General features: G+C 43.2%; 1 protein-coding gene and 1 long non-coding RNA gene across 4 annotated transcripts; both read right to left on the bottom strand.

Annotated features, from left to right (window-relative positions):
* Positions 1-47,039: 47,039 nt before the first annotated feature.
* On the bottom strand, positions 47,040-128,613 carry slc37a1 (solute carrier family 37 member 1). 3 transcript variants are annotated; one of them, XM_084022252.1, is made up of 22 exons: positions 128,462-128,613; positions 111,950-112,183; positions 96,211-96,292; positions 82,443-82,563; positions 80,089-80,167; positions 78,824-78,959; positions 72,090-72,166; positions 70,101-70,267; positions 67,654-67,706; positions 66,900-66,974; positions 65,173-65,211; positions 63,772-63,894; positions 61,475-61,565; positions 60,931-60,993; positions 60,617-60,702; positions 54,703-54,751; positions 51,870-51,943; positions 51,674-51,752; positions 50,568-50,665; positions 49,899-49,963; positions 49,336-49,375; positions 47,040-49,169 (listed from the first exon to the last, which is right to left on the bottom strand). In XM_084022252.1, exons 2-21 carry the CDS (start codon positions 112,003-112,005, stop codon positions 49,360-49,362), a joined length of 1,629 nt encoding a protein of 542 aa, XP_083878378.1. In that variant the 5' UTR covers positions 112,006-112,183; positions 128,462-128,613; the 3' UTR covers positions 47,040-49,169; positions 49,336-49,359. The 3 variants fall into 3 exon arrangements, with proteins under 3 accessions (XP_083878378.1, XP_083878377.1, XP_083878379.1); XM_084022251.1 differs by having other exon boundaries at positions 47,040-49,375; XM_084022253.1 differs by lacking the exon at positions 65,173-65,211 and having other exon boundaries at positions 47,040-49,375.
* Positions 76,073-77,920, bottom strand: LOC311021628. Its single transcript, XR_014598030.1, has 2 exons — positions 77,649-77,920; positions 76,073-77,594 (listed from the first exon to the last, which is right to left on the bottom strand). It is a non-coding gene; the product is annotated as an uncharacterized lncRNA (long non-coding RNA).
* Positions 128,614-144,179: the final 15,566 nt, after the last annotated feature.

The raw sequence follows: 144,179 nt of genomic DNA, 5'->3' as shown, positions 1-144,179 counted from the left end.
AGAGCAGCATTCCTGCTGCCGGTGAACGTGAACGTCTCCGCCTCGTTCCCCCCACTGAATGAGGCGCCCGGTGTCTGCCGTCCCTTTAGCGGACAACGGTGCACGGCGTTATTAATCACCGTTAGTAAATATATAACCACGGTTTAACGTAAGCACTATATTATTAGTTAACGTCGGTAAAAACGGCACATTTTCTGCTTCGCTTGCGCTCGCTAACCCCTAAATGGTAAATTACCGTCAGTAGGCTAGCCGGCTGGAAGGACCTTCGATTCGTAACGTTAACGTACAATGCCAACAACAATAAAGTAACGTTCATTATCAATACGATTTAAAAGTCAGCTGGAAACGTAAAAGTCATGTTACAGTATACTTACATGTGTACGCGGTTTGTGTCGGGCTGTCGCCAGAATCACCGCAGTCGTCCGCCATTATCCAAAACTTGTGAAGTCAGACGAGCCGCAATGCATTTTGGGAAGTTGAGTAGATTTAGCAAGGTCCGCTGTACTCAGAAATTCTTGCCAATGCAGTATACATCCGGGCATTTCTCGCGTGCACAAATTCACATACTATTGTATGTGAACGCACTACGTACTCAAATTTACGTCACAATTAAGTACGAGTAGGACGTTAGTATGGCATTTCGAACACAGCCGAGATCTATGATCTATGAACCCATCCTTGACCCTCTAGCAGAACTACGACCAGCCATTATAAAGCAGTTTATAGTTGTTAATGTTGTGTCAAAAGGTACTGCATTTAAACATGTTACTGCGCCAGTTTCCTGGCTTCATCCCCATCCGGACAGACATTTTTATGGAAAGCCAATAGAAGTTTGGAGCTTGCAGGGAACAGACACGTCATACCCAGCATCATTTCTGCCTGTTGAGCGCATTGCTGGGAGATGTGTGGTTAACACATCCACTGTGCATTTAAGCACAGAAAGGGTCACTGTAGTCATGCCACTATGCACAGTGGTTGAGCTCTAGGAGACTGTGATGTTGTTTGCATGAATGTACATTTTACCTTTGTGGCAAAGCCTGATTAAAAGTAATTGTTGAAGCAAATTGTTTTGTGTATCTTTGAATGAAGATGAAATTAAGTTATATCTTTGAATGAAGATGAACTGAAGTTAACACCTTTCAGAAAAATGTCACCTGGGGGAAAACTCCCCCTGCTACCCTGATTTGCATTTGTATAGCTCACAGCATTTTCATTTACATGTTAAAGCCTCCCCTAGGATTACGGGGAGGGGGGTCATGGGGGGACAACTGCCAAGCAAGGCCCACGTCAATTCCCGGCAATTTACGTCAGTTTTCGGTGTTTCCTGCAAATTGCCGTTTGCAGTCGTAAACCTGAACTTCCACGTCAATTTACAGGGCCGCTAACTGACGAAAATCCCACTTTTCATGCAGTGTAAGTCATTCCTTCCGATGAGTATATGTATCTCTCATATGCAACATTGTCAAGGAAAGAAAAAGGGTTTTGCCGGTCTCTGAACACTCTAGTTCTCCTAACAGACCCGATCCACAATCCACCAAGCTTTGACCCGATCGTTGATGGCAACTGCAAATTTGCTGCTATTTCTGATCAGTTGCCCACAATACGAATTTTCCGTTCTGCAGAAACGTTCCATGAAGAAATAGTGGCCAACCTAACATTTAATCCATATGGAGTCGATGGGGCAGCCCTTTCGGAGTATGTTGAGGAGACATGGGGGGAATATTTCATACCTGCAAACTCATGAGGGTTAAAAAAGGTGACAAACTAAGCCGTTGTAGCGGGGTCTGGGGACATCCCCCCCAGCCAAATTTTGTGATGTTAAAGTCCCATTCGGCAAGTCCGGTGGATCGAGGGCACTATGTCAGATTTTGAATGTTTACAACTCTCACGCTCCTCCCCCACGACCACCGAGCTCCTTCCCCTCGACTTTGTGCCCTTTGAAATCCCTTAGATCATGCCACCTTTGAAATGGTTGCAATCTTTCTTTTATTCCTTCTTTTCCACCGGTGTTTTCTTTTCCTTGGTTGTTTTGGACCTCCTTGTTTCGGTTTTTAACTGAGGAATTGGAAGCTTGTTGCTACTTCCCTCCGCCATCACGCTATATTGATTGATTGATTGGTTTATTTAAGTGTCAAACACCATGGTTGGTGCCCAGCCCTCATGGGCTTATTAGACACTAATCATATTCATCGAATAATAATTTCACAGTTACATCCACGATAGCCACGTGAGACAATATAGAATATAGAGTTGAGCCGGATACTCGGCTGAAACGAGTATCCGGTACGGATAAAGCACTTTTGCCGAGTACGAGTATTATACGAGTAATACGAGTCAATATCTGTGCTCGGATTAAATAAAAATCCTCATTGGATAGCTGACTGTGTCTGCGTCCTGTGATATGCTACAGCCCCTCCCCTACACACTCGCAGATGTGTTGTTGTGTCCGCTCTGATCACTCACACACAGAACAGCTCTCTGTCTCTCCCTCAGTCACTCAGGTTCGCGGGTCGTTTTCCGTTAATGTTTAGGGTTTCTTTCTTCAGCTTCAGGTTTGTTATTACTTAGGTTGGTACTTACTTATGAACTAGTAGAGTTCTGGTACTTCGTTCAGACGTGGTGCCGACTCGCGTTGCGTCTCTGCCTGTCGGAGATTTTTCTTTTTCTTTTTTTAACCGTCATCTGGCTGCCTGGCTCTAACACTTTCTTGCTGTATTTCGTGAAAAAATAAAGCTGGTAGTGGTATAAATATTGGAAATCAAGCTACACACACACACACACACACACACACACACACACACACTCTCTCTCTCTCTCTCCCTCCACCTCTCTCTCTCTGCCGTCGGGAGTTTTTTTTTTTTTTTAACCGTCAACTGGCTCACAGCGTGCAAACTTAGACCCTAGCCATGTGGAACAACTGGTCTTCATCAAAGTCAATGCAGATCTGAAAAACAGCGTCGGACTATTTGAGCCGTAGAACACAGTCCCCCCCCCCCCCTCTCTCTCTCTCTCTCTCTCTCTGTCTCTCTCCCTCTATGTCTCTGTCACTCTCTTATTCACTCACACACACACACCTGGTGTGGGGAAAAAAAAATGTATATATAAAAAAAAAAAGATCACACTGATCATAAAAAAAATTAAAGTTAAAAGAAAAAAGTTATTGTTGAGAATGAAAACTCTTGTTCATTACATTTTACTTGATAATTGCAACCGCATGTGTTGTATTCATTGTTGCAAAACTTGTTCTGTAAATAGTTCGTTTGCTATCGTGATCAAAACCATTGATCTGAAGCTCAATGCTGATGCTGTCCTGTAAATAGTTTTCTAATCAGCAATAAATAACAATTTCTGATCAGCCCATATCAATTGCATGCTTAAAATAACATACCAGTTAAAACCTTGCTCATTTCAAGACAACCAGACCCACTTCCGGGTTAAACCCCGCCCACTTCCGGGTTAGGCCCCGCCCACTCCGAGTACAGATACAGATACAGATAATTCATATGGTTAACAGATACAGATACAGATACAGATAATGCTGTACTCGCTCATCCCTAATAGAATACATCATAACATAACTAAACCATTAAAAATATGGATACAAATACAAATGGATTGTCATATAGGATACAGAATACTTTTCCGCAGATACCAGGCCTTTTCTATAAATTTTGCCCGAGCAAAAACATAAATTTCAAACAATCAGCCCAGAATCTCCCCTTCATACTTCCAAAATATATCAGATTGATTCCTTAAATCACAATATAAAGGACAATAAAAAACAAAATGAAATTCATCTTCCACCTGGAGATCACAAAATTCACACAAACGTAAATGTTCAGGTATACCTTTAAATCGACCCACTTCCACTGCCAGAGGTAAGGTACTAGTTCTTAATTGAGCACAGAGGGACCTCTGCCTTCTCTTTAAGTTCAGGAAAATATAAGGTTCTGTAACATACCGGTAGTCATTCTTAAACTGAACATAATTTCTTAGCTTTGGCTTCTTCCATATATCCTGTTTCCATTTATCTTTCCTAAATATTCTTTGTCTGATGATGTTTATATTACATTGCAAATTATTTTGGGATGATGCTTTGCTCTGTCCCAATTAAAAATGTTCCTAGTTAGCCTTTCCTCTGGCAGACTGACAAGACGGTTCCACAATCACACCATTTCACATCTTTGTTTTACAATACATGATCCCATCCTGCATCCCCTTCAACAGCTACTTTTGCTGCATATTTATGCACACCAAGAAAATACCTCAAAGCATGATTCTGAACAGAGTTGCAATCAAAATCCTCTTCAAAGCCCCAAACCCCTGCAGCATAAAACAAAACTGAGTCAACCAAAGATTTATAAAGTTGTGTAAATGTAGAAAAACCAAGATCCGTACATAATTTCATTTTACTCAACACAGAACCTAATGCTCTTCAAGCAGAATCTGCTAATATTTTCCTTCCCTCTGAAAACTTCATATTTTCATCAAAAACAAAACCAAGATATTTATGAAAGGTATATTTTTAAGGGCACATGGCTAAACTGAAATATATGATTACTCTGTAATTCGCTTTTTTCCTAAAATGAACAACTTGTGTTTTTTCGCCATTAATGGTTACTACACCAGGAACTCATAATATTCAGCATTTTTTGTAAATGAACTTCATTTTCTGCCATCAGAACAATGTCATCTGCATAAAGCAAAATTCTTAGATTCATATCCTCTATTGGAACACCCAGATTAACCTGCTTGATATCCTGAGCTAGATCATTTATATAAAAAGCGAATAAAGAAGGGGAGAGTCTCCCTGCTTCACCCCAAAAGGCGTTGGGAACCAGTCCTTTCTTAAATTATTTATTTGTACACAAGCAATAGGGTCTCTGTAAAGGGCTTTTATAGCATTATACAATTTCCCATTGATACCAGATGAAAGTAATTTAAACAACAGAAGATCTCGGTTAACACAATCAAATACCTTTTTTAAGTCAACAAAGCAAGAAAAAGTACTTTTATCTTTGTCCAAACAAGCTCTCACCACAGAGGAAAACGCATAAATATGGTCAATACAGGCCCTGATTTTTCCTAAAACCATTCTGTTCATCTACCAACCCTCCATAGGATTCTAAGAAAGTATTAAGTCTGTTGTTAAGGACTCCTGAGTAAATTTTGTAGACTGTACAGATCAAACTAATCCCTCGATAATTTAATAGGACTGGGTTTGATAATTGATCTATTCCACTCAGATGGGATAATACCATTTTGAAAACATATGTGACACAAACACTGTATGAGCCATATTAAATGTGCTTTATTTTGGTGTAATTTTACCCCGTGCCACTAGGGGGCGGTGTGGTTCAGTTGACCTCGGGTCAGCAGAGGGAGGCCATTTTAACCTGTTTGAACCTGATCACAGGTGTTGTTGATTTGGGGAGCAAACAGTTTTTCGACTGTGCCCGTGTGCCCGTGTCCCCGTGTATTAATGTATCTTACTTTAGTGAGGAATTCGGTTTATTGTTTTGTTACATGTATTTTGAGTTAGAATTATTGCGGCTGTGTGTTATTGGAAGGAAAATAAACCAGCAAAATAAACTGAACTCTCTTCGTTTTTGCGGTAATTGGAGCGCGCTGGGCGCACGTCGGAAACTATAAAGCAATCAACAACCAGTACTACTAAGTTTAGGGCTTAGTCAGTACACTTAGGTCGAAAAACTGCTTCGATTTGGAGAACGTTCACCAAGAGGACGCCGACTTCATTGACTTCATCAACGATTCACGTCTTCTTTGGAAACCACGGATGTGAGGTGGGCAAATGTTTGGAGTTGCCGATCGCTAAAGGAGCTGGAGCCTACCGGAGTGAGCTACGGGCCAGCGACAGCATCATCTCACCGGGACATCATTCATCAAAGCCGGCCAACGCACGATTGGGGTATGTGTGGATCAGCGCTGATGTTATGAATGGCCATGGAACTTTGTGTGCACACATTCGCGTAAACCCAATGCATTGGTAGCAGACTCGCAACCGACTAAAAATAACTTTCTCGTCGAGACGAGTTGTTTGCGCAACACAAACTATCTTGCGGACTAATAAAGCCAACTGACTTTGTCGTCATTATGGCTGAAGAGGGAACAGGCCAACTGGGCCTTGAGACTGAACTTGCGGGTGCAGAGGTAAAATCTGTAACTGAAAAACGTGTGGATAAATTAACACTTAAAGCTTTGTTGGAAAAAATAAGCATTTTAGAAAAGGAAAGAAAGTCTAACTTTGGTAAACTGTCTAAAGTAAAACAATCTATTCTTAAATTCATGGGTGATAAAGAACATGTGAATAAGGTTGAAAATGAGTTAACCGTTTTTAATGAGTTGTGTAACACAGTACAGCAGGTGCATGAATCTTTATTGGGTTTATTGCCTGCTGAGGAAGCAAGCAAACATGAAACATGGTACCAAGCTAAAATGTTGAATGTAAAGGAGTTTCTTGTGGGTACAAATCAATGGTTGTCTGACACTGCCGCTTGTCCAGCTACTAAAGTGGGTGATGACCATGATGAGGAGGTTAATGACAACAATGGAGCTGCTGTTGGAAAGGATGAGGAAGAGGAAGAGGAGGAGGAGGAGGATCAGATTGGACCTCAAGACAGCATTTCAAATGTGCAGTCAAGGCACCATGGCTCAAACAGATCGTCAAGTAGCAGATCCTCCACTTCATCAGCCAGACGCAGGGCAGAGGCGGAACAGGCCGCACTCTTGGCCCGAGCTGCTGCTTTAAAGGCTAAACATGCTTTGGAGGAGCAGGAACTTCTCTTGAGGAGAAAAAGGGAGAAGCTTGAGCTGGACACTGAGATAGCTGCCACTTCTGCTAAGCTAGCAGTGCTACAGATGGGGAGCAGCATCCATTCAAGGCAATCTGATGGAATGGCTTCCTTCTTCAGAAAAGGGGCTAGATCTAAGCTCACCTCTCTCAATCCACAGGCCTCAATATATGTGGCTCCACCCGCACAGCAGCATGAATCTTTACCACAACAATGCAATGCTTCACCATCGGTAATGCCAACTAGCATGCCAAATTTGGGGAAAAAACAAGTTGCCGTTTCAGCATCTTTGTCCACGCATTTTTCATTACAACCACAGCCAACTGTCAGTCATGGCTCTCAACTGCCTCACTTGCAATCAATGCCAACATTCAGTCAAAGCTTTCAACCCACTCTAGGCCAACAAGTGCAGCAACCCCTGCAAGACCAAGATCAGACAGCAGGTCTTTACAATCTGCTGCAACAACAGAATGACATAACGGCTCTCCTTGTTCAAATGCAAACATCACATCTGCTGCCGCGCAGAGAAATTCCAACTTATGATGGAGAGCCTTTGCAGTTCAACACATTTATGAGGGCATTTGAGCACTGCGTGGAAGCAAAGACTGGCTGTAAAGGAGACTGTTTGTACTATCTCGAACAATTCACTAGGGGGCAGCCTAGAGATATTGTACGCAGCTGCCTTCACATGACTGCAGACAAAGGATTTGCTGTTGCTAAAAGGTTACTAAAGGAGCACTTTGGAAATGAGTTCAAAATAACAGCGGCCTACATGGAAAAGGTCACAGGATGGCCAAGCATCAAAGCTGAAGACACCAAAGCGCTCAAAGCTTATGGGCTTTTCCTCCGTGAGTGTTCCAACGCTATGGAAGATCTTCAATACTTGGAGGAACTTAACATGCCAGCGAACATGAAGATTCTTAGTCAGAAGCTTCCATATAAACTAAGAGACAAGTGGAGAGCAAAGGCATGTGACATACTGGAGAAAACTTGTCAAAGGGCACGATTCTCAGACCTTGTCAAGTTCATTGAGCGCCAGGTCAGAATCATTTCAGATCCAGTCTTTGGTGACATACAGGACACTTCACCTGTTCTCAAAGGAGCTACAAAAGTGAGCAAGTTACAGGTGAAGCCACAGCTGAGAAGACACAGCTTTGCAACACAGGTGGTCATTGAGGATGGATGTAAAGCAGACACTCACAAGAATGAGGATGGATGCAGCAGACAAGATGGTGACCAGAAGGAAAAGGCCCTCAGCAAAGTGACCGCCTTCACTAAAACTACTTCTGTCTTCTGCCAGTATTGTGCTGCTGGTGGTCATGTTTTAGATCAATGTTTTAAACTGGGAAGAAAACCACATAGGGAGAAACTCGACTATCTAAAGGAGAAAGGTCTGTGTTTCAGTTGTTTGTGCACAGGACACTTGAGCAGGAATTGCGACAGGCGCATCACTTGCAAAAAGTGCAACCGAACGCACCCCAGTGTTTTGCACATTGAAGAGAAAGAAAGGGTTTCTTCGAAGGATGAGAAGAATAGTGAGCGGTCAAAAACATCTGAGAGCTGCACAACATCCTCCGCTTGTGGTCTTACAGGGGCTGGCCACTGCAATGGAATTCTTCCCATTTTGCCTGTTAAGGTGAAGTGCGCAAAGGGAAACAGGGTTATTGAAACCTACGCTTTTCTGGACCCAGGGAGTACAGGAACTTTCTGCACCAGGAAGCTTGTTGACAGGTTGAACATTGAAGGACGCAAATCCAAAATTCATATCCGCACCTTGGGCCATAACAACTCAATAGAAAGTTCTATCGTTGACAGTCTGGAGATTTCCGGATTGTCTGGTGAGAGCTTCTATCCACTTCCCAAAGTGTTTACCCAGAAAGAAATGCCCGTCTCTACAGCCAACATAATCAGTGAAAGGGAGCTGAGAAAATGGCATTATTTAGACAACGTAAACATTCAACACATAAACGCTGACGTGGATCTGTTAATTGGCACAAACGCCTCCAACTTGATGGAGCCTTGGGAGGTCATTAACAGTCGTGAAGGTGAAGATGGACTCTACGCGATCAGAACCCTACTGGGGTGGGTAATAAATGGCCCGTTACGGGGAAGTGACGACTGTGGAAGTGACCACCCTTCATTTTATGCAAATAGAATTGCCATTGACCATATTGAAGAACTGTTAATTAGCCAATATAACTATGACTTCAATGACCGAGCTTCTGCAGAACAGGAAGAAATGTCAAGAGAAGAAAAGAAGTTTATGGAGATAATGGAAAGCTCTGCTCAGCTCCAGAACGGACACTACACATTTCAATTGCCTTTCAAAGGGAAAGATGTTTTGATGCCGAACAACCTCAGGGTTGCCGTGCAACGTGCCAGTGGTCTGAGAAGAAGACTTCAGAAAGACGTAAGCTTTCATGAGGAGTACAAAAACTTTCTTGCTGATGTCATTAGCAATGGCTACGCCGAAGAAGTGCCGCAGCATCAGTTAGAAGCACCAACAGGGAAGGTGTGGTATATCCCGCACCATGGTGTGTACCATCCACGGAAGGGAAAGTTACGAATGGTGTTTGACTGTGGAGCAGAGTACAAAGGGATCTCTCTCAACAGTCAGCTCTTGCAAGGACCGAACCTCACCAGCTCGTTAGTTGGAGTTCTTATGAGATTCAGACAGGAACAAGTGGCGATAATGGCAGACATAAAGGCTATGTTCCACCAAGTTAAGGTGGCAGAGGAACACCGAGACTTCTTAAGATTCTTATGGTGGCCTCAAGGTAACCTGGAACAAGATCTTGTAGAGCATCGAATGACTGTCCATTTATTTGGAGCAGTTTCATCACCCAGTGTTGCCTGCCTTGCTCTTAGAAAGACTGCTGAAGACAACCAGGCCCACTTTCCTTTAGAAGTGATCGAAACGGTCAACCGAAACTACTACATGGATGATTTGCTGAAGAGTCTGCCCTCTGAGGAAAACGCAGTCACCATGGTTAAGAACCTTACAACCGTTTGCAGAAAAGGAGGTTTTACCCTCACTCAGTGGATTAGTAATAGTCGAGAAGTGCTTCAAAGCCTCCCAGAGGATCTCAAGTCCAAGAACCTGCATGAGCTTGATCTGGACAGGGATAAGCTGCCGTTGGACAGAGCTTTGGGTTTGCAGTGGTGTATCGAGACGGACACTTTCAAATTCAAGCTGAAAGTCAAGGAGAAGCCGCCAACCAAGCGAGGCATGCTATCCATCATCAGTTCCGTCTACGATCCATTGGGATTCCTAGCACCTTTTGTACTCCCCGCCAAGCTGCTGTTGCAGGAGTTATGCAGGATGAAGTGTGATTGGGACGATCCAATACCTCCAGCTTTCCAGCAGAAGTGGAAAAAATGGCTGATGGATCTTGAGAAGGTGGCATATTTCAAGATCCACAGATGTGTTAAGCCTGAAGGATTTGGGAGGACTGTCAGCGCACAACTACATCACTTCGCCGACGCAAGCGAGAACGGATATGGGACGGCTACTTACCTGAGGATGCAGAACATGGATGAACGGGTTCATGTTGCTTTCCTATTTGGCAAAGCCAGAGTAGCTCCCCTGAAGCCGGTCACAATTCCCCGTTTAGAACTCACCGCTGCCGTTGTTGCAGTAAGAGTGGACAAGATGCTTCAAGCAGAGCTCCAGCTTCCACTGAAGAGGGCCTGCTTTTGGACTGACAGCACATCAGTTCTTAAGTATATAAGAAACGAGGACCGACGATTTCAAACTTTCGTCGCAAACAGGGTAACCACCATCAGGGACAACTCTGAAGTTGAACAGTGGAGATACATTCCCACATCCCTGAACCCTGCTGATGATGCTTCACGTGGATTGAAAGCAGAAGATCTTGTGAAGCAAAGATGGATGGAAGGCCCAGAATTCCTACGGGAACCTGAAGAAATGTGGCCAACATTTCCTGTGGATACAAGTGTCGCTGTCGATGACCCAGAAGTAAAGAGAAATCTGACGGTCAATGCAGTACTTGTTGACACCAATGCCACATCAGAACTGATGACCCATTTCTCTGATTGGCAAAGATTAAAGGTTGCAGTTGTATGGCTTATAAAGCTGAAAGGAACTTTGCTCAAACTGAGTAAGAAGAAAAAGGAGTTGGAGCTTGCAAGCACCAGTGCTACTAGAGCAGCAAGGTTGGATGTGCAAAAGGAGATGCAAGCTTTCTCAACATCACTCGGGAATCAGAAAGTGACGCTGGAAGATCTCTTGGAGGCTGAGGCCTCCATAATCGCTTTTTGCCAGCAAGAGAGATTCCCAACCGAATTTGCTGCACTAACCTCTGGCAAGCCACAAGTGCCAAGAAGTAGCAGCATCTTCAGATTGGATCCAGTTTTAGATGGAGGACTTCTACGAGTTGGGGGACGGCTGAATAAGGCAGCAATCCCTGAGGACATTAAACATCCCCTCATCTTGTCAAAAGACCAACACATCTCCGACCTTATCCTCCGTCATATCCATTTACAGCTCGGACATGGAGGCAGAAATCATGTTCTTTCTGCTACAAGGAGAAAATACTGGATAACGAGCGGACCTACTGCAGTGAGGAGGATCATATCCAGATGCCTCATCTGTAAGCTCCATGGTGGAAAGACCGGTGAGCAAAAAATGGCAGACCTGCCAGAAGAGAGAGTGGTTCCTGATCTACCACCATTTACTAACGTTGGCGTGGATTACTTTGGGCCAGTTGACGTGAGAAGAGGCCGTAGCATCGTGAAAAGATATGGAGTGGTTTTCACTTGTATGACGAGCAGGGCTGTGCACCTGGAAGTGGCATATTCTCTCGACACAGACTCGTGCATCAACGCATTGCGTAGATTCATCTGTCGAAGAGGACAAGTCTCGCACTTAAGATCCGACAATGGCACAAACTTTGTCAGTGCAGAAAGAGAGCTGCGAGAAGCCTTAGCCTCTTTGAATCATGACCGCATTTAAAGAGCCTTGTCCAAGAGAGTAATCAAGTGGAGCTTTAACCCTCCAGCTGGGTCGCATCACGGTGGCGCTTGGGAGCGCATGATCCGGATGATCAGGAAGATTTTGTGCTCGGTGCTCCGTCAGCAAACCCTGGATGACGAAGGGTTCCATACTGTGCTCTGTGAGGCTGAAGCTATGCTCAACGATCGCCCCATCACAAGGCTATCTGAGGACCCTAACGACCTTGAGGCATTGACGCCAAACCATCTGCTGCTACTCAAAGGAAAACCAGTTCTCCCACCGGGACTGTTCGACAAAAGGGATGTTTATGCAAGGAGAAGGTGGAAACAAACCCAGTACATCTCGGATCTCCTTTGGAAGAGGTGGATCCGTGAGTACCTCCCGCTTTTACAGGAGCGTCAAAAATGGAACCAGGAGAAGAGGAGTTTTGTTCCTGGAGACCTAGTCATGGTTGCAGACTCCACAGCACCATGTGGGTCATGGATGCTAGGAAGAGTTCTGGAAACCTTCCCTGATAAAAGAGGTCTAGTACGTGTGGTTCGTTTAAAAACCAAAACAAATATCATTGAACGACCCATAACCAAAATATGCTTGCTTAATGAAGCTAAGGAATAATTGGTTCCCATTTAAAAATGAGCTTTATATACACATATATTTTTTTTTGGTATTCATGGCTCATTTAAAATTGTTGGTGTAATTGCTCTGGCAGACGCAATTAGGGGCTGGTGTGTATGAGCCATATTAAATGTGCTTTATTTTGGTGTAATTTTACCCCGTGCCACTAGGGGGCGGTGTGGTTCAGTTGACCTCGGGTCAGCAGAGGGAGGCCATTTTAACCTGTTTGAACCTGATCACAGGTGTTGTTGATTTGGGGAGCAAACAGTTTTTCGACTGTGCCCGTGTGCCCGTGTCCCCGTGTATTAATGTATCTTACTTTAGTGAGGAATTCGGTTTATTGTTTTGTTACATGTATTTTGAGTTAGAATTATTGCGGCTGTGTGTTATTGGAAGGAAAATAAACCAGCAAAATAAACTGAACTCTCTTCGTTTTTGCGGTAATTGGAGCGCGCTGGGCGCACGTCGGAAACTATAAAGCAATCAACAACCAGTACTACTAAGTTTAGGGCTTAGTCAGTACAAACACTGTAGGACATTACACAAGTTAGGGCTTTTAAGTACCTCATTAGGGAGGTCTTCAATGCCCACAGCTTTATTTTCTTTGGCTTTGTCTAGCACTTTACCTTTACTGTAGCTCATCCAATGTAATCTCACTGTTTAGTATATCATTTGGATAGTATATAGTATTTATCCCAGTTCCCATCTCCAGTTTTACTTTACAAGTTTCTTCTAAGAAATTACCATCAAATAAAGTGGAACTACTATAAACATATAAATCACTGTAATCTTTTTCCCCACTTTTTTAAATATTTGACCTGGACTCAAAAGAAGATCCACCGCTTTCCATTAAAACCTCTGTTGGAGCCACTCTTATTTTGTTTCTAGTTACCTATTTAAAGACATTAGAAATGGCACTACCTGGTGTTGACCAGTGGTAGTGACAGGAGGCCTTTATGATTAGGTCTCTGATGACACGCAGGTGTGCAAACCAACAGGTGAATGCTGAGAGAGCACACAGTTTTTACTGCTCCGTTTTGTTCTCCGTTTATGTCGATACCAACACTAAGTGACACTTAGAACGCTACATTTTAGATATCACAACAGATTGTGATAATAGCGTATGTTTTGTTTATTTGTACTTTTTAGTTTAATTCAATTGGTGCATGTTAGAGCTGCGAGCCAACACATGCACACACTCGCACACAATCCCCCCATAACCAACCGGACAGATGACAAGCAAATCAACAACCAAGTAAGGCAAACTCGAAGCACTTAAGAATCTCTCGACAGCATAAAGGCTTTAGCTAAGCACCACTCATAGAAGCTATTGACCTAACAAAGTAAAAACTTCTCTCATCTGGATTGGATTCAAGTTGAATATTGGATATTTGGAAATGAATTGACATTAATTGATGAAGGATTGATGCTCTGCTGCAAAGTAATAAAACATGGTTTGAATGCACCTCTGTTGCTGTGTGTGCTGCGCTGCTTATTAATGGAAGCCGCCCTGCAGATTAAAGTTGTGTATGTGAAAATTAAGAAACTGCAAAATGTCGGATCATGGAATTGAAAAGGTAATGGATGTTGAAAAAACTGCAAATGGGAAACTCACAGAGAAGGCCCATGAAGCTAAACTTGATAATAGGGTCATTCCGTGCCAACTCAGCCACCAATGTACATGACACCTCTCAGATTTTGCTGAAAAGCGGTGAAAATATGCCTTATGTTACCAAACAAAGGAATCTGAAGTTTCAGGTCAATATCTCAAACGGTTTGCCCGTGGCGACCATTTGAATTTCAAGTGCCACACCCCTTTTTGACACATTGGAATTTCGCATTTCATTTGTTGGCATTTTTGGAGGCCCATAACTTCTGTTCTAGTAGTGATAGAAGGCTGAATTGCTCTGTTAGTTCATTGTAATGTGTACTTCACAATTCTACAGGCAGAATCAACATTCCTTACTGTTTGGGTGAGAGGTGGGTCACCAAAGTCCAATTTTTTTTTGACGGCCAAAATTATTTTTCACTTTTTGGGTACTCCTAGCACCACGATGAATGATCACATTTATTCCAAACAGGATTATTTGTTGTATGTGGGACCTTTGCTCTTGCCAAAATGAATTTGAAGGGTATGGTACCACTGGTGGGGGTTTTATGGGGGTCTAAAAACCCTCCCGGGCAGAGGTGACTCTTTTGGAACCCCATATTTGGACCCCCAAATGACCACGTGGGCACTTGATGATCCTAATGGGATTTATACCAGATAAAGATACATATTTGTTCTTTCTTTTAATGAAATAAAACCTTTGACTATGAAGCTCCTTAATGTGAATTTTATTCATCAAAATGCACCATTTTGGACTTTTTTTCCACAAGTCTGGAATGTAGATCAGGGAGAATTTAGTGATGATAAAGCATGAAAATAGTGGAAATAACTTAGTATTATGCTCAGTGATGGCAAACAATTAAATATTTAGACTGCTGGCCATTAATTTCATGAAAATCACAAATTAACCCCTTATCCCAGATGAAAGAGACCCGCCTGTGACAAGCGACTTGCAGCACGAGCAAGTCTGCAGGCCACTGATGCAAACCACATTCTTAAACCAATGGAGATGTTTCAGTGGGCAAAAGAAAACATTAAGAACATTACATTCTTCTTTGTTAGTGCAGAAAATATTAAAACATATTAAAACATACAAATTAGAGCAGTTACGCCTCAGCCAAAACGATCAGTGGAACCCGATTGCTTCATTGCTTTATACCAATTTCCAAAGATAAGATACGGATGAAAAGAATATCACAGGATACAATATTCACAGATGTCGGTGCAGGACAACAATCGGATTCAGAACACTTGGATACAGAACCCGGAGGGAGAACACTCGCAGTCAGATCAGCCACAAAACTACATTTTCCAGCCAGGAAAACACATTGCCTGTATCTATGATGATGACTGTTCATTGGAAACATTGTTGAACGTTCAGATGAACATGGTGACGTTTTTGTGAAATTCATCTATGGATAACTATTATCCAAGAACTTGTGGAAGCAGTAACATAATTTTGTCATGGTCCTTTTGGTCACGTTTGAATTGGCGAGCACTGCGTCCATAGATGAATTTTACAAAAACATCACCATGTTTATCTGAACCTTCAACAATGTTTCCAATGAACCAGTCATCATCATAGATACAGGCAATGTATTTTCCTGGCTGGAAAATGTAGTTTTGTGGCTGATCTGACTGCGAGTGTTCTCCCTCCGGGTGTTCTGTATCCAAGTGTTCTGAATCTGATTGTTGTCCTGCATCGACATCTGTGAATATTGTATCCTGTGATATTCTTTTCATCCGTATCTTATCTTTGGAAATTGGTATAAAGCAATGAAGCGATCGGGTTCCACTGATCGTTTTGGCTGAGGCGTAACTTCTCTAATTTGTATGTTTCCTCGTGTTTTTTAATATTTTCTGCACTAACAAAGAAGAATGTAATGTTCTTAATGTTTTCTTTTGCCCATTGAAACATCTCCATTGGTGTCAGAATGTGGTTTGCATCAGTGGCCTGCAGACTTGCTCGTGCTGCAAGTCGCTTGTCACAGGCGGGTCTCTTTCATCGGGGATAAGGGGTTAATTTGTGATTTTCAGGAAATGAATGGCCAGCAGTCTAAATATTTAATTGTTTGCAATCACTGAGCATAATACTAAGTTACTTCCACTATTTTCATGCTTTATCATCACTAAATTCTCCCTGATCTACATTCCAGACTTCTGGGGAAAAAAAGTCCAAAATGGTGCATTTTGACGAATAAAATTCATATCAAGGGGCTTCATAGTCAAAGATTTTAATTCATTAAAAGAAAGAACAAATATGTATCTTTATCTGGTATAAATCCCATTAGGATCATCAAGTGCTCACGTGGTCATTTGGGGGTCCAAATATGGGGTTCAAAAAGAGTCACCTCTGCCCGGGGGGGTTTTTGGACCCCCATAAAACCCCCACCAGGTGTACCATACCCTTCAAATTCATTTTAGCAAGAGCAAAGGTCCCACATATAACAAATAATCCTGTTTGGAATAAATGTGATCATTCATCGTGGTGCTAGGAGTACCCAAAAAGTGAAAAATAATTTTGGCCGTCAAAAAAAAATTGGACTTTGGTGACCCACCTCTCACCCAAACAGTAAGGAATGTTGATTCTGCCTGTAGAATTGTGAAGTACACATTACAATGAACTAACAGAGCAATTCTATCCCTATTCCCAGCCTTCTATCACTATTAGAACAGAAGTTATGGGCCTCCAAAAATGCCAACAAATGAAATGCGAAATTCCAATGTGTCAAAAAGGGGTGTGGCACTTGAAATTCAAATGGACGCCACAGGCAAACCGTTTGAGATATTGACCTGAAACTTCAGACTCCCTCGTTTGGTAACATAAGGCATATTTTCACCGTAATCTGAGAGGTGTCATGTACATGATACCCCGATTTTGGCTGTTTTCACATGGAATGACCCAATAAACAAAAGACAAGGAAAGCTAAACTTGGACAGCTCACAAGCAAAATTAACGTTATTGAACCAATGTTACAAGACTTCAGCAATGCAGAACATGTGACCCAATAATTTCATGCCTTTAATAGAACTGCATCAGACTTCAAGGCTCTTCACCACAGTGTACAAACATTACTCTCACAAGAAGAAAAGGTAAAGGATCATGAGCAGTGGTATATTCCAAAGGCACAAAAACTGGAAGACTTTTACATCAAAGTGACATCATGGTTAAAGGAGGTTCCACCTGTTATTGCCACACCCACACAAGAAGCTCCGAATTCACAGAGCTTGAGAAAACAAGAGCTTGATAAAGCAGAAGCAGAAATTAAAGCATGAAAGGAGTCACTGGAAATGGAGGTGGAAATTGCTGCTACAAATGCAGAGCTTAATGTATTGTCATCTCAGGACACTGAATTTAAACTTGCATCAACATCCAGAGTCCCAGAGTGTTTAAAATCAATGTCAGATGTTCCTCCAAATAAGATTGAGTTTGTTAGTGATGACAATGATGAAGAGGAATATGATGATGATGATGAAGAGGAATATGATGATGACGATGAAGAGGAATATGATGACGATGAAGAGGAATATGATGATGATGACGAAGAGGAAGAGAATGCAGCCTCCCTGATACACCGTCCCTTGCAGTCCATTGGCACCGCTGCCCCTAGTGGCCACTCACGTACAGTGCAGAACGGGAACGAGAGGCAGGTTAACCAGCAGGTATCAAAGAGAAGAATGTCTTCAGGACTGCAGCAGAGTGAAGGCATATTGGACATTTTGAGGAAACAAAATGAAATCACAGAAACGCTAATAAAGGAACAAAGACGGGCTCTCTTACCATCCAGAGAAAGGTATTTAAAGGTGACCCTTTACAGTACATCACGTTCATTATCGCTTTCGAACAGTGCATCGAAGAAAAAATATACAATGACCGTGACCGATTATTCTTCCTAGAACAATTTACAGATTATAAACCAAAGGCTATAGTACGAAGCTGCCTGCACATGAGCCCACAAAGAGGCTACAAAGAAGCACGAAGATTGCTAAAGAAACACTTTGGAAATGACATTGTGATAGCTTCTGCATATCAGCAAAGGGCTCTACACTGGGCTCCAATCAGATCAGAAGATGGCAAAGCCCTACACGATTATGCTCTGTTCTTGAGAGAATGCTGCAACACTATGGAGGACATTGAGATCTTGGAGGACATGAACAACCCTTCCCACCTGAGAGCTGTTGTTTCCAAATTACCATTCAAGCTTAAAGAGAAATGGAGGTCTGTAGCATATGACTATCATGAACATAACAACAAAAGAGTCAAGTTCAAACAACTTGTTGATTTTATCGAAAAACAAGCCAACATCGCTGTTGATCCACTCTTTGGAGATATCCAGGACCAAAGGCTAACTAAAGATAAGCAGTTGCCATTCAAGGATAAGCAGTTTCCAGCTAGAAGCCCACATTACAAGTCCTTTTTTGGCCCCCCTCACAAGAGTAGTTTTGTCACTGTAGCAGAAACACCAAAAGGACTTGAATGTCCAGACTACAGTACGTACCCATCCCCTTCAGCCAAGATGTGTCTCTTCTGTAAGGAAGAGCACAACACAGAAACATGCAAAGATCTCAATATGAAGAAGTACACTGAAAAGGTAGACTTTTTCAAGAAAAATGGAGTATGTTTTGGTTGTGTAACTAAAGGACATATGAGTAAAAATTGCAAAAGGAGAATGACATGCAAAACATGCCAAAGGAAGCATCCAACCATCCTTACATATCGAAAGAACTGAGGGAAAGGAGAATGAAACCACACAGCAAGAGAAAACGTCAATTAGCAGTGCCCTTGTGTCTATGGAAAGATCTGTCCATACCGGGGCCGGAGACCGACAGAAGCTGGCGAGCGTTCCTGTGCAGGTCAAGTTAGAAAATTCAAATTACAGAATAAAAACAAAAGCCTTTCTCAACCCAGGTAGTACTGGAAGTTTCTGCACGGAAAGCTTGAGAAGAATGCTGCAAGTTAAAGCTACACCCAGTAGAATCCTGCTGCGGGACAGGAAAAGGTGATTGACATCAATATGGTTAGTGGACTTGAAGTGTCAAGAATCGATGGAGATGATTTCATTAAATTACCACATGTGTACACCCAAGAAAAGATCCCGGTAACGAGGGAACGGATTCCGAATCAGGATGATATAAAAGAATGGAGCTACCTAAAAGAGGTTAAGTTGCCATATATCAATGCAGATATCGGACTCCTGATTGTAAATGATATACCCCAGCTAATGGAACCGTGGAATGTCATCAACAGCCAAGGTACAGGGCCCTATGCTGTCGACACAAGAATTGGATGGGTGGTTAACGGTCTCCTACATGAGAACGCTGTGGACATAAAAGGTCCCAATCATGTTTTCAGTAATCGAATATCAATTGTCAACCTCAATGATCTCCTTGTGCAGCAGTATAATCATGACTTCCCAGAAACAAAGTACGAAGAGAAGACGGAAGACTGCTACACACTCGATGTGGAGATCAAACTAGACCTAGTCCTATAGAGGACAAGATTTTCCTGGAAATTATGTCCAACTCTGCAAAACTAAAAAAGGGACCTTACCAGCTAAAACTTCCATTCAAAGGAAATGATATAACAATGCCAAACAACCGTCAGCTAGCAGAGCATCGTGCACTATCATTAAAACGGAAGTTCCAAAAAGATCCTGAATTTCACCAAGAATACAGTAACTTCATCAAGAACGTAATCGTACAAGGTCACGCAGAAATAGTACCACATGACTAGCTACAGCAACAGGAGGGCAAAGTGTGGTATTTACCACACCATGGCGTGAGACATCCAAAGAAACTCAAGCTTCGCACTGTCTTCGACTGTTCAGCCAGTTTTCGAGGAACGTCACTAAATGACAAGCTCCTGCAAGGCCCAAACCTGACTAACACTCTCCTGGGAGTATTGCTTCGCTTTCGACAGGAGCCGATAGCATTTATGGCAGACATCGAGGGGATGTTTCATCAGGTGAAGGTCACACCACAGGACAGCAACTTCCTTCGGTTTCTGTGGTGGCCGAATGGTGACTGTAGTAAGAACCTTGTGGAACAAAACGAAACCAAAAGATTCAAGACGTTTGTAGCTAACAGAGTAAGCACAATCCGAGAAATGTCTGATGTTGGACAGTGGCTGTACGTCAATACAAAGACAAACCCTGCAGACCATGTATCCCGAGGTCTCACTGCGGCAGAATTTCTCAGCTGTCAATCTTGGAAAAATGGTCCAGAGTTCTTACAAAAAGAAGAAGGCTCATGGCCCAAACCCGGTGTAGACCTTGGTCTGATAGCAACAGATGATCCTGAAATCAAAATAGAAGTCACAGCCAATTTCATTCAAACAGAAGACGAAAATCCCATCAGCCGTTTGATAAACCACTACTCAACCCTAGACAAGCTAAAGAGAGCTGTGGCATGGTATTTAACGCCAAACCATCTGCTGCTACTCAAAGGAAAACCAGTTCTCCCACCGGGACTGTTCGACAAAAGGGATGTTTATGCAAGGAGAAGGTGGAAACAAACCCAGTACATCTCGGATCTCCTTTGGAAGAGGTGGATCCGTGAGTACCTCCCGCTTTTACAGGAGCGTCAAAAATGGAACCAGGAGAAGAGGAGTTTTGTTCCTGGAGACCTAGTCATGGTTGCAGACTCCACAGCACCATGTGGGTCATGGATGCTAGGAAGAGTTCTGGAAACCTTCCCTGATAAAAGAGGTCTAGTACGTGTGGTTCGTTTAAAAACCAAAACAAATATCATTGAACGACCCATAACCAAAATATGCTTGCTTAATGAAGCTAAGGAATAATTGGTTCCCATTTAAAAATGAGCTTTATATACACATATATTTTTTTTTGGTATTCATGGCTCATTTAAAATTGTTGGTGTAATTGCTCTGGCAGACGCAATTAGGGGCTGGTGTGTATGAGCCATATTAAATGTGCTTTATTTTGGTGTAATTTTACCCCGTGCCACTAGGGGGCGGTGTGGTTCAGTTGACCTCGGGTCAGCAGAGGGAGGCCATTTTAACCTGTTTGAACCTGATCACAGGTGTTGTTGATTTGGGGAGCAAACAGTTTTTCGACTGTGCCCGTGTGCCCGTGTCCCCGTGTATTAATGTATCTTACTTTAGTGAGGAATTCGGTTTATTGTTTTGTTACATGTATTTTGAGTTAGAATTATTGCGGCTGTGTGTTATTGGAAGGAAAATAAACCAGCAAAATAAACTGAACTCTCTTCGTTTTTGCGGTAATTGGAGCGCGCTGGGCGCACGTCGGAAACTATAAAGCAATCAACAACCAGTACTACTAAGTTTAGGGCTTAGTCAGTACAAACACTGTAGGACATTACACAAGTTAGGGCTTTTAAGTACCTCATTAGGGAGGTCTTCAATGCCCACAGCTTTATTTTCTTTGGCTTTGTCTAGCACTTTACCTTTACTGTAGCTCATCCAATGTAATCTCACTGTTTAGTATATCATTTGGATAGTATATAGTATTTATCCCAGTTCCCATCTCCAGTTTTACTTTACAAGTTTCTTCTAAGAAATTACCATCAAATAAAGTGGAACTACTATAAACATATAAATCACTGTAATCTTTTTCCCCACTTTTTTAAATATTTGACCTGGACTCAAAAGAAGATCCACCGCTTTCCATTAAAACCTCTGTTGGAGCCACTCTTATTTTGTTTCTAGTTACCTATTTAAAGACATTAGAAATGGCACTACCTGGTGTTGACCAGTGGTAGTGACAGGAGGCCTTTATGATTAGGTCTCTGATGACACGCAGGTGTGCAAACCAACAGGTGAATGCTGAGAGAGCACACAGTTTTTACTGCTCCGTTTTGTTCTCCGTTTATGTCGATACCAACACTAAGTGACACTTAGAACGCTACATTTTAGATATCACAACAGATTGTGATAATAGCGTATGTTTTGTTTATTTGTACTTTTTAGTTTAATTCAATTGGTGCATGTTAGAGCTGCGAGCCAACACATGCACACACTCGCACACAATCCCCCCATAACCAACCGGACAGATGACAAGCAAATCAACAACCAAGTAAGGCAAACTCGAAGCACTTAAGAATCTCTCGACAGCATAAAGGCTTTAGCTAAGCACCACTCATAGAAGCTATTGACCTAACAAAGTAAAAACTTCTCTCATCTGGATTGGATTCAAGTTGAATATTGGATATTTGGAAATGAATTGACATTAATTGATGAAGGATTGATGCTCTGCTGCAAAGTAATAAAACATGGTTTGAATGCACCTCTGTTGCTGTGTGTGCTGCGCTGCTTATTAATGGAAGCCGCCCTGCAGATTAAAGTTGTGTATGTGAAAATTAAGAAACTGCAAAATGTCGGATCATGGAATTGAAAAGGTAATGGATGTTGAAAAAACTGCAAATGGGAAACTCACAGAGAAGGCCCATGAAGCTAAACTTGATAATAGGGTCATTCCGTGCCAACTCAGCCACCAATGTACATGACACCTCTCAGATTTTGCTGAAAAGCGGTGAAAATATGCCTTATGTTACCAAACAAAGGAATCTGAAGTTTCAGGTCAATATCTCAAACGGTTTGCCCGTGGCGACCATTTGAATTTCAAGTGCCACACCCCTTTTTGACACATTGGAATTTCGCATTTCATTTGTTGGCATTTTTGGAGGCCCATAACTTCTGTTCTAGTAGTGATAGAAGGCTGAATTGCTCTGTTAGTTCATTGTAATGTGTACTTCACAATTCTACAGGCAGAATCAACATTCCTTACTGTTTGGGTGAGAGGTGGGTCACCAAAGTCCAATTTTTTTTTGACGGCCAAAATTATTTTTCACTTTTTGGGTACTCCTAGCACCACGATGAATGATCACATTTATTCCAAACAGGATTATTTGTTGTATGTGGGACCTTTGCTCTTGCCAAAATGAATTTGAAGGGTATGGTACCACTGGTGGGGGTTTTATGGGGGTCTAAAAACCCTCCCGGGCAGAGGTGACTCTTTTGGAACCCCATATTTGGACCCCCAAATGACCACGTGGGCACTTGATGATCCTAATGGGATTTATACCAGATAAAGATACATATTTGTTCTTTCTTTTAATGAAATAAAACCTTTGACTATGAAGCTCCTTAATGTGAATTTTATTCATCAAAATGCACCATTTTGGACTTTTTTTCCACAAGTCTGGAATGTAGATCAGGGAGAATTTAGTGATGATAAAGCATGAAAATAGTGGAAATAACTTAGTATTATGCTCAGTGATGGCAAACAATTAAATATTTAGACTGCTGGCCATTAATTTCATGAAAATCACAAATTAACCCCTTATCCCAGATGAAAGAGACCCGCCTGTGACAAGCGACTTGCAGCACGAGCAAGTCTGCAGGCCACTGATGCAAACCACATTCTTAAACCAATGGAGATGTTTCAGTGGGCAAAAGAAAACATTAAGAACATTACATTCTTCTTTGTTAGTGCAGAAAATATTAAAACATATTAAAACATACAAATTAGAGCAGTTACGCCTCAGCCAAAACGATCAGTGGAACCCGATTGCTTCATTGCTTTATACCAATTTCCAAAGATAAGATACGGATGAAAAGAATATCACAGGATACAATATTCACAGATGTCGGTGCAGGACAACAATCGGATTCAGAACACTTGGATACAGAACCCGGAGGGAGAACACTCGCAGTCAGATCAGCCACAAAACTACATTTTCCAGCCAGGAAAACACATTGCCTGTATCTATGATGATGACTGTTCATTGGAAACATTGTTGAACGTTCAGATGAACATGGTGACGTTTTTGTGAAATTCATCTATGGATAACTATTATCCAAGAACTTGTGGAAGCAGTAACATAATTTTGTCATGGTCCTTTTGGTCACGTTTGAATTGGCGAGCACTGCGTCCATAGATGAATTTTACAAAAACATCACCATGTTTATCTGAACCTTCAACAATGTTTCCAATGAACCAGTCATCATCATAGATACAGGCAATGTATTTTCCTGGCTGGAAAATGTAGTTTTGTGGCTGATCTGACTGCGAGTGTTCTCCCTCCGGGTGTTCTGTATCCAAGTGTTCTGAATCTGATTGTTGTCCTGCATCGACATCTGTGAATATTGTATCCTGTGATATTCTTTTCATCCGTATCTTATCTTTGGAAATTGGTATAAAGCAATGAAGCGATCGGGTTCCACTGATCGTTTTGGCTGAGGCGTAACTTCTCTAATTTGTATGTTTCCTCGTGTTTTTTAATATTTTCTGCACTAACAAAGAAGAATGTAATGTTCTTAATGTTTTCTTTTGCCCATTGAAACATCTCCATTGGTGTCAGAATGTGGTTTGCATCAGTGGCCTGCAGACTTGCTCGTGCTGCAAGTCGCTTGTCACAGGCGGGTCTCTTTCATCGGGGATAAGGGGTTAATTTGTGATTTTCAGGAAATGAATGGCCAGCAGTCTAAATATTTAATTGTTTGCAATCACTGAGCATAATACTAAGTTACTTCCACTATTTTCATGCTTTATCATCACTAAATTCTCCCTGATCTACATTCCAGACTTCTGGGGAAAAAAAGTCCAAAATGGTGCATTTTGACGAATAAAATTCATATCAAGGGGCTTCATAGTCAAAGATTTTAATTCATTAAAAGAAAGAACAAATATGTATCTTTATCTGGTATAAATCCCATTAGGATCATCAAGTGCTCACGTGGTCATTTGGGGGTCCAAATATGGGGTTCAAAAAGAGTCACCTCTGCCCGGGGGGGTTTTTGGACCCCCATAAAACCCCCACCAGGTGTACCATACCCTTCAAATTCATTTTAGCAAGAGCAAAGGTCCCACATATAACAAATAATCCTGTTTGGAATAAATGTGATCATTCATCGTGGTGCTAGGAGTACCCAAAAAGTGAAAAATAATTTTGGCCGTCAAAAAAAAATTGGACTTTGGTGACCCACCTCTCACCCAAACAGTAAGGAATGTTGATTCTGCCTGTAGAATTGTGAAGTACACATTACAATGAACTAACAGAGCAATTCTATCCCTATTCCCAGCCTTCTATCACTATTAGAACAGAAGTTATGGGCCTCCAAAAATGCCAACAAATGAAATGCGAAATTCCAATGTGTCAAAAAGGGGTGTGGCACTTGAAATTCAAATGGACGCCACAGGCAAACCGTTTGAGATATTGACCTGAAACTTCAGACTCCCTCGTTTGGTAACATAAGGCATATTTTCACCGTAATCTGAGAGGTGTCATGTACATGATACCCCGATTTTGGCTGTTTTCACATGGAATGACCCAATAAACAAAAGACAAGGAAAGCTAAACTTGGACAGCTCACAAGCAAAATTAACGTTATTGAACCAATGTTACAAGACTTCAGCAATGCAGAACATGTGACCCAATAATTTCATGCCTTTAATAGAACTGCATCAGACTTCAAGGCTCTTCACCACAGTGTACAAACATTACTCTCACAAGAAGAAAAGGTAAAGGATCATGAGCAGTGGTATATTCCAAAGGCACAAAAACTGGAAGACTTTTACATCAAAGTGACATCATGGTTAAAGGAGGTTCCACCTGTTATTGCCACACCCACACAAGAAGCTCCGAATTCACAGAGCTTGAGAAAACAAGAGCTTGATAAAGCAGAAGCAGAAATTAAAGCATGAAAGGAGTCACTGGAAATGGAGGTGGAAATTGCTGCTACAAATGCAGAGCTTAATGTATTGTCATCTCAGGACACTGAATTTAAACTTGCATCAACATCCAGAGTCCCAGAGTGTTTAAAATCAATGTCAGATGTTCCTCCAAATAAGATTGAGTTTGTTAGTGATGACAATGATGAAGAGGAATATGATGATGATGATGAAGAGGAATATGATGATGACGATGAAGAGGAATATGATGACGATGAAGAGGAATATGATGATGATGACGAAGAGGAAGAGAATGCAGCCTCCCTGATACACCGTCCCTTGCAGTCCATTGGCACCGCTGCCCCTAGTGGCCACTCACGTACAGTGCAGAACGGGAACGAGAGGCAGGTTAACCAGCAGGTATCAAAGAGAAGAATGTCTTCAGGACTGCAGCAGAGTGAAGGCATATTGGACATTTTGAGGAAACAAAATGAAATCACAGAAACGCTAATAAAGGAACAAAGACGGGCTCTCTTACCATCCAGAGAAAGGTATTTAAAGGTGACCCTTTACAGTACATCACGTTCATTATCGCTTTCGAACAGTGCATCGAAGAAAAAATATACAATGACCGTGACCGATTATTCTTCCTAGAACAATTTACAGATTATAAACCAAAGGCTATAGTACGAAGCTGCCTGCACATGAGCCCACAAAGAGGCTACAAAGAAGCACGAAGATTGCTAAAGAAACACTTTGGAAATGACATTGTGATAGCTTCTGCATATCAGCAAAGGGCTCTACACTGGGCTCCAATCAGATCAGAAGATGGCAAAGCCCTACACGATTATGCTCTGTTCTTGAGAGAATGCTGCAACACTATGGAGGACATTGAGATCTTGGAGGACATGAACAACCCTTCCCACCTGAGAGCTGTTGTTTCCAAATTACCATTCAAGCTTAAAGAGAAATGGAGGTCTGTAGCATATGACTATCATGAACATAACAACAAAAGAGTCAAGTTCAAACAACTTGTTGATTTTATCGAAAAACAAGCCAACATCGCTGTTGATCCACTCTTTGGAGATATCCAGGACCAAAGGCTAACTAAAGATAAGCAGTTGCCATTCAAGGATAAGCAGTTTCCAGCTAGAAGCCCACATTACAAGTCCTTTTTTGGCCCCCCTCACAAGAGTAGTTTTGTCACTGTAGCAGAAACACCAAAAGGACTTGAATGTCCAGACTACAGTACGTACCCATCCCCTTCAGCCAAGATGTGTCTCTTCTGTAAGGAAGAGCACAACACAGAAACATGCAAAGATCTCAATATGAAGAAGTACACTGAAAAGGTAGACTTTTTCAAGAAAAATGGAGTATGTTTTGGTTGTGTAACTAAAGGACATATGAGTAAAAATTGCAAAAGGAGAATGACATGCAAAACATGCCAAAGGAAGCATCCAACCATCCTTACATATCGAAAGAACTGAGGGAAAGGAGAATGAAACCACACAGCAAGAGAAAACGTCAATTAGCAGTGCCCTTGTGTCTATGGAAAGATCTGTCCATACCGGGGCCGGAGACCGACAGAAGCTGGCGAGCGTTCCTGTGCAGGTCAAGTTAGAAAATTCAAATTACAGAATAAAAACAAAAGCCTTTCTCAACCCAGGTAGTACTGGAAGTTTCTGCACGGAAAGCTTGAGAAGAATGCTGCAAGTTAAAGCTACACCCAGTAGAATCCTGCTGCGGGACAGGAAAAGGTGATTGACATCAATATGGTTAGTGGACTTGAAGTGTCAAGAATCGATGGAGATGATTTCATTAAATTACCACATGTGTACACCCAAGAAAAGATCCCGGTAACGAGGGAACGGATTCCGAATCAGGATGATATAAAAGAATGGAGCTACCTAAAAGAGGTTAAGTTGCCATATATCAATGCAGATATCGGACTCCTGATTGTAAATGATATACCCCAGCTAATGGAACCGTGGAATGTCATCAACAGCCAAGGTACAGGGCCCTATGCTGTCGACACAAGAATTGGATGGGTGGTTAACGGTCTCCTACATGAGAACGCTGTGGACATAAAAGGTCCCAATCATGTTTTCAGTAATCGAATATCAATTGTCAACCTCAATGATCTCCTTGTGCAGCAGTATAATCATGACTTCCCAGAAACAAAGTACGAAGAGAAGACGGAAGACTGCTACACACTCGATGTGGAGATCAAACTAGACCTAGTCCTATAGAGGACAAGATTTTCCTGGAAATTATGTCCAACTCTGCAAAACTAAAAAAGGGACCTTACCAGCTAAAACTTCCATTCAAAGGAAATGATATAACAATGCCAAACAACCGTCAGCTAGCAGAGCATCGTGCACTATCATTAAAACGGAAGTTCCAAAAAGATCCTGAATTTCACCAAGAATACAGTAACTTCATCAAGAACGTAATCGTACAAGGTCACGCAGAAATAGTACCACATGACTAGCTACAGCAACAGGAGGGCAAAGTGTGGTATTTACCACACCATGGCGTGAGACATCCAAAGAAACTCAAGCTTCGCACTGTCTTCGACTGTTCAGCCAGTTTTCGAGGAACGTCACTAAATGACAAGCTCCTGCAAGGCCCAAACCTGACTAACACTCTCCTGGGAGTATTGCTTCGCTTTCGACAGGAGCCGATAGCATTTATGGCAGACATCGAGGGGATGTTTCATCAGGTGAAGGTCACACCACAGGACAGCAACTTCCTTCGGTTTCTGTGGTGGCCGAATGGTGACTGTAGTAAGAACCTTGTGGAACAAAACGAAACCAAAAGATTCAAGACGTTTGTAGCTAACAGAGTAAGCACAATCCGAGAAATGTCTGATGTTGGACAGTGGCTGTACGTCAATACAAAGACAAACCCTGCAGACCATGTATCCCGAGGTCTCACTGCGGCAGAATTTCTCAGCTGTCAATCTTGGAAAAATGGTCCAGAGTTCTTACAAAAAGAAGAAGGCTCATGGCCCAAACCCGGTGTAGACCTTGGTCTGATAGCAACAGATGATCCTGAAATCAAAATAGAAGTCACAGCCAATTTCATTCAAACAGAAGACGAAAATCCCATCAGCCGTTTGATAAACCACTACTCAACCCTAGACAAGCTAAAGAGAGCTGTGGCATGGTATTTAAAAATCAAAATTATTCTGTTACAACTAAACAAGCAAAGAAAGGATCTGTACCGTGAGATAGAGATCCAAGAGACAGACCCACAGAGACAAAGAATTCTAGTCGAGGCTAAAATGACTGTACTTAAGAAAAGGCCAGGAGCACAACGGCTCACTCTGGAAGATTTGACCGAAGCTGAAACAGCAATCATACATTTCTGCCAGAGAGAAAGCTTCAGAAAGGAGATTGATTGTCTACAAGGAGGAAGCTCTCATGTACAAAGGGACAGCTCAATCTACAAATTGGACCCCAAACTTGATCAGAACGTGCTGAGAGTGGGCGGAAGAATTGCCAGAAGAGGCAAAACACCCAACTATACTCCCAAAAAACCATCACGTGTCCAAACATCTTCTTCATAGTATACACCAACAAGTGGGACACGGTGGAAGAGCTCATATGCTTTCAAGATTGAGAGAGAAATACTGGATTCCATGCGCCAACGCAATGGCAAGAAAAATAATCTCTGAGTGCGTAATATGTAGACGCCTCAACGCATCAGTTGCTGAACAAAAAATGGCAGACCTGCCAAAGGACAGGCTAACACCTGATCAGCCACCCTTTACTCAAACTGGTGTAGATTATTTTGGGCCTATGGAGATCAAAAGAGGACGTAACACCGTCAAGAGATATGGGGTCATTTTTACCTGTCTCAGTTGCAGAGCAGTCCATCTCGAAGTGGCCCACTCTCTTGATACTGACTCTTGTGTCAATGCTTTCAGACGTTTCATCGCAAGAAGAGGCCAAGTAAAGGAAATTCGCTCTGACAAACTTCATTTCAACCGAAAGAGAACTCAGAGAATCTCTAAGAACATGGAATCTTGAGAAAATCGACAAAGCCCTTCAACAGAAAGAAATCAAATGGACCTTTAACCCCCCAGCTGCTGCACACCAAGGAGGAGTATGGGAAAGACTGGTCCGCCTGACTAAAAGAACATTTCTATCAATAGTTAAACAACAGACATTAGATGACGAAAGTTTGCAGACAATAATGTGTGAAGTGGAGGCCATACTGAATAGTCATCCAATCACAATGGTCTCAGAAGATCCCAATGATTTAGAAGCACTCACACCAAACCACTTGCTACTACTCCAAAAAAGGCCAGCCCTCCCTCCAGGACTTTTTGAGGAAAGGGACTCTTATGCAAAGCACATAAACAGGTTGGAAACAGGTACAATACCTGTCTGATTTGTTTTGGACTAGATGGACAAAGGAGTACTTACCTCTCATGCACCAACGTCAAAAATGGAATCGTATCTGTAAAAACCTGGAAAAGGGAGACATTGTATTGATGGCAGACAGCAACGCACCAAGAGGATCCTGGATGTTAGCTCGAGTTATTGAAGCAAAACCAGATTCAAGAGGACTTGTGAGAAGTGTGAAGCTGAAGACAAAAACTAGCATCCTGGAGAGGCCCATCAACAAACTCTGTTTGTTGGTGCCGCATTCAGAATGATCAATATGGAACAGGCTTGAACATCCTGCCTGCAACAAGTACATCTCATATTTAGATTGCACTACACAAGAATGTTTGGCTCCATATATTTGAGTTATTGTTCTTACCGTAAGTCCATAACAATAGGGGCCGGTATGTTGGAGCCACTCTTATTTTGTTTCTAGTTACCTATTTAAAGACATTAGAAATGGCACCACCTGGTGTTGACCAGTGGTAGTGACAGGAGGCCTTTATGATTAGGTCTCTGATGACACGCAGGTGTGCAAACCAACAGGTGAATGCTGAGAGAGCACACAGTTTTTACTGCTCCGTTTTGTTCTCCGTTTATGTCGATACCAACACTAAGCCACACTTAGAACGCTACATTTTAGATATCACAACAGATTGTGATAATAGCGTATGTTTTGTTTATTTGTACTTTTTAGTTTAATTCAATTGGTGCATGTTAGAGCTGCGAGCCAACACATGCACACACTCGCACACAATCCACCCATAACCAACCGGACAGATGACAAGCAAATCAACAACCAAGTAAGGCAAACTCGAAGCACTTAAGAATCTCTCGACAGCATAAAGGCTTTAGCTACTTTACTACCACTCGTAGAAGCTATTGACCTAACAACCTCCATGGGTATTAACGTTTTCTTTTTTGGTTCTAACTTATGTATTTCCCTCCAAAATTGCTGAGGGTTACCAGTTTGTAATTTTTCTTACTTAAGAGCTTGGCCTCTAGTAAACCTCCTTTTAAAGAACCTGAGCTTTCTGTCAAAGTTAACCTGGCATTGCTTAAATTCACTATGCAAGGCCCTCCTCTTCCAGGGTTCCACGAGGCCCACAACTTCAACACACAACTTCAACCATAACTCATTTAAATCATTATTCCAATATGGTTGTTTAGTTCTGTAATATTTCTTTGTAGAACCCTTTTTTTTTTTGCAGGACAATATTACTCCATCTCATCATGCAAAAGATTACAGAGATTGGTGTAACACTGGTCCATCTGATTTTCCTGTACAATCTGTAATTGACCTATTACCTCCAGTAGGGCCCCGCGACACCTCTCAGAAGAGAGAAAATCCCCAGGATAATTCCTGTCTCATCTTTTTGCATGCTGTGGACAGTCAGCATTATTCTGTTTATTCAATACCTCTCCCACTTGAAAACGTAAACAAAGAACTGAATGGTCAGGGAGTCTACTATGATCACAAATTAAAATTAAAACTTTCTGGACCAACTCTGTCAATAAGCTCAGAAGGGGTGTAAACATTAAATCCAAGACATGTTTTCATATCAGCATGAGATGTCACTATATAATCAACAGCTTTACCCCTTACAGAAATGGAAGTAAAGTTATCATTTTCAGGATTTAACCTCCCATTTAGTATGCAACATTTAGAGTTCTTCAAAAATTCCATAAAGGTATGACACGGTATAACACTATTCGGGGAGAAATATCATCTCCTTCCACATAGTCCTTTAGAACCCCAATTCAGCTGTTAACATCACCACAGATATAAATTGAATCCACCTTGTCGGTAACAGTATATCAATGCCAATAAATGGCCAAAATAGAGATCTGCGTTCCTGCCCCAGGTAGATGATTCTGGGGACAGGTAAAATGAAATTAAAATGAAAGAATATTGCGACTCTTTATGCACAAAGCGTAAACAAAAAATTCCATCAAATGTTTTATCAACAATACCAACTGAATACCATTCCAACACAGCATTTTTAACCAAGAATCCAACTCCACCAGAGGCTTAAACAGCTCTCTTGTGGGCAATACAATTATGTCCAAACCAGGTGAATCCATCTAACTCCAGTGTATCACTGCACAAGTGAGTTTCATTCAGAGAAATAAAATCAGGGTCTAAGGATTTAAGTAACAATGTCCTGAGTTCACAGTTTGACAGTGTCCACCCATTAACATTCCAATGGGCTAACAAAAACTGTTCATAAACAAACCTGGCGGGCTGGGCAAGCCCCTCTCCATAAGCACCATCCGCTGACAATCCCTCTCTCGCTGCACGCCGAGGTCCTTCCCAACTGCATTTTCACGGATCAAAGTTCTAAAATTAAGTTCCATCAGTCGTTCAGCATGTGATTTCAACGCAATGCGTGTGCCTGTGATATTGGAATGAGCCTGAGGGGGGAGGGGTTCTGTGGCACCATAGGACAGGATGATCCGGGCGCTGTCAATCTTTGCAAAAAAACAACAGGCTCTATGTGCACGTAGAGGCGTCTTTTTTTTCTTCTAAAACCGGATGATTTATTTTGTTCTATCAAACAAACCAAAAAAAGTTGACGACTGGGGCTTTAACATGTAAATTATGCATTCTGGTGAACTTCAAGAAGAAAATAAAGGCAAAAAGACAACATTATCTCCAGGTAAAACACCAGTTTTCAAATGGTTTTAGTGTGCCTGGAGTGTATGAAACTTGAAATTAACTGTGGCTGGTGAGCAAAAACAAATATGTTGTATGTATTACCTTTTTGCCTGGACAAGCCAAACGGTTGAAAGTTACCTCCGTTGCCAGAGGTCGTCACAGAGCCGCATTAATGGCGAGACTTGTCGATACAGCGTTCTTTATCAACCGAGCTAACAGCCTAGGAGGAAAAGATGTGACGTATTGAAGATGTGTTACCAGGGTGACACACCGCCGGTGGATTTAAGGAGCTCAAAGTGTAGATCCGAAGAAGATAAAACACCGGTAGTTGCTCGTACGAGGCCGCCGTTTTACGCATCGACATGTTTTTGATGCAACAACTTAGTTTGTTGAAGAGTTGAGTTGAGTAAATATATGCATATTGAGTAAATATGCAAGATGAGCAAAAGTTCACCTCTCGTAGTAGTTTTGATGCATCGAGCTAATCAGATTTCCGACACTCATTGAATACGTCACACGACCGACGAGTCCACAGACGAGATGGCAGCCGCCAGTGGGACGTCTCACTCGTTTTGCAGAGCCAGGGTTCTATCTAAACGCAGACACCGTTGCGCTACAAACAAAGTTTTATGTAAACATTCCAGTTTGCGGCATATTTTGACTTGTGGACGTGGTCAATGTCAACTTTACAGCTAAGTCATCTTAGTTGCTGATTCTTTGGTAGTGGTAGGACCAGTCAATCGTCCCCCCCCCCTCAAAAATACCTTAACACGATTCACATAGATTACCTTTTTTTGGTTCAAAATGGCAAATTTCGCCAAAAGGTGAAGAGTTTTCAGGTATATTTACAGAGGATGCACAACAGGGCACATATGGTGACCATCTAACTCTTCAGAGAGCATCCCAGATCTTTAATATTCAGTTCCTGATTGTGTCGACTCTTGGTTTGGATGCCACCTCTGTAATATCACCATCTGGTGATTACAGATTTCTTTTGTTTCTTGGACATTTCGCTGAGGGACAGGGGGAACATTATGTAAGTTTAAGTCTAAGTTTAACTTTAGATGGACATATTCCCGCTTACCTTCAGGCCATTCAGGAGGCAGAGATGCATAGTGTCTCAACCTGAACCTTGGTTTCTACCTAATGCTGATGTTCAGTCTATAGCTAACCCTTTGCCTGACAAGGTTGAGGATGCTGGCAATGAGCCTAGAGTTCAATACATACCTTCAGAGATCCTATCAAGAATTATGGAATTTTCTCTCAAGGAAGATTTATCAATGCTTGGGACATTCAATCAAGTCTCACTCTTATTCCGTGAACTGTCTGCACCATACCATCCCAACCTATATGTAAGAGAAGCACTTGAAGAGAGCCTAGAACTGAGGACGATGACTGTTCCATTAGTATTATGAAGCTCTACAAGGCTGCTGGACACAACAGTTGTAACAATAGGATTGTTTATTTAAGTACTGTTGTATGGGGAACTGATTTAGAGGTTACACCGCGCTCGCGGACCAGTTCAGATAGCGTTACCTCGTCAGAGAGTTGTGAGATGATGACTGCACTCATGCAATAAAGTTCAAGTAAGCAAGACTGCTTTAATCGTCCATTGTGTATAGTCCTGATTAGGGATGGGCATTTGAAGAAATTTCCTTGATCGAGCATCGCTAGAGTTATTGATCAATTATCGATTAATCATTAACTTTTTTCTATAGGCTATATTGAAATTCCCGTTGGTAAAAATACAAAATGCAGCATGTTTTTATCAATGAAATCTTTATTCCAACAATAATGTATGGGCCAACATTAATACAATACAGTTAACTTGAAGACCTACAACTGTTTTAAAATAATAAATAGACATAGATTTTCCATAGATAATACAGGCATTATAGGTTATAGGCCTATGCGGCGCTTGTAAAGTCCGAACAATGCGCCTACAGGCGCTCTTAAAGGTTTGGAAACGATTCAACAAGACTAAATCTGTAGCCTATTCCAATTACAATAAGTAGCCAACTTATCGGACAACAATAATCAAACAAAGGCAGTAGGCTAAAAGTGGGCATTAAACTGTATAACTGTTTTGGAAAAAAAGGGGGAAAAAAGGCCGACATATAATGCCTATAGGCTGCCGCCGGCGCGCGGAAAAGGCTCGCAACAAAAAGATGAGCCACCCATTTACAAACAATTGCATGAACTAGTCTATCTAAAAGCAATACCTTATTGCACATATATAAGGCTGAACTTGTTGCTAAAATATCACAGTTTTGGCAAAATGTAACGACTCCAAGAGGCACCAAGCCGAAAGAAAAGCGGAGCGAGAGACAACACATTAACAAAAAAAAGAGCGACTCACATACGGTGGTGACTGTCCCTACTGTCCATAGCATACAGTTACTCCAGCCTACATATTTTTGTTTAGGAATATAAGCATGTTAACATGCTCGGGGGTCAGACGCGAACGCAGCCTTGTAACTGTCAGTCCAGCAGCAGAAAACACCCGCTCTGACGGGACCGAAGTTGCGGGGATGCAGAGGTATTGTCGTGCTAACTTTGACAGCCTGGGGAACCTTCTTCCATTCACTTCCCACCAGTCGGCAGGGTTGCAATCCAGGGGTGGGGGGGGTATCCTTCAGAAAGTTATTAACCTCTGTGTCAATGCCAGTGTCCAGTATAATGGAGTACTGCTCCCCGAGGAGAAGTGCCATAGCGGATGCCTGTGTGGCGGCTGCGGCCGCTCCAGTGTTTGCGCTCCCTTCGTCCGCGTGCCCCCCAGCCTGCTCGATAGCCTCCTGGCCTGTCTCCACTGCCTCTCCCAGTTCAACTAATTTCGCATTAGCAACTACTGTCTGTGCAGGTGTCAGAAAGCTCAGGTGCTTGTGACGAGGGTCCAGCATTGCTGAAAGCATGGGGGCCGATGATACAAATTCAGCAGACTGAACCTGAAAATAAATGATGCGGGGAAATCAATAATCAGAAATAATTGTGCATCTATAATGCTAAATGGAAAACGTATCTAGGCTATCCAATAAGAGGCATGTAAGTATAGGCTATGTTGTAATTCTTATTACTCGTAACATTTTTGCTATTGGGCATATTGAAACTTAACTAAATGTAGCTTACATTCATTCGGGTGCTGAGGGAGGACCGCACTTTAGTTTTGAACTCGATAACCTTGGGCCCGTCTCCTTCTTTGCGCATCAGATGGGCATTGATGAGGCCGAAGGTGATGGGATAAGTGTTGGAGATGGAGACGTCCTTCTCCGCAGACATGACGGTGGTGGCACACTTTAGTGCTCTCAGCACAGGCTGCATTTCCTCCATCAGCTGCCAATGCTCATCTTTCAGCTCCAGGATTCTGGCGTCCTGGAGCTTGGTCACGGTGCGGTCCGACAGGACAGCAGCAACAGCCCACCGTTGCTCCACCAGCCGATCGAACATTTCACAGACCGAGTTCCAATGTGTTTTACATGATTGAATAAGCCGGTGGCTTGGGAGGCCCATTTGTTCTTGTTTTTTTTGCAGCGCTTTGCTGGCAACTGTGCTGTGGTTAAAGTGACCAACCAGTTTGCCAGCCGCGGAGATTACCCGATTCAGGTAAAGTGCAAAGCCGTCATTTATGGCCAGCTGGAGGGTGTGGGCAAAGCAGGCAACGGAAACCCAGCTGACTCTGGTTGGACGGTTAGCAGCGACTATATTGGCCGCATTATCATGTACGCAGGCAATTACTCGGCCTTCAATTCCCCACTGCTCCACAGCCCCATTCAATTTCTCCGCGAGACAGTCGGCTGTGTGACGGCCTGGCAGGCTTTCTGTTAACAGGACAGCCGAGTTCATTTCCCAGTCATCGCCGATGTAGTGGCAAGTGATGGTAATATAGCTCTCAGCTGTTAAAGCTGTCCAGCAGTCTGTCGTGAGAGCAACACTCTCAGCTGTGGCCAACTTTTTAAACAACTCCTCTTTTCTTTCTTCATACTGCGTTTCAATGAGTCTGGTGACTGTGCGCCATGATGGAATGTGATAGGCTGGTTCCATTATATCCATCAGATTCCCAAAACCTTTGCCTTCAACTACACTTATAGGCAGCATGTCTGTCTGAATGAACTTGCAGATTCCTTTAGTAATTTTATCTGCCCGCTGTGACTCGCAGCTCCTCCTAGCTAGGACCGAGGTGATGGTAGGTTGAGAGGAGGATGAACTGCCGGCCAACAAGGTCGGATGTGCGTTGTTCAAGTGATACATCATAGTAGTCGTCGCGGAATTATACTTGTACACGGCATCACAGTGTGTACAGTGAACGTCTCCGTTTTTTAAATCGAAGTGGTCCCACGCAACACTTCGCTTGGACCGCTTCATGTTTAGGCTAATCTTGCTTTGCTGGCAAGTTTCCAAATGAGCTGCGTCACAAGTCAACTGCCGCTCATTTGGCTGTTCCGTTTTTGTCCTTAGAAATAATAAAACATCGCGCCCTGGTGGTTAGATTTGTTATTTCTCCCACATAGTGATATTCAATGAAATGCTTCAAGACTCACAGTATGCAACACAACGTCCTTTTGATCGATAACAATATAAATTGATCGACGCATTTCTTAACGATCAATTATCGAGCATCGATTAATTATGCCCATCCCTAGTCCTGATAGAGACAGAACATTATGAAACATGGTGGCAGCGGAATGCACGTCAAGAATTGTCAGAATTAACTAGGAAAAGTGAAAGTTTTAGCTAGCTAGTAACAGGCTAACAATAGCCTTACAGAAGCCGGCAAGACAAATACCTGCGATCGCGCAAAAAACACAGCTAGTTGACAGCGATGGAAGGGCTAAAACCCCCTGGAACTTTGGTTTTGGACTCCAACAACTTGTCGAAGTCATGGAAAAGTTGGAAGGAGGAGTTTGCACTGTAAACACTTCAACCTATTCCACTATCTCATCGGAGAAAAAGGCAGAGAACTTTGGGCAACTTTGTCGAGTGCTAGCGCTAGCCCTTCAGCGAGGACCACAGTGAGTTCAATGATTAAGCAGTTTGACGAGTACTGCAACCCAAAGGTAAACGAGACTGTGGAAAGGTACAGATTCTTCATGAGCAACCAAGGATTGGATGAAAACGTGGACAGCTATGTAATAGACTTGAAAATGCTTGCTAGTAGTTGTAATTTTGGGGACATTAGAGATTCATTGATTAGAGATCGACATGTGTGTGGCACAAATAGCTCTGCACTGAGGGAGAGATCACTAAGGGAAGAGAAGCTGACTCTTGATACATGCCTGCACATTAGTAGAGCTACAGAGCTGTCAAGGGAGAATAGCAGAACACTACAGGACAGACAGTGGAGGAGGTACATGCACTGAAACAGGCAGAAGAGAGACAAAAAGACAATGAGATACTGTGCAAGTTTTGTGGTAGAACACTCGAGAGGAATAAGAAAAAATGCCCAGCTTTTGGAAAAAAGTGTAAGAAGTTTGGAAAGGAAAATAATTGTGTAGCTCAGTGCAGATCGAGACAAGAGAGCAGTATGAAAACTAAGAATGTGCATGCAGTTACAGAGCAGACTAGTGACAGTGACTTGTATGAGGATGTCAACTGTATAACTGAAGTAAATAGAGAGGATGAAACTGTAAACCAGGTTAAAGACAACACAAGGGCTGGAGACCAGCGAAAGTGCGCCAACAGGTGAGCCATAGATCATATGAGGTGGAGTTAGAGTCAGGAGGTGGTCTGAGACAAAATCGTCGCCACCTCAGACACAATATCACCACGCCCACACCAATACAAAACACACCCACACCAACAGTGACTGAGGCAGCCGTACCACCAGATGGCCCAGCAGAGAACCAAGACTCGGTCACCAGGTCAGGTCGACAAGTTGTCAGACCCCACTACCTGACAGACTATACTCAGTGATTAGAGTATGGACTGTGAAAAAAAAATGAAAAAAGAGAAATGGAATGTGTTGTTTATGCACAATTGTTGGAAAACTGATGTTGTAACTGTTGATTTATTATTGCTTATGTGTTAGATCTGTTGTAAAATGAGCAGGGCATATGGTACAAGTTTGTTGCACTAGAATACTAGAATACCTAAGTTCAGGGAAAGAGACTAACAAGAACAATAGGATTGTTTATTTAAGTACTGTTGTATGGGGGACTGATTTAGAGGTTACACCACGCTCGCGGACCAGTTCAAATAACGTTACCTAGTCAGAGAGTTGTGAAATGATGACTGCACTCATCAATAAAGTTCAAGTAAGCAAGACTGCTTTAATCGTCCATTGGATATAGTCCAGACAGAGACAGAACATAATGAAACAACAGTGGTCCAAGCTAACACACAAAACAGTTATTTGGCAAGGACAGCTGATGGATGAAAGCCTGAATTCTTCTCAGTAATGTAGATTTTGGGCAGTACAAAGTTAAGGACATTTACTGGACGAAGTAATGTCATATTTATGTTGATGTTTTCCCCATAGTTCAACTGTTTTTTTACATTTGTGACCAGCGACAGCAAAACCAGGAACAAGTCAACCTCTGGGCATTTTGAGTTATTCACATATTCTGAAAGTGTAGTTTCTAAGCTTTCCAATGATGTCTAACACATGGAATCCGATAATATTTGAAGAAGTTATGGGCATTTGAATGTGGGCATTTGTTCTCTGAAAACGGTTCACTGAGAAAACTGGCCTAAAAGATTTGCAAATCTCGCCTCACCTCGCCTCACCAGCTAAAGAATCCATCCGTATGCTGTACGTAAGCTCTTGAGAAAGCTTGTCGCTACATGAATGTCTTCCAAGGAGAGAGTTCTCCTTTCTTCTTCCTTAGCATTTGCAGTCAAAGTTACGGATTTCCTCCATTTTGCTGTCTTTATCCCGTTGAAATGTAACCGTAGATATAGCGTCTGATATCTTCCGCTCCAGCTCCTCCACTGCGCTGAATAAGTAGCCATGTGTTTCGCTTTTAACGTGCAGTTGATTGGCCGAAAGAATAACAACAGCCCGTGAATGGCCAGCGGTAATCAGTATGGAAATTAACTGCATCGCCGTACCCACCCCAGCAAAGACACAGACAACGGAGATTTTTTCCGAAACTACAAATACAAAATGTATACTTTAAAGGCAACCAATACTGTTATCTAAAACATGGAGTGGCTTCTTCATGATCTCAACTTGCATATTCTGCAAAAAAAAATGAAAATCTTTTACGCGAATTCGTCCCACCCGACTTGTTGCTGGTTTTGCCGTGGTGGGTCACATTTGTAAATGAGTGTTCATGTTTTATTTAGGACTGAATCATTTTAACCATTCCCTTGAGAAATGTTTGAAAAAAGTTATAATTAAATGTTTTCCAAGAAAGAAATATGGTAAATTAAATTGACATCCAACAGAGGCACTGACATGAAATTATGAATTTACACTCAACAAAAATATAAACGCAACACTTTTGTTTTTGCTCCCATTTTTCATGAGATGGACTTAAAGATCTAAAATTCATTCCAGATACACAATATTACCATTTCTCTCAAACATTGTTCACAAATCAGTCTAAATGTGTGATAGTGAGATAATCCATCCCACCTCACAGGTGTGCCACATCAAGATGCTGATCTGACATCATGATTAGTGCACAGGTGTACCTTATACTGCCCACAATAAAAGGCCACCCTGAAATGTGCATTGTTTTGCTTTATTGGGGGTCTGGGGACTCAGAACCAGTCAGTATCTGGTGTGACCACCATTTCCCTTATGCAGTGCAACACATCTTCTTCGCATAGAGTTTATCAGATTGTCAATTGTGGCCTGTGGAATGTTGGTCCACTCCTCTTCAATGGCTGTGCGAAGTTGCTGGATATTAGTGGGAACTGGTACACGCTGTCGTATACGCCGGTCAAGCACATCCCAAACATGCTCAATGGGTGACATGTCCGGTGAGTATGCTGGCCATGCAAGAACTGGGACATTTTCAGCTTCCAAGAATTGTGTACAGATCCTTGCAACATGGGGCCGTGCATTATCTTGCTGAAACATGAGGTGATGTTCATGGATGTATGGCACAACAATGGGCCTCAGGATCTCATCACGGTATCTCTGTGCATTCAAAATGCCATCAATAAAATGCACCTGTGTTCTTCGTCCATAACAGATGCCTGCCCATACCATAACCCCACCACCACCATGGGCCACTCGATCCACAACATTGACATCAGCAAAGCGCTCACCCACACGACGCCACACACGCTGTCTTCCATCTGCCCTGAACAATGTAAACCGAGATTCATCCGTGAAGAGAACACCTCTCCAACGTGCCAGACGCCATCGAATGTGAGCATTTTCCCACTCAAGTCTGTTACGGCGACGAGCTGGAGTCAGGTCAAGACCCCGATGAGGACGACGAGCATGCAGTTGAGCTTCCCTGAGACGGTTTCTGACAGTTTGTGCAGAAATTGTTTGGTTATGCAAACCAATTGTTTCAGCAGCTGTCTGAGTGGCTGGTCTCAGACGATCTTGGAGGTGAACCTGCTGGATGTGGAGGTCCTGGGCTGGTGTGGTTACACGTGGTCTGCGGTTGTGAGGCCGGTTGGATGTACTGCCATATTCTCTGAAACGCCTTTGGAGACGGCTTATGGTGGAGAAATGAACATTCAATGCACGAGCAACAGATCTGGTTGACATTCCTGCTGTCAGCATGCCAATTGCACGCTCCCTCAATGCTTGTGGCATCTGTGGCATTTTGCTGTGAGACAAAACTGCACATTTCAGAGTGGCCTTTTATTGTGGGCAGTATAAGGTACACCTGTGCACTAATCATGATGTCAGATCAGCATCTTGATGTGGCACACCTGTGAGGAGGGATGGATTATCTCAGCAAAGCAGAAGTGCTCACTATCACACATTTAGACAGATTTGTGAACAATGTTTGAGAGAAATGGTAATATTTTGTATCTGGAATGAATTTTAGATCTTTAAGTCCATCTCATGAAAAATGGGAGCAAAAACAAAAGTGTTGCATTTATATTTTTGTTGAGTGTACATATCTAAGCAAATAAACAATATTCTAAATTAAGATTTTGTACAGACCTATCCAGGGTGTACCCTGCCTTCGCCCAATGACAGCTGGGATGGGGCTCCAGCCCCCTCGCGACCCTGAATACAGGATAAGCTGTAGAAAATGGATGGATGGATGGAAGATTTTGTACAACCATAATTAAGGAGTGAGAGTGCTGCATAGTATGTATCCTTGATGAATGAATATGATAACAATGCCTATTTTTGATTAGCAAACTGCACAAAAACTGCAACAAAATAAAAATGTATTTCCAAGAAATGCAGTCCTATTTATGTATTATTACATTATCAGCTGCAGTTATTACATTTTCAAAGGATTTTTTTAATGCTAGGCCAATAACATAATACCCAGCCAATAAGGGACTGTACGATATTTATTTTAAGACCCACCGGAGGGATTTCCGGACCTCCCTCTGATCACTTTATGCATAACCCCCCCAGCGATATAATTTACTGGGACAATTGCTGAACTTAATATGGCACAGATTCCAATCCGCCCTGCGACCTGCTTTTAAAGCATGCCGTCGCTCTCTCTCACCCCTTTAACTCTTGTGCTATCCTCCCGCAATAAAAGGCAGAAACAATTAATGTGTTGCTTAGTTGTATCCTTATGACGTGGTGTTTGACAATATCAGCCTCATTCTTTCAGCTGCAATCCCGGCGGTGTAAAACGGACTTGGGAGCAAATGAAATAAATATAAAAACATAATTCAAAGTGGTAAGCACCGACTTTGTTTTGTTTTTTTATCCGTGCACAGAGCACCACGGGATCTTTTACAAATGCTGATGCCATTTTCCACGAGAGCTGATTGGTCAGGAGGTGATGCTTTTGATCTCTTATCAGGAACATAACCTGCTCCGGAGCAGGTTGAAGCACTTTGAAACAAAGAATATTAAGACATAACCCCCCCTATTTTCCTCTGGTGGTCCATTCCATAAATACCAGTCCCTTTATCAACAAAAAAATGTGAACAGTGAATGACATAAATATAATAAAATTGAAAAAGGCTAATTCAGAAGCATATTAGTGGTGTTGATATTGGTAATGATAATAATACATTGTCCATTATTAAACTGTTATTTAAAAATCCCCATATTTGTAAACGTTTTTTTTTATGGGTTAGGGTTATTTATTTAGAGCGTCACTTTTGTGTTGTTGATAGAAATCCCTTTCAACCAACCACATTCCCCCAACATTGATTTAATACTGGCCATTTTGGAGTTTCAGAGTTTCACTTAATGAATTAATAATGATGATTCTTGCTTTCAGCGCTGTTAATGTGAACTTGTTTTATTTCCAGTGTTGAAGGCGAGCCTCGAGACAGCAGCATACCTTCTGAATCCTGCCATCCACGTCCAGGTAAATGACCCGGTAGGAAGACGAAGCGGAGCCCATTGTCCCCACTCCTCTCCCGGCGTCGGTGTGTCGTTTCGTTGTGCGGTTCCTGCTCCGCCGCTCCGGTTCTCCTGCCGCCGCCGTTTAAACAAACAGGCTAGTGAAAGTGGAATCAGCAGTGCGACGACATCGCTCTTGTCCGTCTGTCCGTCAAACACACCGACACAAACTCTCCTTCCTCTCTCACCTCGCGTTATCTCAGATAGGTGGTCCACGCGCGTCCCCGCTTCACACCTCCTGGTTCTGCGCGGGCGCACATCGACAGGCACGCAGTCTCCCATAAACATGCATACAAACACACGCACGCGTACAGGTAATTGTACAAGTCGACTACACGACCACTTTGTGTTTGTTTGGTGTGTGTGATGCCCGTGGGAGAACAGTTGTACTCTAACGTCTCCTCTCCACCAACAGGGACACGTTTAAGTGAGTCCCAGCCGGTTACTCAGATTTACGTTCATTTTTTTGTTCATTTTTTTAAGAGTTTATGGATGGATGTCAAATAAATGGAACCATGTAAGACTGCGTTGGTATGACAAGTCCTCCTGTCCGAGTCCTAAGAGACAAATCACTGTAAGCTAGCTTCCCTAATATTTTTTTAATATTGGCTAAACTCATAACCATCAATGCATGCATAATTACTAAAAATGTAGTAACCTTTATTAAAGGTTTCTATGGAAACACACTATAAACTGTATTATATGAAATGGACGTGGTCAAGGTCAACTTTACAGCTAAATCATCTTCGTAGCTGATTGCTTTGGTAGTAGGACCTGTCAATCAGCAGGTAGCCCTGCCTTAAAGCATCCCCTGCTTTCTGATCTGTTGGACTATAAATTGATGATAATGTACTTAATGAATAGACTTGAAACTAGAGATTGAGACCATAAACTCATGTTAACAATGTTTAATGAGAAAAAACATCAAGAGAGAAGTAGGGTCTCACAATGACAACAGGTCTCTCTGTGTGTTGGGTACCAGGATGCCATGTTACTATAACAACAGGTCTCTCTGTGTGTTGGGTACCAGGATGTAACGTTACTATAACAACAGGTCTCTCTGTGTGTTGGGTACCAGGATGTAACGTTACTATAACAACAGGTCTCTCTGTGTGTTGGGTACCAGGATGCAACGTTACTATAACAACAGGTCTCTCTGTGTGTTGGGTACCAGGATGTTACGTTCCTCACACTAACAACAGGTCTCTCTGTGTGTTGGGTACGAGGATGTAACGTTACTATAACAACAGGTCTCTCTGTGTGTTGGGTACGAGGATGTAACGTTACTATAACAACAGGTCTCTCTGTGTGTTGGGTACCAGGATGTAACGTTACTCACACTAACAACAGGTCTCTCTGTGTGTTGGGTACCAGGATGTAACGTTACTCACACTAACAACAGGTCTCTCTGTGTGTTGGGTACCAGGATGTAACGTTACTCACACTAACAACAGGTCTCTGTGTGTTGGGTACCAGGATGTAACGTTACTATAACAACAGGTCTCTCTGTGTGTTGGGTACGAGGATGCAAGGTTACTATAACAACAGGTCTCTCTGTGTGTTGGGTACGAGGATGCAACGTTACTATAACAACAGGTCTCTCTGTGTGTTGGGTACCAGGATGTAACGTTACTATAACAACAGGTCTCTCTGTGTGTTGGGTACCAGGATGTAACGTTACTCACACTAACAACAGGTCTCTCTGTGTGTTGGGTACGAGGATGCAACGTTACTATAACAGGTCTCTCTGTGTGTTCGGTACCAGGATGTTACGTTACTCACACTAACAACAGGTCTCTCTGTGTGTTGGATACCAGGATGTAACGTTACTATAACAACAGGTCTCTGTGTGTGTTGGGTACCAGGATGTAACGTTACTCACACTAACAACAGGTCTCTCTGTGTGTTGGGTACCAGGATGTAACGTTACTCACACTAACAACAGGTCTCTCTGTGTGTTGGGTACCAGGATGTAACGTTACTCACACTAACAACAGGTCTCTCTGTGTGTTGGGTACGAGGATGCAACGTTACTATAACAACAGGTCTCTCTGTGTGTTGGGTACGAGGATGCAACGTTACTATAACAGGTCTCTCTGTGTGTTCGGTACCAGGATGTTACGTTACTCACACTAACAACAGGTCTCTCTGTGTGTTGGATACCAGGATGTAACGTTACTATAACAACAGGTCTCTCTGTGTGTTGGATACCAGGATGTAACGTTACTCACACTAACAACAGGTCTCTCTGTGTGTTGGGTACGAGGATGTAACGTTACTCACACTAACAACAGGTCTCTGTGTGTTGGGTACCAGGATGTAACGTTACTCACACTAACAACAGGTCTCTCTGTGTGTTGGGTACGAGGATGCAACGTTACTATAACAACAGGTCTCTCTGTGTGTTGGGTACGAGGATGCAACGTTACTATAACAGGTCTCTCTGTGTGTTCGGTACCAGGATGTTACGTTACTCACACTAACAACAGGTCTCTCTGTGTGTTGGATACCAGGATGTAACGTTACTATAACAACAGGTCTCTCTGTGTGTTGGGTACGAGGATGTAACGTTACTCACACTAACAACAGGTCTCTGTGTGTTGGGTACCAGGATGTAACGTTACTCACACTAACAACAGGTCTCTCTGTGTGTTGGGTACCAGGATGTAACGTTACTCACACTAACAGGTCTCTGTGTGTTGGGTACGAGGATGCAACGTTACTATAACAACAGGTCTCTCTGTGTGTTGGGTACCAGGATGTAACGTTACTCACACTAACAACAGGTCTCTCTGTGTGTTGGGTACGAGGATGCAACGTTACTTCAACAACAGGTCTCTCTGTGTGTTGGGTACGAGGATGCAACGTTACTATAACAACAGGTCTCTCTGTGTGTTGGGTACCAGGATGTAACATTACTATAACAACAGGTCTCTCTGTGTGTTGGGTACCAGGATGTAACGTTACTCACACTAACAACAGATCTCTGTGTGTGTTCGGTACCAGGATGTAACGTTACTCACACTAACAACAGGTCTCTCTGTGTGTTGGGTACAAGGATGCAACGTTACTATAACAACAGGTCTCTGTGTGTTGGGTACCTGGATGTAACGTTACTATAACAACAGGTCTCTCTGTGTGTTGGGTACCAGGATGTAACGTTACTCACACTTAAGTTTCAATCTTTATACCTTTAAAGTGTTTAACATCCTGGACATATTCATCCAACACAATGGGCTGACCCTTTGGTCTGCTGACATTTTTTATTTATTTATTTAACCTTTATTTAACCAGACATCAAATCAAAGACAATGGATTTTTGTACAGGAAATGCAGCTAGGGACAGTGTGGCCTCTGTGGTCGCTCTGAATGCTTGAACTCCTTCATTGTGCATGGAAGTGTGCATGGAACCATGGAAGTGTTGACTCGAGACAGACGAGCCTGTTCATACATTTACAGACCAAACTCATATCAATCTCCACTTGCAACTGTAACTTTGATTATTTTATCTTTGGTTGATCAAATTCAAAGCAGAGGGTGAATTTGAGATGAAGTGGTATTAATTGGAGTTCTAGTTCAAACCAGGGATAAATGTGCTGTATTTATGTCTGTATGTCTTTTTTATGTATCTTCTATGGACCGCCCCTGTGTCTGGAATAAAGATTGATTGAATATTTGATTGATTTATTGATTGATTGTAATGTACTGTTCTGTGTGTGACCTTCTGTCTGCCTGTGTCACTGAGTGGCTGATCATTTCAGACAACACCTGTCACCTCCAGCTGAGACTGAAGGCCACTTCATGCTAGGAATAAGACCGATTTAGCCACCGTGTAGAAGTGAAAGAGCCATCAAAAACACAAGTTAAGTGAGGGAAACAATTTATATATTTATTAATTTGTTTGTCAAATGCCCTTGGAGCAAACACCCCAAAACCAAGTTAAGTCTCAAAGAAGCAAAGACACATTTGGATGTTTCTTTCTTTACAAAATCAAGTGCCCAGCAAAAAGACAAACAAGGCACACCAAGTTTCAAGTAGACTTCGACTGACGCACAATAAATATACACAACACATGGTCAGGTTCTAATGCCGTGTTCACAGCAAACTCAAAGTGAATTTATATTTGCACCAGAGTGTGTGTGTGTGTGTGTGTGTGTGTGGGGGGGGGGGGGACAACAATATTTGTTTCCCCATTTTCTGATTCAGCAGCGTCAGCACAAGGACGATCTAATCGCTGACAGGCTTTAGAGACGCAGCGTGACCAAAATTGCTCACTCGAGTTGAAAGGTACGCAGATTTGTGGAATCGTCTCTGGCATGAATTTGGTTCTTTGTTAACAATCGCACACATGAAAAATTTGCTTTGTATTTGGTGAACACAGCATAATGAAGGCAAAATGATGAAGTATAAGTTTACAATATACATTTTACATTACAAGATTTTTTTACAGCCAGTAAATCAAGAGAATAGAATTCATATTATAATTGCGTCGTAGTCATTTGATTTGAATTGACAGGATTTTTTATGCTTACAGGATCATTGGAAATTGGAAGATAAGATTAAGCCACTATGACCAACTATCTTAAACACCAATGGATCAACATTGCACTGCAAAAGATATTCATATGAGGTTTGACAAGTTAGTCATCTAATTTGACAAGAATCTCAGATCACCATCAGAAAACATACATCATCATCTGCAGGTTTTATACAAAAATACAACTTTGGTGACTTCATAACACATTCAGAAAGAAAATCAGAAACCACCACAAAACCAACAGGAATAATTTAAATGACTAAATAAGTAATCTCTTAATTCAACTACAACATGATCCCCACAATCTCTTTGGTTCAGTAAGGCAACGGTGATGTGGATTGGGATTTTAGTGGTCTGGGTTTGTGCTTCTTCCCCACATACAGCTTCCAGCTTCCTCCTTGACAGCGACAGATTCAATTATGTGTGTTTCCATTGAGATTAAAGGGCCAGTTCACAGAAAAGACAAACAAACATACTCTGTAACTATGTAGCCTCCACAGCCAATCAATTCAGCATGAAAGCATTTCTATAAGTTCAAACTGTTACAGAACCTGTGTTCCTGTTATTAGAATGAATCCTCAGGTTCAGTCAGTCACCAGATTGTTGTTGAACTACAGCCCTTTAAAGAGACGGGCGATGGATCATCTCAAAGAACAGGGACATTGTTTACTGGTTGTGTTTCAGTAAATGCAGCCAGAGATCTCACAGTGAAATCATGTGAGGTTGTTTATCATTTGCGTGAAACAAGCCCTTCCGAAACGGTGCACTCTGGTAAACCAGTCACGTTTACACTCTGTATTGTCTGTTTCCTGCAGCTCAACAACACTCTTGAATGCATCTCTCATCAGATGTCAAGCTGACTTTTGAAGTATGTGGAGTCACACGTTGTTTATGTGGTAATATTAAGCAGCTAGCTGTAGGAGTGTTATTAAAGATCAGAAACTCCACAGGCACTTTTAATGGCCATGTTAGGCTCTGTGTGTGTGACACGGCTTTACGTTATCATTGCACTGAAAACTACCAGGAACAAATGGATCACAAGAGTCCACAGGGATCCAGATCCACAGAGCAGCTCCCAGTGAACAGCTGCAGCGTGATGGAGCCACCAGGCCTGATCACTGGACTGCATCTGCTTCCGTTTCAGTCCCACTCTGCCTACATGCACACTCACTGTTGTTCTCAATATGATATTTTGATATCTGTCATGTAAACGCCATATTCTGTTTGGATATTCTGAATTGTTCTGAATGGATTGTTTTCAGATGAAGACATGTGTGATATGTTGATATTATTCAGCTTCTAGAAGCATTCTGTGGACACGTTCACTGTATGCTTCTCATTTGGGTTCACACGCGTCCTCTTTCCTGTTTTGGACAGTCAATCTCAGCAGAGAACGCCAGCGACGAGAGATTCATCGCCATGGTGATGTGACAGAGAGTTCCTCAAATGGAGCAGATGATGCTGGTAAGAACAGGGACAGAGATAACTCACGGTACGTGAAGAGGAGTATGATAGGTGTGTGTGTGTGTGTGTGTGTGTGTGTGTGTGTGTGTGTGTGTGTGTGTGTGTGTGTGTGTGTGTGTGTGTGTGTGTGTGTGTGTGTGTGTGTGTGTGTGCACGCTCCTACATGGAGGTGGTACAATCTCAGATCTCAGTGCTCCTTCAACCTGTGAAGTAGAGACAAACATGAACACCATGTTGAAAACGTGGCTGTCATTAACCTTTACAGTCTGGAGCTCTATTGAAAGTGAACCTGTTGTCCATGTTCTTATTTTCTGTACCTGATCACTACGTTCATGAAACTATTACCAGCACACTTCTGAACATAATGCTAATCAGCATTCAACAGGGAGACAGGACCATAAAGAGCATGATGAAGGCAGTGTTTGCATCCTGTTTGAGGTGTGATATTAAAGGGATAGTTCAAGTGTTTTAAAACGGGGTTGTATGAGGTCCTTATGCATGGTGTGTATTACTACAGAAGATGGATTGTATTCTAAATAAACACTTAGCTGCTAGAGTTTTCAATGTACTGTATATGTTCATAGTTTAAGTTGCTTTTGAATATAACTGGAGAAAACTGTGTTGACACCACAGCCCAACATTCAAATCTAAATGATTGACAATCAGTGGATCTGTTACAAATAGAGTGGAAAGGAATGAGTCAGACAGGAGGAAAGTAGGACTTACTCTACAGCGGAGATGGGACGGGATTTACTGCATCTCAGCTCATTTGTCACAAGCCTTAGTAAAAGCTACACACACACACACACACACACACACACACACACACACACACACACACACACACACACACACACACACACACACACACACACACACACACACACACACACACACACACACACACACACACACACACACACACACACACACACACACACAATTTGATCTCAATGAGTTGATTTTTTGTTTTGTTACTGGACACATGAAGAATACACTCATCCACATCACAAAAAGGCAGTGTGGGGATGTGAATAATTTGTTATTTGTTCTTAGGTAAAATCAGATGATTGTATTTTCCCAATTTCTACAGTTGTATACATTTGTTGACAATAATATTTTTACATCTTTAATAACGTTTAATAATGATGTTCATTATTTTATAAAGCATTATGCTCTTTTAAACTTAATAAACAGCACACTAACATACAATGAGTTTTTGTATTTTAAGTGTTTTATAACTACTACTGTCGCTACTAAATATTCATAAAAAGGCATTCACACAGAAGTATTTCCACCTCACACCATGTGACAGCTGAGTCCTTACCACAGTGGCAAACCAACCCAGCAACTACTACTGCTACTGTTGTTGCTGATGGTTTTTAAAGCACTCACCAACAGAGCAAGGAAGTCAGCAGTCATCAGCATGTAGAAGACCCGATCCCAGCCGCCTGCAGACAAAAGTCCAGCCAGCAGGGGGCCCAGTGCTGCACCTGATACCAGGAACAGAAGTGGGATCATGTGTTAGTGTGCGGGGATTATCTCAACACTTTAATGACAAACATACAGGGATGTCCGACATGTTGAAAATGAATTCAGAATGATATGCCAACACGAACACAACAAGGGGATTAAATATAAGGTTGCTGATTTATCTCCTTATCATTTCATATTATATTCCTATTACTGAAAGGCATCACTGTTGCACTGGGTGACAAATTCCTTCATGAACACACACACACACACACACACACACACACACACACACACACACACACACACACACACACACACACACACACACACACACACACACACACACAGTTATTTTGACTCAATCCCACATACACAATCCTGCTTCTTTAAATACACACAGAACAGAATGTGAATTAATGAAAATTGTTCCAAACAAATTAAAGGTCCCCTATAATACTGATTTTCATCAATTTCACACAGCTGTCAGATTTTTACAACCAACAGGAGAGCAATCTGTCTGTCTAGCTGTGAGCGACGACATTGTGAAACACCGCTATCTCACTGCTGTCTCCCCGCAGGACCTCGCTGATGAACGCATGAACGCCCCCTCTCGTATATCTCCTATCATCAGAGGAGTTTGGCCTATGCAAATGACTCCCTTTGTTACGTAACAACAGGAGCTGAATCTGAACAGCCTGTAGGAGCGCCGTTTACCAGTGGGGGGGCTGCAGAGACCATGCAAGAGTCGCTTGTTTTCCTCAACCCGGGAGTTGACAGACTCAAGGAGGACCAGTTTATAGGTTTATATGTAGAGACCAGAGAAAACCTGTTTTTCAGAATATGGGACCTTTAAGCAATTTGTCTTGTTTGAGTTACATTTGCTAAAGACTACAATGACCAGCTGTTTGTGGATAGAACTGAGCAATTTTCCATATTTCCTGACCAAAGTTGTGCTTGCTGGGTTCTTTAACGTGTATGTTACGTGCAGAAAGGAATATAAATGTCCGTTGATCAGTGATACTCACCAACCGATCCTGTGCCATCGATGATGGCAGTGACAGTAGACAACGCTCGGGCATTGCCTTTCAGGCTCTTGTGTGTCCCCTAGGGTCAAAGGTCAAAACAGAGAAATGAGAGGGCGCCTTTGCAGATCCAGTTAATACTTCAAACACAAACAACAAATTCTATAGATAGACTGAAATTACAGTTAGAACAGCTTACCAAATCCGCAGACACTGCAGTTGTGATGAGGGAATATGGTCCATTGACGAGGCCTCCACACACCAACAGCATGCCTGAGAAAACATACTGGGTAAGAGCTCTGTACATCGCCTCCACAAGTTTCTACAGCCACCCACATCCACTATACTCCTGTGGAATTGATACATTTCAGCTGTATGTATTAGGGATGCAAACAATTAATCGATAAAAATAAATTCATTGTAATTAATTGCGTTTTCAATCCGTAATTCCCCGCCAGTCCATGTGAGGGCGCGCTTGGCGCGAGACGTACTTGACGCACATGCGGTAACACAAGCGAAGCAGGGCTCTGACGACAACAACAAGACAAACGAGAAGCGGGACACTGGCAGCAGTGTTTCCCACACATTGACGAGACTATGGCGCACCGCCATAGTCTCAATGTTCGCCCAAAATTATTTCATCGAGGCAAATGGACTTAATTTGCGGCTCTAATGATAGGCCTAAACAGGAGGGCATCAGCGCTTATTATAAGGGGAAATCCTCGCGGCAGGTTTGGCTCATCAACGTTCTGTTTCCCCGTCGCCATGGCAAGGCGTCCCCCACGCCTACCCCCGTTCACATACGTCGCTACTCGCCCGTCGCTCGCTTTCTCGCTGAATTTACTCGCTGGCAACTCTGTGGAACTCTCTGTATACCGGTAATTCTTTTTGTTTTCATCTTTTCTTGAATTCTTAAACTCCTCAACCCCATTTAGTATGTCAACATTTGGATCAGAACCAGCAGTTTGTAAGAAATTGGTCAGTAATTGATATGTCATATTTTGGATCTCAAAATTCACCAAATTGATGCATTAAAATGAAATTATTCAAAATATGATTTGCATTTTTTTCTTTATATCATAAGGAAGATGTTATGTTACGTATACTGTAGATAGAACCTATTCAGAGGGAAATTCAGCTTCTCAGAAGAATTGCCGCTTATCAATTAATCGATCATCGATCGATAAGATGAAACAACTATCGATTAATGAATTACTCGATAATTTGCATCCCTAGTATGTATGTATATATATATATATATATATACACATATATATATATATAAACTGGGAGAGTGGCTCCAACAGATCCCAGGAACAACATCTGAAACCTCAGTCCAGAAGAGTGCAGTCCTAGGAACAGCCAAGACACTGCGCAGAACCCTCAAACTCCCAGGCCTCTGGTAGAGGACCTGAGCTTGAGGATGACACAGATACCACCCCACCAGGGGTGAGAAGGAGATTTTTTTATTTATTTATATATATACACACACACACACACACACACACACACACACACACATATATATGCTGTTTCCTAATGTCCAATTAGGAAGCAGCACTGATTGGGAATCAATTTCACCTGCTGGTGTGCAAATGGAACAGACCACAGGTGGAAACGAGTGGCAATTAGCGAGTCATCCCTATCAAGGAATGGCTCTGCAGGTGGTGACCACAGACCATTTCTCTGTTCTTGGCCTTTCTGGCAGATTTGATTCTTTTTTTAATTTTGGCAGTGTTTGCACCACTGTGGCAAGAAGGTTTGCTGTGTCCCCCTGCACAGTGTCAAGAGAATGGAAGAGATTCCAGGAGACAGGCCAGTACACCAGGAGATGTGGAGCGGGCCGAAGAAGGACAACAACCCAACAGAAGGACCGATATCTGCTCCTTTGTGCAAGGAGGAACAGGAGGAGCACTGCCAGAGCCCTACAAAGTGACCTCCAGCAGGCCACTGAAAATAGACTCCATGAGGGTGGTTTGAGGGCCCGACGTCCTCAAATAGGGCCTGTGCTTACAACTCAACACTGTGCAATGCGATTGGCATTAGCTAGAGATCACAGAGATTGGCAGAGGAGTGTGTCAGCAGTTCCTGCATGATGAAGGACTGGCCTGCCCGTTCCCCAGACCTGAATCCTATTGAGAACATCTGGGACATCATGTCTCATTCCATCCACCGCCATGTCTCACCACAGACTGTCCATGAGTCGACTGCGGCTCTGGTCCAGGTCTGGGAGGAGATCCCTCAGGAGACCATCCGTTGTTTCATCAGGAGAATGCCCAGGCGTGGGTAGTAGTCAGTGGAGGCCACACGCACTACTGAGGATCATTTCGACATGTCTTGAAAAATCTCCACAAAAGTTGGATCAGCCTGCGATCTGATTTTCCACTTTGATGTTCGATATGATTCTGAATCGAATCCATAAGATGAGGATTTTGATTTCATTAATCATCCTTACGTTGTTTTGTTGTCAACGCATTGCACTTTGTAATGAATAAAGATTTCCAACTGGAATATGTTATTCATTGAGAACTAGCATGTGGTGTTGTGTTCCCTTTATTTTTTTGAGCAGTTTATATAAAATCACCTGGGTACAGTTGTCACGAGCAGAGAATCCTCCACTGGATAAGCGTTATTGATGGAACTTTTGCAGTCTATAAAACGTTCAGTCATTGTCAAATTTCCCAGCCGAAGCAGACTCCAATGTTCTATCGGTGTACAGGACCCTTTTCTCAAAATGTAATCTTTGAAGGCATTACTTTAAATATTACATTTTGTCTGATCAGTGGACACAAGAAACCAAAGCTATTGTTATGTACATGATTACATAACATGGAGACTAGTCAGGTTTCTTCATATTTAAGAATCTAAGCCAAAAACTGGTACTTTTGATAACTACTTTAACTTTGATAGTTTTCATAATAAGCAATTAATCTCATCGCTTGTCAAAACTACCACTGAATAATTTTTGGTCAACCAACTAGGGAATGAATCATGCAATCATACAGCAGGCAGAGGAGAGAGAGGTGACTTACCAATGGTTGGCCCCAAACCGAACTCACTGATCATGGAGAAGCCATACAGCTGCAGGGTGAAAAGAAAGCATTTTTTTCAGTCACCGTTTAGAATTCACATATTTAACTAAATTAGCAGCAGCCTGGTGTTACAAGTGAAAAGAGTATATCATGTATATTATAAGCCCCTTTTACACTGCCTTTTCGTTGCCGAATTATCACTCCTTTTTAAGACGCCTTACAGGACCGTTCGGTATTTATGGAATGGACCACCGGAGGAAAATAGGGGGGGTATCTCTTAATATTCCTTTGTTGAGGGGTGGGTCACCCAACAATTTTTAGACTGGGGGGGGGGGTCCTCATAAGAGATAAACGTGTAGAAAAGCACCGCCTACTGACCAATCAGCTCTCTTGGAAAATGGCATCAGCATTTGTAAAAGGTACCGTGGAGCTCTGTGCACGGATAAAAAAAAGGAAAAAGCTTGTGTTCAGAGAGTGATGTTTTATATGAGAGATACAGATTCTCATCGGAGGGAATGACTAATAACGTACAGTCCCTAACTGTAAAAGGTACAGAGATGGAACAGGGTTCCGCCTCTGAGCCGGCAATGAAGGTCGTAACAGAGGCGTAGCAGAGGCGCAACAGAGGTGTGAGAGGCGCAACAGAGGCGTGAGAGGCGCAACAGAGGCGTGAGAGGCGCAACAGAGGCGTGACAGGCGTGAGAGGCGCAACAGAGGTGGGAGAGGCGTAACAGAGGCGCGACACAGGCGTAAAACAGGCGTAACAGAGGCGCAACAGAGGCGTGACAGAGGTGTGACAGAGGTGCAACACAGGCGTAAAACAGGCGTAACAGAGGTGTAACAGAGGCGCAACACAGGGCACAATATGTAGAACTAGAACATTTCCTCAGGGGAAATTTGGAAAGGGCCATAGGGGGTACTGCCAGAGTGTGTACATTATGATGAGTATATATATATATATATATATATATATATATACACACACACACACACACATACAGTGTATATATATATATATATATATATATACCACGGCTACCATGGCAACTTGAAGCGGTTGCTACTGACGATAAAGGCCCCCCAGGCTGAGGCAGACAGAAACGTGGAGAAAAAGAGCAATTTTCTGCTTCTACGCTGGTCTCACATTTGGGCTCATTCTGACAAAACGGTAGCTCCTATGAGAAAAAAACACACACCATCATCGCTGTAAGGACTTCCTGAATGATTTGATATGATTTTGGTGTTTCTGCAGTAAATATTTTGGAGACAGTTGCAAGTTTAAAAACAGGGGTCTGTTCTGCTTTTGTATTGGAGTCAATGAGCAAAGACAGACAGCCACGTCTGTATTTAGAGGCTGCTAATTCCAATTCTGTAAATCTCTCTGATTTTTTGAGCACATTGTGAGAGACAGAACATGGAAAAATATCATGTGTGTAGAGTGTAAATTGTGAGTTGTTTAAGAGGCAAATACAGACTACTTGCTGAAAAACTGTCCCTGAAGGGAACACCATCTGCGGTTTTGCATGAGTTTATGTCTAAAATGGCTCCGTCTCGTAATGTTACATTATTATTATTATCACATAGCGTGGTCACAATTTGTACACGAAAGCGTTTTGGAGTTGTTGGATTGTGTATTTGATGAGTTTGATGAGGGAAACCAAGAAACCCCATAAGGTTTGTTATAAGAATTTTGTATAACCTCATGTCTTAAAGTTTTCTTTGTTCAGGTTACAGCTTTATGTGTTGAACTGTTTATTACTTTAGTCTCCCCATGACTGACCTAAATGTTATCAGAGGCCTGGTAGTCATGATGTCTTGTTCTGCATGAAGATTAACTGTCAGTGACGTGTTATCTCCTGTGCCTTTAAAAGACTCAAGTCACAACAGTGATTTGAGCACTTCCTCTGTAGCATCCTCACACGTTGTTGCATTGTAACTGCTCCTCTTGATCAAGATTAAAAGTCTGACGTCGACTTTACTTGTCTCTGATCTCCTCCTTGGGTGAATTTATTCGTTTACGGGGACATTCTTTTAACGAGGTTATATATATATACAGTGTTTGGAATAAAAATAACGGCGTTAGGTAACGGGGTAATCTAACTAATTACTGTTTCCGTCGTTACAACGCCGTTATCGTTACTGAACGTTAAATGCGGTGCGTTACTATGAATTGAATTAGTCGGTTGTCGGTTAAAAAAAAAAAGTCAGGATCGTGTTCTGCTTGCGCGCCGCTCGTGCCTGGTCTCGGCAGCCTGTTGTCCGTGGAGAAACGTGCAAACTTGCCGCGAGCTGGAGCCGGAGTTGGGGCTGCTGCTGGTCTGAGCGGCGCGCGAGGGCCACGCGGGCCCCGGTGTCCCGCCGTTCTGGTGTTGGACGGGAATCCGGTGCAGCTGTGGAGCGCGGATGGTGAAGACGGTGGTGATGATGATGATGAACGGCCCGGCGGCTCGTGGAGGCACCGGGGTCTCGCCGTCATTATGTCTACTGCTGTGCGCTCTGACCCTGTTTTGTGATATATGACAGACACAGCGTCTCCCACTGTATAATTTCTCCTCAAGTTTTAATTATTCCCGCATGCGAGGTGCGGAGAATGCGATCTCAATTATTATACACAAGACTACACGCTACGCGACTATAGGAGTAGACTACAAGACTACAGTTTGCCATCTCATTACAAGATCTTTTGTGTGTGAAATGAACAACTTATCCCTAACACTGAATTTTTCATAAATTATACTTAATAGCCCAAATAAAAACATTTCACGCCGGTGCGTCTTTTACGCATTCCGAAGGTGCCCGTTTTATCTTGGATGGGGTTGGATTCGGACATTACTACATTTCAGGATTTTCAATGGTAACAGATAAGGTCATGATAATAATCATCTTGCTTTATTATTATTAGCACTACCATCTCCTCAAACTAAACAAGCAGCGTCTCGGAGCTGTTATTCCTAAATGAGCCGCGGGACTCTTTCGATGTTTGTGCTGGAGGGGATTTAAAAAAGTGACATGAGTGGAAGGTATATACAGTATATATATATATATATATACTGTATATATGTATGTGTATGTATATATATATATATATATACACACACACACACATACATATATACAGTATATATATATACACTATTATTATTATTATTATTATTATTATTATTATTCTCCCATCCATTCTGTGATGGGTGATCGGTATCGGCCGTATTATGATTCCTGTGATCGGTGGCCGTGGTATATATATACACTCAACAAAAATATAAACGCAACACTTTTGTTTTTGCTCCCATTTTTCATGAGATGGACTTAAAGATCTAAAATTCATTCCAGATACACAATATTACCATTTCTCTCAAACATTGTTCACAAATCAGTCTAAATGTGTGATAGTGAGATAATCCATCCCACCTCACAGGTGTGCCACATCAAGATGCTGATCTGACATCATGATTAGTGCACAGGTGTGCCTTAGACTGTCCACAATAAAAGGCCACCCTGAAATGTGCATTTTTTTGCTTTATTGGGGGTCTGGGGACTCAGAACCAGTCAGTATCTGGTGTGACCACCATTTGCCTCATGCAGTGCAACACATCTTCTTCGCATAGAGTTTATCAGATTGTCAATTGTGGCCTGTGGAATGTTGGTCCACTCCTCTTCAATGGCTGTGCGAAGTTGCTGGATATTAGTGGGAACTGGTACACGCTGTCGTATACGCCGGTCAAGCACATCGAAGCATCCAAACATGCTCAATGGGTGACATGTCCGGTGAGTATGCTGGCCATGCAAGAACTGGGACATTTTCAGCTTCCAAGAATTGTGTACAGATCCTTGCAACATGGGGCCGTGCATTATCTTGCTGAAACATGAGGTGATGTTCATGGATGTATGGCACAACAATGGGCCTCAGGATCTCATCACGGTATCTCTGTGCATTCAAAATGCCATCAATAAAATGCACCTGTGTTCTTCGTCCATAACAGATGCCTGCCCATACCATAACCCCACCACCACCATGGGCCACTCGATCCACAACATTGACATCAGCAAAGCGCTCACCCACACGATGCCACACACGCTGTCTGCCATCTGCCCTGAACAATGTAAACCGAGATTCATCCATGAAGAGAACACCTCTCCAACGTGCCAGACGCCATCGAATGTGAGCATTTGCCCACTCAAGTCTGTTACGGCGACGAGCTGGAGTCAGGTCAAGACCCCGATGAGGACGACGAGCATGCAGTTGAGCTTCCCTGAGACGGTTTCTGACAGTTTGTGCAGAAATTGTTTGGTTATGCAAACCAATTGTTTCAGCAGCTGTCTGAGTGGCTGGTCTCAGACGATCTTGGAGGTGAACCTGCTGGATGTGGAGGTCCTGGGCTGGTGTGGTTACACGTGGTCTGCGGTTGTGAGGCCGGTTGGATGTACTGCCATATTCTCTGAAACGCCTTTGGAGACGGCTTATGGTGGAGAAATGAATATTCAATGCACGAGCAACAGATCTGGTTGACATTCCTGCTGTCAGCATGCCAATTGCACGCTCCCTCAATGCTTGTGGCATCTGTGGCATTTTGCTGTGAGACAAAACTGCACATTTCAGAGTGGCCTTTTATTGTGGACAGTCTAAGGTACACCTGTGCACTAATCATGATGTCAGATCAGCATCTTGATGTGGCACACCTGTGAGGTGGGATGGATTATCTCAGCAAAGCAGAAGTGCTCACTATCACACATTTAGACAGATTTGTTAACAATGTTCGAGAGAAATGGTAATATTGTGTATCTGGAATGAATTTTAGATCTTTAAGTCCATCTCATGAAAAATGGGAGCAAAAACAAAAGTGTTGCGTTTATATTTTTGTTGAGTGTATATATATACCACGGCCACCGATCACAGGAATCATAATACGGCCGATACCGATCACCCATCACAGAATGGATGGGAGAATAATAATAATAATAATAATAATAATAATAATAATAATAATAATAATAATAATAATAATCGTGACGTTTTATGACTGAACATACTGTTGATGACTGTAGGACACAGCGGGATTCTGGGTCGGGCTTGGGCTTCAGACTCGTGGTGTGAGCGGGACCAGAGCGGGACCGGACCGGTAATTTTTTAATAACAATCTCTGCAAAATCCACTGCCTACCCGTGGCCACTTGCTAGTTCAGCTCCGCTCGTGTTGACTACAAACATGTGCCGGAGCGGAACCGGACGGACCGCTTCTTTTTATAATAAAAACGCTGCTGTGTGCTTTCACTGCCCGCTCGCTCAGCTCCACTCCGGTGGCTGTAATTAAGCTGATGAACGGTTGACGTTCTTCTTGCATGTGATGTTGATACTTCACCTGCGCGGCTCGCGAAGTTGCGCAGGTTGTATTTTGGAAGAATCCCAGCAGAGCAACCGCTCTGTTCCACAGACACGGGACGAGCCGACTGTACGCACGAGGGTGGCTGTAAGTCCTTAAAAGTTAAAATTAGCGTTGTTTACACTGGAACTTTGACAGGCGTCGTGGCCATCGGGAAATTCCCACCCTGCGTCAGGCGCAGAAAAACAGTCTCGGGTAAAGAAATATATCAATATGCGATGGCTTTTCTGATCGGCACTTTGACCGATCACCGATCAACCTGTTTAGGGTCCATATCGGCCGATAACGATCGGCAGCCGATCGATCGGAGCATCCCTAGTTTTCTCTTTAAGTTCTACACAGAAGGGGGAGCGGATGCAGACAGAGGCCTGGTGAAGCAGTGCTGGGAAACTGAAGTGACGGTTCACTCCTCAGACATTTAGCAATGTTGATCTACTTATCAGTCACCTCTATGCTTGTTGGTATGGTATCATGCAACTGATGTTTGGACTGTGACTCTGGATTGTGGATGAGTGGAGCAGTTCAGTGGGAACTTACTGTAGGAGCAGCCAGAAGCAACATGACTGCACAGGTGGTGGCTCTCTTCCCCAGTTTATCAGAGATCACTCCAGCCAAGATCCCCCCTGTGGACACACACACACACACACACACACACACACACACACACACACACACACACACACACACACACACACACACACACACACACACACAGAAGAAGTAATGAGCCAGGAAAATAACACACCATATATTTCATACTAATGCATACAACTAAGGAAATACTGACAGTAAGAGAACGGGGGAAGCATGAACTCACACATCTGTCTCTAAGAGAACACAGCAGCACCTACCAACTATTCCACCAACATCAAACAGGGTGGAGAGATCTCCAGCCTTCTTGGCATCGAGGTGAGCTGAGACACACACACAAACACACACACACGCACACACAGTAATAATGAGTCATTATTCAGACAGCCACAAAGAGCTGTCAGGCTGAGATACGGCAGCTTGTTGATCACATTGCAGACAATGTTAAAGGCTGATCACAGATGCGTCATCTATAACCATTCTCCTCCTCTGGAACGGCGTTTCCTCAGGATCATATAAAAGCTCAAATATTCTCAACTGTTCAGTGCTTGGTACTCACACTTGGTCCAGGCAGCCAATCAAATGTTGCAAAAGGTAATTCCGGTAGATGTGAAAGGGACGGACAATGAAAAATGTATAACTGGTTTTCAATTAGGGTGGAATATTCATTTTTTTCCAGTATGGATTTCCATCCATGTGTGTTCCATTCATGAATTAGTGTCAGTAAACATTAAGCATTCAATGAACATGACTTTGTTTAGTTTCATGAGAGGAATAATGGTTGTACTCGTGTTTGGTCCTCACCTGCTTTTGTGATGTAGAGTGGCAACCAGAATAGGAAGGTGTAGCTCACCAGTTTGGCAAACAGCAGACACAGAGAGAACTCGATCACTCCCTGCAGACACACAACACACACACACACCGTTGTCGGTGCTTCGGGCCCTAAAAATAGTCGATTATAGACTTTGCTGCATCGATGCACAGTCGTTAAAGCATCATGATGTAGAATGGACTATTATTATTTCTCCCACCCTTTCTAGAGACACATTTACCTTGTTGGTAGAGACCAAAGACTATATACACTATATTGCCAAAAGCATTCAATCACCCATCCAAATAATTACAATCAGGTGTTCAATCAATTCCATGGGGAGTTGGCTGAGTTGCTGTCGTTCCGTTGGGAACGACAGCAACTCAGCCAAGAAGTGGTAGACCACGTAAAATGACGGAGCGGGTCTTGGGTCAGTAGCGAGTCAATCGCTACAGACCTCCAAACTTCATGTGGCCTTCAGATTAGCTCAAGAACAGTGCATAGAGAGTTTCATGGGATGGGTTTCCATGGCGATCAGCTGCATCCAAGCCATACATCAGCAAGTGCAATGCAAAGCGTCCGATGCAGTGGTGTAAAGCACGCCGCCACTGGACTCTAGAGCAGTGGAGACATTCTCTGGAGTGACTAATCACGCTTCTCCATCTGGCAATCTGATGGACGAGTCTGGGTTTGGCGGTTGCCAGGACAACGGTACTTGTCTGACTGCATTGTGCCACGTGTAAAGTTTGGTGGAGGGGGATTATGGTGTGGGTTGTTTTTCAGGAGCTGGGCTTGGCCCCTTAGTTCCAATGAAAGGAACTCTGAATGCTTCAGCATACCAAGAGATGTTGGACAATTCCATGCTCCCAACTTTGTGAACAGTTTGGGGATGGCCCCTTCCTGTTCCAACATGACTGTGCACCAGTGCACAAAGCAAGGTCCATAAAGACATGGATGAGAGAGTTTGGTGTGGATGAACTTGACTGGCCTGCACAGAATCCTGACCTCAACCCGATAGAACACCTTTGGGATGAATTAGAGTGGAGACTGAGAGCCAGGCCTTCCTGTCCAACATCAGTGTGTGACCTCACAAATACACTTCTGGAAGAATGGTCAAAAAGTCCCATAAACACACTCTAAACCTGAAGCTATTATAGCTGCAAAGGGTGGACCGATGTAAAACCCTAAGAATGGGATGTCACTTAAGTTTATATGCTATTCAAGGCAGGTGAGCAAATACTTTTTGCAATATCGTGTATATTGGACTAATATTGGACTCATGCTGTGCTGTGCAAATGTTTAACGTGGTGTGATGGCATACAAAGACAATATAGGGCAGCACGAGTAATGCGTCATTCAAGTTCAAATATTTCAACACAAGTGAGAAATTCTTGTGATGCTGTGTCACTAAAGCCTATCAGCATTGAGATTGTCCTCCGGTCGTCCTGACAACATTTACCTTGCATGGGGGAGAAATAACCTGCATTTATTACCTGTACTGTTGTACTTTTACTTGAGTAAAGAAGTTGAAGCCGTTCTTCTACCTTGAGAGTCTTTTGAAACACAAGTATCTGTACTTCTACTTGAATGGAGAATGTCTGTACCTTTGACACTTTGTACTTCTGAGATGCTATTAAACATAGATGAATAAAGAGGCGAGTGTGTGGCTTGTTTTTGTGACTTTATTATCCTCGTTGTGAGGCCTAATTAGCTCGGTCCTCAGCTAAACAATTCCAGGGTTGTATGTACAACAGTAGCTGTTTAGGACTATAGATGGCCGTGGTTACACTTGTCTTTTCAATGCCAGGACCCACTAACTGTCAAGTCTCTATGCGCTGAGATCGGATCCTGTCCACAGTGGGATCCGATCAGCCAGACCACATGTGGAAGTGGCCTGGCTGGCATTGAGCTGGCATTGAGTGGGGATCTGTGGACACAATCAGGACAATTTACCAAACTTAGGTCTCCATCATTTTCCCCAAACGGGAGTTCCTCTCTGAGGAGAGCAAAGGGAAGAAGGGAGGAACACTGGGGCTGATTTGCTTTCTGAACTTTCAAATAACAGTTGACTTGACTATTGAAAAATGTACAGGAAAATGTGTTTATCACCAAATTAGTAGAGCTTTGTTCACGGCTTATCCACCTGCTCCTTTGACCACAATATAAATCTGACCATGATCCAATCAACAGGGATGCATTTAAGTTGGGACACAGTTGAGTTCTGTCATCATGTCACACAGTGTGAGTGTGTGTGTGTGTGTGTGTGTGCGTGCGTGCGTGCGTGACTGACTGGTATGCGTAGAGCTCCCATAAAGCTGATGGCGGATGGCTCCGATTCCCTCTTCACCACCACGACCGGCTGCACAGGAACACACACACTGTCCCTGGGCAACAACAGCTCTGTGTCGTAGCTCTGGAGGGGAGGACAATGATCAGGTCTGCACACATACTAAATGAACAAATAATGAGAGTCAAGAATCAATCAGTCAATTGCAGCACCTCAAGGTGGGTTTTTAGATTTTCTGGTGATTTCTAACCCAGGAAAAGTTGAATGGTGAGCTCCGACACATTGTTTGACAGGAAATGAAAGAGAGGGACAGAGATAACTTAGCCAAACTGTGATTTGAAAAGCAATCAAAGATGATCTTATTGAGTAAACATTTACAGCACCCCCATTATTCTGGGAACATTTAGGTTGACTGTTAACACGTTTGGTGTCATAGTGTTCACCATATAGGCCGATGCATTAAGGGTGCACTCACACTTGGCCCAGTTGGTCCGTACTGTACCGAAACACGATTGTCCCCCCTCAATGGTCCCCCACTGGCTTGCACTCACATTGCTCCAAGTCCAACTGGGCCGGAGCACGGTTACCTCCTGTACATACAAGTTGCATCTGCACATACAGTATTTCAGGTAAACACACACATCAGAGCATGTGGACGGAGCAGCATTTTTATTATAAAAGGACGGAGCACCCGGTCCTGTTCTGCTCCTGTACCGCTCACACCACTAGTCTGAAGCAAGCCCAAGTCTGACCCAGAATCCATCTGTGTTATGCTCATTTTCAGTCAGAATTTTAGTGGAGCACTGAGCAATAATAATTGGAACAGCCTATAGATTATACGCCATGACTACGTTGCTTATAGGTCATGATCCGGGTCCGGGTCCGGTCCTTGTACTTTAGCATGAGGAGATGGACCATGCCCAAGCACACCTCTTCCAACCGTGCTGGGGCCAAGGAAGAGGAGCCCTCACAAACAAACCATACTTTGGAGCTCAAACGTGCTTGGGCATGGTACGGATTGCTTTGTGTGAGTGCACCCTTAGTGAGTCAAAACTGAAACTGAACTGTTAAACGTTACCCAACTATCATTTCAGAAAAGTTGAAGAATCCCTGAGGCCAAACACAAATGTCCGCGTCGCCCGAACTTGCTGACTCGTGGACTTGACTGGTGTATTCCACCAAGGAACGAGCCCATTGATCATATTCATCAAGTCTGTAAGGGCTCTTTCTGCAGCCACAGTATGTATTGCTGGTGTGCCACAAAGGTTCAGTCCACCAGTCCAGACCATGGACATTTGGATTCAGCCTCCCAATGATTTTTCTGTGTTCATCCAGCATCCCCCAACAGCTAATAAGTAGGCTAGCCGCTGCTGAAGCAACCACAAAAGACCTTAAAGCACTGACCTTTCTGTTTTCAACACTATCCTCGTAATAGTAGTATCCCTGAATAAATTACAATAACATGTTAATATGAAACTTACTTCAGTGTTGAGCAGGAAAACCCATCCTTCATTTATTTAATCAGTAACCATTTCATTAGGTAAACCTGTTCTAGTACTTCACCACTGGACTATTATTCTGTTTTCAGTGGTAGCTGCTGGTACTCTTCAGTCTTCAGCTTACTGAGCTGAAGGTTGTTACATTCAAAGCTTCTATCGAGGTTAAGTCATCAATGTAAACAGATGTAGTGTTATTGTGGTTGTAGAAATGTTATTCACGTTGCTATTAGACTGCCCTGTTACGGCACATGCCTCACTTTGTGTGCACCAAGTTTTGAGTGCAGTGAAAATGTAGTTTTTGAAAGGCTAAATGCTAATGGCCTGAAGCAGAATAAATAATTAGACAAAAACATATAGAGTATTATGGAAATGATCCTTTCTCAATAACTATTGACTCTAGAATTTAAGGGTTAGTGGGAATATATTGGGAATTTACGACCTGAGATTGCTAACGTTAGCCAAGGCTGGTGACTCCACGACTTCGCGATATGCTGAGCCCACTCCGTTCACCTTAACGGCAAAGGAGAAGATGTCGGTGCAACAAAAGTAAGGTTTTACAAGTTGTTTCTTATTGTTTATTTGCTATTCTGCACCAGGTTAGCCCATCAGTGGGAGCATGGTAACATGTTAAAGTACCTGCAGCATCACACACTCATGTGTAAAAGTGTTTTCATGAAGTTTTCAAAAATAAAGCTCTCTTGAGGAAAGTGTACCCCTGTGAAGATGTATTCATAATTTATAATATTTATATTCAAGTTCATAGATTTGATATTTATATTGTAGTTGAAAACAGCCCTGTGAGAAATTCATAGTAAAGTTCATAAAAAGTAAAAAGTTCATAGAATTAAAATTGATGGAGAATGTCAGACTATTTCATTCAGAAAGACTGTTGGTTAGCTAGCTCATTTAAAATATCCTACACTTTTTTTTAACCCTGCCTCTTAAAAGAATCGGAATCGAGAATCATTTGGAACCGGAGTCGGAATCATTCAAATTCAAACGATGCCCAATCCTAATGACATGAGTCAGAAACATTCATATGCAGCCACCACTGGAATGTATATCTACAAATAATATAATACTGATAACATTAGTGTGGGCTGATATTTATCTGCAACTGTGTACGACTGTGCGATGGACTGGCGACCTGTCCAGGGTGTACCCTGCCTTCACCCAATGACAGCTGGGATTGGCTCCAGCCCCCCCGCCACCCTGAATACAGGATAAGCGGTAGACAAAGGATGGATGGATGGATGGATGGATGGATGGATGGATGGATATTCAGCAAAGACTCATCACTTTTTTTCTCTTTTCCATGATTCCTTATTGAGTCAATCCATAATATGACATTCACTTAAATGTTGTAATGGGACTCAGATGAATACACCACCAAACAACAACAATCCAGATTTAACAAAAAGAAAAGTGTGTCTGGGTGAAATTGGCCTTTCATGTCCCTGAACATATATTCTCTTACTATAAATACTGAGTTCATACAACATTAGATGCGACTGTTCTCTCTAGTTGGAAGAAGCCGTGACTCAGCTGGAAAAAGGTGATTTCACACACTTCGGTGCACCAATGAGACACTAGCATCACCCAATACACTGACATTCACAGAGTGACACACACCTGGGTTTTGCTTCCTTTGTACGGCTGATACACCTCAGTGTGTCCACCTGCACCATTACAGCTCTTGGTTGGAACCTGCTTGAAGAGAATATTAATCACATTATTATTATGTCCCACCTCATTATTTCAGGCATTAATGGATACATCTTGTCTTATTTTATATTCTCTTAATGCCAGCTAATCCCATTCAAGATCTTTAAAACACCTAAGTATACATACGGTGCGCCCTCGAGCTAATCGGATTTCCAACACGTATTTAATACATCACACAGCCAACACCGCCAGCGTGAGGCCGACGTGAACCGGCCTCTCTTGTTCCACTAAACCATGGATGCTTCTCTAAACCGAAACGCCATTGCAGCATTACGCGCAAACCAAAGTTCTTTAGCAATGGTGTGATCGGGGGCATATCGAGGCCTCTCCTTTCTGTGATTACGGAGGAATCTCTGTGTGAAAATGCCTATAATGCTGGGAAGATGGGTTCCTCAAGGAACCTGATCAAATCTGAGTTCCTTAGAGAACGCTTTCCTCGAAGCTTCCACCAGTGTGGCAGACTGAGGAACCCAAAAAATTAATCTTGAGTATTCTTTGCCTTTTTTATGTATCACTCAAATAGAGAGCAAAAGCAACATTTATTTGAATTGCTTGTATTTTCATTTTAAGCAGCTTCGCATGGAAACAGCTACATAACAATGTATTGTAAAAACAATGTTGGACTACCTTCTCAAGACAGGAAAAACTCTGTTGTACTCACACTCTTTCCTGGGGAAGAATTTTGAGCATACGTGCTCTTCAGGTCATTTGGGTCTGTCAAGGGAAAAGATGCCATGAAGTTAATGATGCTGCTCCGTTCACGGCCTGTGGAGTCCTCCTCAGAGCTGCTTCTTTGATGTTCATGTTTTAACATGATTAAAACAAGTTCTCTCAGCAAATCAAAGGCTGCTGTGCAAACCTTAATGTGGGAATCAGCACTGTAAATGGAAGCTCACTTCTCTAAGGAACAACAATGTTAAGCCCATTAATGCACATGCACTCTTTAACTGCACAAGAAGCTAAATCCACCACACATAATACAGTAAGGTTGACGGGTTGCCACTGGCAACCATTTTGAGAAAAATAATAACTGTGACAACAAACAGCAAAACATAAACCTTGAAATGTGTAACAGAAGTTATACATAATACTGCTTTTGCACAATGGCACAGATGAAATTATTTGACTGTGGGTTGAAAAGTCTGTTTCTAATCCAGGGAGACAGAGAGGCTTCCAGAACAACAACACACTCAATGATAATAAATGCAGATTCATTTCTGTGAGAAGCTGATGAGGGGAAGCTCTGGATTGTGTTGAAGTGGTGTTTCTGAAGAAAATGTTACTCTTTTCCTTCTTGTCCACTTCACATTGAGAAATACAGTGATATAAGACTAACACCTGATCTCTGGTGGATTATGTGTTGATGAATTACAGGAGACAGGGCCATAGCCAGCTATGAGGTCACCGAGGTCCGGACCTCGGTAAAAAGAGGCTCATAGCGTGTGTATGTGTGTGTGTGTAAACAATAAGATAATAAGTGATCATGATGAGAACAGTCTCTCTCTCATAGGCCATAGGCTTATAATGTAAGGCCTATGTATATAATCAATAAGGTCTAATCAACCTCTTTTGATTTCCCCCTACAGAAGAAAAAAAACTAATCAGTGACTGTCTGAAGAGTGAAAAATGTCAAAAAGAAAAAAAATTCAACAGAGTACGTTGGATTCATTTGTTCAAAAGAAAAACAGGCCGTGTGAAAATGAGGACAGAAGGGGAGAATGAGCAGAGGAAACAGGAGGATAGAAAGAAATGCGGAGCTACTGCAAAGAGTGGAGAAGAGACAGGGCAGAGCAAAGAACTATGTGGAAAGACAGGAGAGACGAGAGATAGTGGAGAGAGGAGAGGAGAAGAGATAGGGCAGAGTGGAAAACCAAGTGGAATGGATGAACAGAGAGAATGGAGTGGAGAATCAGGAGGACCAGTTCAGTCAGAACAATAGAGGGGACCAGAAACACAGACAGGAGAACAAATGGGACCAGAAACACAGACAGGAGAACAAATAGGACCAGAAACACAGACAGGAGAACAAATGGGACCAGAAACACAGACAGGAGAACAAATAGGACCAGAAACACAGACAGGAGAACAAATGGGACCAGAAACAGAGACAGGAGAACAAATGGGACCAGAAACAGACAGGAGAACAAATAGGACCAGAAACACAGACAGGAGAACAAATGGGACCAGAAACACAGACAGGAGAACAAATGGGACCAGAAACACAGACAACCTTCAACTCCAAAATGTAATTCATGTTACACAGATTCTCTGTTGCAAAAGTACTCGGGGTGATCATTTTAACTTCTGTTTGTGTATTCTATGTCATTTCAGAGGACCAATGCAGAGAGAGGAGCATGTGGAGACTGACTCTCTCTCTCACACACACACACACACACACACACACACACACACACACACACACACACACACACACACACACACACACACACACACACACACACACACACACACACACACACACACAGCTATCACAATAAAAACATTTTCTTTTTGCCAACAAGTGTATCAGTGTACTTATTTTTGTAGGTGACATTTTGGTATGGTTTGTGCAAAAACTGGTAAAAGGGGTGTCTTTCCTGGGACGGACCTCACTAATTTTGAAATCCTGGCTACGGCCCTGACAGGAGATGCTTGTTTACATTAAGAAAAGAAAATAGAGAGCTGGCCGGCTGGTACCACCATCGCTGAAATCAAACAAATGTCGCTCAGGAAAGTTCAGACTCTCCTCTGTTCTGGCGCCTCAGTGGTGGAACAAAATCCCGACCAATGTCAGAACAGCAGAGTCGTTTGCCATCTTCCGAAAAAGGACTCACCTGTTCACTAACATGAATTGTTTTGACTACTGCAGTTGTGGATACATTGAGTCCTCTAGCAGAGCTGCTCAGACATCACTGCTCCACTGTCTCACATCCATGTAACCCGTATTAAAACCTCGTTGCAGTTAATGCACCACTGCTAAAAGTACAATCAGATCACTTTAATGCTAGGTTGTCATGATACTTTTCGACTATCTGTATACCGTGCAACACTAGCTAACACTGAGCCCTGACAAAAAAGAAACAAATCAATGTAATGAGCTGCACTCACGCTCGATGAGGAAGAGGAAGCAGACGATGCCCATGACTGCGATGATGAACCCCGGTACGATGAAGGACAGGCCCCAGTTGGATGAGACCCAGTAGCCGGCGATCAGAGAGCCCAGGATATTTCCCACCGAGGTGTGAGAGTTCCAGAGCCCCATGATGAGTCCACGCCTGACAGACAGACAGACAGACAGACAGACGCTTCATTAGTTGCAGTAGATAAAATAATGAATGTACATTCTCCCTTTCTGCTGAAATGAGTGTGACAGATATAATATGGAGCAGGTAAAAGTCTATTTTAACTTTGATGTCTTAAATATATTAAAATCTACATGAACGATGTAAATGGCACTTTCATAATAATTGATAAAGAAAAATTAAGCTTTCTGGTCTATATTTGGAGAAGAATGCAAATCATTAAACGCATACTTCAGCAGAAACAACTCAAAGAAACTATGGTATTTATCTTAGTGAAAACGTGGAATGGCCCTTTATCATCACAGCCTCCGTTAGAGTTGTGGTGTTGACGTGAATTTACTTCTGCAACTACTTTTGTATACACGATTTTTAATAAACCTGTATTTTTTCCATTCTGATGAAATCAAAACGTGTTTAAGCATTCCAAAAACACTGCAAACCCCAGGGAAGACAAACATTGGGGTCTGAAGGGTGTGCCACATCATAGTTGGTTATGAAGCCTGGGAACAACAGCACATTGGATGTATTTAACCCTCTGTGCCTCTAGTCTGCACTCAATGACTTTCCCCTGAGTAACCTGTCAATAACTGTCACTTTGCATCTCTCCATGATCAATTGAAATCACAATAGGTTATCCATATCTATGTCACACCGGGGGCTGTGAGGGCTGTCCTGTCTTGGGTTTTTTGTCTTGTGAAATTTCATGTTTTATTTTGAAAAGTAACTCTCCTCTCGTTTCAGGTCACTTGCCCTTCCTCATGTGTCTCCGGTCTGACATCCTCCCTAATCCCTGATTGTTCTCACCTGTGCTCCCTTCCCTGATGTGTATCTTCACTTGTCTCCTTGCCAAAGTATTTCGTCCTGTCGAACCTCCAGCACCATTAGTCTTGTTCATGAGCCATTGCCACGTGTGTAAGAGTGATTTTGATTTGGTAAGTTTTTTGGTCAGTGTGTTTAAGTTTGAAGTCTAGATAATTTTCAGAGCCTCGTTGTTTTTCCTCCCAGTGGAGCGCCTTTTGTTTATACTGTTTATAACTCAGAAAAGTGAAGTTAAGTTTGTAGCCTTTTTCTTGATCCTCCATGTGAGTGAATTTTTGTTGTATTTTTCATAGTTAGTTTTCTTCGAGAGTAGTTAAGTGTAGATACGTTTGTAGCCTTTTCCCTTGATCCTCCTCGTGAGTGACTTTTCATAGAGTTTGTATTCCCAAGTGTAGAGTAGGTATAGAGGTTTTTTCCTCCTTCGGGAGTGATTTTTGTTTTCATTGTGTTCTGGTTGGCCTTTTGTTCTCGTAGTCTTTGTCCTTCTGACAGAAGAAGATGTATAGCCAAGTTATTTTTGTACACTCATTCTGACGAAGTGCCAAGAAATTGCAGTATAAAAGTCTGTCAACCCGTTCCCATCTGCATCTGAGTCCTCTCCTTTTGCCGAGTCCTGAAAATCTATAAGTCAAAATAACTACAACTATGAGAACTTAACTATCGTTAATCAGTTTTCATCATTGAAAGGTAGAAGAAAACGTTTAGGACTTTAATCAGAACCTCCAAACAAAACCTGTGAACAAAGTGTTTTTGGCAAGTCAATGACGTTTCCTTAGCAATGGTGCTGAAGAACAGACAGCACAGTTTGGCGTCTTGACTGACAGTTGACTATCTTACAAACAGTGGTGCCTGTTTGTTTGGTATGTCGATCAGCGAGCCAAGCTGCAGCACCAGACATGTGCACGTCTGCAGAGAAGCATTGGACACACTTCACATACAACGTGAGAAGCCTACAGGGATGATAGGACCTTCCTACCTTCCTTTTCCAAACCAGTTGCCGATGCAGGTGACTACGCTGGGCCAGCCAGTGGTTTGGACCAAGCCGTTGGCCACCTGCAATGAAAAGAGGCGGAATGAGGACAGTGAGGTGTTAGAAACACAGGGACACAGACTATTTGTGTGAGCATGTGGAAAGAATTGTATGTGTCTCTCTTTGTCTGTGATGCTAATCTGAGCATCAAGCAGAGAGAATTTCCCTTCAAGAAAATGGATCCGTGTGTGTTAGTGCTGTAATCAAATCTGTTTCAGCTTTCTGGCCCTTTGTATTCTCCATTTAGGCGCCTGTGTAGAATAAAGCTCTTCAGTCATATCATTACTAGAGCTATGTTAACACAGGAGGATTCATTTGTGGAATTAAGGCATTCATTTTTCCCACAATTCCACACAGCCCGGCAAATGCTGCTAAGCTTCAGGTGCAGCAAGCAGCCTTTGGACAGCAGGGGGAGCCACTGATCCAAGACGTCGAAATTAGATGCTGGAAATGGTCAATCGTCTGAACTGCAATCAAGTAGCAATAAAAGCAACCCTGGATCATCAGCATTACAGACTAGTTATGCTGACTCCACCAGAATGGAACAAACGAAACAGACCGGAAACTCTTCTAGAGCCCTGATGGTAACTAATCAGGGCTGGTTTGCCATTGTAGCAGCTGGATCTCGCGAGACTTCTCTGACGGTAAGCGCGTTGCGTCATTTCCTGTTTCTCCGTGATAGTCGCTACAGGCTGTGTTTTTCTCTCTAGCCTAACTCTGTTAATTTAACGTAATTTCCCTGTTCAGCGGCTTACTACCGCCAAGTTTAAACTAAGCACACGCTACCCCTGCTTCGGCAGACACATCGCTCACTCTCTGAGTTGCCTCGCTAAATTTGCTATTGTCTACGCGCTATCTCTGATAGCTACTTTAGCGCAACTGCTAGCCTAGCGGCTACGATGGCTTCTCTCTTTCCCTGTCCTCCTTCTCTTCTCTCCTGCCCGGTGTGTCTGATGTTTAGCTACTACTCTGCCTCCTTTACTGATAACGGTACATGTAATAAATGTAGTTCACTTTTTGCTTTGGAGGCGAGGATGAATGATTTGGAAGCGCGGTTCCGCACCAACAATCCTCCGTCGGCTGCTGCTGTAACCAGCCAGCTGACGCTAGCTGTACAAGGTGCGGACCGACATAGCATAGCAGCTAGCCGTCCCTCGGCAAACCCCGAGCAGCCGGGAGGCTGGGTGAATGTCCGAAGGAGGCATAGTTCTAAACCGAAGCCCACGGTTAACCACCATGTTCACGTGTCCAATCGATTTCCCCCACTCAGCGACACACCCGCTGAGAAGCCAACTCTGGTCATTGGTAGCTCCATAGTGAGACACGTGAAAATAGCGACACCAGCGACCATAGTCAAATGTGTCCCAGGGGCCAGAGCGGGCGACATCGAAGCTCAATTGAAACTGCTGGCTAAGGATAAACGTAAATACAGTAAGATTGTTATTCACGTCGGCGTTAATGACACCCGATTACGCCAATCGGAGGTCACTAAAATTAATGTTGGCTCGGTGTGTGAATATGCAAAAACGATGTCGGACTCCGTAGTTTTCTCTGGTCCCCTGCCAAACTTTACTAGTGATGACATGTATAGCCGCATGTCATCTTTCCACCGCTGGCTGTCGAGGTGGTGTCCAGATAACGATGTGGGCTTCGTTAATAATTGGCAGCCTTTCTGGGGAAAACCTGGTCTGATCAGGAGAGATGGCATCCACCCCACTTTGGATGGAGCTGCTCTCCTATCTAGAAACATCGCTGATCTCATTGGTAGTCCTAGAACATGACAAACCAGTGTTGAGACCAGGAAGCAGAGTTGCAGTCTTACACACTTCTCTGCGCCTCCTTTAGAGCAGTCACCCACCCAAAACCAAAACCACATAAGAACGGTGTCTGTCCCCCGACCAACCAAATTAATCAGGTCAAACAGAAGAGAGTTTTCACATGAAAACCTAATAAAAATTAGCACTTCCGATGTAGTAAAACAAAATAAGAGAATTAAATGTGGACTCTTAAACATTAGATCTCTCTCATCCAAAGCAGTATTAGTCAACGACTTAATATCAGATAATCATATTGATTTATTCTGCCTGACTGAAACCTGGCTGCGTGATGAAGACTATGTTTGCTTAAACGAAGCTAGTCCTCCCAGCCATATTAATACTCATATATCTCGAGGCAGCAGACGTGGAGGAGGAGTTGCAGCCATTTTTGATTCAAGCCTGTCAATCAATCCTAAGCCAAAACTAAACTATAACTCATTTGAGAGTCTGATTCTCAGCCTTTCGCACTCAAACTGGAAAACAATGCAGCCAATTCTGTTTGTTATTGTGTATCGTGCTCCTGGTCCATACTCTGAATTCCTATCTGAATTCTCTGAGTTGCTATCAAGTTTAGTCCTTAAATCAGATAAAGTAATCATTGTGGGGGATTTTAATGTCCATGTGGACGTTGTAAATGACAGCCTTAGTGTAGCATTTACTTCCTTAATAGATTCTATTGGCTTCAGGCAGAGTGTACATAAACCGACTCACTGTCATAGCCACACTCTCGACCTCGTCTTATCTTATGGCGTTGAAATCGAAAACTTAATAATCTTTCCTCAAAATTCTTCTTTATCTGACCATTACTTGATAACCTTTGAATTATTGTTGCTGGACTTCACTCCTCTAGGAAAAAGCTACTACTCTCGGTGTCTATCGGATAGAGCAGTAGCTAAGTTTAAGGAAGTAATTCCGCCAGTCTTGAGTTCACTTCCATGTCTTAATGAAACGGAGAACTTTTATATTAATCTTAGTCCCTCCCAGATCGATTCTCTTATAGATGAATCTGGAAGCCTACTGCGAACGACTCTCGACTCTGTTGCTCCGCTAAAACAGAAAACTATAAAGCATAGGAAGTTAGCTCCCTGGTATAACTCCCAAACTCGTAAATTAAAACAAAAACTGCGTAAACTTGAAACCATCTGGCGCTCCACCAAACTAGAAGAATCCCGCCTAGTTTGGCAGGACTGTCTTAAAACGTATAAGAAGGCTCTCCGTAATGCCAGAGCAGCCTACTACTCATCTTTAATAGAGGAAAATAAAAACAACCCTAGATTTCTTTTCAGTACTGTAGCCAGGCTGACAAAGAGTCACAGCTCTACTGAGCCATGCATTCCTAGAGATCTTAGTAGTAACGACTTTATGAACTTTTTTAATGATAAAATTCTAGCAATCCGCGACAAAATTACTTGCATCTTGCCTTCAATTGGAACCGCGTTACCCTCAAACTCAGGAGTTTTAGAACTAGCATTAAGACCTGATATATATTTAGACTGCTTTTCTCCAATCAACCTAAACCAACTAACGTCAATGATCTCTTCTTCTAAACCTTCAACCTGTCTCCTAGACCCGATACCAACCAGGCTGCTGAAAGAAGTCTTACCCTTAGTTAGCGCGTCGCTATTAGATATGATCAATGTGTCTTTATTAACAGGCTATGTGCCACAGTCATTTAAAGTAGCTGTAATTAAACCTCTTCTTAAGAAGCCTACTCTAGATCCAGGGGTTTTATCAAACTACAGACCAATATCAAATCTTCCTTTTCTCTCTAAGATCCTTGAGAAAGTAGTCGCCAATCAACTGCGTGACTTTCTCAACAATAACAGTCTACTTGAGGACTTCCAGTCAGGATTTAGAGTACATCATAGCACAGAGACAGCTCTGGTAAAAATTACAAACGACCTTCTTATTGCTTCTGACAAAGGACTGGTTTCTGTACTTGTTCTGCTAGATCTTAGTGCTGCATTTGACACCATTAACCATGAGATTCTAATATGTAGACTGGAAAAATTAATTGGCATCAAAGGAAACGCATTAAGCTGGTTTAAGTCCTATTTATCCAATCGATCTCAGTTTGTGCATGTCAATGAAAAATCCTCCAGGCACACTGAAGTTAAATACGGTGTTCCTCAAGGTTCTGTGCTCGGACCAATTCTTTTCAACTTATATATGCTTCCTTTAGGCAATATTATTAGAGGACACTCTATAAACTTCCATTGCTATGCTGATGATACTCAGTTATATCTATCGATCAAGCCTGAAGAAACCAATCAGCTAGTTAAACTCCAGGCATGTGTGGATGACATAAAATCCTGGATGACCTGCAATTTCCTGATGTTAAACTCCGATAAAACGGAAGTTATTGTACTTGGGCCTAAACTCCTCCGAAGCTCGCTGTCTAAAGATATAGCGACTATTGATGGGATTGCCATCGCCTCAAATGCTACTGTAAGAAACCTTGGAGTTATCTTTGATCAGGACCTGTCCTTTGACTCGCATATTAAACAAACCACGAGGACAGCCTACTTTCACCTGCGTAACATTACTAAAATTAGGCCAATGCTGTCTCAAAAAGATGCAGAAAAACTCGTCCATGCATTTGTTACCTCAAGGCTGGACTATTGTAATTCTTTATTATCAGGCTGCCCTAATAAATCTCTTAAATCTCTCCAGCTGGTCCAGAATGCTGCAGCTCGTGTTCTGACTAAAACCAGAAGAAGGGATCACATTTCTCCTGTATTAGCTTCTCTGCACTGGCTGCCAGTAAAATCCAGAATAGAATTTAAAATCCTTCTCCTCACTTACAAGGCTCTTAATGGACTGGCACCATCATATCTTAAAGAGCTCATTAAACCCTACTGTCCTCCTAGAGCACTACGCTCTCAGAATAAAGGGTTACTTGTAGTTCCTAAAGTCTCCAAAATTAGAACAGGGGCCAGAGCTTTCAGCCATCAAGCTCCTCTTCTGTGGAACCGTCTTCCGGTTCTGGTTCGTGAGGCAGACACTGTTCCCACATTTAAGAGTAGGCTTAAAACCTTTCTCTTTGACACCGCTTATAGCTAGGGCTGGCTCAGGTTTGCCCTGAGCCAGCTCTTGGTTAAGCTGCTATAGGCCTAGACTGCTGGGGGATTATAGTGACACACTGAGCTCTCTCTCTCTCTCTCTCTCTCTCTCTCTCTCTCTCTCTCTCTCTCTCTCTCTCTCTCTCTCTCTCTCTCTCTCTCTCTCTCTCTCTCTCTCTCTCTCTCTCTCGTGCGCGCTCTCTCTCACTGTGTATGTTCCCCCGGAGTCCCTGTGCTCTCTTGCCTAGCAGGTCTCCCTGGACCGTGGTGGAACCTGATCCGGACTGCACCGATGTTGTGGTCTTGTTTGCCTCTTACCGCCTGTATTTTTAATTAAAGTAATTGACTAAAATCGGCATCTCTACTGTCACTAACTTGACTACTCCCGGGATCACTCCCGGGAGTCTGGCTATGCTTTCTGGTCCAGCAGAGTCCACTGAGGTCCTGACCGATGCAGACTGCTAACTGGCCTGATGCTGGAAACACCACATTGTAGCTCCACCTGCCCGCTGTGTGACTGCTCAACTACTCCTGCTTTCTGGTCTACGGCGACGTGGTTGGGATGGATCCATCTCGGCGTGGCTGTGCCTGCTGCCATGGACTACTACTGTTGATACTATTGCTACTGTTAATACCACCGCTACTGTTAATGCTACTACTACCATACTACCAACACCAAATGCAGTTGGAACCCAAGGGCCTGGGCTGCACGAGATTTCTGCCTAAAAGCCTATTAAGGCAGTTTTTTCTCGCCACTGTCGCTGTAACGCTTGCCCCTGGGTGATGTTGGGAATTTGAAATTGTGTTGACTCTTGAAATTTTGAGCGTATTCTAGTCCTGCTCAATGTGTTAAGTGTCCTGAGATGACTTCTGTTGTGATTTGACACTATAAATAAAATTGAATTGAATTAATCCACATGGAATCTCACTATCAGTAAAGGTTGAAATTCAATTGAACTGATTCAATTGAATTTCAATGAAATGAAATGTTTATCTATTTGTGAACATACCAACTTGTGTTTCTAATAACTAACTGATGCCTCTCGCTCTCTGTTATTCCACAGCAGGTCTATAACCGAAGTCCTGGGTGGGGAGACCTATGTCTCCTCTGCCACTTGCGTCATGGAATGAAAATCTCTGATGAGGACCTGCATGTTCAAGGAAGACGTAGCCTCCCACCATGTAAATACCAAACAATGCCTGGCTCAAGCTTGCCACGGTGCTGGATGCCCAGTTGAAAGAGTCTTACTGAAAAAAGAACAAGGCCTCCCCAGTATATCTTCAGATATTGGAGTAGAAATGTTATTTTGGTGTATTTGAATCAAATGTATATTTACAGTTACAGGACAAAGAATAGGAGAAGACATTTAGTTGTATCTTTGTCGAGGGGATCATGATTTTAATCGTGAAATTTTGATTATATTCTAGGTGTGGATGCTATCAAATAGGACCCGATATATGCATATAAGCCTTCCGTTTAAGAAACTATTGCCGATGAATCCTGGGTATGTTATTTTAGATGTTTTTACCAGGGTTAGTTAGGGCGAGGGCTTCAGAGGGGTAAACTGTGGTCGGCATCAGACAGGAGCACCCAAACAGGAGCAAAGTTGCGAAATTGAGAACATTTTCAGATGAGGAACTGAAGCCATATCTTGCTCTTGCTGGTCTACTGCTGTCTCAGTCACTTTGTGTTTTGCGTCGTGTTCGTGATGACCACTTTAAAAATCTGATCTCTCCCTTCAATCCCCAGGATCCAAAGTAGTGTTTCGTGAATTACTAAATGCATTATGATGTATCTTACCTGGACAAATATGTAAAAGCCCAGGTTGTGGATGTTGTAGATATAACCCAGTCCAAACAGGCAGGTGAACAGGCCGCTGGTCAGCATACCCACCGTTAGGTACAGTCGAATGGGCAGACGCTCCCCGATGATGCCGCTGCATGGGCACACAGCGATGACAGCCATCATGTGAACCACAAACACTTACTGTCACACATACAACACTGTAGCCCAAATACTCCCTACATGCAGGTTCAGCACCTTCATCGAGAACAGCATGTTTCAATTCTGTGAGCTTGTCTGTTAACAGGATGTCTCAAACCACAGGATAAGTGGTTCAGCTCGTGTAGTCCAGGTCCAGGGACCATGAAAGGAATTACTGACATTGACAGATTATTAATGAACCCGGTAACAAATTCTTATTGGAAAAATAAACATTGGGCACTAGCATCACATAATCGCAACATTCTGTGTAATTCAATGCATTTCAACTTTAATCTTCTTTTCATATCCATATCCAAATTTGACCAGTGTAGTGCAGGGAACATCACTGGGTTTAGTGTCTCGTTCAAAGACACTTTGACATGAGGATGGCAGAGCCGGGATCGAACCTCCAACCTTGTCCACTCCACCACTGATCTCCAACCAGCCCTACCTTTAAATCTAAATCAAATGCAGACGATTGGACAGTCTTGGTGGAAGTATTCTGTGTGAATGCTTTCTAGTTTGTTCATTAACAGGAACATGCAACATTGATATTGATCATAGATTAGATTGAATTAGATTTGACTAAAGTAAAAGAAGTGTAGACTTCCAGAACACGCAGAGACAGAGAACACCAATGAAGTTAAAGTAGTCCTTCAAGGCTTTTAACACCTTTAACTGCTTGTCTTCTTTTGTCAAAATGAGAAAGTACATTTTAGTGCCAGGTGTAATTAGGGAGAAAATGCCATTTAGCTATACATAAGGGGGTTGAGTGTCTTTCCCTATAAATAAGTGTATCCCTTTGGAGATTTCACAGATTTTCTCCACCAACACAGTTGACATAATGTTTATAATATATAACATAATATTTCGTAGTTGTATTATAATTAATACATTAATAATTAATAAGTCCATTTGACTGTGAAAATCATGAGCGTGTTCTAGTCCTGCACTATGTGTTAATTGTCCTGAGATAACCTTTGTTGTGATATGACACTATAAATACATTTGTATTGAAATGGGTCAATTTACACTTCAGCTATTCAGCTCTGCTATGAATACCAGCCCCCTCCTCTTCTTACCTGAGGTACATTCCCACTGCATAGGCACAGAGGAAGGAGTAGTCCATGGCTCCCAGAAGCTGTTTGTAGTTCCTTTTATCTATGAATAGAAAGAACAATTATATAGCAAGGCTATGCTAACTCCAGTTACCTTTTATAATGGTTGCACTAGTGCACCCAACTTTTTCATTTCGGTGCTCCAGCACACAATCATGTTGCACTGTGCCTTTTGGCACCGCAATAATACACCCATTATACCCTTTCTTTGTAGTTCCCATATAAAATGGTAATTTATTAACACACTATGTAAATGACCAACAGGATGAGAAAAAAAAAAAAGTTAAAGATAAAATGAAAATGCTCTTCTTTGGTGATTTTCTCAGCAGTAGTAAAATCTTTGTGAACGGAGCGAGTCGCGAAGCCCGAGCGGACGGTGACCGCAGAAGATAGAACGAGGGGAGTTGCTCACACAAGGCCGCCATTGTCTCCTCAACATGTTGAATATTATGCACAGCAACTTTGCCTGTGGTCAAAGAGTCGTGTCAATGTGCACGACAAGCAAAAGTTCACCTTACATTGTCGTTTTGTTGCGCTAGAGCTAAATGGATTTCCGATGCTTATTTAAACGCCACACAGCCACGGCACCAGCGTGTTACACGTCCCAGCCTTCCTGGTTCCACAAAGCCGGATGTTTCTGGAAACGGGGTCACCATCGCTGAACATCGAGCGCCCTTCTTTCCATCATTACGGTGGAATCTCTGTGTAAAAATGCCTATAGATTCCCAATATGGCATAGGGGAAAAGCAATAGGGCCAGTTTACCTAATCTTGTGAGGGGTTTTCACAATTTACACAACTATTAACTTTTTCCACCACATTGACTTCAACAGATTGAAATCAAATTCATAATCTCTGATTTCCATAAGAAAGTCATTAATCAGTTGTTTTGAAAGTTGTAGTTTTTTTGCTTTTTCTTTCTCAATCTTTCCATTTAAATATTCATTTAAATAGTTTGCAATATCTTGAGGTTTAGTAAGGACGGAGTCCATTTAAAGGGGCATTCACACCGGACGCGAATTGAGCGGCCACTCTACATTGAAAATCAATGTAAATAGCGCGATGACACGCGATTCAGGCGGCGGCGGCGCAAATGGAGCGTCTGGCGCGTCTGCCGCGTCTGGGTATATGACGCCAGTTCAAGCCGACAACGTCAGATGGACAGGCGCTCCGCAGCTGAGATGGAGCGCCTGTAGTTGGTGTCCAGGCGGGAGATCCTGGCACCGACCCGAGTTAAAAGGTCCTCGAACTGGGCTCCGGTCAGCCTGAGGTACCGCTGGAACCGGTCGTCCAATGAAATGAGACAATGAAATTCCCTCAGCTCCGTGCGTCTCCGGAGGACTTCATGAACCCAGACACGACGGCGGGTGGTTTTCCGGCGTTTCTGGGACTTGTACAGCAGGTACAGTGCAGCAACGGTGGTAATATCAGCCATGATCGACGTGCAAAGAGAGCGGGTTGAGAACGGTTAAAAAATGAGCGTCATGCGCCAATGGCGCGAATGACAGAAATAGTCCAAAATGATCAAGCGGCGTGATACAAGCGTCTCAAGCGATTGTATTCGCGTCCAATAGACGCGATAGACGCGAATTGAACGGCCACTCTACATTGAAAATCAATGTAAATGGCGCAGTGACACGCGATTCAGGCGGCGGCGGCGCGAATGGAGCGTCTCGCGCAATGAGACGTGGCGCGAATGAAGCGTCTGAAGCAACGCAAATAAAGTTGAAAATAGCGTCTCAAGCGATTGTATTTGCGTCTATCGCATCCGATGTGAACGCCCCATAGTTTCTTTCCATCCTGTTTCGTTTCATTTATCCTATCTTGATAGACCTTTCTTTTGTCACTTGGTTTCTTAATGAACAATATGACTTCCAATCAGTTGTATTGCCAGACTTAATTGATTCCATTTTCACTGTATCCCTCTGGGTCATCAAGGCTTTCATTTCCTCATCGATCCAAGGAGCTTTTCTTTTCCTGACTGTGAAGTTCCTAATTGGGTATATTTATCAGCCACGTCTAAAAACATCCTTATAAAACGTTTATTGTACACACTTTATGCTATAGCACCTCATTTATGTTCTATATAAGTATTCCCACAAAGACATTTTAAAAGATCTTTGGGCAACAATTTTATGTCCAACTTTGGAAATGTTACAGCACACCTGTCAATTCAAAGGACATTTTTAAATGGCACTTCACACAAAAAAGTTGCCGACTCCTGATCTAATGTGACCTCAATTCACCCACTACACCCAAACATGTCTCTTTGAAAGCCCCCAAAATATACCAAATGTGAGGAATCAAGGAGATACGAACCAAAAGGCTTCCAGCTACAGTCAACGTCTGTATGGAGAGATGGCAGGGAGGGCTGCTGGCTGCTGCTGGAGGCCACCGCCACTATTTCCTTGACAGACGAGCAGTTCTTATGGAGCTCACTCTGTCAACACAAAAACATTTGGCGCACCATTCAGTAGACACAGTGGAAATATTCCATCACACCTACTATTCTTCATCCATACATATTTGACTTCACACATGGAATTAAATATATGATCATTCAAGAGAGAGAGAGAAGTGATTCGTTTACAGTTGCACTGTGGCTGCAAAAGCTGTGAAAAAAGAAAGGTTTGGTCTATAACGTGACTAAATCCTAGAGCTGGACTAGAAACTTAACTCCCTTGCATTACATCTATCCATCGTCTACCGGTAACCAGTCTATCACAGGGCCGACATGTAGAGACAGACAGGTAACCAGTCTATCACAGGGCTGACATGTAGAGACAGACAGGTAACCAGTCTATCACAGCGCTGACATGTAGAGACAGACAGGTAACCAGTCTATCACAGCGCCGACATGTAGAGACAGACAGGTAACCAGTCTATCACAGGGCCGACATGTAGAGACAGACAGGTAACCAGTCTATCACAGGGTGACATGTAGAGACAGACAGGTAACCAGTCTATCACAGGGCTGACATGTAGAGACAGACAGGTAACCAGTCTATCACAGGGCCGACATGTAGAGACAGACAGGTAACCAGTCTATCACAGGGTGACATGTAGAGACAGACAGGTAACCAGTCTATCACAGGGCTGACATGTAGAGACAGACAGGTAACCAGTCTATCACAGCGCTGACATGTAGAGACAGACAGGTAACCAGTCTATCACAGGGCCGACACGTAGAGACAGACAGGTAACCAGTCTATCACAGGGCTGACATGTAGAGACAGACAGGTAACCAGTCTATCACAGGGCCGAGATGTAGAGACAGACAGGTAACCAGTCTATCACAGGGCTGACACGTAGAGACAGACAGGTAACCGGTCTATCACAGGGCCGACACGTAGAGACAGACAGGTAACCGGTCTATCACAGGGCCGACACGTAGAGACAGACAGGTAACCAGTCTATCACAGGGCCGACACGTAGAGACAGACAGGTAACCAGCCTATCACAGGGCCGACACGTAGAGACAGACAGGTAACCAGTCTATCACAGGGCTGACATGTAGAGACAGACAGGTAACCAGTCTATCACAGCGCTGACATGTAGAGACAGACAGGTAACCAGTCTATCACAGCGCCGACATGTAGAGACAGACAGGTAACCAGTCTATCACAGGGCCGACATGTAGAGACAGACAGGTAACCAGTCTATCACAGGGTGACATGTAGAGACAGACAGGTAACCAGTCTATCACAGGGCTGACATGTAGAGACAGACAGGTAACCAGTCTATCACAGGGCCGACATGTAGAGACAGACAGGTAACCAGTCTATCACAGGGTGACATGTAGAGACAGACAGGTAACCAGTCTATCACAGGGCTGACATGTAGAGACAGACAGGTAACCAGTCTATCACAGCGCTGACATGTAGAGACAGACAGGTAACCAGTCTATCACAGGGCCGACACGTAGAGACAGACAGGTAACCAGTCTATCACAGGGCTGACATGTAGAGACAGACAGGTAACCAGTCTATCACAGGGCCGAGATGTAGAGACAGACAGGTAACCAGTCTATCACAGGGCTGACACGTAGAGACAGACAGGTAACCGGTCTATCACAGGGCTGACACGTAGAGACAGACAGGTAACCGGTCTATCACAGGGCCGACACGTAGAGACAGACAGGTAACCAGTCTATCACAGGGCCGACACGTAGAGACAGACAGGTAACCAGCCTATCACAGGGCCGACACGTAGAGACAGACAGGTAACCAGTCTATCACAGGGCCGACATGTAGAGACAGACAGGTAACCAGTCTATCACAGGGCTGACACGTAGAGACAGACAGGTAACCAGTCTATCCCAGGGCTGACATGTAGAGACAGACAGGTAACCAGTCTATCCCAGGGCTGAGATACTCTCCCCGGAACCCCCCCATACTAAATTGTCATAGGTGCGGATCCAATCACGCACAGAACCAATAAACATACACTGTTTCTCGTCGGCACCCTTTGCCCACGGACGCAGGAGCCAAACAAGACGGCAGCCGGTAAACCTTTTGTTTGTTTGTCAACTTAAGCATTGTGTTGAATGTATAACAAAATAAAGGTGCAACATTGCATTTACATTTAGGTCATTTAGCAGACGCTTTTGTCCAAAGCGACTAAGTACATTTGTCAAAAGAAGGAAACCAAGAAACCACAACGTATCATTGCCAATAAAGTAAGAGCTTAAAATAGAACAAGTGTTAGGTCCTCATCTGAGTAAAGTAGTGCCTTAAGAGCAAGGGGGGGGGGGGGTGACTCTGCTGTCCTGACATTGGTCGGGAGTTCGTTCCACCACAGTGCTTGCTTCGGGGCGTGTGGTTTGACCAGTGTTTGAAGGTAGATGGGTGCCGTTCCATTGATGGCCCTGAAGGCCAGTGACATCATCTTGAATTGGATGCGTGCTGCAACAGAGAGCCAGTGGAGGTCACGGAGGAGGGGGGTCATATGGGAGAATTTGGGTAGATTGAAGATAAGGCTTGCTGCAGCATTCTGGATACGCTGCAATGGTTTAGTCGCAGAGGCTGGGAGTTTGTGAGGGAGGTCCGAATCCTGCGGATATTGTAGAGGGCAAATCTGCAGGATCGGGCCACAGCAGTGATGTTGGGGGTGCAGGATAGATGGTCATCGAGGATTACACCCAGGTTCCTCGCAGTTGAGGAAGGTAATACTGTGATGCCCTCGACAGTGACCGACAGGTATAGTATAGTGAGAACAGAAGCGGTCCTAATACTGAGCCTTGAGGGACACCTGTGTCCAGAGAACAGGGTTTGGACATAGAGCCATTCCATGTGACCTGAAAGGTGCGATTTGTCAGGTATGATGTAAACCAGGTGAGAGCAGAGTCAGTTATGCCAAGTTCAGCCAGGGTGGAGAGGAGGATTTGGTGGTTGACTGTGTCGAATGCAGCAGATAGGTCGAGGAGAATGAGAACGGAGGAGTGGGATGAGGCTCTGGCGTCTCGCAGGGACTCGGTCACTGTGAGGAGGGCCGTCTCAGTGGAGTGAGCAGTCCTGAATCCTGATTGATTAGGGTCAAGGAGGTTGTTCTGTGAGAGATAGGATGACAGTTGGTTGTAGGCGGCACGTTCCAGGGTTTTAGAGAGGAATGAAAGAAGAGATACAGGTCTGTAGCTTTGGATGTCAGTAGCGTCTAGGGTGGATTTTTTAAGGAGGGGCTTCACGGTAGCTGTCTTAAAAGCCGCTGGAATGACACCTGAGGTTGTAACGCGCAGCCTTGTCCTGGGCTGAACATTAACTCTCCAAGGGGTTCATGGAAAAATAGACTTCGTGTAAAAATTAAACAAACGAAACGCCACCGTGGTGCAATTTAACGTAAAGATCCACGTCACTTTTAATTTAGACGGGCTTTCCCAGCTCGGCCGCTCTGAGCGCAAAATGATCACCAAAATAAATAAATTACATACAAGGCACGCAAAAAACCCCGGTCTTTCCACTTTGTAAATTAAGTAAATAACCCCCCCCAAACGAAATATCACTTATTGAACCGAATGGTTCACGATAAATATGTCCACAAGTCGCAAACTTTCCGATACTCAGGAACCATACAACGCCGAGCGGCTCGGGCGCCGGAGGAAAAACAAACAAACAAAAGGAGTCAGTCTCACCCCGTTTACCCGCGGTCCTTTGGGTCAGTCCACCGGGAACAGAGTCAACCAGGAGGGAAACTCAACTGGCCTCCGCCTGACCAGGAGGGAAACTCGACTGGACTCCGCCGGACCAGGAGGGAAACTCTACTGGCGGCTCCGTTCGCTTAGTCCGTGCCTCGGCTCCGTCCGATACAACGCAGTCTAAGTTACGCCGCTCTCCCCCCTCTACCGCCAGCCGTCCACCATCTCCTCCGACCATCACCAGGTGTCCTCCTCTACCTGGTCCACGTCACATCCTCCCTTTATCCCCTCGGCCCACAAATTTTGCTATTCTTATTTTTAATAATTTCAAGGCACCCACACTACCCATTTAGTTTACAGACTACATCTCACATCAGGCAACCAAGTGCACTTTTCTTTTAAACCTTTGTTTGCACACTGTACATTTTATTTCATGTCAAGGTGACGCTGTCACAGATCCCCCCCCCCCAGCCGGAGGTATCGGAGGCTGAACCCCCGAAAAAGGGTTTCAGGTTGACCACGTTGACTGTGTCTACCCTCTTACTCTGGTCGTTCGTCTGTATCAGGTAGTTTATGGGGCCTAACTTTCTCACCACTGTCGCTGGACCTGACCATTTAGGCGCAAGCTTGGATGAGAATCCGTCTGATGCTTTGGAAAGTGGGTGTGTGCGGACCCAGACCTGGTCTCCCAGGAGGAGTTGTACACCTCTCCTCCGGGTATTATAATACCTGGCTTGTCTGGCCTGACACACTCCCACTCGCCTTTTAACCTCCTCAGCCATCTGCTTTTGCCTCTCCAGGAGCTGGTAGGGCGACTGCTGGGGCGAAGGAGGCGAACCAATCAATCGCTCCAACGGGCCTTTGAGGGCTCTTCCCAGCGCCAGCTCTGCAGGAGATCTACCCGTAGTCTCATGCTGGGCGGCGTTGATGGCAAAGCGAAACTCTCGGATCCACTGATCCCATTTGTCATGCTGGTCCCCAACATAAGAGGCAATCATGGTTTTGATGGTTCTATTAGAACGTTCTGTTAGATTGGCCTGAGGATGATAACTGGTAGTGAACTTCTGTGTCACTCCCCAGGTCTTACAGAGGTTAGCCATCTCATGGCCAGTAAACTGAGGCCCCCGATCCGTCACCAGCTCCTGCGGGACTCCGAACCGGGTAAAAATCTCATCCTTGAGGATGGGGATGATGCGAGGGGATTTGCTGTCTTTGAGGGGAAACATTTCAACCCACTTTGTGAAGTAATCCACAATCACCAAAAGGAACTTATTGCCCTTCTTACTGCGAGGGAATGGCCCCATAAGGTCCATACCAAGCTTCTCCCATGGACCTTCGACTGTGGTGGGCTGCATGAATCCGGCTGGCTTTTGGTTGTCAGCCTTGTATAGCTGGCAGGTCTGGCAGTTCCTGACATGATCCCAGACATCTTTCCGAACCGTCGACCACCAAGCTACGTCAAGGACCCTAATCAGGGTCTTGAGTCTGCCCAGATGGCCGCTTAAGGGATGGCCATGAAAGTACTCCAGGAAACTGGGTACGAGGGCTTTTGGTACCACTAGTTGGAATTTCTCACCTCCATCTTTTACAGGCGACTTCCGGTACAGCAGGCCCTGTACCAATGTAAACTCCACCCTTCCAGGTCTACTCGTGGTGGACGTGACCTGCTTTACCCTCTCCAAGGTCTCAGGATCCTTTTCCTGAGTTTCTCTTATCTCCGCCAGTGAAGTTGGGAGATCGGAGGGAGAAAGGGAAGTATTTAATGCCACCCAGGCTGCAGGGGCATTTGGCTCTGATACCGCCCTCGACAGGGCGTCTGGGACAATATTTTGTAACCCTTTTCGATACTGGACCCTAAATTGAAACTTTCTGAGATTCAGGGTCAGATTGGCCTCACTTAGCCTCTCCATGACATCATTGAGATCCTTCAGGTGCTGTTCTGTTGTGGGAGAAAAAACGATGACATCGTCAATGTACACAAAACATATTCTTCCTCTGAGGGCCCCCAGCACCTTCTCCATAAGGCGCTGGAATGTAGCCCCGGCATTTTTCAACCCAAACGGCATGCACTTAAACTGGTAGAGGCCAATGGGGGTAATGACAGCCGTCTTGGCTTTGCTCTCTTCCGCCATCGCCACCTGCCAGTATCCTGACTTTAAATCCAGGGTGCTGAAAACAGCAGCCCCGTGCATTGACTCCAACAAATCATGGATGATGGGCATGGGGTAGGCGTCCTGGTGCGTCTTGGCGTTCAGAGGCCGAAAATCCACACAGAACCTCATGGACTTGTCAGGCTTTGGAACCAGGACCACAGGTGAGGCCCAAGCGGACTGGGAGGGTTCTATGATGCCATCTTTGAGCATCTGCTCCACATGGTCAATAATAATTTGGCGTTTGTAGGGAGACACTCTATACGCTCTACAGCGTACTGGCACGTTATCAGTAACAAAGATCTGATGCTCTTCCACAGTGGTCGCCCCTAACTTTCCTGAACACACCTTTGGCCAGGCCTCGAAAAGCTCTCGGATTTCCAGGGGGTAACTGGAAAAATCCAGAACAGGGTCGATCTGGCTGCTACTCACCCCTGGGAGAGGGAGTGCCATGATGAGACTCACACTGACCTGTGGGCTCGGTTTTCCAGGGTTCTGAGAGAGGAAAGAATAGAACGTGTACCCTCTCGGCCCCTTCACTCCATACGTTAGATCACCCAGATTTATAATGGTGGATGTCTTGGTGAGAAAATCTAAGCCTAGGATGATAGGGAACGCCAAGTTGTCATCCGCTATTATGTATGTCTCTATCGACCACATCATGTCATGCCAGTTGTACAGCAACTGAATTTTGCCAAGGGCTCCATGGCAGGTCTTTCCATCAGCCAGGGCAAAGCTTTGGTTCTCACTTGGCCTCAGTTGTTCCCCCTCTTGCGCCACCTGTACCCACTGGCTATGCCTCATAAGAGAGTAAGTACAGGCGGTATCAAAAACAGCCTGACACTGTCTTCCTCTCACCTCTATCGGCACATGCAGAAGAGATGAGGTTTTCTCTTTTCCACGCCGCACCACAGTCACCACATCCACAGGCTTCTTTGACATCCACTTCTCCGGTGGCTTTTTTGCCATCCTCCCCTTTGCTTTCTGTTGGTCCACCTTTCCCCAATACTCCTTCGCAGCCGTGCAGTCCTTCTCCACCAACGTGCCCACGGAAACCAGCTGCTCCACAGTAGTGACGGTGCCCCGGAGGCACCCAGCAATTCTGGGGTTGCAGTTATTGAGGATCTTCCTCACTAACTCAGTTTCAGAGATTTCAGGCTTCCACCGTAAACAGAGTGCACGATAGTCATAGGCAAAATCTCTCACACACTGTTCAGGCAGCTGCACCATATCCCTGAGCTTCTCTTCGACCTCTGCGAGGTAATCAGGAGGAAGGAAGGCGGCCTGAAACGCCTCCTTGAACTCCACCCAACTATGGACCTTACTTTTGGCTACACTCCACCAACTATGGGCCGGCCCTTTAAGCACACTGGATAAGGCACCAACTAGCTCTGCATCACTCAACGGCCGTACCGCAAGAAAGGTCTCACATTGATCAACGAAGTTTAGAGCATCGGCTACCTCCCGAGACCCGCTGAATGAGGGAAAGTCTATGTGAACAGCAGGTTTCGAATACACCACTGCCGCTCCAGTGACCTTGCTGGGAGACGCTCTGCAAGGAGCAGTGATATCCATCCCCTCCAAGCCTGACTGAAACATGGCCGGTGGCGTTAGACCAGAGGTTGGGGCCTGAGACTGTGTCTCTGTCACATTCGAGCTCCTAAGGGGCTCTAGTGGCTCACTGAGGGAGGCAGCACCGAAGGCTGGAGGAGACATAAGAGGAAGTCCGCTGTCAAAAGTGACATTAAGGGGCGGAAGCTGACCATGATGGGCCACGTGGCGGGGCTGTTCATGGCTCCAAGAAGCTGCGTCGCTGGTGGTTGGAGCCCGCGACCCCCCGATGGCGTTGGGGTCTGGAGTGGAGCGTCCCTGGGCTGGTACGGGGCCGCTAGCTCCGAAGAGGGATGCGGGGACCGCTGTGCGACTTAAGCGCTTCAACCGCTGAATCTCCGCACTCCACTTTTCATCCCTCCTCTGCAAACACTCCACTAGCTGGACCTCAAACTGCTTGAGAGTGCTCATCACCCGATGCTCCAAATGTTCAATGTTAGTGTCCACATAGCCCCTGATGCTGTCCTCTCTGTTCAACGTGCTAGTAACTGAGTCGCGAAAATCTCCTTCCAACATGTGCACCTTATCAATTACTGTCTTTAGCTCCTCCCCCAGGGTAGAGATGGCAGGCAGACCAAGGTAAGAGGTGCTGTCTCCCTCCTCCACACCGTCTTCAGGGTCCGGCTCAGACAGATACAGTGAGCTAATCAGGGATGTTATCTCCCCCACAGGATTTCGCCTGGTGACCCACTCATCTCCCCCATTCTCATGGTGCTGATCCGAGGCTTCATGCACCGATATGGGAGTAGACGCCCGTGTGCCTTCACTGGCAGCCTGACAGCCGGCATCAATTTCACCCAGGGGCAGATTCTCTTCAGTAGCCATCAGTAAAATGTATCTTTTGCATACACAGTTTACGATATTACCCCAACGAAAGCGCTCATTAATTTAATTCACTCCAAACACGTTATCTATTTCAAGTCCCCATACTGGCCACCATCTGTAACGCGCAGCCTTGTCCTGGGCTGAACATTAACTCTCCAAGGGGTTCATGGAAAAATAGACTTCATGTAAAAATTAAACAAACGAAACGCCACCGTGGTGCAATTTAACGTAAAGATCCACGTCACTTTTAATTTAGACGGGCTTTCCCAGCTCGGCCGCTCTGAGCGCAAAATGATCACCAAAATAAATAAATTACATACAAGGCACGCAAAAAACCCCGGTCTTTCCACTTTGTAAATTAAGTAAATAACCCCCCCCAAACGAAATATCACTTATTGAACCGAATGGTTCACGATAAATATGTCCACAAGTCGCAAACTTTCCGATACTCAGGAACCATACAACGCCGAGCGGCTCGGGCGCCGGAGGAAAAACAAACAAACAAAAGGAGTCAGTCTCACCCCGTTTACCCGCGGTCCTTTGGGTCAGTCCACCGGGAACAGAGTCAACCAGGAGGGAAACTCAACTGGCCTCCGCCTGACCAGGAGGGAAACTCGACTGGACTCCGCCGGACCAGGAGGGAAACTCTACTGGCGGCTCCGTTCGCTTAGTCCGTGCCTCGGCTCCGTCCGATACAACGCAGTCTAAGTTACGCCGCTCTCCCCCCTCTACCGCCAGCCGTCCACCATCTCCTCCGACCATCACCAGGTGTCCTCCTCTACCTGGTCCACGTCACATCCTCCCTTTATCCCCTCGGCCCACAAATTTTGCTATTCTTATTTTTAATAATTTCAAGGCACCCACACTACCCATTTAGTTTACAGACTACATCTCACATCAGGCAACCAAGTGCACTTTTCTTTTAAACCTTTGTTTGCACACTGTACATTTTATTTCATGTCAAGGTGACGCTGTCACAAGGTGAGGGAGGAGTTGATCAGGGTGGTGAGGAATGGCAAAATGTCGTGTGAGATGTCTTGGAGAAGAGAGGAGGGAATCGGGTCAAGGGAGCAGGTGGTGGCACGGTTAGATGTAACAAGTGCGTGAACTTCTTCAGAGGTGAGGGGGCTAAAGCGGGTAAGGCCATCAGAGTTGAGAGTTGGGGGACATGTTTTCTGGGAGGGAATAGGCGTGAATGAGGAGCTGATGTCATTTAATTTCTAGATACATAGATATTTAGATAGATAGATGTGTAACGGTTCTCAATATAATAGTAATAATATTATTATAATATTGAACCGTACAGTATGTTGTGCATGGTTCAATATGCACTTGTGAATTGAGGTATTGTCGGTTTTGCAATAAAATGTCACATAATTTCACGTTTCCATCCTTGTATTTCTCTCTGAATTGGTCAGAGCATTTGAACGCAGCATGTGTTCACGCTCCCTGCCAGTAAATCTCCAACTAGAGTTGGGCGGTATCCATATTTTGATACCGTCAAACCTCCTCCCTATTTTACCCCGGTTGTTATAAGAATTTTGTATAACCTCATGTCTTAAAGTTCTTAAAGTCTTTGTTCAGGTTACAGCTTTATGTGTTGAACTGTTTATTACTTTAGTATCCCCATTGCTGACCTAAATGTTATCAGAGGCCTGGTAGTCATGATGTCTTGTTCTGCATGAAGATTAACTGTCAATGACGCATCATCTCTTTTGCCTTTAAAAGACTCAAGTCACAACAGTGATTTGAGCACTTCCTCTGTAGCATCCTCACACATTGTTGCATTGTAACTAGGGCTGTCGCGGTTAGGGAATTTCCCCTGCGGTGATTCAGAGTGGCTCAACAGCGCGGTGCGCGGTGATACCGCACCACCCCGTTTAATTAAAAAAAAACGATTTCGCATTTTCTTTTGTTAATTAAGCTACTAAATTATTAAACTCATTACAATAGTACATAAAGTATAGTAATGGTAATAGATATATACAAATAAAGCTTATTATTATTATTATTATTATTATTATTATTATTATTATAAAAAAAGACATGACAATTTTATAACACTTCTTAGTTTATTGAACGTTGTCCAAAGGGCAGAGACCGACAGGCTACATGTTTCTCCTTCAAATCAACTCAGTAGACTTTTTAGGCTAAATCTAAGTGCAAATAACAGCATCTTGCTGAAATGTGCCCGTCTTTTTAAACACAGGTTAAACGAGGCACTTAGGCTATACACACAAAAAGATATCTTTGAAATAACATGATTTATACCTGGGTCATGTCCTTGTTGCACGCGAGAAATACCAGCATATTCACCTTTTGAGGTTTAAGAGAGGATCGGAGCGGGGTTACAATATTTCCAGTGGCACTGAAAACTCTCTCCGATGGTGCGCTCGTTGCGCAGATGCACATGTATTTGCGGGCGACTTTGGAGAGGAGAGGAAATCTACCCTGGTTGTCGCGCCACCATGCGAGCGGGTCTGCATTGGAGTCGATGGGGTCCTCCTGGAGGTAGCGTGTGAGTTCGGTGTCGGCTTTAACTCTCTTGGGCATGGTTGCAGAGGTGGTTGTTTGTGGCTTCAGCAGGTCTCCAATGGTTCTCCTTTTAGCCGCTGGTGGTGGCACCGCTGTTTGCGCCGAGGACTGCTGTTGTACAGCAGCTGACGTACTGGCACCGCTCCCTCCGTCTTCCACATCTAATATATCCTCGATCAGCGTGCACTTTGCCTCCTCCGTGTCACAATCACAATTGCTGCCCCGGTATCTAGGGTCCAACAAGCAGGCCTTTGCCAAAAGTTTTTGTAAGGCAGCTGGTCTGTACTTCTCCTCCAGAACACTGCACATCTTGCGCTTGATGTCCGAGGTCAGAGTGGTGTCCTCATCCGATGGTTTTAAAACATCTTCAGTGAGGAGTTTCAGGACGGGTTTAATTGATGAGACGGTGACATACGTCATTATGAGCCCGTGCTGCAGGGTTTGGAGCTCCTCTTGCGCTTTTGCCAGATCTCTTCTCTTCAGCCAGCTCTGGGAGAACGCACCCACTAATGTGTGACACAGACCCATTGCTCGGGCTGTGCGATCTTTAACGCTTGCCATTGCGTTTGTCACTGCTAGGTGTAAATTATGTCCAAAGCAGTTCAGCCACGTCCAGCTCATTTTTTTCACTGCTGCGACGATGTTTGCCCCATTGTACGTCGTTATGCACGCCAGCTTCTTCTCATCCAGCGACCACTCATCAAATGCGCTGCGGAGAGCCTCTGCGATGTTGTCGGATGTGTGATTCTGCGGCATAAACACCGTTTCGAGGCAGCGTGATTTTAGAGTCCAGTCTGTGGTCAGCTAATGTACAGTAAGACTCATGTAAGGTGTCATATTTACGCTTGACCACATGTCAGTGGTGGCAGAAAAATAGTCCACATTTTTTAGCTCACTTTGAACCGATGCTCTGGCTGTATTATACATTTTCGGGACAGCAGTCTCGGAGAAGTAGGTTTTCCCTGGCAACTCATATTGCTTGTCAAATTTTTGAAGCAACGTCTTGAATGCCGGTTTCTCCACCATGTTAAACGGCACCATCTCTTCAACCAGGTACCGTTTAACAGCCTCTGTTAGGTGTTTATGTCTGTCACGTCCAGTGCTGTACTTGGAACCTCGAATGAAGGCCTCGGCGACTCCAAGTTGTCGGCTGGCACCGGCTGCTGCGCGACTCTGTGTGGGTCCTGCGGTTGGTGGCAGCCTCGCCTCTATAGCGGGATGGCTGCTTGCTAGGTGAGACTTTAAATTCGAAGTGTTTCCTCGTTTTACTTGGATCTTTTTGAGGCAGATTTTACAAACTGCCTCATCTAAATTAGCTGGTTCTCCCTTTTCATTAGGCTGAAAGCCGAAATGCTCCCAAAGGGGAGAAGTAACATTTGGCTTCGGTACAAGTCCAGCTGCCATCTCCCCGTCTAGCTGCGTAGTGTGGTGAGGTGGGGTCACGTGCGGTGGTGGCGGTGGCCCAACATGCACCGCGGCGGGCCTCTTAGGCTACGTTCACACCGCAGGTCTTAATGCACAATTCCGATTTATGGCTCAAATCCGATTTTTTGTTTGGCTGTTCACATTACCTCTTTAAATGCGGCCTGTCTACGGATTGCTGTGTGAACAGCTCACGCTCCTGAAGTGACCCGCATGCGCAGTTGATCATTGATGACATCACGCCACAGCGGTGTTTACGGAAGCGAACATGGCAACGGCAACCGGTAACGTGGGACTGTATGGCTTCATGCTAAAAACAGTGTGTGGCGGCAGCCGGCAAATTTGCTTCGCTGCTGTCCTCCATGTTTGTTTTGGCTCCCGCCCGCTTTTCAATCAACTTTATTTGTCATTCATTTACAACAGTGCAGCGCGGGTCAGAATGACGTCAAAGTCGCATTAAATGCGACCTGGCTGTTCAGACTGCGGTCGCATTCAAAAAAATCCGATACGTATCCGATTCAGTACCACATTTAAATGTGGCCTGAATCTGATTAGAAAATGTCAGATTCAATGCGACTTGTGCTGTTCACATTGTCAAAAGCAAATCAGATATGGGTCACATATGAGCGAAAAAATCAGATTCAGGTCACTTGTAACTGCGGTGTGAACGTAGCCTAAGTACCGCGGTGAGTCATTTTTGCGGTTATCGCGACAGCCCTAATTGTAACTGCTCCTCTTGATCAAGATTAAAGTCAGACGTCGACTTTACTTATGTCTCTGATCTCCTCCTTGGGTGAATTTAACACCGTCAGTTAAAAACAGTTTCTCTCGTTGATGCTTCCAACAACCTGATTCTACCGGTGCAGAAAACACAAGAACACAACAAGTGCAGACAGTGGGACGTTTATTGATAAAGATTTGCAGCCCTTTTCCGTAGTTGCGGGCTTCCGTCACCCAATCAAAACACTCAATCCACACTGCACCTTTCAGCACTAACGTAATTCCAGACTTGTATAAAACAACAGAAAGGCATCGACGTGGAACTGGCTAAAGCACAGAGCTGAGCACTGACCCGGATAGTTGGAGCTCAAACAGAGAGTTATCTCACTGTGACGGTCCGCTATATGTCGGAGATGAAGAGCAGTACTCCAAACCGGCCCCTGTATGAACGTCATATATAGGCTACTGAAGTACAGGTATATTTATTTAAAACGGTGACTTTATGTTTAATGGTATATTTATTTAAAACAGTGATTTCATGTTTTAAATGTGTACATATATTTCATATATGTACATTTACTTTAGAAATTGTTACACACACACACACACACACACACACACACACACACACACACACACACACACACACACACACACACACACACACACACACACACACACACACACACGTTACCTTGACGATACTTATGGGTTTCCTGGAGAGGTGGAAACTGGTGTAGAGCAGGAAGGTGAGGACGAATGTAAGAGCTCTGTACCTGCAGAGAGGAAACACAAGAAGGCAGCATTGAGTGCTGGTGCCAAACAGAACAAATCCAAACCCCCATCTGAGGATCTGAATGAGACCAGCAAGCGTACATTATCCCCTTCATCGCCAACGGGACTAAAACCCCAGCAAACAGCAGATATCACTTCACAAAGATCATAGCAGTTATCTACAGCAGCCAGAGAGAGCAGGTGGTGTTTGGGGATATTTAGATTAAACATTAACAGACACTCAAAGGTCTGTGGCTGACTTTAAGCCTCTTCCAGCCCTACTATAGAACACGATAGGTATAATCAACGGATGTTAAAAAGATAGAGATCGAGAGCGAGATACATGGAGATAGATAGAGAGATCAGAGAGAGAGAGAGAGATTGTATTGTTCATCTGACATTCATGCCAATAAAGCATATTAATTGAACTCATTTTAGCGTTTTCACTCTAAGATGTCTGTATATCGTCGTTAGCCTCGTTATAGCCTATTTGTTTACCTTCCGGCTTTAAACATCCACAATTTTTCAGAACTTGTTGTTTTATTTCTTTGTGCAAAAGCGACAAGGTGCAAACAATAAAACAAGGTGCAAACAATAAAAGTAGCCTATTAAAAGTTTAAATGGCGGTGTTTATGAGTGGAAACCGGAAAAGCGGTCTCCAGCGGATGTAGTTAGCGGACCAATCACAGCCCATGCCGCTGCGTTGGTGTTGCGTTGGTGGAGGTGTTGTCTTTGGAGGTGCACGTCAGGCCCTTGCGTTGGACGTAAGGGGGGTCCGCAAGGACGTAAGGGGTCCGCAAGCCCCCTTGCGTTGTGTCAATGCGGAAGCTACGCGGAAGGTACTACACAAAGAAATAAAACACCAAGTTCTGAAAAATTGTGGATGTTTAAAGGAGAAATCCGGTCATTTTTGACCCCATGTCCGTTGTCCTCAGGGTCATCCCGACTTATTAGAAGCAAAAAACCCGACAAAAATTGACGTTGCTTAGCCCGAGATCTGTACCTGCCTGGCAGCCTTCCAGACTCGCTACAATGCTAACCCATTGGGGCACCGTTGTATCTGCTTTCCTGGGCCACAGAAAACAATTCCAAGACCTATGCAACACAGGTTGTGTCCGTACGAGACACCACGGCGCTCGTTTAGCACAAATAGTGTTGCAAAACGACATAAATATGTGTGTTTTAGCATGAAGTTACTCACCTCAAATCACCCCGTAGACATTAGCAGTAGACAGCCGAGCGCCTGTCGTCCCTCCCAGTCACCGCAGAAACGAAAACGTTTTTCACGTAGTTTTGATTTTGTATCCATAAAGAAACGACCGAGCAGTGCAGTCGTCCTGTCCGTAATACATCCAGGAAGATGTTACGTCCATATGTATGACTGTTACAACATAGCAACATAGCTTCAGCTAGTAACGTGCCGGGCGCTCGTCCATCCCAGTCACCGCAGAAACGAAGACGTTTTCCTCATAGTTTTGATTTTGTATCCATAAAGAAACGACTGAGCAGTGCAATCGTCCTGTCCGTAATAAATCCATGAAGCCGTTATGTCCATATGTATGACTATGTTACAACATAGCAACGATAGCTTACAGCTAAACAGTAGCCGGAAGCCAAAACAATGCAAGTCTGGCGCAAGTTCCCGTCTGCCGTCCTCACTCTGGAGCTGTTTTCAAGCCAGTACAGTGAAACATCTTGGACAGTCGCGCGAGGGTCACTTTGTTCTCACTCTGTTGATGAGAGACTGCAGTCTGCACGCGCGACACGCGACTCCCACTCATGCCGTCAACACAACTAGCCTACTGAGACTGCGCGAGATTTGTTGTCGCTGTAGCAGCTTCAACTGTCACAAAGGCTAAGCAATCTTACTATGTAGGCTAGCGCTAGTTACACTGTCATATGGACATGACAGCAATACTCGATGGAAAGAAGTTTGTCACTAGTGGCTTGAAAACAGCTCCAGAGTGAGGACGTCGGGAGACGGGAACTTGCGCGAGTCTTCCATTGTTTTGGCTCCCGGCTACTGTTTAGCTGTAAGCTATCGTTGCTATGTTTCTGCGGTGACTGGGACGGACGAGCGCCCGGAACGTTACTAGCTGAAGCTATGTTGCTATGTTGTAACAGTCATACATATGGACGTAACAGCTTCATGGATTTATTACGGACATGACGAGTGCACTGCTCCGTCGTTTCTTTATGGATACAAAATCAAAACTACGTGAAAAACGTTTTCGTTTCTGCGGTGACTGGGAGGGACGACAGGCGCTCGGCTGTCTACTGCTAATGTCTATTCTACGGGGTGATTTGAGGTGAGTAACTTCATGCTAAAACACACATTTATGTCGTTTTGCCACACTATTTGTGCTAAATGAGCGCCGTCGTGTCTCGTACGGACACAACCTGTGTTGCATAGGTCTTGGGATTGTTTTCTGTGGCCCAGGAAAGCAGATACAACGGTGCCCCAATGGGTTAGCATTGGAGCGAGTCTGGAAGGCTGCCAGGCAGGTACAGATCTCGGGCTAGGCAACGTCAATTTTTGTCGGGTTTTTTGCTTCTAATAAGTCGGGATGACCCTGAGGACAACGGACATGGGGTCAAAAATTACCGGATTTCTCCTTTAAAGCCGGAAGGTAAACAAATAGGCTATAACGAGGCTAACGATGATATACGTCAAGAGTCTCGGTCGGTCGGTCAGTCTTTACAAAAAACATAGCGCCCTTTACCGGTGTGGCATTGAATTGCATTTCGACACGTAAACCCCATGCAGAACCATCACGGTCTCCAAGCAACCGCGTGGCCATTGCGTGATCACTACGCGGAAGCATAACCGAGCCTTTAGCTTGTGTGTGCTAACCACTTCACATCAGACTGCTTCAGTAACGAGGGTCAGTAAAGCTGGCTTTGCCTTGACACTGACCCTCGTAAAAGGATCTGTCCCCACAATACGGGACCAGCAACTTCACTTGAGACGCATAGCCGAGCCATAGCGATACAGCCACGTAAACATTTGCGCATGCTGCCGCATAGCGCAAGCGGCGTCCTGTCTCTATCCAGCGTCTGTAGGCGATGACAGACAGAGCTCATTAGCATTTAAAGGTGCAGAGACAGAAGCAGCCTGTTCTCAGCAGAGCTCATTTGAGCAACTTTTAGACAGCTGAAATTCAGGACCATGGATGAGTTTGGGGCAATGCATATCGAATCCAGTGTTGTTGGACCTATGGCTATGTGGACATGACGTTGACTTTAATCGATATAAGTCCCTCTCGTTATCGCTCAGTGGGATCTCCCCCCGCTATCGAGCCGCTTTATGACTGAAAATACTGTTGATGACTGTGCAGGACACAGCTGGATTCAGGGTCATGGTGTGAGCGGGACCAGAGCGGAACTGGACCGGTACTTTTATAATAAAAATGCTGCTGTGTGCTTTCACTGCCCGCTCGCTCAGCTCCACTTGGGTGGCTGTAATTAAGCCCGCTACGCTGCACAGGTGCTTTTTACATGGAACTTGCGTGTGATGTTGATACTTCACTTGCGCGGCTCGCAAAGTTGCGCAGATGAAGTATAGAGTGAAGTAGAGTGGTGAAGTCCCGCCCCTTCCGCTAGACTCCCATGGGACCTCTGAGAACGTAAAAAATGTATGGGTCTCAATGCAGATAATATAATTATTTGCTGGTCCAAGTCTTTATATGCCCCGAATTAGAAATATGTTGTTTGTGGGTTTAAATTAAAATGTTTCACGTAAAGAGTTTGACCGCTTATTGTGCAACTGTTCAGTTTAAGGCTGTAGAGAAAACGCAATGAGAAAGACTACATGTCACATATGTGACGTCCCGTCATCACCCTTTCTCACAGCTATTGAGTGCCGATCAAACGAAGACGCCTGTGTGTTTTGTTCCTGAATGTTCCATTCCAGCAGGTACGGCTGTTGCTTTCGGTTCCCGTCCGATGAGAAGACGAGGAATCGCTGGCTCAAACTGACGGATATCATTCATGCCGAGAGCAGCAACGAGCTGTAGTTCACAAAGCGGCCTCACACAAAACCTACTAGACCTATTCTATTAGACCAGTTACCAGACAGAACCAGTAGCAGCCTGCTCTACCAACTCTATTAGACCAGTTACCAGACTGAACCAGTAACAGTCTGCTCTACCAACTCTATTAGACCAGTTACCAGACTGAACCAGTAACCGTCTGCTCTACCAACTCTATTAGACCAGTTACCAGACTGAACCAGTAACAGTCTGCTCTACCAACTCTATTAGACCAGTTACCAGACAGAACCAGTGCCAGCCTGCTCTACCAACTCTATTAGACCAGTTACCAGACTGAACCAGTAACAGTCTGCTCTACCAACTCTATTAGACCAGTTACCAGACTGAACCAGTAACAGTCTGCTCTACCAACTCTATTAGACAAGCTACCAGACAGAACCGTACGTTTCCTCATGTTTTTTAATATCTTCTGCACTAACAAAGAAGAATGTAATGTTCTTAATGTTTTCTTTTGCCCATTGAAACATCTCCATTGGTGTCAGAATGCGGTTTGCATCAGTGGCCTGCAGACTTGCACGTGCTGCAAGTCGCTTGTCAAAGGCGGCTCTCTTTCATCGGGGATAAGGGGTTCATTTGTGATTTTCAGGAAATGAATGGCCAGCAGTCTTAATATATAATTGTTTGCCATCACTGAGCATAATACTAAGTCATTTCCACTATTTTCATGCTTTATCATCACTAAATTCTCCCTGATCTACATTCCAGACTTCTGGAAAAAATGTCCAAAATGGTGCATTATGAAGAATAAAATGCATATTATGGAGCTTGATAGTCAAAGGTTTTATTTCATTAAAAGAAAGAACAAATATGTATCTTTATCTGGTATAAATTCCATTAGGATCATCAAGTGCCCACATGGTCATTTGGGGGTCCAAATATGGGGTTCCAAAAGAGTCACCTCTGCCCGAAAGGGTTCATTCAAACTAATTTTGGCAAGAGCAAACTTCCCAAATATAACAAATAATCCTGTTTAGAATAAATATGATCATTAATCGTGGTGCTAGGGGCACCCAAAAAGTGAAAAATCACACATCCCGTCAAATGTTTTTAGGACTTTGGTGACCCACCTCTCACAGTATTCTACCTGCAGAATTGTGTAGTACAAACTACAATGAACTAACAGACCAATTTTCAGCCTTCTATCACTTTTAGAACAGAAGTTATGGGCCTCCATAATGCCAACAAATTAAATGCGAAATTCCAATTCCAAAAAGGGGCGTGGCACTTGAAATTTAAATGGACACCACAGGCAAACAGTTTGAGATATTGACCTGAAACTTCAGGTTCCCTCCTTCGGTAACATAAGGCATATTTCTACCGCTTTTCAGCAAAATCTGAGAGGTACCATGTACATGGTACCCCGATATTGACTGTTTTCACATGGAAAGACCCTCCTCTCTTCTCCAAGACATCTCACACGACATCTTGCCATTCCTCACCACCCTGATCGACTCCTCCCTCACCTCAGGTGTCATTCCAGCGGCTTTCAAGACGGCTACAGCGAAGCCCCTCCTTAAAAAACCCACCCTAAACGCTGCCGACATCCAAAGCTACAGACCTGTATCTCTTCTTTCATTCCTCTCTAAAACCCTGGAATGTGCCGCTTACAACCAACTGTCATCCTATCTCTTACAGAACAATCTCCTTGACCCTAATCAATCAGGATTCAGGACTGCTCACTCCACTGAGACGGCCCTCCTCACAGTGACCGAGTCCCTGCGAGACGCCAGAGCCTCATCCCACTCCTCCGCTCTCATTCTCCTTGACCTATCTGCTGCATTCGACACAGTCAACCACCAAATCCTCCTCTCCAACCTGGCTGAACTTGGCATCACTCACCCTGCTCTAACCTGGTTTACATCATACCTGACAAATCGCACCTTTCAGGTCACATGGAATGGCTCTATGTCCAAACCCTGTTCTCCTGACACGGGTGTCCCTCAAGGCTCAGTATTAGGAACGGTTCTGTTCTCATTATACACCAGATCACTAGGCTCTGTAATGACATGACATGGATTTTCATACCATTGTTACGCAGATGACACCCAGCTATTCCTCTCTTTTCCCCCAAACTCCAACACTCACATTGCATCCTGGAATGTCTGGCAGACATCTCTGTCTGGACAACTGCACATCATCTCAAGCTTAACCTGAATAAAACCAAACTCCTCTTCATCCCAGGGAAAGACTGCCCTCGTATGGACCTGACGGTCACTGTCGAGGGCATCACAGTATTGCCGTCGTCAACTGCGAGGAACCTGGGTGTAATCCTCGATGACCAACTATCCTGCACCACTGACATCACTCCTGTGGCCCGATCCTGCAGATTTGCCCTCTACAATATCCGCAGGATTCAGACATTCCTCACAAAGGATGCAACGCAACTTCTGGTCCAAGCACTGGTCATCTCCCGCCTTGACTACTGCAACTCTCTCCTGGTTGGACTCCCGGCCTCGGCGACTAAACCATTGCAGCATATCCAGAACGCTGCAGCACGCCTTGTCTTCAATCTACCCAAATTCTCCCATGTGACCCCCCCTCCTCTGTCCACTGGCTCCCTGTTGCAGCACGCATCCAATTCAAGGCCATCAATGGAACGGCACCCATCTACCTTCAAACACTGGTCAAACCACACGCCCCGACGCGAGCACTTCGCTCCTCTACTTCAGCTGGCCGGCTGGTACCACCATCGCTGAAATCAAACAAATGTCGCTCAGCAAAGTCCAGACTCTTCTCTGTTCTGGCGCCTCAGTGGTGGAACGAACTCCCGACCAATGTCAGGGCAGCAGAGTCATTTGCCATCTTCCGAAAAAGGCTCAAGACTCATCTGTTCAGACTTCACCTCGACTCTGCATAGCATGACCCACTAACACCCCCCCCCCCTATAGATCATAGCACTGTTGTTCTTAAGGTATGTTTGCTGAACAGCTACTACTTTACTCAGACGAGGATCTAACACACACTCTATTTTTAGGTCTTACTTTATCGGCAATGATATGTTGTAGTTTCTTTCTTTTGACAAATGTACTTATTGTAAGTCGCTTTGGACAAAAGCGTAGACCTGCTTAATGCCCTAAATATAAATGTAAATGCTGAGTCAGGCTTCCTCTAGTCTAAAGTGTTTGACCAGGTACGTTTCATTACTGCTGACTCACAATGGAGGATCAACAGCCAGAGAAAGAAGACCATTCAACTTCCAGTCCCAAGAAAAAGAAACAACAAACCAACGAGGGAAAACCAGGATCACAACTGACATCATACAGTCGACACTGTTCGACTTCCAAAGGAACTCTGGGAGATGAGGTTCCAGAGGCTCACCTGCAGTTCCATCTACCGCCACAGAGGCCGATAGAAGCAACGCATCTCAAATCGTACAGAGGAGTACAACTTTAAAATATACTCCTGGGAGAAGGAGACAGGGCAGATCTTGCTGCATATCAATGTTAATATTAATTACTGTTTATTGTGTGCTGTCCTAATATTTGGACAAATTAAGTGTATTTTGATGCTTTGGCATTACCGAAACTTTCATGCCAATAAAGCCCCATTGAATTGAGAGAGAGAGAGAGAAAGAGAGAGAGAGAGAGACATCTGAATTCCTACCAAAGTCAAAGCTATGATTCATTAGTTGTGAATGTTACACCCTTCTACAGTTTCAGAGCTACAGGATATCCTGGAACTGGAATGTGTGTCTTTCTCTTTGCTTTGTCTCTCATGTCGACTCATCTTTGTGCTGGGTTTTGTGTTCTCATGTTATCTGGGCTGACTAACTTGGGTTTGTATGCTATCCTGTTGTGTGTCCAGGAATGTATAAATGAAGGAAGGGTCATTACGTCATCTTGACAGAGTTATCATTTTGGACATGTGCCACCTACTCGAAGTGTTTTGTTTTTTTTTCGAAGGTGCGATTGCTGTGTTCAGGTACGCTCCATTGAAAAGGTCTCGCAGGGAAACGCTCCAGGTTTCGGAACAACCCGCTAGGTCTGAATACGCTATTAATCCAACCTATATTATTAGTGCGCAAAAGCTGCACATAACTGACAGAATATATGTGTGTGTGTTTGTATATATACAAAAACAAACACTAAAACAGAAAATTTATGTTAATCGCTTGAGTTGACCAATGTCTGCCGTCATCTGGGTCCTATCAAATATTTATTAACTTTCCCAGTCTCTGAGACGACCTCCCGACTCAGAGGCAGAAATAAGGGATACATCCAAACCAACAATGAATGTATCCTACTAACAAGTTGTGTTGCCTGTGAGTTGCCTGTGAATCCAAAGCCTGTTATTGCCCAACAACTGTCCTGGTGCTGTCAATACTCACTAGTACATCAAATTAACCTGCTCCTGAAAACTCTAAAAATGAAATTATTATCCCTGCATTTCAGGGATGCTACGTCGTCAAATCCCTCCGAAGAACTGTTCTAATGTTCAGGATCCCGTTTGCTAGGACTTACTCCTTCCTTCAGAGCATTTTCAAGAGTGCAGGCGTGCATCCACCGCACTCCTAAAACATCCACCTGCTTTACGGATTTCTTGTCCGCCACGACAATAGAGAGATGGTGTGTATGCATTAGAGATGCAACGGTTCTCAATATAATATTGAACTGTATGCTATGCCATGCACGGTTTAATACGCACTTGTGAATTGAGGTATTTTTGGTTTTGCAATAAAACTTCATGTAATTTCATGTTTTCATCCTTGTATTTCTCTCTAAATTGGCTATGTCAGAGCTTTAGAGGAGCACTTGAACGCAGCATATGTTCACGTGCTGCAATGGGGAAACCCCTCCCTGCCGAGTAAATATCCAACATCCTGGAAGCAGGACGGCTGAGCAGGTAACACCGTCAGGTAAAAACAGTTGTCTGCAGTTGAATAGTCAAAAAATTAGGTCCTAACTCCTATTCCTTGACAAGCAGCTCCTCCTTCCTGTTTGACCATTTGCTGTACTTACATTTCATTTGTGGTTTTAGTTTTGTTTCTGTCAAACATTATTGGACAAATAAAAAATACCATTCAATTATTATCACTGGACACAGACATTTATCAACACAATTATTACTATATGTCTGCATGAAAGTAACTGTTAAATATGCAAATGCACATATCGCTTGTTTTCATGAACGGCCAAGGTGTACGGCACTTTAAATGTTGCTCTTGCAAAGAATTGTGGGACAGCGTGATCTCCTTTCCTTTCGCATAGGAAGGTCCTTTGCATCCTATGCTAAAGGAGCTCTGAAAGGAAGCATTGGAGCTCAGAGACTGTCATCACATGTGGCAGATAGAGGGCGCATGCGTGAGTGCTGACCCTCGGCAGTGGCGTGTTTTTCTGTGTTTGTCTACTTTGTACTAAGTTTGTCAACTTACGGCGGTATAATACGTGGAAATCATGCTTGACAGTATGCTGATGAAGTTTGCAACACTTATCTGGACCCTAACAATAATCCGGGACATTGTAAACGCACACGGAGAAACTCTGGTGTCCAACGTTTGTTTCTACACCCGGGAGGTAGTAGTGTAACAATCCATGCGATGCATCGATGAATCGATTAGTCCTACCGATTCAACTAAATCAATCTGCTTAAATAAATACATACAGTAGAATGTATTTACCAATAATCAATATAAATGTGTTAAATCTTATGAATTGCGATTCTTAATTATGATTAATGTTTTAAGACTTTTAAGACACTCTCTCCCCTGCCAGCATGTAGCCTATTGAAAAACGTTCAGAATAACTGAGCAATGTTTAATTACATTTTTGTATTCAGCATAAAATATTATGCAGGACTAATTTATAGAATAAATATGTTTAATAAGTATGTGGTCTGTTTATTTTTTCACCTTTCAGAAGAATACAGATACCATGTTTATTTCATGGATATAGAAATTTGGTTAAAAGATGTCCTTGCATCGAATCACCCACTACTGAATCGTTAATCGAATCTAAGTGAAGCCAAAGATTCACACCCCTACTGGGAGGATATACTGAATCTCCAATATTCCTTCAAAGGACCTGCAAAACTCCTCTTCAGCCCTCCTGGAATAATCAACCACGGATGGAGCAATAAGAAGAAAAAGTAAGAGGATCAAGAGGTAGGATTCATAACAGGATCAAATGGCAGGGAAGCCGCTTCCCCCTCCCGACAGTAACTCTTTCTAATGTGCATTCACAAGAACAAAATGCATGAACTTGCTGCACTCATTAAGTTCGACAGGGACTTCAGCAGGGCCGACCTGATCTGTTACCAAGGCGTGGCTGAACGAGGATGTTGACAACATCAATTTGGATGGATATTCTCTAGTTCGCTACGACCGGGATGTAACACAGACAGCAAAGCGTATTGGAGGCGGACTGTGTATGTTCATAAACTCCAGCTGGGCAACAAATATCACGGTACGTGACACTAAATGCACCACTCACTACCAATGACTGTTTCATTCAGACCACATTATTTACCTGGTGAATTTGGCCAGATAACAGTGGTTCTGGTATGTGCCGGGTCCAGACTTCAAACTCCCGGCAGACAGCATAGCTGCCCGTTATAACAAGGTGCTGTGTCACTCAGTGGGAGATTTTAACAGACGTGATGTCTCGGCACACCTGCCAAATTTGGAACAATATGTTACATGCATGACAAGACTGAACAGAAATCTAGATTTATGTTATGGGAATGTGGAAGGTGCCTATGCTTCCCGGTCCCGCCTACCTCTGGGGTTATCAGATCACAACGTTATTCACCTCCTTGCAAAGTACCGTCAATCACTGAAGAGGGCTAAACCCACTATATCACTGTCAGGCCTGGACAGACAACGGAATGGGATCCATTTTTAAGAGACCAGGGGCCTCATTTATAAAGCTTGTACGCACAAAACGGGGCTGGAAACGTGCGTACGCCAATTTCCACGCAAATGTTGTGATCTATAAAAAGCAAACTTGACAGGAAAGTGTGTGTACCGGTACGCACATTCTGGAGACTGGAGGGGAATCAGCGACACAGATGGAGCTGTGGTGAACTGAAGTCAGATTGTAGGAAGTAAACGTGAGAAGAACTATTATAATTTTGATGACTCGCACTCATTTAATTTCACTCCAAATCATACGTTAGATCATGATGAACTCCAGCAGTGTTTTTGACGCTTTCACTGAGTGATATTTTTTTTCATGAACACCTTTTAAAATCCAACTCGTATCTTAAATCAAAATAATTTTGAAATATTGAATCAGCGCTGTCACCGCAGGAGGAGGAGACGGCCCGACTGCATGTAATACAGGATCGCAACAAATACCCTCCATTAGATCACTGTAGAACACAGCGGGAATAACTAAATATTCTCCTTATTTACAGTGCATATGTCATCAACACACATACATACAGCCATTAAGCCATCGTATACTTGTTACACTTTATCCTCGTTTTTAAACCACCAGAGCGCAGAGGAAATGCGCTATAATGAGTGCCACGCTCATGCGCGCTCAGTCATGGAGCGTGGAGAGCGCAACTTTACCGAACTTCAGGAGGCCGACTCTACCACCCGGCAAAGGTGGTAGAGTCCCCAGCATGATGAGCCTCGGCCCCCTGCCCGACTGGAGGGGTATCAACAGGGCGCAAGAATCCGTGAGGATGTCATGCGCAATGTAAGATAAGGAAGACAACAATCAATGTTCATTTTTAACATATTCTTTTATTACTATGGCAATTTCTTGCATCACATTGCACGTTTGCCGTAGCTTATCTGCAACGTTGTTGATGGCGGTGATTGTGTCTCGCTGAAGTTGCAGGATGGCATCGGTGAGCACCCGACCGCTTGATGTGCCATGCGCCCGGGATGAACTGCTGCTATGGCCGGACCCGGACGCTGTGCCGAGGGCCCATCACCGTCACCCTCCTTACTACACCCTCCTTACTACACCCTCCTATACACCCAACGCTGCATACTCTGGAAGGACAGAAACTATTTAACGTTTTGTTTTTATATTCTTATATTCTCATGTTTACAGCCAAGGTGGCCTTTGTGCCCCTGTCAAAGTTCCAGTGTAAACAATGCTAGTGATGCGTGGTGAGCCACCCAGCTTACAGCCACCCTTGTGCGCACAGTCAGCTCGTCCCGTGTCTGTGGATCAGAGCGATTGCTCTGCTGTAATTCTTCCGAAATACAATCTGCGCAACTTCGCGACCCAGAATCCCGCTGTGCCCTACACAGTCATTAACAGTATGTTCAGTCAGAAAACGGCTCGATAGCGGGGGGAGATCCTACTGAGCAGTAATGAGAGGGACTGCCTATCGATTAAAGTATATATACAGTGGTGTGAAAAAGTATTTGCCCCTTTCCCGCTTTCTTATTTTTTCGCATGTTTGTCACACTTAAATGTTTCAGATCATCAAACACATTTTAAGATAAGTCAGGATAACTCAAGTAAACACAAAATGCAGTTTTTAAATGAAGGTTTGTATTATAAAGGGAGAAAAAAATCCAAACCTACATGGCCCTGTGTGAAAAAGTATTTGCCCCTCCAGTTAAAACATAACTTAACTAAGGTTTATCACACCTGAGTTCAATTTCTCTAGCCAAACCCAGGCCTGATTACTGCCACACCAGTTCCCAATCAAGAATTCACTTAAATAGGACCTGCCTGACAAAGTGAAGCTCCTCAAAAGCAAGACATCATGGTGAAAACCAAAGAAATTCAGGAACAAATCAGAAAGAAAGCAATTGAGATCTATCAGTCTGGAAAAGGTTATAAAGCCATTTCTAAAGCTTTGAGACTCAAGAGAACCACAGTGAGAGCCATAATCCACAAATGGCGAATACATAACACCGTGATGAGCCTTCCCAGGAGTGGCTGGCTGACCAAAATGATGCCAAGAGTGCAGCGACGACTCATCCAAGAGGTGACAAAAGACCCCAGAACAACATCAAAAGAACTGCAGGCCTCACTTGCATCAATTAAGGTCAATGTTCATGACTCTACCATAAGAAAGACACTGGGCAAAAATGGCCTACATGGCAGAGTTCAAAGACGAAAACCACTGCTGAGCCAAAAAAATATTAAAGCTCGTCTAATGTTTGCCAGGAAACATCTTGATGATCCCCAACACTTCTGGGAGAATACTTTGTGGACTGACGAGACAAAAGTTGAACTTTATGGAAGGTGTGCATCCCAATACATCTGGCGTAAAAGTAACACCACTTTTCAGAAAAAAAAACATCATACCAACAGTCAAATATGGTGGTGGTAGTGTGATGGTCTGGGGCTGTTTTGCTGCTTCAGGGCCTGGAAGAATTGCTGTGATAAATGGAGCCATGAATTCTGCTGTCTACCACTGGTCAAACCTCATGCCCCGAAGCGAGCACTTGGCTCCTCTACTTCAGCTGGCCGGCTGGTACCACCATCGCTGAAATCAAACAAATGTCGCTCAGCAAAGTCCAGACTCTTCTCTGTTCTGGTCCTCAGTGATGGAACGAACTCCCGACCAATGTCAGGACAGCAGAGTCACTGCCATCTTCGGGGAAAAGGCTCAAGACTCACCTGTTCAGACTTCACCTCCACTCTACATAACATGACCCACTAACAACCCCCCCGCCCCCCCTAAAAAATGTTTTAAAAAAAACCTTACCTATAGCACTCTGATCACGGCACTGTTACTCTTGAAGTACTAGTTTACTCAGATGAGGACCTAACACTTGTTCTATTTTTAGCTCTTACTTTACCAGCAATGATACGTTGTGGTTTCTTTGTTTCCTTCTTTTGACAAATGTACTTATTGTAAGTCGCTTTGGACAAAAGCGTCTGCTAAATGACCTCAATGTAAATGTACCAACAAATCCTGAAGGAGAATGTCCGTCCATCTGTTCGCGACCTCAAGTTGAAGCGAACTTGGGTTCTGCAGCAGGATAATGATCCAAAACACACCAGCAAGTCCACCTCTGAATGGCTGAAGAAGAACAAAATTAAGACTTTGGAGTGGCCTAGTCAAAGTCCTGACCTGAATCCTATTGAGATGCTGTGGCATGACCTCAAAAAGGCAGTTCATGCTTGAAAACCCTCCAATAAGGTTGAATTACAATGACTGTGCAAAGAGGAGTGGGCCAAAATTCCTCCACAGCGCTGTCAAAGACTCATTGCAAGGTATCGCAAACACTTGATGGCTGTTGCTGCTGCTAAGGGTGGCCCAACTAGTTATTAGATTTAGGGGGCAAATACTTTTTCACATAGGGCAATGTACATTTGGATTTTTTTTCCCCTTAATAAGAGAAAACTTCATTTAAAAACTGCATTTTGTGTTTAATTGTGTTGTCCTTGCCTTTTATATTAAAATTTGTTTGATGATCTGAAACATTTAAGTGTGACAAACATGCAAAAAAAGAAGAAAGCAGGAAGGGGGCAAATACTTTTTCACACCACTGTATATGAAGATTTCATGCAGAATGTTTTATTGCTTTCAAGTAGTAATTCCTTTGTAAGATGTTATTTAAAAAAAAACTCCAGTGTAACATAAACTTGATATTGGTATTACAAATATTTTAATACATAATTCATGTTTTGTTATGAATTAGGATGTTATGGTATTAATCTGAAAGGTAAAACCATCTAATTTTACTCGATGGCCTTTATGCCCTGTTATGTGGCCTTGGTGCCCCTAAAAAAAAAGGAAAGTGAAGGCCAAATGGCCTTACCCCTCATGACAAAATTCCAACCCTGGTACACACACACGTACGCACGTACACATAGATCATCTATGTGGCTGTATTATAGCCTAGCCTGCTTTTTACGTTTGCATGTGATTTTCTCTCGCAATGTGCACAGCCAAATGGAGCGAAAAACACAACCAAAGATTGCAGGCTTCTTCATGCGACGCAGCCGGCCTACTTCACCCTCTGCATTGCCTCCTCCCCCCCACTGCTACCACCACCAGCAACTCCTCCACCGCCGGATCCCCGGCAATCCTCTAAACACCGAGGCAGTGTGTGGAACTTATTTATAGATATTGTTATTTGGTTATTTTTTAATAAATATGTGTTCAATGTAGTAATCAAGAGTCTGTAGTCTATTGCCCCCCCAGGCTGTGGTGGCAGCGATGAGGTGGAGACGTGATGGCGACGGGCCGAGTTACACTGTTCCTTACACCCACCCACCCACCCCCCTCACCGTCCATCCGTCTGTCCCGGGCGACGCCGAGTAACACCCTACATCTAGAGTACACTATTACCCCATCTAATTTTCAAAATGGCAGGCCAATAAGTCACTGAAACACTTGTCTTGAATATGGAAAAATTCAATAAACAGAATGTTCAAAATGGCAGGCCAAAGCCCTCAGTACAATATAGTATTTCCTGTGAATCTGCTATTCACCATCCACTGTTGCAAATATCATGGGAATGCATTGTCTGACCTTACTTCTCAGTCCTCATGAACAAAAGGGTGTGCCGATTGCTACACTGAAATGTCCATATTGCACAGATATATCTCATTATATCTCAGTAAACTGGGACATCCTGTGGAAATGGCCTTGGATGAGAAGTGAAAATAAGCACACATGCACGTGCAACAGTAAAGAGAAGACACCCACTTAAACACACAGTAGTCAGTTCAGACTCACCACTGGTCCCTGTTGAAGGACACCAGGAGGCGGATCCCAGGAGGAACAGTGGCCATGTTCAGATGCAAATATTGACAATGAGTGTGACGAGCAGCGGGGAACGGGTTCACACTGAGGAGACAGACATGGTGGCGGTGCCTCGGCTCATCTCCATCTCAGAGGAAGCTGCTGGGAGATCGGCAGGATACATGGTCAACACATTGAGCACTGGAGCTGGATGGAAAAATCAGGAGTCTGAGAAGATGACAAGGGGGAGAAAGGAAGGAGGCAGATAAATAAATGATCAGAGAGGAGAAAGGGTAGAGCTGAGCAGAGACCAGTGAGGGCAGGAAAAGGCCACAATTACCATAATGTGCCAGGTTTCCCAGCTGAGGTAAAAGACTCATGTGTCTGCTCAGCTTAATCCTGGACCATGACCTGTGTAATCAGAGCATATAAAGCTACTCTGACATTTCAGTGGATACGTGGAAACTTGACAGGGGAGCTACACTACAGCAAAGCACAAAGCCAAAATAGGAGAGGTGGAGTTATCAGAAAATGGATTCATCTTTTAATCCATCGAGGGAAGACGTCAAATAGATGCAGCTTCTCAAGTTTGAGGATTTGCTGTTCGTCTTTATCTTCTATAACTGACTCCGTTGCATGTGCATTGGTATCCTGGCGATATAGAGTCAGAACATGGAGTATCAGCAGCAGAACAAACTCACAGAAAACTGCAGGTCAGCAGAAACTCTCACTTCGACTGAAATCAAGGCTGATGATTAGTGATGGGACGATATAACATTTGATCATTATGTGGGACATACAGTGCCTTGAAAAAGTATTCATACCCCTTGAACTTTTTCACATTTTGTCACTCTACAACCACAAACTTAAATGTATTTTATTGAGATTTTATGTGATAGACCAACAGAAAGTAACACATAATTGTGAAGTGGAATGAAAATGATACATGGTTTACAAAAATGTAAGCAAATAAAAATCTGAAAAGTGTGGTGTGCATTTGTATTCAGCCCCCCTGTGTCAATACTTTGTAAAGCCACCTTTCGCTGCAATTACAGCTGCAAGTCTTTTGGGGTATGTCTCTGCCAGCTTTGCACATCTAGAGACTGAATTTTGTGCCCATTCTTCTTTGCAAAATAGCTCAAGCTCAACCAGATTGGATGGAGAGCGTCTGTGAGCATAAACTTTCAAGTCTTGCAGAGATTCTCAATTGGATTTAGGTCTGGACTTTGACCGGGCCATTCTAACACATGAATATTCTTTGATCTAAACCATTCCATTGTAGCTCTGGCTGTATGTTTAGGGTCATTGTCTTGCTGGAAGGTGAATCTCCTTCCCAGTCTCAAGTCTTTTGCAGCCTCCAACAGGTTTTCTTCCAGGATTGCCCTGTATTTAGCTCCATCCATCCTCCCATCAACTCTGACCAGCTTCCCTGTCCCTGCTGAAGAAAAGCATCCCCACAGCATGAGGCTGCCACCACCATGTTTCACAGTGGGGATGGTGTGTTCAGGGTGATGAGCAGTGTTACTTTTCCGCCACACATAGCGCTTTGCATTCAGGCCAAAAAGTTCAACTTTGGTCTCGTCTGACCAGAGCACCTTCTTCCACATGTTTGCTGTGTCCCCAACATGGCTTGTGGCGGGACTTCTTATGTCTGTTTTTCAACAATGGCTTTCTTCTTGCTACTCTTCCATAAAGGCCAGATTTGTGGAGTACACAACTTATAGTTGTCCTGTGGACAGATTCTCCCACCTGAACTGTGGATTTCTGCAACTCCTCCAGAGTGACCATGGGCCTCTTGGCAGCTTCTCTCACCAGTGCTCTCCTCGCTCGGTCTGTCAGTTTAGGTGGACGGCCATGTCTTGGTAGGTTAGCAGTTGTGGCATACTTCTTCCAATTTTGGATGATGGATTGAACAGTGCTCCTTGAGATGTTCAAAGCGTTGGATATTTTTTTATAACCTAACCCTGCTTTAAACTTCTCCACAACTTTTTCCCTGACCTGTCTGGTGAGTTCCTTGGTCTTCATGATGCTCTTTGTTGACTAGTGTTCTCTAACAAAGCACTGAGGCCTTCACAGAACAGTTGTATTTATACTGATACCAAATTACACACAGGTGGACTCTATTAACTAATTAGGTGACTTCTGAAGGCAACTGATTGCACTGCATTTTATTTAGGGGTATCAGAGTAGAGGGGGCTGAATACAAATGCACACCACACTTTTCAGATTTTTATTTGCTAAAATATTTGTAAACCATGTATCATTTTCGTTCCACTTCACAATTATGTGTTACTTTGTGTTGGTCTATCACATAAAATCTCAATAAAATACATTTAAGTTTGTGGTTGTAGAGTGACAAAATGTGAAAAAGTTCAAGGGGTATGAATACTTTTTCAAGGCACTGTAAGAGCTGTCAACTTCACTATCATGGTAGAAGTAAAAAATAGAGAAAATACAGGAAGTATCATGTAATCAAGAAGTACACATTTTCTAGTCTATCTACCTTTAACAACACACAGAGATCTTATGATTTATCTCATGTTTTTATCATTTTCTTGCAGTGTACGTTACTCTTGCAGATAAAGCACCTCATAACAGGTCTAGTGTTGATCAAATGCAGCTAGTCCTATTATGTCGGGAGCAGGATTATAAGTACTTTGGCCAAGAAAAAGTCTTCAGTAGACTTGTTACAGATCTCAAAGATCTGGAGGAAAATGGCATAGCCACACTTGATGGGCAGGTGAAAGGAACTCTGTGTGCCATTGCTGGAGATAACCTTGGATCACCCAACATTGGTGGCTTCATAGAAAATTTCAGCAAAAGCACTTACTTTTGCAGATATTGTGACATAGATCGTGCAACATTTATTTCCATGCCACTGAGTAGGTCCTCTCCCAGAACAATGGAGTCCTATAAAAATAATTTGCAGCAGAGTATAGCAAATGACCTACACTCATCTGTTGGTATTAAATCCGACTCCAAGTTTAATGAACTTGCTTTCTTTCAAGTTTGTAACCCTGGTTTACCTCCTTGCCTGGGCCATGATCTTTTTGAAGGCATTGTATCGTTTGACATGGCACTGTATATCAACCAACTTGTTAAACAGAAGGAATTCACTTACTTGCAATTAAATCAGCGCATTAATCACTTCAGATATCTTGGCAACGATGCCGACAACAAGCCATGTGATGTTAATCCTGGAAGTGAGAAGTTAAGTGGGCATGCTGTCCAGAATTGGACTCTGCTCAGAGTCCTGCCAATCTTGATAGGGGACAAGATTCATAGCCCAGTGGAAAATGAAGTTTGGCAACTTGTATTGCAGCTCAGACAAATCGTCGAACTAATCTGTGCACCTGCCATCACCACAGGCCAGATAGCCTACTTGAAGGTACTGATAGACGAGTACATAGACAGTAGAAAAGAGACTATCCCCAGTCATCCATTAAAGCCAAAGCACCATTATGTATTGCATTATCCAGACCCCATCATTTGCTTGGGGCCACTTATTCACTTGTGGACCCTACGTTTTGAAAGTAAGCACACATACTTTAAACCGTGTACTCGGAAGTTGCACAACTTCAAGAACTTGTGCTCCACTCTAAGTGAAAGGCATCAACTACTACAAGCTTACTTAAGCGCTGGTGCTGTGTTCCCACCATCTGTAGTTGTTGAAAGAAGCACAGATTTCTATGTAGATGACTACAACAACAATATAAAACAAGCTGTTTGCTTCCAGGTAACACAGTCTCTGCACACAAAGTTCAAGTAAAAGGTACACTTTACAAAAAGAACATGTGTGTTGTATTGGAACAAAATGATGAGGGACTGGTCTTTGGTAAGATCAAGTTGATTCTTATTACCAAAAGTACCCTGGTATATTTTGTGACGGAAAAATGCCAATCTTTCTGTCTGGTTGACCAAGGGGTGCATTGTCTATCCAACGGAGAGAATACCATGGCACAATACTATTGTATTGAGCAGGGAGAGCTGACAGACTATTACCCTTTTCCAGAATACAGTATGCTGGGCTTGTCTGTAATTGCATTGCACCATTCTGTCCCATCACAAGCATAATGTCTGATGATGCCAGTGCACGGATCCGGGAGATCATCCAGGCCACACTTTCGAATCTTCCGGAAGAAAAAAATACAGTTATTGGTAGAAAAGCTGATACTGCATGGACATGGTGGACATCCTGAGACCCATTCAGTGTAGGAAACTGCTTGATTGCTGGAAATCACAAGGTTATTAACTGGTGTTATTTAAGTTGATGATGCTCATATTATTTCTTCAAGAATGAAAAAGAAACAGTTGGTGAGAGTAAGACCTTGTGTTCTTCTCTTTTTCAGATCCAGTGAACAGTGCTGTGACCCCAGCCAGGCAGCTGTCCCCAAGAACCTCCTCACCTAATCCAAGCACTTCATGGTCAAATCATGGTCTACAATATCCGCAGGATTCGGACCTTCCTCCCAAAGGATGCAACGCAACTCCTGGTCCAAGCACTGGTCATCTCCCGCCTTGACTACTGCAACTCTCTCCTGGCCGGACTCCCGGCCTCTGCGACTAAACCATTGCAGCGTATCCAGAACGCTGCAGCACGCATTATCTTCAATCTACCCAAATTCTCCCATGTGACCCCCCTCCTCCGTGACCTCCACTGGCTCCCTGTTGCAGCACGCATCCAATTCAAGACGATGGCCTAAAGGGCCATCAATGGAACGGCACCCATCTACCTTCAAACACTGGTCAAACCTCATGCCCCGAAGCGAGCACTTCGCTCCTCTACTTCAGCTGGCCGGCTGGTACCACCATCGCTGAAATCAAACAAATGTCGCTCAGCAAAGTCCAGACTCTTCTCCGTTCTGGCGCCTCAGTGGTGGAACGAACTCCCGACCAATGTCAGGGCAGCAGAGTCATTTGCCATCTTCCGAAAAAGGCTCAAAACTCACCTGTTCAGACTTCACCTCGACTCTACATAGCATGACCCACTAGGCCATTTGTAGGCCCAAAGAAAAACTGGCCTGAAACCTTTCAGGTAAACTGGGAAAAAATGCCCCCGGGGTTGCTGTCTACAGTTATGAGCGGTAAGAGGCCCTCGCCAGCTGACAGACGGCAGTTTGTGAGAGTGCTAGTCGATGAAATGAGAAAGCATGAAGCTAATCCCACAAGGCAACAATGCATCATCATCACCAGAAACGTGATAAGACGATACCCACAATCCTTTGTGATTCCATGGACGATGGGAAGACGATGATTGGCGGAGGCTATGAATCACTTCTAAGCCAGGTTAAAGTACGTGTGGAGCACTTAAACAGGAACAACTACCTTGCTCGACATGGCTATAGTAGCCCGAGGACCGGCAGACAGCTATGGGTGCACAAGATGGCAGCCTGAGCTACCGCCTGAGGAAACTGAGGATAGCCTTGAAGGTCTCAGACAAAAGATGACAAATATCTTTAGACATAAAGGTTTGGCGGGTGCAGAGAGCGGGGAAATACACAATTTGATGGAGCAAACTTATTATCTACAACGCAAATCGATCAATGCCACACCAGTCGTCCCTGTGGAAGACATTAAAAGTCAATGGCCCTACTTGTTTCTGCCAAGGAGCATGTGTGCACACTTTGAACTGCTCGCAGACATTCGGATCCTGAGAACAATGGAGGCATTTCCTGGTGACCAGGGCAGAATCATCTCAGAATACTTCAAGGCAAATCCCAGCGATGAGGTGAAGAAGGTCCTCTCCCTGGAAAACAGTATAACCTTCCCCTACATTCTGGATCTACTGATGGCACACTTCCAAGAGGGGAGAGATGCCCTCATCTTGCAGGCAGATGTGAGTATAACTGATCAACTTTATTCCAGATTAAGACATTGAAATTATTGAAATGCAATGAATGGAGTGCTGTGTAATTTTATAAATAATTTCTTTCAATGTGAAATTGATGCCTAGTTAAAACATACATTTTGATTATATTAACATTAACTTAGAACTGCAATGCTGTTTTTGTCTCCTCTATACTAGGTGGCAGCCACTATGGCAACTGTCAATACATCCCTTGCCCTGCCTGATAGCCCTCGGTTGATCATTCTTGTTTTATTAACATAGGCTGCCTAAGGGCGCGATCAGTAGCGTGCCTCGGCACGATTGTCGCAGGGGGGTCCCCCACGGCTTTGCATTCACACTGCTCCAGCCCAAACGGGCTTTGGCCCGTTAGCCGGTTGTACATCGTCATCACGTCCTAATACTACACACGCATGGCTTGATGTTGTTTTTAAGGAGCGCCGTCTCTGCATATATTTCTCGACAACGCTCGAATGTGCGCACGAGCGGATCTGTGCGAGCAGGCAGCGCGAGGAAAGCGGATTTTGGACGGAGACACACAGCGGCATTTTTCTTATAAATGCCCCGGTCCGGTTCTGGTACCGGTCCGGTTCCGCTCACACCACGAGTCTGAAGAGTGCAACAGCTTATCAAAATACAGTGTCAACTTTCCTTGTTTTCAAAGTAGAAAGCGACATCGTGGAGGTTTAACGAGGCAGAGCGGCATCAGAACAACATCAAGCGCGTAAAGTACACGAAGAAGAACGTAGCGGGAGCGCGCAGCGAGGATTGTTGCGGCCGCACGTCTTGGCCCCGCCAGGCCTGTACAATGGTAGGGGAAACACTGAGGTGGAAGCAGTCACAACACAGGAATTTGTTCAGAGGTATTGCCAATAACATTCTAACTTAACTTTGAAGTACAAATATTTTTAAAAATCCCAGAACACTTCACAGTGGTGAAAGAACACCAATTTGTATTCCAAGATGAAAACACAGAATTAGAGAAATTTTAAAAGGATTTATACATAGTTATTCCATTAAATGAACATAACTGCTCTAAGGAAATACAAGTCTTGTGATCAAAACACAAATCGGTATCTAAGCCATTTCTATGTTTTAACAGTTAGGAGGCACATTGACAAAAAATATTTGACTGTTAAAGTTCATATCCTTTCAGGTTGATCCTAACCCTGAACTACATATTTTCCATATAATTATCAAATATGAGTTTTATCTTTTGATAAACTTTTTGATCTGTCCTGAGGACTTCTGTTGAACTGATGTGTTCATCAAACTGGCCAAGAAATATATTAACTTCCATTGGCAATTCTATTAGGTTCCTTGCCAGGATCAATCCGGATTCCAGCAAGTGCACAGCCAAGGTCCAGAGAAGCCGGAAAACTGGCAGAACTGTAAAGCGAAAGACATCTGATATGAGTCCACGCGTCATTTCCTTCATGAATGCCCTCTCTGCATTTGACTGGCAAAACAACTAGATTAAGGTGAGGTTCTGATTATAGCCATCATATCCATGAAGATGGGTTTAGTTTTGTCAAAGTTTTGAGATCTTAGTCTAAATAATGTTTAACTACTTACCACTGAAGAAATAGTCGGCACTAATTCAATTCCCTTTATTAATCTGGTATCTGGTATCCCCTCAAAACAACTTTTCTAAAAATATATCAGATAAATATTGTTTTCTGACTTTTTTTTTTTGTACAGATCTTTCAGTCAACCTCTGTTCTTATCAAAACTACTAAATTTGTATTTTTTCTTTGGTTTTTAATCATTTTTGGCAATTTAATAACGCGTACGGCAGATCCATGATAATAAGCCTTCACTTAACCGACTGCACTGCCTAATAACGTCAAAATGCGCATTAATTCATATCACGCATGTGCGAATACAAAGTCGCGTGCGCGAGATAGTATGTGGTGCGTGCGAGATAAAAAAATAAAACATCCATGTCACCTCTAGGGCTCCGTAGATTTTGATGCATTATTAGTTAAGTTTTTCAATTTTACTCACACTTATATCCTGAAGGCTCGGTTATGCTTCCGCGTAGTGATCACGCAATGGCCACGCAGTTGCTTGGAGACCGTGATGGTTCTGCATGGGGTTTACGTGTCGAAATGCAATTCAATGCCACACCGGTAAAGGGCGCTATGTTTTTTGTAAAGACTGACCGACCGACCAAGACTCTTGACGTATATCGTCGTTAGCCTCGTTATAGCCTATTTGTTTACCTTCCGGCTTTAAACATCCACAATTTTTCAGAACTTGGTGTTTTATTTCTTTGTGCAAAAGCGACAAGGTGCAAACAATAAAACAAGGTGCAAACAATAAAAGTAGCCTATTAAAAGTTTAAATGGTGGTGTTTATGAGTGGAAACCGGATAGCGGTCTCCAGCGGATGTAGTTAGCGGACCAATCACGTCAGGCCCTTGCGTTGGACGTAAGGGGTCCGCAAGCCCCCTTGCGTTGTGTCGATGCGGAAGCATAACTTGGGCTTTAGGGGACATTGTCCCATAGACTTCTATTATAACCATATTTTTTGATTTCAGAGCTATAACAGTTTGCTGAGACCTTCCCATTCACTTGACTGAGAAAGTGTCCAAACTTTTGACTGGTACTACATAATGGTTTTTAGAAATGCCTTTTATATGAAGAATAAATAGCACTTTTGGTGTCCAAATTATTGTTGAAACTTAAATGTCAATTTGAAATGCAGTAACAATTCATTTCGACAACAGAATACTGGTAATCAGTAAATTACTGTATCATACATCATGTCATACTGTATTAATGTACGAAATGTGTTAACGGTTACAATATTAATATTGAAACTTAAAAATACAGTATCACAATTTTTACTGTACAGTTAAAGCAGTAGTTCTGTAACTAAAAATACAACACTTTGAAATTACAGTGTTTTATTTTACAGTTAAAACACCAATGGTGTGATCACAAATGTAGTATTGTGAAATTATTGTTTTTATTTTACAGTAATAACAATATTGCTGTAACCAAAAATACAGTGCATAGTAATTGGTGTGTTTTATTTTACATTTACCACAATAAGTTACAGTTAAATAGTTTACAGTTATAATTACAGTACTGTTACATAAAATACAGTACAGTACATAATTACCATGATTCATTTGACAGTTACAACAATACTACTGTAATATAAACCACAGTACATAATTACTGTCTTATATTTTACAGTTACAAAAATACTACTGTAACCTTAAGTACAATAAATTAAAAATGATTGTGTTTGATTCTACAGTTACAATACTGTAATTTTTTTTTAAATAAAATACTTGTCAATTGCTGCCAGTTAATTACTGTGGATTTCACAGTAGGTTCATTACAGTGTGATTATAAAATTCAACGTTGCATACAATATTGCAAAGGAGGAGTTGCCGTTCACTAAATTTAAGTCCGAAATTATTCTGATGAAAAAAATGCTGACACACTAAAGAACAAGACAGCTGCGGAGATTGGAAACGCCACGTACACGTCATTCATGATTGAAGGCGACACGGACGTTATTGTCTAGTGCTACATTTTGCGGAAAGGGAGGCCGGTCATGTTAATTGGACATGTCGAGGTGGAGCATGGACACGCACAGTGTTTGAAGGCCCACATTACAGCATGAGAGATCATGAATAGGAAATTGTATAGTAGCCTATTCCTAATATTATTAAAAATGAATAGCCTAAGTAAGTTAATAATTGGCAGCCTTTCTGAGGAAAACCTGGTCTGATCAGGAGAGATGGCATCCACCCCACTTTGGATGGAGCCGCTCTCCTATCTAGAAACATCGCTGATCTCATTGGTAGTCCTAAAACATGACAAACCAGTGTTGAGACCAGGAAGCAGAGTTGCAGTCTTATACACTTCTCTGCGCCTCCTTTAGAGCAGTCACCCACCCAAAACCACATAAGAACGGTGTCTGTCCCCCGACCAACCAAATTAATTTGGTCCAACAGAAGAGAGATTTCACATGAAAACCTAATAAAGATTAGCACTTCCGATGTAGTAAAACAAAATAAGAGAATTAAATGTGGACTCTTAAACATAAGATCTCTCTCATTTAAAGCAGTATTAGTCAATGATTTAATATCAGATAATCATATTGATTTATTCTGCCTGACTGAAATCTGGCTGCGTGATGAAGACTATGTTTGCTTAAACGAAGCTAGTTCTCCCAGCCATATTAATACTCATATATCTCAAGGCAGCAGACGTGGAAGAGGAGTTGCAGCCATCTTTGATTCAAGCCTGTCAATCAATCCGAAACCAAAACTAAATTATAACTCATTTGAGAGTCTGATTCTCAGCCTTTCGCACCCAAACTGGAAAACAATGCAGCCAATTCTGTTTGTTATTGTGTATCGTGCTCCTGGTCCATACTCTGAATTCCTATCTGAATTCTCTGAGTTGCTATCAAGTTTAGATTTTAATGTCTATGGGGACGTTGTAAATGACAGCCTGAGTGTAGCATTTACTTCCTTAATAGATTCTATTGGCTTCAGTCAGAGTGTACAGAAACCAACTCACTGTCATAGCCACACTCTCGACCTCGTCTTATCTTATGGCGTTGAAATCGAAAACTTAATCATCTTTCCTCAAAATTCTTCTTTATCTGACCATTACTTGATAACCTTTGACTTATTGCTGCTGGACTTCGCTCCTCTAGGAAAAAGCTACTACTCTCGGTGTCTATCGGATAGAGCAGTTGCTAAGTTTAAGGAAGTAATTCCACCTGTCTTGAGTTCACTTCCATGTCTTAATGAAACGGAGGACTTCTATGTTAATCTTAGTCCCTCCCAGATCGATTCTCTTATAGATGAATCTGGAAGCCTACTGCGAACGACTCTCGACTCTGTTGCTCTGCTAAAACAGAAAACTATAAAGCATAGGAAGTTAGCTCCCTGGTATAACTCCCAAACTCGTAAATTAAAACAAAAATTGCGTAATCTTGAAACCATCTGGCGCTCCACCAAACTGGAAGAATCCCGCCTAGTCTGGCAGGACTGTCTTAAAACGTATAAGAAGGCTCTCCGTAATGCCAGAGCAGCCTACTACTCATCTTTAATAGAGGGAAATAAAAACAACCCTTCTTTTCAGTACTGTAGCCAGGCTGACAAAGAGTCACAGCTCTACTAAGCCATGCATTCCTAGAGATCTTAGTAGTAACGACTTTATGAACTTTTTTAATGATAAAATTCTAGCTATCCGCGACAAAATTACTTGCATCTTGCCTTCAATTGGAACCGCATTACCCTCAAACTCAGGAGTTTTAGAACTAGCATTAAGACCTGATATATATTTAGACTGCTTTTCTCCAATCAACCTAAACCAACTAACGTCAATGATCTCTTCTTCTAAACCTTCAACCTGTCTCTAGGGCTGAACGATATATCGTTATCGTATCGTTATCTAGATATGAACATTCAAGATATTCATATCGAAAAAGCAACGATATAAACGATATAGATGTCCCCCGCGCTCGCCCTGCATGTACAGCTCTGGCAGTCACAATAAACTTCATTTTTACGATTGCCCTTGAATGCACCGCTATGGCCAGCCAACCACAAACCTTATTTAATGCTTGCTGTGGATCAATAGCTGAAGCCAACCAATGACGAACATACGAGGGTGGGACTCCCGCCGTGGGAGTGAGGGAGACTGAGACGCAGACGCAACATACGCAGCGGGGAAATCAAAAAGAAAGAAAGAAAAGTGAGACGAGTGCGGAAGATAATGCGGCCGTTGGGCGGGGCCGAATCTGATTTGGAGCCAAAACATAAATCATCCTCCATTATTTGGAGGTATTTTGGATTCAATAACGATGATGTCAGCCAGAGTGAGGTGTTGTGCAGGTCGTGTTTGGCGAAAATTGCACCGAGTGTATTGCAATGCGTTCAGTAGTGTTACACCGTATGAGTCGACGTCCACCAGACATAAAGACATTACAGACGCTTTAACATACCACATTGCAAAAGACACCCGTGTAGACAGTCTAAAATGTTTGATTTTTTATTTGATTGGTGACTTTATGTTAATGTTGATGACTGGCAGTGAGTTATCATCAATAAAACTGCAGTTTCCACATTCTTTTGTATTATGATGTTTTTATTTTTCTGAAAAATATTTGGTTTTCACCGAACCCGTAGTCATATCGTATCATATCGATATCGAGATATCTGGCATGAATATCGAGATATGAAATTTTGTCCATATCGTTCAGCCCTACCTGTCTCCTAGACCCGATACCAACCAGGCTACTGAAAGAAGTCTTACCCTTAGTTAGCGCGTCGCTATTAGATATGATCAATGTGTCATTTAAAGTAGCTGTAATTAAACCTCTTCTTAAGAAGCCTACTCTAGATCCAGGGGTTTTATCAAACTACAGACTGATATCAAATCTTCCTTTTCTCTCTAAGATCCTTGAGAAAGTAGTCGCCAATCAGCTGTGTGACTTTCTCAACAATAACAGTCTACTTGAGGACTTTCAGTCAGGATTTAGAGTACATCATAGCACAGAGACAGCTCTGGTGAAAATTACAAATTACCTTCTTATTGCTTCTGACAAAGGACTGGTTTCTGTACTTGTTCTGCTAGATCTTAGTGCTGCATTTGACACCATTAACCATGAGATTCTAATATGTAGACTGGAAAAATTAATTGGCATCAAAGGAACCGCATTAAGCTGGTTTAAGTCCTATTTATCCAATCGATCTCAGTTTGTGCATGTCAATGAAAAATCCTCCAGGCACACTGAAGTTAAATACGGTGTTCCTCAAGGTTCTGTGCTCGGACAAATTCTTTTCAACTTATATATGCTTCCTTTAGGCAACACTATTAGAGGACACTCTTTAAATGTCCATTGTTATGCTGATGATACTCAATTATAACTATTGATCAAGCCTGAAGAAACCAATCAGCTAGTTAAACTCCAGGCATGTGTTGATGACATAAAATCCTGGATGACCTGCAATTTCCTGATGTTAAACTCCGATAAAACGGAAGTTATTGTACTTGGGCCTAAAGTCCTCCGAAGCTCGCTGTCTAAAGATATAGCGACTATTGATGGGATTGCCATCGCCTCAAATACTACTGTAAGAAACCTTGGAGTTATCTTTGATCAGGACCTGTCCTTTAACTCACATATTAAACAAACTACAAGGACAGCCTACTTTCACCTGCGTAACATTACTAAAATTAGGCCAATGCTGTCTCAAAAAGATGCAGAAAAACTCATCCATGCATTTGTTACCTCAAGGCTGGACTATTGTAATTCTTTATTATCAGGCTGCTCTAATAAATCTCTTAAATCTCTCCAGCTTGTCCAGAATGCTGCAGCTCGTGTTCCGACTAAAACCAGAAGAAGGGATCACATTTCTCCTGTATTAGCTCCTCTGCACTGGCTCCCAGTAAAATCCAGAATATAATTTAAAATCCTTCTCCTCACTTACAAGGCTCTTAATGGACAGGCACCATAATATCTTAAAGAGCTCATTAAACCCTACTGTCCTCCTAGAGCACTACGCTCTCAGAATAAAGGGTTACTTGTAGTTCCTTAAGTCTCCAAAATTAGAACAGGGGCCCAGAGCTTTCAGCCATCAAGCTCCTCTTCTGTGGAACCGTCTTCCGGTTCTGGTTCGTGAGGCAGAAACTGTTCCCACATTTAAGAGTAGGCTTAAAACCGTTCTCTTTGACACCGCTTATAGCTAGGGCTGGCTCAGGTTTGCCCTGAGCCAACTCTTAGTTAAGCTGCTTTAGGCCTAGACTTCTGGGGGATTATAGTGACACACTGAGCCTCTCTCTCTCTCTCTCTCTCTCTCTCGCTCTCTCTGTGTATGTTCCCCCGGAGTCCCTGTGCTCTCTTGCCTAGCAGGTCTCCCTGGACCGTGGTGGAACCTGATCCGGACTGCACCGATGTTGTGGTCTTGTTTGCCTCTTACCGCCAGTATTTTTAATTAAAGTAATTGACTAAAATCGGCATCTCTACTGTCACTAACTTGACTACTCCCGGGATCACTCCCGGGAGTCTGGCTATGCTTTCTGGTCCAGCAGAGTCCACTGAGGTCCTTACAGATGCAGACTGCTAACTGGCCTGATGCTGGAAACACCACATTGTAGCTCCACCTGTCCGCTGTGTGACTGCTCAACTACTCCTGCTTTTTGGTCTACGGTGACGTAGTTGGGATGGATCCATCTCGGCGTGGCTGTGCCTGCTGCCATGGACTACTACTGTTGATACTATTGCTTCTGTTAATGCCACCACTACTCTTAATGCTACTACTACCATACTACTACTATACTACTACCAACACCAAATGCAGTTGGAACCCAAGGGCCTGGGCTGCACGAGATTTCTGCCTAAAAGCCTATTAAGGCAGTTTTTTCTCGCCACTGTCGCTGTAACGCTTGCCCCTGGGTGTTCTTGGGACTTTGAAATTGTGTTGACTCTTGAAATTTTGAGCGTATTCTAGTCCTACTCAATGTGTTAAGTGTCCTGAGATGACTTCTGTTGTGATTTGACACTATAAATAAAATAAAATTGAATTGACTTAAAAATATAAGTAGGCTAGGCTAAGATCACATAAACAGTTTTCCATTTGCAATCTAGGCTAGTGACCTGTATGATCTTTTTATTGTGCCACAAAGCAAGCATTTGCTGCGCTTGGGCATCAGTGTGCAGATTGGCTGGAGAAAAGGGTTGCTCTGGGAGCTGATGGTGCTGCAGTTAACCTAGGCCATAAGGGGGTGTCATTATGTAAAAGGAGAGCGATAAAAAGGTGACTTTTAGGCGTTAAAAGGCGACACGATGAAAAAGGTGGGTGCACCTAAATTTTGTGCTGGTGCATCTAAAAAAAAAAGTTAGGCGCACCAGTGCAACCAATGCAAAAAGTTAGTCTGGAGCCCTGAAGTGTATTCTAATATATTCTCTATAGAGGTGTAACGATTCATGCGATGCATCAATGAATCTATTGTCGGTCCTACCGATTCAACTAAATGGATCTGCTAAAATAAATAAATCGAATTTACCGTTTTGGCTTCACCAATAATCAATATAAATGCGTTTAATATTACGAATCTTGATTCTTAATTATGATTAATGTTTTAAGACGTTTAAGACACTCTCTCCCCTGCCAGCATGTAGCCAATTGAAAAATGGCATGACATGACACCTCTCAGATTTTGCTGAAAAGCGGTGAAAATATGCCTTACCAAACGAGGGAATCTGAAGTTTCAGGTCAACACGGTTTGCCCGTGGCGTCCATTTGAATTTCAAGTGCCACGCCCCTTTTTGACACATTGGAATTTCGCATTTCATTTGTTGACATTTTTGGAGGCCCATAACTTCTCTTCTAACAGTGATAGAAGGCTGAAAATTAGTCTGTTAGTTCATTGCAGTTTGTACTACACAATTCGGCAGGCAGAATCAACATTCCTTCCTTTTTGGGTGCCCCTAGAACCACAATTAATGATCTTATTTATTCTAAACAGGATAATTTGTTTGGGAACTATGCTCTTGCCAAAATAATTTGAAGGGTATGGTACCACTGGTGGGGGTTTTATGGGGGTCCAAAAACCCTTTCGGGCAGAGGTGACTCTTTTGGAACCCCATATCTGGACCCCTAAATGACCGCGTGGGCACTTGATGATCCTAATGGGATTTATACCAGATAAAGATACATATTTGTTCTTTCTTTTAATGAAATAAAACCTTTGACTATGAAGCTCCATAGTATGAATTTTATTCTTCATAATGCACCATTTTGGACATTTTTTCCAGAAGTCTGGAATGTAGATCAGGGAGAATTTAGTGATGATAAAGGATGAAAATAGTGGAAATAACTTGGTATTATGATCAGTGATGGCAAACAATGAAATATTAAGACTCCTGGCCATTAGTTTCCTGAAAATCACAAATTAACCCCTTATCCCCGATGAAAGAGACCCGCCTGCGACAAGAGAGTTGCAGCACGAGCAAGTCCTAATTCTCTATATATGTGTATTCTGTATATCTGGTATAGATTCACTACTGTTCTCAATCTGTCGTCTGTCTGCTGAACCATCGTTCATAACCACTACTGCCATGTAGTTGTAACTAACGTGACGTAACCAGCTTCCTGGTTTTCCCATTGAAAATCTAATGGTAAACTGAAACCACCCTCAACTGTAATGTCACCAAACCAGTCTGCATCCTGCGTTTCCAGCTGCGAGCCAACGCAAATGAATGCAACCACTCCAGAGAAGCCGAGCTGACAGACATGTAGATCTGAAGTGCTTCGTCTGGTCCCGGTGTTTGCTGAGGCTGAGAACAGCATCTGGAACTTCAGACGTGCACAGTAACTTATCCGGAGCGAGTGTTGGGACTGTACTCCTCGTTTAGCCGATATCATATCGAACAGTAACAACTTCAAAACTCAAATAGAGAACGTCAAGTTATCAATAATATATCGACAGAGTCCTGTGAGCTTTAGCGTCGCTACTTAAGCTGGAAACAATGCGGCGGTTGCATCGCGGGTTAGCTTCCTTCTCATTGTAACGACAGCTAGCTAGACCACATCGCGCCTCATCTGACGCTCAACCGCTGACCGGGGGGCTTGTGCGCAGACGAAATGAGCCACGCGCAATCTCTTCCTGTGATGAGCTTACCTTGTAGGGGAAGGCGACGGTTTAGTCTCCCTGTGTGCCTTCAAATGAGCGACATTCCCACTCCACTTCCTCTTGTGTTACAGCTAGCCCGCTGTCACCTTTAACGCCACACGCGCACACACACAGCTGGGCGCCGCGCACGCTCCGCTCTGCTGCTCTGACGTCATCTCGGCTCGCGCTGCTTCGCAGTTCACATGCAGCGTTCAAGGTGTCCGATCTTTGAGCATTTATGTCCCCTAATTACTGGAACATGATTTACAAGCATAGCTTTCGCCCACATTAAGTCCCAATATTTAATAATAGAAGCATATTGATTAAGAGGAAAAATTACTTTTTCAAAGAATGGTTGGAAAAGGGTGTCTGGTCGATGCTTTCACCGAAAAATACAAACAATACTGTTTGTACTAATAGGCAATATAACGCAGTGAGTAAGGAAAACATTGATACTCTGAATCAAAGGGATGTTGACTTGTTTTGTGGTTTCTCTACAAAAGCCTTGTTAACTTAGATGGATGTTAAAAATAATAATAATAATAGATTAGTAAGGTGACCTGTCCAGGGTGAACCCTGCCTTCGCCCAATGACAGCTGGGATCGGCTCCAGCCCCCCCGCGACCCTAAATACAGGATAAGCGGTAGAAAATGGATGGATGGATGGATTAGTAAGGTTTATTCTCAGTTTGTTTCCCCATCACACTCGAAGAGGAAACATATCCTCCAGGCATACTCCAGTAATTTCATAGTTGAGATAAGAACAAGTTTCCTCTGTTTTCCAGTTCCACCTAAACTAAAGAAGTTGGTTTTAAGATGATGAACGAGGCCCACTATCACTGCATGGACAGCCACATACACTGGAGCAGACTGGCTCCACCTCAGACAGCATTTCCTCTTGTACAGAACTTACATAACATGTCTTCTTCACAAGTTGAAGACACCATGACATTTGCAGGATACATGAATGGTTCCTAGAATTTCATCACATGGCATTTGTTAAGCAGAAAAAAGGTTGCTAAAATGTATTTTTTTTATGCCTAACGCTAAATTATGTTACTTAATAACTCCATTATAAGGGTTCCCTTAATTAGAAAGTAGTGCTGATCATGGATTTGGTAGCAGATCATTCCTCCTCATGTCTCGTCTATACTGCCTACCTTTGGCCCAAATGTCTCTCTGTTCTCCACACTTACTGTATTACATTCAACTTTCTACACGATTCTATAAGGCAAAACATACTTTTCAACAAATACATAATTTGACCAATTCTGATGTTTTAAATATCTTACATCTAATCTCCTGTGGGAGGTAACAAAGTACAAATCCTTTTTTTACTGTACTTAAGTAGAATTGTATCTGTACTTTACTTGAGTATTTATTTTTCTGACAACTTTTTACTTTTACACCCTACATAAAGGGGTGAAACTCTTGTAGAAGCACCATTGGGCAATTATTTTTCCTTCCTACTTTGAGTTCATTTCAGACAGAGTCTGTACTTTTTTACTTTTACTTGAGTAAAGAAGTGGAAACTACCACAGTGTTTCTGAACACAATTACCTGTACTTCTACTTGAGTAGAGAATGTCTGTACTTTTGACACCTCCGCTAATCTCACGATTTACAATAGCAGACCCCTGTCGCCATGTGGGTTTACACCAGAAAACAGCATTTTTAAATCAGGGCCCCATTACTTATTAATATGTTTTAACTCAATTCAATTTTATCTATAGTGTCATATCAGAACAAAAGTTATCTCAGGACTTTTTGAACAGAGCAGGACAAGAACACGCTCATGATTGTCCCAACATCACCAGTTACAGCGCCACAGTGGCGACATGTGGAGCAGCAGGCTGTTGGGTTAAGATACTCTTTAAATATTTAAACATTTATTTTAAAAGAATGAATGAATTCCTTCATGTGGTTTGATTTCCAGATCTCAGGGATTCATTGTCACATGTTAGTATTTGACTGTTGGGAGTTTGACAGCGGGAGTGGAGCATTTCCCAATTCTGACCTTTAAGGTTTAGTCAAGACAGTGTGCGCCATGATGTGTGACCGCAGTCAGACGCTGCTGCTCTGTGGCCACATGTAGAAGTACAACCATACTATGCTCTCTTGTTCTTCTTCTTCTTTGGTGTTTAATGGCAGTCGGCATCCTTAGTGTTGCATTTACCGCCATCTGCTGGACTTTACTTCTCCTGTTCCTCCTCTTCTACATCCTTTTAATTAATCCAGTTGATACTAGGTATCTCATTATGATTCTCCTCCCTTCCCTCGATTTTCCACATTCTATAATACTGTTCAAATTCATTTCCCTCACTCCTACCTTCCGCAACCCTCTAGTCATCATCTCCCTCTCTCTTTCATATCCAGGACATGCTATATCACCATATTGTACTGTTTCCCTCTCCCCACAATTACACAGACCATTTGCATGCTTCCCTATTATATTAAGTGTGCTGTTCAGTTCAGTATGTCCTATTCTTAATCTGCTCATTATTACCTGTTCTGTTCTATTGTCTCCATAACATCCCATCTCTCTTACTACTCCCTGTAATTTATATAAATGTCTCCCTTTTTCCAGGCTCTTCCAATACTGATTCCATTGGTTGATTATTTCCTTCCATATTAAACTTTTCCCTTCTGCTTTTGATAATTTTACTTTCACTTCCACCTCCTCTTTCTTTACTGCCTCCTTAGCAGTTTTGTCTGCTTTTTCGTTTCCTTGTATCCCTTAGTGAGCTGGCACCCACATGAATGTTATTTCCCTCCCCTGTTGTGTTAATCTGGATGTTTTTAACAGTATTTCATATAATAATTCCTGATGTGTTTTCGCTAGAGACCTGCTTTTAATGCTTAAGAGCGATGAAACCGAATCACTACATATGACCGTCTTCCTGTCCACTCTGTCCTCCACCCAGTCTATTGCCATTAATATTGTGCATAGCTCCACTGCATATATGCTTAGGTGGTCTGATGTTCTTTTTGATATTTTGATATGATGACTGGGAACCACCACTGCTGTGCCTGTTGCTCCTGTTTCCGGCTCTTTTGATCCATCTGTATATATGTGCACATATTCCCCATACTTTCCCTCTGTGTAGTTATAAAATTCCTGTACTAGGTCAGCTGTTTTATTTCTTCTCTTGATGTTCCATATTTCTAGGTGTACGCTCGTCTCTTGTAGCATTCATTCTGGTATTTGCGTCCACAGAACTGTTGGGCTGACTTCTATTTGCTGTATTTTTAGTTGTTCTGCTATTCCCTCACTGACCCACCCAAAGCTTGATTTTTGTTCTTTCCCCTTTTCCCAACACAGCTCCAAAACTCTCTTTGTTGGATGGTCTTCATTGTGTCCTTTTAGATGTATCCAGTGATTGGCTATAAGCTGTTTCCTTCTGATCCATAATGGCATTTCTCCTGCTTCAACCTGAAGGGAGCATACTGGTGCTGTTTTCATTGCTCCTAGACAATTCTCAGTGCTCGAGCTTGAATGACATCTAGCTGTAAGAGGACTGATTAAGCTGCTGATCCATATCCCACGCTACCATACTCTATTCTAGATCTAATTAGTGCAATGTATATATATTTTAATGACGTAAAGTCAGCCCGCCATTCTAACCCGGCCAGACACCACATAACATTCAATACTCCCTTACTTTTTTGAACTATTCCCTTCACATGTTCTCTCCACGTTAATCTAGAGTCAAAACTTAATCCCAAGAATCGCATGCTGTTTACCTGTTTACCTGTGCTTTCCTAATGTCGTCTTCTAAACATAATATCGGATCAATTGTGCTCCTACCTCTTCTAAATCCACTTTGATACTTAGTCACCAGTCCCCTCTTTTCAATATAATACAACCCCTGTCATAAATTATGGAATCACCAGTCTAGGAGGATGTTCATTCAGTTTAATTTTGTCGAAAAAAAAAACAACAGATCACAGACATGACACAAAACTAAAGTAATTTCAAATGGCAACTTTCTGGCTTTAAGAAACACTAAAAGAAATCAAGAAAAAAAATTGTGGTAGTCAGTAACAGTTACTTTTTTAGACCAAGCAGAGGGAAACAATTATGGAATCACTCAATTCCGAGGAAAAAATTATGGAATCACCCTGTAAATTTTCTTTCCCAAAACTAAGACCTGCATCAGATTAGATCTGCTCATTAGTCTGCAGTTAAAAAGGAGTGATCACACCTTGGAGAGTGGTTGCACCAAGTGGATTGACATGAATCATGGCTCCAGAGAGAGAGAGATGTCAATTGAAACAAAGGAGAGGATTATCAAACTTCTTAAAGAGGGTAAATCATCACGCAATGTTGCCAAAGATGTTGGTTGTTCACAGTCAGCTGTGTCCAAAATCTGGAGCAAGTACAAACAACATGGGAAGGTTGTTAAAGGCAAGCATACTGGTAGACCAAGGAAGACATCAAAGCGTCAAGACAGAAAACTTAAGGCAATATGTCTTGAAAACAGAAAATGCACAGCAAAACAAATGAGGAACAAATGGGAGGAAACTGGAGTCAATGTCTGTGACCGAACTGTAAGAAATCGCCTAAAGGAAATGGGATTTACATACAGAAAAGCTAAACCAAAGCCATCATTATCACAAACAGAAAAAAATAAGGTTACAATGGGCCAAGGAAAAGCAATCATGGACTGTTGATGACTGCATGAAAGTCATATTCAGTGATGAATCGCAAATCTGCATTGGGCAAGGTGATGATGCTGGAACTTTTGTTTGGTGCCGTTCCAAGGAGATTTATAAAGACGACTGCCTGAAGAAAACATGCATATTTCCCCAGTCATTGATGATATGGGGCTGCATGTCAGGTAAAGGCACTGGGGAGATGGCTGTCATTACATCTTCAATAAATGCACAAGTTTACGTTGACATTTTGGACACTTTTCTTATCCCATCAATTGAAAGGATGTTTGAGGATGATGAAATCATATTTCAAGATGATAATGCATCTTGCCATAGAGCGAAAACTGTGAAAACATTCCTTGAAGAAAGACACATAAGATCGATGTCATGGCCTGCAATAGTCCGGATCTCAATCCAATTGAAAATCTCTGGTGGAAGTTGAAGAAAATGGTCCATGACAAGGCTCCAACCTGCAAAGCTGATCTGGCAACAGCAATCAGAGAAAGTTGGAGTCAGATTAATGAAGAGTACTGTTTGTCACTCATTAAGTCCATGCCTCAGAGACTGTAAGCTGTTATAAAAGCCAGAGGTGGTGCAACAAAGTACTAGTGGTGTGTCGAAGTGTTCTTTTGTTTGTTTGTTTTTCATGATTCCATAATGTTTTCCTCGGAATTGAGTGATTCCATAATTTTTTCCCTCTACTTGATCTAAAAAAGTAACTGTTACTGACTACCACAATTTTTTTTCTTGATTTCTTTTAGTGTTTCTTAAAGCCAGAAAGTTGCCATTTGAAATGACTTTAGTTTTGTGTCATGTCTGTGATCTGTTGTTTTTCTACAAAATTAAACAACTGAATGAACATCATCCTAGACTGGTGATTCCATAATTTTTGCCAGGGGTTGTACATGAGCCTCTCATGAATCATTCTCTCCATTATTTTTCCTATATGTGACGTAAGAGCTATGGGTCTGTAGTTTGTTGGCTTGCTAGGATCTTTCCCAGGCTTCCTGATTGGGATGATTATCGCCTCTTTCCAGCTTTGTGGGACTTTACCCTCTCTCCAGACTTTATTGTATAGTGTTAATATTTTCATTAATCCCCCCTCACTTATATGTTTAATCATTGTATAACATATTCTATTTTTACCTGGTGCACTCCTTCTTGTTTTGGCTATTGCTCTTTTCATTTCTCCGATGGTAAATGGGACATCTAACTAATTTCCCCTACTATCCTTTCTTTTTAACACCTCCCTGTTTTCATTCCTAGTTTTCTCCCTACCATTTCTTCCCTCCTCCGTTAAATTATTTGAGCTGTGCACTGCAACGAAAGTTTTAACCATTAACTCAGCCTTCTCTTTATTGGTTACAGCGACCTCATTTCCAGAACTCAGGACTGGATAATTCCAGTCCTTCCTATTTCCACCCATTTTTTTCAACATCCCCCAGACTTCACCTATCTAGTGCTCCCGATCGATCCACAGAACTCCCTCCAATACGACCTCTTTGCTTGTCTTATTGTTTTCCTTACCATTGCTTGTGCTTGCTTATATTGGATCAGATGTTGAAAGTTATGATATCTTTTAACTAACTTAAATGCTTTTTTACTGCTTGTTTGCATTTTTCATCCCACCATGGTACTAACTTATTCTTCTTTCTGCCTGTACTTTTAGGTATGGAGCTGGTTGCTGCTGCTATGATCCCCTGCTTTATTTCCCTCTCCATCATTTCCACCTCCAAGGTAAAACTAATCTGAGAGAGATTTTTATCACATTCCTTCATGAATTCTACCCAATTAGCTTTTTCTAAGATCCATCTTCCTCCTCTCTCCGTGGCCTGTACTGTTGCTAAATTTATTTTATTATATATAGGATAATGGTCACTCCCTATAGTCCCTTTTTGGTACACATTCCATTCACATAATGGCACTAATGTATTGGTCACTAATGTCAAATCTAAAGCCGACTCCTTCCCAGTATTTACGTCTATCCTTGTCCCTCTCCCATCATTCACACAAACCAGATTCTTTCCATCTAACAATTCCTCCACTGTCTCCCCATTGCAGTCGTTCTTCTCACTCCCCCATAATGTATTATGAGCATTAAAAGCTCCACACCACACTGTGTGTCCATAGCTCTTGCCTTCCATTTCTTCCAGTTTCTTAATGTCCAACTGTCTGCATGGGTTGTAAAAATGTAGTCTTTCCTTTCCATACTTCTATTATAATACTCTCCATCTCAGCTCCAATATCAATAATCCTGTAGGGAATGCCCTCTTTTACAAATGTGACACATCCGCCTCCTGTCCCTTCTCCCCTGTCTCTTCTGACTGCCACGTAATCTTTAATAATTAACTCTAAGTTCGGTTTTAACCAGGATTCCTGGATGCACATTATGTCTGGTTTTTCCTGTTGACTATAGATGAACTGTTTAAACTCCTGACCATTCGCAATTAGGCTTCTTGCATTCCACTGAAGGATTATCATTATTATTAATATTACCCAATACATGGTTCTTGACTGGCCTGAACACTCAACTCATCTCTTCCCATCTTATCCCTCTCATATCCAGATGATGTACTGCCGCTTTCACTATTATTTGTATTCTTTCTGTTTTAGATTTAACATCTGCGGTCGCATTTATGACTCCTGCTATGAATGTCACCAATCTCTTTTTCTCCTCCAACATTTTCTTTTCAACTTCTTGTACAACACTTGTTTCTCTCTCTTCTGTTGCATGCCACTGATACTCCCTTGTCCCGCTCTCTTAGCAGCTTCAGCATATGACACTTTTTCATTCACTGTTATTTCTCTCTTCATAGCCTCACAGCCCCAGTATGCTATGCTATGCTCTCCTCCACAGTTACAGCATTTTGGTTTCACCCCCGTTCCACATTTCCCATATTCATGGTCTCCTCCACACCTTGCACACCTTCTTTTGCCTTTGCACCGGTTAGCTGTATGTCCATATTCCTGACAATTGAAGCACCTCATTGGTTTTGGGACCAATTCTCTCACATTATATTTTACAAATCCAAAATAAAATTCCCTTGGGATAGTTTTTGTATCAAACTCTACCACTACTGTTTCTGATTCTTTTTTCTCAGGTCCTCTTGTCATTCTTTTAACATCATCGTGGTATTTCTCATTTTTAGTTTTTACCACTAGATCTTTTATGCTGATACCATGGGGAACCCCTGTTATCACTCCCTTACATCTATTACTTCTCTGTTCCCCAACTTTCACTGTTTTTGTAACCTTCATTTTTCCTACACTCACCATTTTCCGAGCTTTTTCTACTTGTGATTCTGTGTTACACCCAATAAGCAAGTTCCCATCTCCTAGCACTTTAGCGTACTTAACTTCTCCTACTTGTAATCTGATTATTTTTGTGATTTTTAGTGGGTCCATTTTCTTTACCCCCCCTTCTCCCTCAAATCTCACCACGACATTAAGGGATCCCTTCTTCCCACTCCTTACCTCATCTCCCTGCCCCTCACTCTCTGTGCCTTCCAAACTATCTTTATCTTCCTTCTTTCTCTTTTTCCCACTTGCCCTTCTACACCTTCCTCCTCTCCCTACTTGCTCCCATTCACTACCCCCTTTATCAATCTCATAGTCCTCTTCACTCATTTCCATACTGTTGTAACTATCTCCGTCCCCCTCCCTTCCCTCCATTTTACACCCACTTACAGAAAGCAGCTCAAGAGTACCGCTACCGGACCTATACAGGCCGTCGGCCGATACCCCACAATCTACTCTCCGTAAGTTACCTACCTACTTTCAACACTCCAATGACAATGTCACGCACTCTTGTTCAATTCCATTTTCACTCTTAGTTTTTAAGTTTTATTGCTCTTCCACAAATCACTCTCTCGTCTCTCCCCGTGCACTTCCTCCACCGCTAACCATGCTCTCTTGTTTCAGGTACAACCCAAGGATCTTCCATTCAGTGTGTACGAGTTAAAGAGGATCATCCCCAGCACCCGGCAGTCAGCGCCAGGGAAAGATGATATCTGCTACTGTATGTTAGACAACATGGATGACAGGTCACTAGAGGTAATATTAAAATTGATTAATAAAGTATGGGAGTCAGGGGAGATTCCAGCTGCATGGAAACACTCGATTATAGTGCCAATTTTAAAACCAGGCAAAGCTGCATCAGACCCGTCAAACTATAGACCTATTGCTCTTACATCTCAATTAGGGAAAACTATGGAAAAGATGGTTACAGAGAGGTTGATGTATTTCATAGAAAGTAGAGATCTTATGTCCTCGTGTCAGAGTGGGTTTCGCAAAGGGAGAAATACAATGGATTCAGTGTTGTGCCTAGAATCAGAAATTAGGAAAGCTCAGACAAATAAAGAGATGGTGGTTGCTGTGTTCTTTGACATAGAGAAAGCGTATGACATGCTGTGGAAAGAGGGCCTGCTAATTAAACTGGATAAGTTAGGAGTGGGAGGGAAGCTATATAACTGGGTGTTGGGCTTCCTGTTTGGGAGGACGATAGAGGTCAGAGTAGGGAATGAGTATTCACCAGTATGTATGGTTGAAAACGGAACGCCACAGGGAAGTGTGTGCAGTCCAATACTCTTCAACTGCATGATTAATGACATCTTTGAGGAGGTGGGGGGAGGAATAAGTAAATCACTATTTGCTGATGATGGGGCATTATGGGTAAGGGGGAGGAATCTAAAATATCTACAGAAGAAGTTGCAGACAGCGGTTGACGCAGTGGAACAGTGGGCAAATAGGTGGGGATTTAAGCTGTCAGTTGCAAAAACTCAAGTGATATGTTTCGCAAAACGCCATAAAGACATATCAATAAGGTTATATGGAAAAACACTGGAGCAAGTCAAAGTCATTCGTTTTTTGGGTGTCCTGTTTGATGAAAAGCTCACCTGGAGAGACCACATTGAGAGGACAAAAGACAAATGTAAAAATGTTAATAACCTTTTGAGATGCCTGTCAGGTCGTGATTGGGGTGCAACCAGGAAATCTCTATTAAACATATATCAAACCATGATGAGAACCAGATTAGACTATGGGAGTGTTGTGTATATGTCAGCAGCAGAAAGTCACCTTAAGAAGCTGGATGTGGAGCAGGCTAAAGGACTCAGGGTATGTAGTGGGGCATTTAAGACCTCCCCAGTTGCAGCTCTGCAGGTTGAGAGCCATTAAGAATAAGAAGGGTAAAGCTCATGTTGGCATACTAGGTTCACCTGCAGGGCCATAAAATATCTCACCCAGCAAAGGCTATATTAGAGGACTGCTCAGAGCATGATAAGTCGAACTTCTGGAGCTTAGGCTGGGTTGGAAATGCTAAGGCAGAAAGTGTTGGCTTGTGCAACATGCAGTATACTCCTAATGTTTCATTACCAGAAATTCCTCCTGGTTGTTCCCGATGCCATCAGTGGACTTTAATATCCAACAGAAGATCAAAAATAAGTCAAAGCAAGGAGTTACTGGAGTCGTGGTTCAAAAGTATATCGAACAGAAGTATGCAAATACAATAGCAATATTTACAGATGGATCAAAAGAGCCAGAAACTGGGCGTACCGGAGCTGCGGTGTACATTCCGGAATATAAAGTGGCAATTAAGTAGCGAGCAACAGACCACGCATACAGTTGAACTCCTGGCTATCACGCTTGCACTGAGATGGTTAGGGGGAAACAACAGGGCCAAAGCACTAATAGCATCAGAAAGCTGGGCAGCCCTCAACAGTATTAAGACCATGAAGTCATGCAGGCAAGATCTGATCATGGAGATCCACCAAAAGTTATACAGCTTTCACAATAGGGGGAGAACGGTCAGATTTCTGTGGGTTCCTGCTCATGCAGGCGTTGACGGCAATGAGGATGCAGACATACTTGCAAAACAAGCACTCAGGTCACAAGCAGTAAACATCAACATCCCACTAGGGAAAGCAGAAGGAAAGACAATCATTAAATTAAAGTTTGGCAGGATTACTGGGATACAAATGGGACCGGAAGACACTTCTACAATATACAAAAACAGGTGGGGAAAGGAGGAATGGTGGGCAGGAGCAGGAAGGAGGAGGTGGTCATTACCCGCCTCAGATTAGGACACACGGCACTTAACAGCACGCTACACCAAATCGGCAAACATCCTACTGGTGAATGCAGAATGTGTGATCATCCTGAATCTGTGCAACACGTTCTCATGGAATGCAAGGGTTATGAGAGAGAGAGGAAAGAACTAAAAGCAGCAATGCATAGGGAAAAAGTGAGCTTCACGGTAGGGAACATGTTGCAAAGATCCGAAAGCATTAGCAGGTATGTGAGCAAGTACTTGAGGGAAACAGGATTAATGGATAGGGTTTAAACATTTATTTATGTATATTATTACTATTAATATGTATATATAGGTGTATATATATAGGTGTATATATATATATACATATATATATACACATATACACATATATACACATATATATATATATATATATATATATATATATATATATATTTGTTTATTTCTATTTTTTCTTTCTTTCTTTTTGTCATCTATCCTAACTGCACATCGAATGTACCACACTCCAGTCCGGTAGGTGGCGGCAATGCACCTGTAAACTGGATGCCAGCCGCCAATCAAAGGAGAAAGGTGACTAACAAAGATTTGCCCATTGACTGCACATTAGGTCTGGACTCGTAACAACATTATGATAACTGTATTCTAATATGAAATCCATGGCAAATAAATTACACTTTGATTTGAATTCACTATAAATCACTATTTCTATCACTATGTGTTAACTATTCTTCCTCATCTCAAACTTACTCTACTCAGTGATGCACAATAAATCAGTAGCACAATAAATCACAGTCTTGTTTTTCCCAAAAGCACTTAATACCACAATAAATTCCTTAAAACAGTATGTAAAGAAGTGAAACAGATCAGCATGTTAAGCTGTTTGTGTCCTTTTCACTATGTAGTCCTTGACAGTCTTCACGATGGTGTGCTGTGCTGCGTGGGGATGCTCCAATCGCTCTGAGAGGGGTGTCCGCATGTATGGCTTCCCCAAAGACAGGGACAGGCGAAAAGCATGGGTGGTTAAAGTTGGAAGGAGCCATTTAACCACCTACAAAGACACTACTAACAAAAAAATATGCGAGGTAATCATATTCAAACAATGCATTTGCACTTTCGCACACTTTCAAATACCACACCACTGGGAAGTTTAAGATGTTTTTAATTAAAAACAGAACAGAGAACAGGAAAAACAATGCAAAAACCAAGGGAAGTTACGTTGTAATAATAACGGGGAAGAAAAAGAAAATGACAGGAAAAAACACTTGAAGGCCATCTTGGAAACAAGACCCAAACCAAGAAGGTGAACATCGGGCAACCCAAGAACAGCTGAAGGTGCTTCAGGACAGTGCTGGACAAGGGTAGAGCTGAGCACAGAGACAACAAAAAATATTTTAGCTCCTAAAAGAAGTCCCACTTCAAATTCTCTCTTTTTCTGTGTCTGCACTCTGCCTTCCTCCTGCAACCTGGGAGGGTGCAGTCTAGTGCAGGAAATGCAAGGCAGAGGGACCTCATACAACAACCCAATCACTTTCAGTTATAGAGATTCACATTTTCTAATCATCAACAGCTTTTCCTGCTCATGGTTAATTAAGTATAATCAGCCACTGATGTGTTACACATTTTGTCAAGTTGCCTCAGGAACTGGATGTGTTTTATGTGTGCAAAGATTTGAAACATATCTACTAAGTGTAATGTGCCATCTGATAGTGTGTATTCAACCACTATGGGATATATGCTAGACATGTTCATAGTGCCGGATACAAGTGAGTTGTTGAGTGTGAGAACTAAGGTGAAGTCACTCTGCAGGCACATTTTGAGGCTGACCAGTTTTTGAAGACCAGCAAGGGCAAGACTAGGCTGAGAGAAGATGCGATACCCACCATCTTTGTGCATCGGCCAGTAGTCAGAAAGAGGAGGGCCCCTACTCCACGATGCCCCCCTTCACCTGCAAAGGCAGGGTTCTTAGCTGCAGATCACAGCTACTGTATTTTAAGTGACACAGGTCAAATGTATATCAAATCTTGATAAATATACCAATATTTCTTATTTAAAGTGAAACTCTCGCTAAATGCAACCTAGGCTTTTTTGTGAATGTATACGAGTCAAACCTTTGTGTAAAAGCATAATTACGATGAAAGAGGCCCTTTTAAGATTTACCGTATTTTCGTTTTTGGTTCAAACTCATTTTCAATGGGAGTGCTACAGACACTTTCACACTGCTTGAAAAACATTGCATTATGTCTTTTCAGTCTCACCACTGTCTGCTCAGCACTCCTGGCCTGCAGCATGCAAAATTAAGTTATGAAGAGGCATCACTGCTTCTTGACCACACAGCACCAAGTGCAGGTAACTGATATACACTGATATAGTAGATATATCGACATACACATACATGTATGAAGAGACTGCTATGGTGATCATTCGCTGTGCATGCAGGCCCCCCCCCACACCCCTGGCAAATAAATAGTGGGGGTTACTTTTCCAAAATGTGTACACACAGGTCAAAATCAACTGGAACCTAACTAAATAAACTGGTAAACAGTGGCTACTTGTAGTTTATTCTTACCTTAACTCCAAACGCTTAATTTCTCCTCGCTTTTCCCTTTGCCTTTTCCTCTGCTCGACTGCTCTGAACTAATTAATCAATTAGGGACAGCTGCAGCTAATCGTGGCGAAGGATTGAGTGGAGAGGAAAGCTGCGTGCACAATGAATGATCACGTCAGGAGTCAACATAATACAGTCTCCACAATATTCACAAGGAGAATTAGTAACATGATACATATGCATGAAAAATATAACCATGCCGGTATAAACCCAGTTTGTGTTCTCACCGTCCAAAATCACAACAGTAGACACACCAGCTTTATAATATACACTATACTCCTATCAGCTTTTTGAAAAAAAAAAATTATATTAACACAACCAGAATCACCCTGGTTTTTTTTTTATTATTATTATTTGCAAGAAAGTTTACCACCATCAGGATCGGCGGATGCAGCTCAGTTTGAATTTAATATTCAAATGTGAACTTTTTCACCCCGCACTCAAACCTATATATATATAGCCTCAATTATATTAAATTGATGTTTATCTACAATCACACTCCCTGCACATTAAGCTGGCTTTTGGTATAAATTGACAGTGTTCGATTAAGTTATATTTAGTGAACAGAATTTGCATGTGTCCGCCTGTTGCATGTGTTGCTATCGTTATCCAGCGTGCTAGCTTAAACTTTTATCCGTTAATATTCTCTAATCTTCTAATCTAGACGGGGACAATCCGCCAACATATTTAATATAGCTAATTAGTAATTACTCATGTCAATTTAATTCCAATGAACTACTGATGTGAAAATGTCATTCTTTAAACATTTTACCTTGATCAAGTGTTGCTCCGACCGTGTGCTCCATAAGAATTACGTTGGGCGGAAGTTAGATTTAGCTAACTTCCGGGAACTTTTGAGGGTCTCCATGCTCCGCCATTGCTGTGAAAAAAATTAACCATTGCAGTAAACGTAGGTGGCGCCACTCTCTCTCTTAAGGACTCTAGTACAACCCAACCACGGGAGAGGTGGCGCAAGATGGCGACCGTGGCAGACGCATGTTTCAGTGGCTGAGCATTTTTTCGGACCTCTATCCCTTGCCTTTATCCTGCATCTCTTAGAATGACGCTCTAAACACCTACGGACAGCGTGTAAACAATCTCCCAGCTTTTCTAATACTCGTCTTTCAGCTTATAGGAAGTTTATTCCCCTTTTTGCCGACCGGAACACACAAACTCTGCTAAGCTAAAAAGAAAAGAAGCTACATTGCTACTGTGTGTGGAGCTAACGTTACCTCCGTCAACATGACGCAAAACGAACAAGGAAAGAAACGCAAAGACAAAGAACCTCCAGTCCACAACGAAGGTATGGTTTTCGGAGTACCATTAAATATTCACAAGACACCAGCAAGCTCTTCGGCTATTACTGCCGCTACCTCAGTCAACATGGACCACGACTATGACATTTCTGAAACTCACGCTTGCAACCAAGACACTGACCTCATTCCTTTGCCTGTATCTGCCCCTGACACACCAGTTAAGCCAAAAGAAAAAAAACAAAAGGCTGAGATGTCTCTAGCAGACTTGCAGGGGAACATTGTCGCCGCAATTAATGTGCGTGCAGATAACTTGGAAGGCATGATCACCAGGAACGCAGTGAGCATTGAGGCCCTGAAAAAGTCAGTTGATTTCGCCTTTGCAGAAGTTGAGTCACTAAAGACTGATATGAAAAAAGTCAAAACTGCCAATGAAAGCCATGAACAGCAAATAGCAGACCTGCAACTCAAGGTCAACGAGGCGGAAAGATATGGTCGGAGATGGAACCTCAGACTCCATGGTATCCCTGAAGGCAATCCAGAAGATATCAAGACCAAGGTTATCAACATCTGCTGTGCTGTAATACCTGGCTCTCAGCAAAAAATTGCAGATGATATTGACATTGTCCACCGCCTAGGGAAACACCAAGGGATGCCAAACAGACCCAGGACCACCATCATCCGCTTCACAAATAGATCTACAAGAGACCTTCTGTGGAGAACAGCAAAAAAAAGTGAATACCTCAAAAACAATAAGCTGAGGTTCGCTGAAGATTTAACTGCTGATGACAAAGCATTGCGAAACAAGTTGTGGCCCATAATTGAAGCTGCAAAGAAAGAAGGAAAGAAGGCTCATTTTGCAGGTACCCGTGTCATCATTGATGGAAAAGAGGTACGTACAGAGCAACTTGATCGAGCCCAGTTGACCACTTCACCCACTGGTGCGGCTCCCCACACTTAAAAAAATCAAAAAACAAAAAAGAAACGGTACGAAACAAGCATACATCATCCCCTACTTTTACATCTCACACACAAGACTGTTCACGATGTTCTCCAAGTTGTTTATTATTTTTTGTGTGGTCATCACCCTATTGCATTATTGCTTATACTTGTGACTGTTCGTGTGCTCCCCCAAGAAATCTGCTAGGGGATGCTGAAGATCT

The sequence above is a fragment of the Eutrigla gurnardus genome, assembly GCF_963514095.1.
Source record: "Eutrigla gurnardus genome assembly, chromosome: 12".
NCBI classification, from domain to species: Eukaryota; Metazoa; Chordata; class Actinopteri; order Perciformes; family Triglidae; genus Eutrigla; species Eutrigla gurnardus.
This window is presented reverse-complemented; position numbering and strand designations above follow the sequence as displayed.

What these genes read in the sequence shown, in the direction of transcription:
- slc37a1 (XM_084022251.1), bottom strand. Translation starts at nt 112,005, where the DNA reads ATGGCCACTGTTCCTCCTGGGATCCGCCTCCTGGTGTCCTTCAACAGG. An exon ending in TGGGAGCTCTACGCATACCA is followed by an intron (nt 61,566 to 63,771) that starts GTCAGTCACGCA and finishes GTGTGTCTGCAG; the next exon opens with GGAGTGATCGAGTTCTCTCT. An exon ending in TGATGTTGGTGGAATAGTTG is followed by an intron (nt 60,703 to 60,930) that starts GTAGGTGCTGCT and finishes GTGTGTCCACAG; the next exon opens with GGGGGATCTTGGCTGGAGTG.